This window comes from Notolepis coatsorum (assembly GCF_963971535.1).
Source record: "Notolepis coatsorum genome assembly, chromosome: 20".
NCBI lineage: Eukaryota > Metazoa > Chordata > Actinopteri > Aulopiformes > Paralepididae > Notolepis > Notolepis coatsorum.
The window spans coordinates 60,416,680-60,560,858 of record NC_140184.1 but is presented as its reverse complement, the minus strand read 5'-3'; the positions used below and the strand labels follow the sequence as shown (position 1 = coordinate 60,560,858).

The 144,179-nt window shown below is 43.6% G+C and overlaps 2 protein-coding genes across 2 annotated transcripts; both read right to left on the bottom strand.

Annotated features, from left to right (window-relative positions):
* Window positions 1-38,269: 38,269 nt before the first annotated feature.
* LOC311246973 (uncharacterized protein) lies at window positions 38,270-74,170 on the bottom strand. The gene is made up of 7 exons (XM_084337247.1): window positions 74,034-74,170; window positions 66,631-66,778; window positions 56,662-56,725; window positions 55,945-56,014; window positions 55,383-55,490; window positions 54,736-54,813; window positions 38,270-41,422 (listed from the first exon to the last, which is right to left on the bottom strand). The coding sequence occupies exons 2-7, from the start codon at window positions 66,765-66,767 to the stop codon at window positions 39,081-39,083; spliced, it is 2,799 nt and encodes a 932-aa protein (XP_084193373.1). The 5' UTR covers window positions 66,768-66,778; window positions 74,034-74,170; the 3' UTR covers window positions 38,270-39,080.
* Window positions 74,171-76,812: 2,642 nt separating this feature from the next.
* paqr8 (progestin and adipoQ receptor family member VIII) lies at window positions 76,813-98,284 on the bottom strand (the record flags this gene model as incomplete). Its single annotated transcript, XM_084337126.1, has 5 exons — window positions 76,813-77,124; window positions 81,245-81,460; window positions 85,811-85,967; window positions 91,311-91,423; window positions 97,979-98,284. The coding sequence occupies 5 exons, from the start codon at window positions 98,282-98,284 to the stop codon at window positions 76,813-76,815; spliced, it is 1,104 nt and encodes a 367-aa protein (XP_084193252.1).
* Window positions 98,285-144,179: the final 45,895 nt, after the last annotated feature.

Sequence of the window (144,179 nt, the reverse complement as noted above, 5' to 3'; positions counted from 1 at the left end):
GGCAGGCAACATGAATGACCACAAGGTGGCGCGATACAACGTAAGGAGGACAGTGTCAGAGGCCAAACGACGCTACAGGGATAAAATTGAACTCCAGTTTGAACAAGCTGACTCTAGAGCTATGTGGCAGGGGCTCAAAACGATGACAGACTACAAAGGCGCCTCCCTCAAACTGAACAGTGACATCTCCTTAGCAAATGACCTCAATACCTTCTATGCGAGGTTTGATGCTGGTAATAACAACACCAGCTCACAAGCCTCGGCAATGGGGGGGGGGGGGTCGGCTGCTGATGGAGGCGCAGTGTTCAGGGTAACAGAGCATGAGGTGAGGCGGACCTTTAAAAAAGTGAATATCAGGGAGGCAGCAGGTCCAGACGGCATCCCCGGCCGCGTCCTAAAAGTCTGTGCCGACCAACTGGCCCCAGTATTCACTGACATATTTAACCTGTCCTTAGAACAGGCTGTCATCCCCACCTGCCTGAAGAAGTCCACTATTATCCCTGTACCCAAAAAATCCAAGCCTGCTTGCCTCAACGACTACCGCCCTGTAGCTCTCACCTCCATAGCCATGAAGTGCTTCGAGAAGCTAGTAAAGGGCTACATCTGCTCCTCACTCCCCATCAACATGGACCCCCTGCAATTTGCATACCGCCCCAACAGGTCCACGGAGGACGCCATATCCCATGTGCTGCACACAGCAGCATCACACCTGGACAAGAGGCAGGGGAACTATGTGAGAATGCTATTCATCGACTACAGCTCGGCATTCAATACCATAGTCCCCTCCATACTCATAGCCAAGCTCAGGGACCTGGGCTTGGGCTATGACCTCTGCCAGTGGGTCTTGGACTTCCTGACTGGCAGACCCCAGGTGGTGAGAGCAGGCAACTGCACCTCCTCATCCATCACCCTCAACATAGGGGCCCCCCAGGGCTGTGTTCTGAGTCCCCTCCTCTACTCCCTGTACACACACGACTGTGTGGCTCAGCGGAGTAGCAATACAATCGTCAAATTTGCTGACGACACAGTGGTGGTGGGCCTGATCTCTGCCAACGACGAGAGGGCCTACCTGGAAGAGGTCAAGGTCCTGGCGGGATGGTGCCAGGAAAACAGCCTCTCCCTGAACGTCAGCAAAACAAAGGAGATGATTGTGGACTTCAGGAGGTCGGGGGTCAAGGACTACAGCCCCCTCAGCATCGACGGGGCACCGGTTGAGAGAGTCAACAGCTTTAAGTACCTCGGAGCCTACATATCCGAGGACTTGACATGGACCACACACATTAACAGTGTTGTGAAGAAGGCACGACAACGCCTCTACTTCCTCAGGCGCCTAAGGAAGTTCCAAGTCAGCCAGAAGATCCTTAAGAACTTCTACTCATGTACAATAGAGAGCATCTTGACCGGCAACATCACCTCCTGGTTTGGGAATAGCACTGCACAAGACCAAAGCACACTACAAAGAGTGACACGTTCAGCCGAACGCACAATTGGAGGGGGGCTCCCCACCCTCCAGAACATTTACTACAAGCGTTGCAAGGGCAAGGCTAAGAGAATCATTAAAGACTCCAGTCACCCGAACAACTGCCTCTTTGAACTGCTGCGGTCAGGCAAGCGATACAGGAGTCTCAAGGCGAGCACAGAAAGACTCAGAAGAAGCTTCTATCCCCAGGCCATCAGGCTGCTAAACGAACAATGAATGAACACTACACAACAACAACCACCAAACGCACATAGCACACACATCCACACGCACACACTCACTTTAAACAAACACACTGTAGCACCCACTCCACACACTTATAGCACACACCCACTTTAAACAAACACACTGTAGCACCCACTCCCCACACTTTATATTTATGGATGAAGGATTGCACTACAACTCGTACACCTTACTGTAAATTGTACCTAAAATTGTACCTCATCCCATTTCTGCTTTGCACTAGATAGTACTGTACATTAGTACACTGCATAGTATTGTGTATTGTATATTATATGGTAACTCAGAACATTGTACATATGTCTATACCGAACACTGTGACCTCATTTTCTTCTTCTAAATTCATGCTATATTATGTTATTATGTTATTTGATACTATCTTGTCTAGCACAGTCTCTGGAGCGTAACAGTAAGAAGCATTTTGTATGAAAGTATTCTGTACTTCTGTATGACAACTATTAAAGAACTTGAACTTGAACTTGAACTTGAAGTCAAAGTATTCTTAATAATAATAGCCAGAGGCTGGGCTTAACAAGTCAAAAGTATTCTTAATAAATTATAGCCCGAGGCTGGGCTTAACAAGTCAAAGTATTCTTAATAATAATTATAGCCCGAGGCTGGGCTTAACAAGTCAAAGTATTCTTAATAATAATAGCCAGAGGCTGGGCTTAACAAGTCAAAGTATTCTTAACTCTTTATTGGCCAAGTAACCATTTTTGGCCACTTCCCCATACAATATATTTAGCCAGGTGGGAGAGGGGGGATCTTTAATCTATGAAAAAAACTTCTTCCAGCCAATCAGCACAGGTCAGGCTATGACACAAATATTGTCACCATCCCATCTGACCAATCAGGGTACTGGGGATCTGCAACTTCCTTCTTTTCACCACAGAAAAAAAATGCAAATTTTTGCACCTGCTTCTACTATTCAAAATCCATTATTTCCTCAACAAGTCATGGTGAATTGATAACATTTACTAATTTTTGCAGTTGAACAATCATTGTAAAGGATGGGATAGGTGTTTTTTGCATAGGATTAGTGAAAACAGGATTTGTTGTTAGCTAAAAAGTGGTGAAGCCATAAACGGTCATATGCCCCTTCAGGTGAATTGACATAGTGTCCATTTTTAGACATATGCCCGATGCATCTAGTCAGTCACACTTAGGGTATTACTACTACCATGTAGTGCCATGTAGTGCCCTGTAGTACCCTGTATTGCCATGTACCCTGTAGTACCATGTATTGCCATGTACTACCCTGTATTGCCATGTAATACCCTGTAGTGCCATGTAGTACCACCATGTAGTACCCTGTAGTACCCTTTAGTACCATGTAGTACCCTGTATTTCCCTGTGTAGTACCCTGTAGTACCATGTAGTATCATGTAGTACCCTGTAGTACCCTGTAGTACCATGTAGTACCATGTAGTATCATGTACATCACTTCGGTTAACCTTAATTTACAGGGGAAAATCTATTTTTTTTCTTTTTCAAAATTGTAGATACATTTTGAAATAGCACCAAAATAACATTCTAGGGTTGAAATTGTGAATTTCCAGGTATTTCAATAAGTGACCGGTAAAGGGTTAATAATAATAAGGGCCAAGGCTGGCTTAAATTAAACATTATGACTTACCATTCTTGTCCGCGTCCTCCTGATGTGTGTATGTCCCTCTGCCTCGGTCTCACCTTGACGTTGAATCAACCACGCCACGCGGGCACTTCTCTATGGTTCCATATGGAAACGTCCGTCCTGGCGGTGCCCGTCCGGTATAACGTTGATTCCAAAAAGGATGTAATGTCCCAGTTATTGATCGCCATCTGGTAGATCGATATGTCCATTGGCTGATGCTATATTCCTTTACTGCATACTGAATTCAGCGTCACAATAACTAAGTATTCCATGGGTGGCTGTGGCTGCTTCGGTCGGGTTGCTGTTTTAAATTGATACATTTATCCAACAAACCTCTCATCGAGTTATTGAACACTTCTTTTTTCTTTGCCTTCTTTCGTAAATTCCCAGAGCCAAATTTCCACCCTTTATCGCGTTCTCTTGTCGACATTGTGTTAAATTTTTTTTAGCACCACTCTGACTCAGTCATCCACCTTACTCTACACACCTGTGAGTGACCACCACTGCCACCAGTCCACGTGCCAGCGCTTAATGGCAACTTTTTATATGCGCGCCGCTTCAGATAGATGATGCACGCATCACGCTGCCTGTCGCAGGCATAGTGAGGAGTCTAATGTGAAATATATAAGCATGGATGTAAGTCACATTAGACACCTGTAAGCAAAACTAGATTTTCGGTCTGTAATGGAAAGTGATTGTTATTATTATATTTATTTTTATTTTTATATAAAAATCAAAAATAAATATATATATAATAATAAAAAAATATATATATATTCTGGGGTGGCACCTCAGGGGCACCTGGGATTTCAGGGGGGGCACGTGCCCCTGGTGCCCCAGTGGTAAAATTGCCACTGTGTACGCAGACACATACTGTACACAGACACGTACTGTACACACACAGACAATACACACTCTGCACACATACTGCACGCACACATCACACACTGCTTACATGGTCAGAAGTTCAGAACAGAGTAAAAAGGCAAACATTTCCCCATATGTCATGATGCCATTGATTTGTGAGCATGTCCTGTCATTTTACCAATACACAGGATGTGATGTAACAACACTGTCTATTAAACTAGGATACTTACAGTAGGCCATGTAGAAACCTGGGAGGGAGGCGGGGGTCATTGTTTTTTGCTAACAATCTTTTTGATAATTCCTTTATACAAAGAGGGTTCAGATGTTGTTACAGACAATTACCCTCTTTTCCCTCCCCCTCCCACTATGCCATTACCCACAGTTATTACAAATACAGGAAAATAAAACTGGGATGTAATCTGATGGCTACCACTCTATATCCATGCACTTGCCTACTGCCCCCATATTGTCACCTCTCACCCACCCATTCTGCTATATGATTGCTTGATTTTAATTAAAAAAATTTTGTCATGCATCCAAAGTGCCAAAACCTCATGGGTTTATAAGACACCAAAATACTGTTCCAGTGTTCCATTATATTTAATTAAATTTCCTAAATACAGATTACATAAATACAGATTACAGCTTGGTCTTCTCTCCCAAACTTGGCAAAATCTGCTACAAAAAAATTGCCTTCCTGAAGCATAACTCACGTTTTCATATTCATCCCGCTCAAGAAAACCAACATAAATGGAGGACATTTTACTGAAAAGTACTTCCCTTACATCCTTGTGCACAGGACAGTAAAACAAAATTTTTTACCTCCTTCTCAATTTCGCCTCTAGCTCACACACCAAACAAAGTCTGTCCTCCTCTGGGGTGGCATTAGACCTGGTTGTCTCTAGGGCTAGTGGTGATGTTCCTGACCGTATCTGTGCACCTAGGGATCTTTGTCTTTTGTTTAAATTATACTTAACATATGTTTCTGCACTGTAACTATTCTTTATGAGACAGTAAGTTCATCATTTTTGTTTATAACATATATCAACAGACCATTTTTTCATTTGACATGAGAACCATTTTACATAATTTCCTGAATATCACATAACTGGTTCTGGAAAATTAATGCCAAATCATTCACATAAAATAAAGATTAAACTCATTAGTCCAGGGATGACGATGACAAATGTCCCAATTAAATATATTTTTTAGTGAGTCTCTGATCAGATATCTTCACAAGTCTATTCCAAAGCCCAAACATTTGACATTTATGTCCGATATTTGGAGGTTCCCATCCCATATCTCTACTAATGGCCAAAACAGAAGTCCATTTATGGACTCCCAAAAAGGATCAAATAGCTCTGTGATGCATAGTGTTGCAAATTAAAATATTCTGACTGCGCCACAACACTGACAGATCCCAGGGCTCTACCCGCTGACTGAGCTACAACACTGACAGATCCCAGGGCTCTACCCACTGACTGAGCTACAACACTGACAGATCCCAGTGCTCTACCCACTGACTGAGCTACAACACTGACAGATCCCAGTGCTCTACCCACTGACTGAGCCACAACACTGACAGATCCCAGGGCTCTACCCGCTGACTGCGCCACAACACTGACAGATCCCAGGGCTCTACCCGCTGACTGAGCTACAACACTGACTGATCCCAGTGCTCTACCCACTGACTGAGCTACAACACTGACAGATCCCAGTGCTCGTCCAGCGTAAAGCCAAGACATTTCTACTGATCAGTATATAAGTATATAACAGCAGCACTATTAAACCAAAATGAAAAACAACTGAACTTCTTTCCACCGATTTGTCTAAAATGCATTATTTGTGTTTTGTCTTGATTTACCACTAGTCTCCATTTCCAGCACCATTCTGCAACAATGTTCACCATACTCTGCAGATATATACTTATATAGGGAGGTGTAGTCTGACATCACTTTAGTTTCCTGCGCGGTCCACCCGTATAGGGATTTATCATTGGGAAAATGTATTATCGGCTATTGTAATAATTCTGCCTCATGAACATTGGCAAGCTTTGCATTTTTGCACAAAATGAGTTCCCTTCTATCACTAACATTATTGTTTAAGCATTTTTGGTTGAAATAAAGGTAGTTATAGGCCGTAAGGTGAAGGCTGTATCGTTTCATCCCGTTCCAACCTCGGCGGACTACGCAATTTTCACTCTGGGTGAAATATATATTGGTGTAGATTTAGGAATAAAAAGTTCTCCATTTACAATCCTGCCCATTTTGCGCAATCATAATTTTAAAGTCGGGACTAGATCTTTCCCTGCGAACGGATACTTGGACATGTAGCATAGTTTTATTTGACGTAATTGGTGCGAGTTCAGTCACGTATCTTGCGCTCGACCAATAGCAGCTCTCTTTGTTGCGAGGATACGGCCGTCGGGCGACAACAAATGACATCCACAGAGTAACGTTATGTTTCGAGACTGGCTATGTGTTCTGCTTCGCCTTACTGGACTAGCTCGTTATACATATTGTATACATTGAAAGTATTTCTCATGCACTTACATCTACCCAGCCACGCCCACTCCCGGTCACGTATATAACCTGGTGGCGTGACTGCTCCTTCTCCCTCGTTCTTTCATTCAAAAGTGTTGCTCATACATGCTCTGCAGTCTGAGAGTTAGAGATAGTTATTTGTGTGAATTTGGCTTCCACCGCTTATCGCAGGGGCTCCCTGGACCGGCTGTCATGGCAGTCGGGTGAGCCCTCGCAGGGAGTTTGAGCCGCCCGGAGGCCGTGGTGGGCCCCTCTCGTGTGAGGAGGACCCCCTGTAGCATTTCCCAAGCTGGACTTTACTTCAGACAAAATGAACTCCGTGAGACTGATGGCTATGGTGCGGTATGCCAACCCATTTATTGACAGTTTCACCATTTGACACCGTAAGAGCTGAAAGTGGAAACAGACATACAGTCATTCGTTTGTCCAAACCACGTTTCCAGTGAAAGGTGTAGCACGGGTTAGCATCTTAGCTAGTTCAGCTCAATACACAAAATATGAAGATTGCCAATATAACACAAATAACACAATCCATAAATGAACACATACCTCTTCGCCTTCCAGCTAGGTGCTAAACCAGGTAAAAAAAGGGGGGTTTCCTTCCCCAACAGTTATATTAATGAGAGTGAGATCTCCGTTATTTACATTAGTACTCTCCCGTGAACCATTTCCCTGAACCTGTAACGTTACCGGAAGTTGTTGTTACGCAAGGTAGCCACAGCGCGAGCGGGACCACCAGTATCTTAAAAAATAAAAGACAGCATTTCAAAATAAAAGACAGCAAAAAACAATTCCACGTAAAATCAAGTCTAACGTTATAAACAGAGGAATTTGGTTCTTTACACTCCCATCAAATCATTGTTGTTTCAAATATTGTAGGAAACCATGCATAAGCAAACAATGATTTCTCAATAAACCATAAGCAATAACCAAAAGTTATGGTATTAAAGTTTTGTCAAACACTTCAAACAAATCAAATCAAATACATCTTTAAGAGATGCAAGGGTGCGTTACTTAGTAAACATCTAGTCACTTAGACATATTGTCACTCTCCTAACCAGACCATCTCTATCCACTATAGATTTAGGAACTCTACCTAATCTCCATTTATTTCTCGGCAGATCATCATCTTTCATCATCACTATGTCACCTATCTGGAGGTTTCTCTTTGGCGTGTGCCAGGCCAGCGTTGCCTGATGGCGATAGTAGGTAACTTGGGGAGATAGATCCACACGCTCTGGAGGGAGATCGGCCATTCTTTGTTCTTCTGTATCTCTCCTGAGCCTTCTGCAGGTCACACATCGACGGAGATGAGATGCCACGACCCAACCAAATCCTAAGATCCAGTAGCCCTTTGATCTGATCTTGTTTATGGTTATTCCTTTACTGTGATGTTTAGCCTTTCCATGGCAGTGTGTGATGATCATCTTCGTGATGTGATGTTCCTTCGGAATGATCGCAGGGTGTTTGACTGCATGGGGAAGATTGGAGTCACAGAGCCTTCCTCCCACCTTGATTACACCATCCTTGATTGCAGGGTGTTTGACTGCATGGGGGAGATTGGAGTCACAGAGCCTTCCTCCCACCTTGATTACACCATCTTTGATTGCAGGGTGTTTGACTGCATCGGGGAGATTGGAGTCACAGAGACTTTCTCCCACCTTGATCACACCATCCTTGTCTGGAAAGGGTTTGAGGCGATGCAACTTGTTCTTGAGTGGCAGCCGAGAGCCTGTCTTCAGTAACTTCAGTTCCTCTGGATATGTTTGTCTCTGTAGGTCTTTGATTATGAGGCACTCCACGTCCTCTCGTTCCATTACTGTGGAGAGACCATTTGACTTCTCTTTGTTGATGTCGTTCTTTAGTTTGTCTAGGAACAGGATGTCATCCTGGGAGACTGTTTTTCCATCCTCCTTGACATCCTTGAAGTCGGACTCCAGAACGCGAATGGCATCTGCAGGGGTGACTGGTGGGAGCTCCTTGACCGCGATCCGGAAGCATTCGCTCGCCTGGCTTGGAGTGTCAAGGCGCGGTGAAGAGCACCCCACAATGCTCCATCCTAAATCGGTTCGAACTGCATAAGGTTCATCATTTCCTCCTGATATTACTTGTCTTGGTGCCATGGCCCTTGAACAGTCATATCCTATCAAGAGACCAACCTCACAATCCTGTAGCTGTGGAATCTCGTCTACGACTGTGGAGAGATGATTCCATTTCTTGGCCGTTTCCTTTGTTGGAATGTGGGTGCGGTTCACCGGTATGCAATCCTTGGCATAGGCAGGAGGAAGATCGATGTGCAGGGAGGAGCTATAACCTCGTACATGAAGCCCTGAGACTCTTTGGGTTTTGACTATTGTCTCTCGTCCTATCATGGTAGTTAACTTCAGTTTAACTGGACAGGAGTCTGCCTTTAGAGTGTTACTGACTTCCTGGTCGACGAAAGTGGTGTCACTTTGTGTGTCCAACAGGGCGTAGACCAGTTTTTCCGTTCCTGACGTGTTCCTTGAGGACACTGTGGGATATTTGTAGATATCCTGATGAAGAATGTTCTCAGTCAACCGAGGCTTGGATAATAACAAGGGTTTATTAACCAAACAGATAGAATTACATAGAGAGAATGGCTGAGGGCTTCCCCCAGGTGATCAGCTGAAATGACCCAGGTAAGAAGACCTTGATTGTGGTCGGGAGGAGCCCTTTATAGTTCAACAAGGGGGGTGTGTGGTCCCATTTGATAGGTCAAATGGGGGGGGGGGGGTACAGGTTTGGGGCGAAAGGGGAGGGGAATGTCTTATTCCACAGAGAGGGGGGGGGGCATAGGTAAGGGGATACAGGGGAGGGGAATATATTTACATGAGAACATTAGATATTATACCACAATACTCACTTTTCTTTCTTATAATGTGGGTGAGATTAATGTATAATATACCAGGGTTGTTTGGAACAGGTAAAAGTGGGGACCGATGTAATCCATCGGTTATCAGATAATGAATAAAATAGAAAATAATTAAAATAATGAAAATTTTGGCCAATGTGATCTGGTTGTTGGCATAACAGTTTAAAATAGAATTATTTACATACATGATTCATGACATGATCGACTGGACTGCGGTCTGTGTTATTTTGATATCAGAGATGTGGGAATAGATATCACCCTTTTCTTTTATTAATCGCTCAAAATACCTATATCAATGAGTGGTCCTCAACTCTGATATCAAACAACAATTAACATCAAATATCTTGGCATACCTTCAGTCGTTCATGTCGTGACTCAGGGGAGCTAATGTGATGGTTGTACATACAGGCATAATAAACCAATTAAATACATGCACTGTCTCTGTGTGGTCAGAGTGCACAGGGTGAAAAAACAAAATTGTGTACATAATTATTAGGAATAGGATTTACACATAAGGCTAATGTGTACAAAAACATTTTAACAACCGTTAACCTGGTGGTTAATAAAACTAACATGATTGATTATGGGAAACTGTTCAAAAATATATATATATGCACATTTTATAATGATTCTTGATGAAATTACTTAGGATTCAGTTGTATTTAACCTGAGTTTGAGTGTCACTTTCATCTGTGATTGCCTCAGTTTTGTTGGTCTTTACTTAGAATCAGGCAATTTTCTCCATTTCTTCTCTATAAATGAGGAGATAAAACGTCTTATGCATCGCTTCTGTATGTAATTCTAGTGCATCAACTGTTCACCATACAGGTGCAAAACAACAACGTTACATGTCCTCTTCTATGAGAGAATAAAACAACTGATTCTTTCTTGTCTGACAATACAATTTTGTAACTTAAGTAATTTAAATGTGATGTAATGTGATCATGTGACCACTTCTTCCTTCAGCAATACATTTTAGCTCATTATTACTAACCATTGTTAATGCTTTCTCATTGATTTCTTTTCATCACATCCCTAGTTCATCGTTTTGCAGATACATACAATTGTGTGAAAAGTTTCCTGCTTGTGAAGGTATTAATCTGAATGATGTTGCGTCGTTGTTGACAAGGTGTTCTCTGTCGGTCGTGTGGCAGGGCCAAACAGTAACACATAAAAATTAAATAAATACATAACAATGTGGACACTGTGTGTTCAGAAGTCTCTTGGTTCACAGGTCTCTGATGATGTGTCTCTCTTCTTGACGGTGCAGTCGGGAACATTCACTCCTCCATCATTCAGAGGGGGCCTACAGGAGGTCGCCGTCCACTCCCTGTGTACCTTGTCAAGGGTCACCGGTAGCAGTATACTAGTAGTGGCCTTGCAGACTCTTTTCCTGGAGCCTATGTTGTTCTCCACCACCATCACATGTCTGCCACTGTGCTCACGCTTGACCTTTATCAGGCCTAGAGACATGGCGGTAGGGTGGTCTTGAACGTGCTGTGTGGTGGTTGGTCCCCCGCTCCCCGTCATCGCGGTACCAGAGGGGCGAGGGTTTGCTGGTGTAGTGGCCTGTCTGTAGGACGCTCTCTCTCACACGGATGACAAGCTTATCATCGGAATCCATTTTGATGGTCGGGGCTTTGGTTCCCATCTGCAGGTGATGGGTTTGGTCTGCCGTGGTCTGCAGTGCCGGGGTGGAGGCCGTCAAAGGTTGATCTCCTCTTCGTCAGTGTCTCCTTGGTCAGTCTCCTTCGTGGTCCCCTGCTCCACTTTCTTGGGGAGGTCTGTGGGCTGGGTTGGATGGCGGCTCTCCCACGGTTGCTGTCGTCGTCCTGGTTGTGTCCGCAGCTCTTTGGCGGCGTCCCTGGTGGTAGTATGCTGTCATGGGTCGCTCAGGTCGCTGGGTTGTGTTCCTCCTTGCCTGGTCGCACCGTCGTTCGTGGTTCATGTCACGCGTCGTCTCACTCGTCCTGTCCTCTCACCAATTTATGATCTGAGGATGATAAAATTTGCCTTAGAAAACCTCTTCAAAAATTATTCAACGCCTTTCTGCTAAAGTGGAAAATCATTTTGGGATTAATTCAATTCATTGCAAATAAAATCATTTAATTGAAAATAGGAAATGCAAGCCAATTGCATTATCAGTGATTCCTTATGTTAAGAAGGTCATATTCACTACAATCTTATCAGATCTTGTATCTAACTAGATCTTACAGCATTAAGCTTTAAATAAAATTGTAAATGAATGGCCAAAGTCTTGAATCAGATAAAATAGCTCTTTTTCTTCATAGTCTGTGATGTTAATTGAAGTTGATCTTACCTGTGTGATGGGTGTGCCTCAGGATACTTACCTCGTCACGCCTTCTCTGGCGTTCTTCACGTCTCAGTGTGGCTCGTCATAATTTAGCATGGGGAAAAAACATAAAATCTAGGCAGCCAGTTAATTTTGCATGAAAAACAATCATTCATTTTCTCGTCTACTCTTAAGTATTATTAATTTAATTACCTCTAATATACCTTGTGCATTTTGATAATCATTGTGTAAATGATTATCCTGCTTTCAACTGATACAAATAATTCTAACCCTAGCTAACCTTACTGTGATGCATTTGTCCTAATAAACTAACCTACACTGTAGCACTCAACACTTTGATGACCATTGTTACTCAGCTGAGAGAGTTGTGCCCTTTTTGATGTCCTGTCATACAGACCCTGTGAGTCGCTTTTGGATAAAAGTGTCAGCTAAATGATCAATGTTGTTGATAATCATTGTGTATCTCTTGGCGGTTTGATATTTGCAGTCATGGAAATGTATTAGTTGTTAAAAGAATAGTTATGAATGTTATTGGTTATAAAGCAGAAAATAGAAGGAGGGGATAGCATGCAAGTTATGTTATTTTGTTAGTATGGGAAATATGGTGCCTTTCATGACTGCAAATTCATCACTATTGTCTGATTCATGTTAACTAAGTGGTTCCATCCATTGTCATGTGAGTCTACCAAGCCTGTGGTCAGAGTGTAGGCATACCCTGTGGGTTTCAAGTGCCCATCCTAAACTGCTTTGTTCTAATGTAGATTAACTCAGTCCCTTTCTGTCTCTTGATTGTCTGTTTGCTTCTTGTAAACACAATTTACATGTGGGTGTTTGGATGCAGATTTGTTTTAAATGGTCAATCGATTGTCTCTCAGCTCCACACCATCTTCGGTTGACATGCAAATTGTTGGAGTTTCAGTCTTTTGTGATACAATTTTGGGTGTAGGTCTCTGCATCTCGCCTCAGAGCCTGACTGAAAATAAAAACACATGTTAATTTTCCACTCCTAAGACCATTTGAGTGGGTTCTTTGTTGATTGTCTGTGAGCTTAACAAAACATCAGCTATTTCTCATCCATCCCATCCTAGGATGTAATGATAGTGTTATAATTTATCAATCATATCGCATATGTACACAAGCATCATATGAATGTGGAACCACACATTTTGAATCATGTTTAAAAATGTCTTACAATGGAAAGGGCTAGTTATCTTTCATTGGTTCTTTAAATAAACACATTAACTCAAGTGAATATAACCTAAACATCTTACTTTTAAACATAATCTATGTTGTTTGTGCCCAAGTTTTCAACATTAAAAGTGTATAAAGTCTAATCTAACGCTGTTTATGTGGACTACAATTCCTGTACTGCCATATACCGGAAACCGGGAGTGTTTGTTTAGCTCCCCGTATTGGTCAGTATGATCGGTACGCCCACAGATGTATTATAATTCTGAAACAGACATTGTAATTAGCTTTATGTGACTTATAATGTGTAAATTAAAGCAACATAAACACTCAAGTGATCTGAGATAGTTGTAATTTACTGTAACTGAGATGATAGTTGTGTATGTACAGTTACTCCCTTTTCTTGACTCCTTTTGTATCACAAACAGTACTGAATTTGCAATTCTGGTATGTCATAAATGTATAGATGTAGCAGTACTGACTATCTGTATGTCATGTATGTCATAATATGTCCTGATGAATTGAAAATGGGGGACCCTGATGTAAACAAATCTGGTATGTCATAAATGTATAGATGTAGCAGTACTGACTATCTGTATGTCATGTATGTCATAATATGTCCTGATGAATTGAAAATGGGGGACCCTGATGTAAACAAATCTGGTATGTCATAAATGTATAGATGTAGCAGTACTGACTATCTGTATGTCATGTATGTCATAATATGTCCTGATGAATTGAAAATGGGGGACCCTGATGTAAACAAGACGAAAGTCTCTCTCTGGTCTGCATCCCCTTAACAATTGTGTGTATTGAGCTGTACTGTATTGTACCCATTCTGCAATCTGTTAATAAAGTTTTCAATCAATCAATCAAAGCATCTATATTTATGATTTTCATACTCACCGGGGAAAGCTGTTGTGTTGACGTCGTATATTATAATCGAATAGTGGTTCCAGAGGCTGTAGCACGTTACGTGTCGTCAATGCAATGTTCGGCTCGTTTCTCCGGTGGTCTGGGATAATGCAACCCTGGAAACACTCTTCTGCATCTCGCCACCGCAACTCAACATTTTCCAATAGCAGCGCGCACATACATATACAAATAAAACATATACTACACGTGGATTTCACGCACTCTCGGCCTTGGGCACATTAAATTTTACGTTCGCCTATGTATGGATAGTTTCATATAAAATCATAACTTCACGGCGCGCATAGCGTGACGTCATCGCTCCAAGCGACGTTCGTGCGTTCTCATTCGCCTCGGAAATAACGCTTTGCAATTCATACAGTATTTTTCCCACGAGCTCTCAATAGCCTGGAATTCCTAAACCAGCGTTTTGTTACCGAATGAACGCGCCTGTGCATATGTGAAACGTAAACAAACTGAAACGATAAAACTATACTTCCCAAATGGTCGTTCCCGTGGGCCGGTTTTGTTGATTCCGGAAATTACTATCCTAGTTTGTCGCGTGAATTGCACCTCAATGTTATTCTCTATATAACGGTACTCGTCTCTCAATGCTCGTCGCGCTATCCGTCGGTTTCTTTACTCAATACAGCACCGCGGCGGGTTCTATACTGTGCACATACAAACGAGACTTTAAACAGACAAAACAACAATAATACATATAAATTAACGTGTGTGTATATCTGACTGTATTGGATCGCTGTTCGTTTAGTCGGCCAGCATCTGCTGCGACAAGGCATTTATCCCTTGATATAGCTATACATCGTTATTAAAATCATAATGACCGAACCTGACTTCGAAATTTACCAGCGATATATTAGATTATATATACCTTTTAATCATACTCACGGTCCCTTCAACCCGCGACTAATGTCTCGTTAAATGTACATTCACGTACTGCCGAGGCATCGCCGGTCTCCTTCCCGCTCTCTGTATGATTAATTGATTAATTCAATCCAAATATATCGTTTTCAGGAATGGAAGAGGTTGTGAGCTTAGTTTAAGGTTGCATCTATGAATATATATCGTTACTCTGTTAAATCTAATTAGATTATAACAGCTTCTCGGTCCTAACTTCCCGCCTCTTTGCCAACAGAATCATAGAATAGTTTCTAAGAGAGTAGCGTTTTCCAATGATATCACTCTAATAAGCTCACGTATCTCCTTTTGTTGCCTATATTTCAGCTTGAATTAGACTTGGGGTAGCAATCCAACAACCTTTATTGTGCCTTAGCTTTTGGTCGGCTCCGACTCGACCTGGAATAGCACTTCAACCTTTGTGCCTAAACTTTCGGGAATAGCACATATAACCCATCCTCTCAGAACCGCCTGAATAAGGACCCAGGTGCACGCGCGCCCTGGTAACGATTCTCAATACAGATCAGATATATTAATGCACATTATTCTTACTCAGCCATGATCTCAATATTTGACAACATTCTGTAATGTTCACCTGGCACAGAGAAAAGCGGGAAGGTTTTAATTCCTTGCCATACATTTTTGGTCGACCATCCTATTATACTCACTTTTTTCTGTATAGCTGAAACAATACAGCACGCCGGTAGGACGCAAGAGTCCGTCACAAGTTCGTAGACGCCAATTGTGGGATATTTGTAGATATCCTGATGAAGAATGTTCTCAGTCAACCGAGGCTTGGATAATAACAAGGGTTTATTAACCAAACAGATAGAATTACATAGAGAGAATGGCTGAGGGCTTCCCCCAGGTGATCAGCTGAAATGACCCAGGTAAGAAGACCTTGATTGTGGTCGGGAGGAGCCCTTTATAGTTCAACAAGGGGGGTGTGTGGTCCCATTTGATAGGTCAAATGGGGGGGGGGGTACAGGTTTGGGGCGAAAGGGGAGGGGAATGTCTTATTCCACAGAGAGGGGGGGGGCATAGGTAAGGGGATACAGGGGAGGGGAATATATTTACATGAGAACATTAGATATTATACCACAACACCCACACAGGCACAATCATCGACGTGTTGGTGGCTTGTCCTGCTCCAGCAGTAGTGACTGCCAGTGACGTTGCGGCAGCCTCTGTTTAAACAGCTTTGCTTTGGGAAATGTTTTCCCATAGTGCAGGCCTTTCCTTTCTCACATAGCTGTCATCATGAAGACAAGTGGGATGGTTACCTTCGCAGGTGTCGCAGGAATGTCGATGACGGCAGTCCTTGGCACTATGACCGAATTTCGTGCAGCCATAGCAGAGCTTATTTTCCTTCACAAATTCCCGTCGCTCCGCCAAGGTCTTTGCGATGAACTTGGGACATCCATGTAGACTGTGTTGATTGTCCTGACAGAACACACAAGGGGGCTTTACGTTTCCCTTGGCTGGTCTTTGCCTGTCACTGTCGGCCTCAGTTTGAGTGCTGAGAACACACGCTTTGTTCCTGTTGGGGTCCCTGTTGTTTCGTTTTTCTGTGCTGGACTCAAGGTTGCGGAAAGCATGGAATGAGGTGATCGGATTGCAAGCGATTTCTGCCTCCGTCTCCACGAATGTGGCGAAGTCCTTGAAGCTGGGGAACTCTTGAGTCCTGTTCAAGGCTTCGGTAGTCTTTCTGTTCCAGCTTGACATTGCCCAGTCTGGCATCTTTTGGATTAGCCTTCTATTCTCTTCACAGTCATTCAATATTTCGAGACTCTTCACATGCCTCATTGCGTCTTGACAGGCGTTTAAGAAGTCTGAAAAGTCTCTTAGTCCCTCTGCATCCTTTGGTTGTATTCTTGGCCAATCTGCGAGCCTGTCTCTAAAGGCTCTCTGTACAATGAAGGCCTGGCCATATCTGTGGTTTAGTTTGTCCCACGCGTCCTTGTAGGCTTCGTTTTCATTTCTATAGAAGGTTCCTTCCAGGGTTTTACGAGCAGGGCCCCCTACATACTTCCTCAAATAATAAAGTTTATCAGCAGATGAGACGGCTCTTGTGTCAATGAGTGACATAAATGAGGCTTTCCACTCAAGGAACTGGATAGGATCGCCATTAAATACAGATGGCTCTGGAACTGGAAGTCTATTTAGAGCTATGCTATCTTGGAAGGCCTTGGCTAGGGATGATACATTTACATCAGTCGACAAGGTTGTGACGTTGGGGGGTTGTCTGCTTGCCGCCGAGGAGGCATCGTGAATTCCTTCGGGACTATTTGAGTGGACGCTGCCTTCCTGTGTGTAAACTTGCAGCCTGGCACGGGCTGTCTTCACGTCCTTCTCTGCCTGGAGGCGTACAAGCTCGCGCTTTTCAACTGCAAGCTGCTTTCTTTGTTGCCCCTCTAAATCTTCTATTTTCTCTGTTTGCTTCCTTTCTTCCAGCAACCCTTCATACTCCACCTCCTTAGCGGCAAGATCTGCCGCAGCGTCCGCCAGTTTGACTGTCAAAGTGGCGCTGTCATGAGTGATGGATGATTTGTGACTCACTCTCGATACAGTGGATCCATAGATGGGCCGAGCATAGCTGCCTTTAAGCAGTTCTTTGAGACGACGTCGTACTTGTTCTCCGTCTAATTCTTCTTCAATGTCAAAAATCCTCTCATAGACGACTTTCTTAATCTCTGTTGTAACAGCCTCACATGTATCGATGCAGCTTCTCAGTTCAACTGAGGGTGTGTTGTGACCTCGTATTTCAAGGTAGGCGCTCAACACAGCCTCTTTCTCTTCCTCCAGAGCTTCGGACATTAATGCCAATTCCTTTTCATTAGGTTCCGATTTGAGCTGGTTTCTTGACTCACGGACTCCAGTTTTCCACCTTTTATACGCTGAGGCGAATTTTCTTTCCTTTCTCTGTGCCTCTTCTTGTTGCTTTTCAAGCAATTTAGGGGTTGGATATCTTATTCGGTCTGAGCGTCGGAGGTGCTCCTCGCCATCCTCCTGACTTTGACCTTTGAGGCTATTTAGGATTTCTTTTTTGTTTAGAATTTCCTTCTCTATACGTTCCCTCTCAGTAGTATCTAGCGTTTGTTCGAGAGCCACTTCGAGCTTACTAATTTTAAACTGTAAGCTATCTATTTGATTTTCCAGCTCTAATTGTGGAGAATGGTGCTCAGTCTCTGCTTGCTTCATTTTTAAATATGCAAAATTAAATATGATCTGAATAATAAACCGTAGTTTTTACTATTATTATAAAATATCAGATAATCCTTACTATTTTTACTGCACCAAGATCCTAATTAATTATACTACTCAGAGAGGACCAAAACCTAACACTGAATAATGTGCTGAATAATGAATATTATAAATGTTTCTTTTCATTCCAGTGAATACCCAGTTATGTTACCATTTAGACTGTACATAGTTATCCATAGAGGCATTTTACAGTAGAGTTGATCAGGTAACCTACAGTAGTTATGATCACAGTGCAAAAAACGAGGTTTCTATATAAATACCTTTAGTGTAGAGGGTAACTTAGAATTCTGCATTAAATTAATAAATTATAATCAGTGCAAAAAAAACAAGGTTTCTTAATTGTTGACTTCGATTTCTTCTTCAAACTGTCAATGTGAGCATCAATTGTTCTTATTGAAGATGAATTGTTCCTTTTTAATGAGGTAATTGTTCCATACCTCTGTCTGACCGTCGCCTCAAACCTCCAGCCAGCTATGAATGTTCTTGTTGAAGATGAGTTCAAGTTTCTTAAGTTCAAGTTTCTTTAATAGTTGTCATACAGAAGTACAGAATACTTTTATACAAAATGCTTCTTACTGTTACGCTCCAGAGACTGTGCAAGACAAGATAAGTATGAAATAAAATAACATAGTATAGCATGTAAATTAGAAGTAAAAAAATTAGGTCACAGTGTTCAGTATAGACATATGTACAATGTTCGATGCAGAATAGACGTAACTGAGTTACCATATAATATACAATATACTATGCAGTGTACTAATATACAATACTATATAGTGCAAGGCAGAAATGGGATGAGGTGCAATTTAGGTACAATTTAGAGTAGGTGTACAAGTTGTAGTGCAAATCCTTTATCAATAAATATAAAGTGTGTTTGTGTGATCTAAAGTGTGGAGAGTGGGTGCTGCAGTGTGTTGTTTGTTTAAGTGAGTGTGTGCGTGTGGGTGTGTGTGCTGTGTGCATTTGATGGTTGTTGCATAGTGTTTATTGTTCGTTTAGCAGCCTAATGGCCTGGGGATAGAAGCTTCTTCTGAGTCTTTCTGTGCTCGCCTTAAGACTCCGGTATCGCTTGCCTGACCGCAGCAGTTCAAAGAGGCAGTTGTTCGGGTGGCTGGAGTCCTTGATGATTCTCTTAGCCTTCCCCCTGCACCGCTTGTTGTAAATGTTCTGGAGGGTAGGAAGCCCCCCTCCAATTCTGCGTTCGGCTGAACGTGTCACTCTTTGTAGTCTGCTACGGTCTTGTGCAGTGCTATTCCCAAACCAGGAGGTGATGTTGCCAGTCAGGATGCTCTCTATTGTACATGAGTAGAATTTCCTAAGGATCTTCTGACTGACTTGGAACTTCCTTAGGCGCCTGAGGAAGTAGAGGCGTTGTCGTGCCTTCTTCACAACACTGTCAATGTGTGTGGTCCATGTCAAGTCCTCGGATATGTGGGCTCCGAGGTACTTGAAACTGTTCACTCTCTCAACCGGTGCCCCGTCGATGCTGAGGGGGCTGTAGTCCTTGACCCCCGACCTCCTGAAGTCCACAATCATCTCTTTTGTTTTGCTGACGTTCAGGGAGAGGCAGTTCTCCTGACACCACTGTAACAGATTCTCTACCTCTTCCAGGTAGGCCCTCTTGTCGTTGGCAGAGATCAGGCCCACCACTACTGTGTCATCAGTCAATTTGATGATTGTGTTGTTGTTCCGCTGTGCCACGCAGTCATGTGTGTACAGGGAGTAGAGGAGGGGGCTCAGAACACAGCCCTGGGGGGCCCCTATGTTGAGTGTGATGGATGAGGAGGTGCAGTTGCCTGCTCTTACCACCTGGGGTCTGCCCGTCAGGAAGTCCAAGACCCACTGGCAGAGGTCATAGTTCAAGCCCAGGTCCCTGAGCTTGGCTATGAGTTTGGAGGGGACTATGGTATTGAATGCTGAGCTGTAGTCGATGAACAGCATTCTCACATAGTTCCCCTGCCTCTTGTCCAGGTGTGATGCTGCTGTGTGCAGCACATGGGCTATGGCGTCCTCCGTGGACCTGTTGGGGCGATATGCAAATTGCAGGGGGTCCAGGTTGATGGGGAGGGAGGAACAGATGTAGCCCTTCACTAGCTTCTCAAAGCACTTTATGGCTATGGAGGTGAGGGTTACAGGGCCGTAGTCGTTGAGGCAGACGGGCGTAGATTTTTTGGGTACAGGGATGATGGTGGACATCTTCAGACAGGTGGGGATGACAGCCTGTTCCAAGGACAGGTTAAAGATGTCAGTGAATACCGGGGCCAGTTGGTCGGCACAGACTTTTAGGACACGGCCGGGGATGCCGTCCGGTCCTGCTGCCTTCCTGATATTCACTTTTTTAAAGGTCCGCCTCACCTCATGCTCTGTTACCCTGAACACTGAGTCTCCATCAGCAGACCCCCCCCCCCCCCCCCATTGCTGTGGTTTGTAGGCTGGTGTTGTTATTCACAGCCTCAAACCTCGCATAGAAGGAATTGAGATCATTTGCTAAGGAGATGTCACTGTTCAGTTTGAGGGAGGTGCCTTTGTAGTCTGTCATTGTTCTCAGGCCCTGCCACATACCTCTAGAGTCAGCCTGTTCAAACTGAAGTTCAACTTTATCCCTGTAACGCCGTTTTGCCTCTATTACTGCTCTCCTGACGTTGTATCTTGCCGTCTTGTGTTCTTCCATGTTGCCTGTCACCAGCCCGGTGTTGTAGGCTGAGGTGCGCACTTTCAGAGCCTCACGGACGGATTTATCTACCCAGGGCTTTTGATTTGGGTATATTCTAATTGTGGTAGAGGGGATTGTTTCTTCTACCAGAGTACAGACAAAGTCAAGCACCGTTTTAGTGTATTCGTTAATATTGGCTGTGTTATCACGGAATACACTCCAGTCTGTGCATTCAAGCGCAGCTTGGAGTGTCTCCTCTGACGTCACGGTCCAACGCTTAACCTCTCGCGATACTACCGGCGTTCGCTTGAGACTTTGTTTATACTTTGGCAAAAGAAAGATGGCGGCGTGATCGGACTTACCGAATGGACTAAGAGCCTGTGACTTGTACCCATTCTTAAATTGCGAGTATACATGGTCTAATATGTTCTCGCCTCTGGTGGGACAGGTCACATGCTGATAGAAATTCGGTAACACCTTTTTAAGACGCGCGCTGTTGAAATCGCCCAGAACCAAAATGGCAGCGGCAACGCTAGCTATCTGTAGTTTGTTTACCTCGTCGTGTAACTTTGAAAGTGCGGCCCCAGTGTTCGCGTGTGGTGGGATGTATACTCCGATCATGATGATGGACGTTAACTCCCTCGGGAGAAAGAAGGGTCGACATTTGATCGTGATAAACTCCAGGTCTGGGGAGCAGTGGTTAGACAATTCCTTTGCGTTGCCTAAATCGCACCACTCCTTGTTTATCATGAAGGCAATGCCGCCTCCTTTCGTCTTTTGTGACTCTTCTGCCGTCCGGTCCTTGCGGAGAACGAAGAAGTGGTCTGCCGGTTCTATTGCATGATTCGGGACGTCTGGAGACAGCCAAGTTTCTGTGAAACAGAGGACGTTGCAGTCCCGAATGTCCCTCTGGAATTGGATCCGTGCTCTGATGTCGTCCAGTTTATTTCCTATCGATTGCACATTGGCCAACAATATGCTGGGCAATGTGGTTCTGTGTCGTTTGGACCTCAATCTATTTTGGACCCCGGCTCTTCTTCCACGCCGTCGCGCCTTCTCCTTGCCTCGGCCACAACAAATGATTTCGGCGGGCCACTGCTGCTGTTCAGCAATCCTATCCAGAGAGCAATCCAATCGGTACGTTTTCCTTAATCCAATGTCAATGATTGACTGACGGTCATACACATATAATGCACCAACAGTTGGTGCAAATAAAACTCTTAGAACTATAAAAATGAACAAAAGTAAGCACAGTCTCGACGGAGCGATCAGAAAGGCAGCCGGTCGGAGCAGCGCCATCCTTTTGCTATCCTTTTATTTTTTAATGAAATAATTGTACCTTTTCCTTTGTCTGACCGTCGCATCAAACCTTTAGCCAGCTGTCACTGACGTGAAGTCTTTTTTGTCTACAAGACCCATGGAATGGCGCCGAGTTGCTTGATGAATTGTCCGTTGTCCGTTGTCAGCAACTCAGCCTCGTGGTTTCGTCGTCGTAGACCAGGCTTCCTCGGTGCAGCGTCGGGCGGCAGGGATGATGAGGGGCCAAAGCTCTTACTGTAGCATTTCCCAAGCTGGACTTTACTTCAGACAAAATGAACTCCGTGAGACTGATGGCTATGGTGCGGAATGCCAACCCATTTATTGACAGTTTCACCATTTGACACCGTAAGAGCTGAAAGTGGAAACAGACATACAGTCATTCGTTTGTCCAAACCACGTTTCCAGTGAAAGGTGTAGCATGGGTTAGCATCTTAGCTAGTTCAGCTCAATACACAAACTATGAAGATTGCCAATATAACACAAATAACACAATCCATAAATGAACACATACCTCTTCGCCTTCCAGCTAGGTGCTAAACCAGGTAAAAAAAGGGGGGTTTCCTTCTCCAACAGTTATATTAATGAGAGTGAGATCTCCGTTATTTACATTAGTACTCTCCCGTGAACCATTTCCCTGAACCTGTAACATTACCGGAAGTCGTTGTTACGCAAGGTAGCCACAGCGCGAGCGGGACCACCAGTATCTTCAAAAATAAAAGACAGCATTTCAAAATAAAAGACAGCAAAAAACAATTCCACGTAAAATCAAGTCTAACGTTATAAACAGAGGAATTTGGTTCTTTACACCCCCGGCCCTGGTGTCCCTGCAGAGTTCAGCCTGGAGGCTTCGTCTTCATGAGGGCCACGATCCGGTTCCTCGCTGGCATGTCGGGCCTAGCAACTCCGACGACCGCAAGATGCAACTGGAGGAAGAGAGACGGCAGTCCAGAAGGAAGCTTTGTTCTCTCTTCCCCAGACGGACTAAAGGAAAGCAAGGAAGCGCTTGGTGCTTGCCGCATGAGTTTCTTCAGACCCGACGAGCTCCGGAAGATGGCTGAAGAGTGACAACGCGCGGTGGGCCTGGCACGGTGGCACCGGCATTTGAGGCTGTCACTGTCGCCCATCGCACCGTTTACTCAGAGGCATGAGCACCGGACAACCTGTATTATGTTCCGCTTGGCGTGCTCGGGTTAAACCAAAACCCCGGCCCCGCGGAACATGTACGAGGCAGTCAATGTGAAAATAATACTGCTTGCCTCTCCCAGTTTTGTTTGATTGATTGAAAATTGTATTAACAATGCAGTGCGGCTCAGTACACACAATTGTTGCAGGGCGGACCGGAGAAAGACTTTCGTCTTGTTTACATCAGGGTCCCCCATGTTTTCAATTCATCATAAACATTGTTTGGCTCAGCGCGGTCCGCGAGGCGTTGCGTTCAGAATACCATCCAACAACAGCCACCGGCTAAAGAGGATGACGTCAGCCTGCTCAGTGGCCCTGTCCTCTGTGTCTATGGAGTTTTTTTCCCCAACAGGAAAATATACCCTGCCGAGGGCGAGAACCCATATCAGTGATATGAGGCCTCGGCCACTGGACCCGACGGCCTTTGCTGACAACCCCCCCCCCCCCCCCCCCCCTCTTAACGGGACTGGGGTGTCGGGCCAATACAGTAGGGAGTAGTTGGCCTGCCCTGCCTCCCTACAATTAACATATTGGGAATGGGGAGCCAGCGCCTGGTCCCGGGCGTTACAACGCTGTCTTGGGGACCGGCACTCCCTGGTCTCTCCGAACAGCATAGTGGCATTTATGTGGTCAGACAGGAGGGAGTATGTCTCCGCCAGGCGGCAGTCGAGCTCTGCTCTTGCTAAGGAATTTGCCAGCTTGAGGGCCTCCTACATTTCCGGGTAGAAATGATGGAGCAGATCGAACGTCACAGGGGGGTTTCCCGCCCAACGGGTGGGCCACCGTGGAGCTGCTTTTGGGCAGTCAGTCCCGGTAGCGCCCCCTGTGGTTTTCGATCAAAACGTGTACCCCCCCGCCTGGTATACTGGTTTTAAAAGCGGTGCGGCAGAGTTGGGGACCCAGCACTCATTCTGGTCTCGCAGGACCGGATCAGTCTAGCCCGGTGTCCGCCGGGTGACGGTCGAGCTCTGCTCTTACTAAGGAACCTGTCAGCCCGAAGGCCCTGTGCATTTCCAGGAGGAAATAATGGGGTGGACCTGACGTCACAGGGCCCCCCCCCCCCCCCCCCTCAGCGGGTGGGCCATCGAGGTACTGTTTTTTAGCAGTCAGCCCCTCTAAGCGCCCCTGTGTAGTTCATGGTCCTCCAGGCACGCTAAGGAACCTGTCAGCCTGGGTTAAAGGAGCAACCCTCTTCGAGGAGTGGTTGTCTCCCCGGTATGCCAGTGGCCACACAGCGTACCGGTCCCCCCCCCCCCCCACCTGGTACACCAGTTATGGAGGAGCGGCTGCGTCAGAGACTCAGGACTCATCCTGAACCCCCACCTACCAGTCAATGATTCGTTAGAACATGGAACTTGATGGTCCTGACGAAGGGGAGGTGGTGTAGCAAACAACGCCTGGGGAGGACACGTATGCCAGGTCCCTTTGGTCGGGCTCTAGCTCCTGGACCCGACAGAGAGCCCTGTTGCCAACAGCTGCTCCCCCCCCCCTCAGCTGCCTCTAGCTTCCTTTAATGCCAGGGACACACAGGACGGCAAAGTGCCGGGAAGAGAAGCCAGTTTTCTTTTGACACCCATATTAACCGCAGCCAGCTTGTGATCCAACTTGCGATAGTTTCAGCATCTGGTCTGCTTTTCTCTGCAAGGCACGAGCACCTCTACATGTGAATGGAGCAGAGAAGCACAATCTCTTGTTGACCGGCACAGAGAAATGGCTCCTGGTGTGAACAGCCAGGCTCCTGCTCACCGAATTCACCATTCGTGGCACTTCGGCACTTCTGGCGTAAGACTTGACATAAGCCCTGACCACAAATCCCTGGCTCCCCAAGCAAACTGGAGAGCACACAACTTCCACAGGGTGCACACTTACCTTGCAGTTCAGCTGTGGCTGCTAGCTTGTTGTATTCCAGCCTCTTCCTATCATACGCCTCATCTACACCACCATCCCATGGCACGTCTACAAGAAGAACAGCACACAGGCTGTTGCTTGGACCTCACTCCTACTCTTACTAGCCTAAGCCTAATACTTCTTCCCTGATCTGTTATCCTTTACATCAGCCACCATGCATACTGTAGTATTTTCTCCCCCTGGCAGTTACAGAATTGATTGAGCTGTTCGTTTACTCTCAGTTGCTGCTACTCACATCAAGACTTGGTTATGCTGCCTAGTGATTCAACTTCGGGAAACTCTAACCCCAAGGTATACTGGCTCCATCATGGAAGCTGATCTACTAGTGCTGATCTAGTACCACGTTAATCAATAGAACATGCTACACCTGCCGCATGCTGCAAGGTGAAGCGTCCCAGAAGCGGCGCTGCACTCTCAAATACGCTTTGGCCTTATTTCTTTGGTTGCGCACGTGTTGCCTTGACTTACATATTGCCTTGACCAATAGAGGGTACAGATGACAGCAGGGAGCAGGATGACCAGGGCCTCTATTCACAATGCAAGCTCCCAATGGAACCAGTGCAGCATCCCCTGTGAAACTATGATTGAACCAAAACCTGCTGCTTACATTACATTTCCAGGTTTTGCAGGGAATCCTGGATACGTCCATATTCAACCAGTCTCTTAAAGTTCCCAGTTGACTGTTGTCTATTTTTCCTGGCGAATGGCAATATATATTTGTAATACTAGACCATGCTACAGGCCACATAGGCCTACAGTGGCTTTATTGAAGAAATTTGGCAAGATGCTACAAGCCAGGGCAGATGGAACATGTTGTCTAGACAAAGGCTCTCTTCTTGTGTCTGCTGGGATGGCAGATTTAACCTGTGCACATTGATTACCTCAATGTGCAACAGGTGCACAGCCACCCCTGCTACTAGGTCTAATTAGCCTGACCCAGGGCAGGTGTGGCTGCTTAGGCTATAGGTTAGGTTTACTTTATTTGTTCAAGGGGGACAGTGTACATTAATAAAACATTTTACAGATGTAAATGCACCCAATTTTAGCCAAAAGGCTCATTTCCATTGGCAGTCTCCCTGCCAGAAGGTACAGGCTAAAATCCTGTGTAAAAAAAGGGTTAGCAATAAAAACAGAATAAAATCAAGATAAATAACATTAGAATAAAAACACAACAAAAGCACATAGACATACGATAGGGATACAGGTCACAATACAGTCATGGACACAAGGACAGAGCACATCATGACAGGCACGTTGGAAGGGGGGGTGCGGGGGGTGCTGCAGCACCCCCCCCCTCAGTTATTGCAAAAAATAAAATAAAAAATAAATATCATATATATTTTTTTTTATGTTTTTTTTTATGACAGTATTTATATATTTGTATATTATATACTGTAACTGTATAACTGTAACACTGTATATTATAAGTTTATCCTGCTCAAAGCACTTCACCATTTTAATATTGTGTGTATTGAGCCGTACTGTATTGTAGCCATTCTCCAATCTGTTAAATAAAGTTTTCATTCATTCATTACACTACTGTACGTACACAATCATGTGTAAAACCGACAAGATTACAGCAGAGTAGATTTTCGAGTGATGACAGACTGTCACAGACTGATTGAATGACAGGTGAAACAACTAATTGTATTCACCTCCCGTCTCCCGCCCTTCCCACGTACCACGAACCACTGAGCTACTGTGATACAGTGCTTGCGCAGTCAGTCGATTTGAGCTAGTAGTCAGACTTTGCTAGCACAGAATGTCTCACTCGCAGAAAAGAAAAATATCAGATTTATTTTCGAAACGTCCCGCCGGTCCCAGTGACAGTCCCACTAAATCTGATAAACGTCAGAGAGAGACAGAGACGACAGGTTCAGCCTCAGCATCAGGTATTGAAGAGTTAACTGAGTCTGTTCCCCTATACCCCCCCTCGGGCGCCAGGGGCTTCCACCGAGGGGTGATGCAAATAGGGATGGGGTGTTATGGCAGCTCATGATGGAAAGAGTGCGCACCGAGTCTGATCTCGAGTTGAAGAATTGGCTCCAAAAGAGAGACAACTGGATGTCCAACAACATCCAAAACGAAATCTTACAGCTGTTTGCCCATGATATTCAGCGACAAATTAGAGGCAAAGCATCCAAAAGCCCATTCTTTGGCTTGAGCGCTGACGGAACCACTGATGTCACTCACTGGAAAAGAACAATTCTCGTGTAATATACAGTTCGCCGATGACAACTTGGAAGCTCAGAACTTCTTTTGGGGTTTTTACAATGCCCGGCCCAGACACAACAGCCGAGATGCTGTTTTTGTGTATAAAAGTATTTTACGCCTCGACCTGCCCATGGAGAGGCTGATAGGATACTGTTTTGACGGGGCCAGCAACATGTCTGGGAGGTACAGGCTAGACCAGAGGTTCCCAAACTTTTCAGGCCGCGACCCAAAAAAAACTGTGTCAGAGAGCTGCAACCCCCACTATTATAGGAGGTAAAAAAATATATATATAATAATAATAATAATATTCATAATTTTCTTTTTTTTTATAAATGGAAATGTATGGTTGAAACATGCAAACGTTCAAACGCACACACACTAATACGCATTGGAGGCTTTTGACCAGGGCCGGACTGGGGAAATCATTCAGGCCAGGAAATATTGTGAGGATTGGCCCATTGCCGCCACACGCTTCTAGGTCAATTACCAATTGCCGTCACGCACCTGTCGTTTGGTTGTAATCAGCGCTCCAGAGCCCTTCATATACTCTGGGCTTTCTGTCAATCGTTGTCGGGTCGTTTTGGATTACCACTGCTGCTGCCTGTTCCCCCCGTTGTTGTGCCTCGTCTGTTTTTCTTCAGGACGTCTATGGAAGTCGCCGCTGTTGTGTTTCTCTATCATCCGTTGGAGCTGTGCCTCGTTGCCCGCTTTGCGCATTTGCGCTTTGGTGAGTTTTTGGAACGAACCTTTTGGATTCTCTGTTTTCTGTGTGTTTGGATAACACTGAAGATTTGCCGTTTTTGTTTTGTACTGGACTCAGCTAAACTTGTGTGTTGGTAACACTGAAGATTAAGTCACGTGTGATTGTACTGGGCTCAGCTAAACTTGTGTGTTGGTAACACTGAAGATTAAGTCACGTGTGATTATACTGGACTCAGCTAAGGAGGACTGGACTGCCTCTGTATTCCGTTGGCTTGTTTATTGACCACTCTCTCTCTCTCCGTTCCTCCCCGAGTTGGATCCTGGAGTAGCTGCAGAGCCGCAGAGGTGTAACGGGGAAGCCCGTGGGTATGTCCACAGTCACGGAAACAGGTGTGTTGACGAGTGACTGTGGCAGTGCGGGCTGGTAAATTAAACTCACTTCCCCATAACAGGGTTAACAGACGCATAGGTACGGTAGTTAGGAGTGAATTCACTTCTTAGTGCAGCGGCCTGTGTCGTCGCCCGCGGACGCGGGAGCCCCCTGTTCGACTCCCCCTCGGGACATTCTCATTTAACATCAAAACACAACGCAGACCCAGTATGATCCGTCACAGTGGTGCCCAGTGACCCGGATGTCCTGAGGGGCGTGAGTTTAGGGAGGTGAGTGTAACGGGGAAGCCCGTGGGTATGTCCACAGTCACGGAAACAGGTGTGTTGACGAGTGACTGTGGCAGTGCGGGCTGGTAAATTAAACTCACTTCCCCATAACAGGGTTAACAGACGCATAGGTACGGTAGTTAGGAGTGAATTCACTTCTTAGTGCAGCGGCCTGTGTCGTCGCCCGCGGACGCGGGAGCCCCCTGTTCGACTCCCCCTCGGGACATTCTCATTTAACATCAAAACACAACGCAGACCCAGTATGATCCGTCACAGAGGCAGTGGCGCTACGCCGCTTCACCATCTCAATACCGGGACGATCTGCAGAGCCGCAGACAACTCTGCCAAGAACATTCTCCCCTTTGTTGTTCTTATTGTTATTTTGCTCATTCCTGTTTCAGAAATAAATACGCCCTAGTCTTTGGCTAACTCTGAACTACCTGTCTGTGCCGTGCTGTTGGGGTCGGTTTCAAACCATAACAAATATAGTGCAAAATATAGTCCCAGTCAGGCCACTTTTTAAGCAGGGGGTCTGTGGGTCCCCCACCAGGATTTTTTTTGTTACAAAGACTTCATTTCCTGCATTCTGGTGCAGGAATTCTTTTATTTGTACCCTTTAAATGCCAGTGTTTGTGATGGCATCACAAATTATTGTTAAAAAAACAGGCTAGCATATGTATGATTAGCAACAACACAGTTTTTTTATGGATTTTCAGTTTTTTTGTAATTGATAAATACAATATTTTATTCAACTTCAGCCCTGATCATAACACCACATAATAATTTTATAATTCTAACCCTTTAAATGCCAGTGTGTGTGATGGCATATTGCAATATATCAAATGCAAAGTAGATTTTTCTGGGGGGGATTATTACAGGCTAGCATGTGTGTATGATTAGCAGTTTTTTGTAAGGGTCCCGCCTCCACCAATCACATGCGGCTCCCTTTGTGTGTGTGTGAGAGCAAGAGAGAGAGATAGTTCTCCAACTTGTGTGAGTTGCAGTGATCTCCTGGTTGTTCCCCACCTAGGTTATCTAACTATTGCGCTGGTGCAACTAGAAACACTGGCCTGGCCTGCTTCTAAGTTCAGTGGCCTGACTGCAAAAAAGAAAAGAAAAAAAATTGAATTTTTTTTAATTCTTTTTTTATCATCTGGCGACCCCCCCGCGGCGGCTCAAAGGCTGCACCCCCTACCGATTTAAAGTTCCAACGTGCCTGCATCATGACATATTAAGAGACCCAGACATAGACAGACGCACCATATCCACACACACACACACATACACACAGACACAGACACCTCAGTGTTGACAGTGCTGGTTTTCAATGAGCCATTCCCTAACCCTGCACTTGAATGAATGGTATGATGTGGACACTCTAATTGTTTGAGGAATTGAGTTCCATTGGTGGGATGCTCTGTATGAAAAGACGGCCTGGCCAAATACACTTTTTTTTAAAGGGATTGTACAGTCCCCCCTTGCCGCACCTCTAGTGTTCCCCTATTCCCCGTACCTGGTTCAACTAAGTCGATCAAGAGTCCCATTATCCAGCTTCAGTTAACCCGATGTTTGAAGCCGGGATTTTCATGTTCCTCGAAGGTGGATTCAGTCTCGTTAACTCAAACCAGACTTGAGACCCAGGATAAGTGCGCGCGGCCGCTTCAGTTGAAAAGCCATCACGTATCGATAGCAGAGATCCTGATTTTCTAACGGCATTGATTGATTAATTGATTTAAAACTTTATTAACAGATTGCATTACGGCTCAATCGCCTCGCCGACAAGTTAAATGCGTTCCCTCATTACCCCAATCAATCAGATTATATTTCTTTAAACTTGCCTGCTGGCAGTAGGTTTATGGAATGGATAATCAAATGAGATCTTGCTAGCGAAAATAATTAGTTAAACTGTTATACGGAATAAGGACACGGCTCTCTTACCCATTGATTGATGTATGGTGGATCTTTTACTTATCTACACTGTGGTGTAACGGTGTCTGCTTTTGACTTTCACACAGGCGGCCCGGGTTCGAATCCCACTTCTCCTAGTCTTTTCCTTCTTTTTGCAATGTAGGAATAATTCAATTTGGTGCACGTTGAGAGCTATATAAAGAATGACATCCTCAATGCATGTAGATTTATAATATTTTAACTTAAAACTAGGCTACTTTTGCGTATAATCATTAATATTATATTCCAAAAGAATTATATTGGAAAAGCGGGGTTTCGAACACCGGTCGCCCGGTTGCCAAGATTCAGCACTAGCCGCTGCGCCACTGTGCCACATGGGATATACTCATTGTTTATGCATTAATGGACGAGAGACCCGTGTTTAGAATATTTTTCTTACCAAAAAATGAAGTTTTATCTCTTTATTCTCAAATGCATTAATGTGACGTCAACGGCTCATTCAATTTCTCAAATCCGTCAAACAGCGCATCTCATCAGACATTTTAATCCCAGTTACAATATCACACAAAAACCACAATCCCCGCATAGACACTTCAATTTTATGCTTGAATGAAACACAATCCGGCGCTCCGTTAAGCAAATCTACAGCGGAGATTAATATATGAAACTAATCAGAGCCAAACGGCCGATAGGTTTCATTCATTAAAAATATCCCCGCGGGATTCACATTTGCAATGAGCCGTTATTAAAATAACCACATGCAGCGTGTATCGCGACTCCGAGCGCCGTATATGACGTGCATTATTTTATTTAGGACAAAGTAAATCTATAGGCTCAATATGATTTATTATCAGAGTTTAGTTCTATTATTATACATTTCAAAAGCCCCCTCTAGGAAAACGAAGCACAGAAACGTAACTAGATTGTGAGAATCATTTCAGGAAGGGAGCTGGGATTTTTTTGCGGGGGCGTGGCCATGGTTCATCCGGCTAACTTGAACTTAACCCTGCTCTCGACCAGGCTCAAACTTTTTGATCTGTTGTCATGGTGATTTAGACAATCGCGCGTCGGGGAACAGAAAGGTCCGGCTTAAGTCAGGCTTGACCGAAAGTTATCCGGCTAACTCAGTTATCCAGGTACGGGGAACGGGGCCCATGGTTGAGGCAGACTTGAGGTTGATGAAACCGGACAAAGGAGGAGGAGCCAATCCACACTTTATTTTAAAAACTAGACAGACGTTTTGATATAGAGTCAGGTTTTCCCAACTGAGTAGATTATATATTTTTAGAATGTGACAATGATGGTACCTGAATGGTTTCTTGTCTAGAATTTGTATTGCTTGTTTGTATAGTGATTGAAGTGGTTTCAGAATGGTGGAATGTGAATTGGACCAGGTTATCAAACAGTATGTGATGTGGGAAAGAACCATTGAATGAAAATATAGCTTTGCTGCCTCGGGTGAAAGGAAGTTTCTTATGTACCTGAAGTTTGATAAGCTGAACTTTGGGTCTAAGGTTTGGGTCTATGTGTAATCCTAAGTATTTATATTCTGATACTACCTGTAATTTCTGACCAGAGATGAAGATATCCTGCTCTGCAACTTCTCTGTGCCCTTGGAGAAGAACATACAGACAGTCTTAGAGACATTCAATTGTAAACAGCTGTTCTTAAGCCAGGATGTGACATTCACCATCACATTAGACAATTTTGTTGCAACCTCTTCTGTAGTTTTACCGTGTGTAAAGATCACTGTATCATCAGCATACATCAGTACATCACATTGGCCACACACAGAAGGCAAATCGTTAATGTACATGCTGAACAGGATTGGACCCAAGACAGAGCCCTGCGGGACACCAGTTGACAGACAGATGGCAGTAGATTTATGATTTTCAATTTTGACAAGTTGGGAACGGAATGAAAGGTATGATTTGAAGAGGTTGAGGAACTCTATGGAGAAGTTGAAATTGACCAGCTTTTGGAGTAGAATAGTATGGTTAACAGTGTCGAAAGCTTTCCTTAGATCAAGGAACACAGCCCCCACAACCCCACCCCTGTCCATTGAAGCCTTGACTCTCTCTAAAAAGAAGCATGTTGCTGTTTCTGTTGAATGGTTAGCCCTGAATCCAAATTGCATTGGGTGCAGTGAGAAGGAGCTGTTATTGAGATGATCAGTGACCTGGGCCCTATTCCCCGTACCTGGTTCAACTAAGTCGATCAAGAGTCACATTATCCAGATTCAGTTAACCCGATGTTTGAAGCCGGGATTTTCCTGTTCCTCGAAGGTGGATTCAGTCTCGTTAACTCAAACCAGACTTGAGACCCAGGATAAGTGCGTGCGGCCGCTTCAGTCGAAAAGCCAGCACGTATCGATAGCAGAGATCCTGATTATCTAGCGGCATTGATTGATTAATTGATTTAAAACTTTATTAACATATTGCAGTATGGCTCAATCGCCTCGCCGACAAGTTAAATGCGTTATCTATAGGCTAATTTTAAGTCCCTCATTACCTCAATCAATCAGATTATATTCCTTTAAACTTGCCTGCTGGATTGAATAATCAAATGAGATCTTGCTAGCGAAAATAATTAGTTAAACTGTTATACAGAATAACGATACGGCTCTCTTACCCATTGATTGATGTATGGTCGATCTATTACTTATCTCCACTGTGGTGTAACGGGTTCTTCTTTTGACTTTCACGCAGACGACCGGGGTTCGAAACCTAGTCTTTTCCTTCTCTTTGCAATGTAGGAATAATTCAATTTGGTGCACGTTGAGAGCTATATAAAGAATGACATCCTCAATGCATGTAGATTTATAATATTTTAACTTAAAACTAGGCTACTTCTGCGTATAATCATTAATATTATATTCCAAAAAATTATATTGGAAACACAGGGTTTCGAACACCGGTCGCCGGGTTGCCAGGATTGAGCACTACCGCTGCGCCACTGTGCCAGATGGGATAAATGGGATTCACATTTGCAATGCTGCGCGTTGTTAAAATAACCACATAATGTGTACATCGCACCGAGCGAGCGCCACGGTATATAACATGCATTATTTAGGACAAAGTGAATTTAGTATCAGCATTTTGGGTCTATTTTACATTTCAAAAGCCCCCTCTGGAAGAATGGAGCACAAAAACGTAATTCAGAATGGTATAATGCAGATCGTAGACTGTGGGAATAATTTCAGGAAACGGGCTGTCATTTCTTTGCGGGGGCGTGGCGATGGTTCATCCGGCTAACTTGAACTTAAACCCTGCTCTCGACCAGGCTCAAACTTTTTGATCTGTTGTCATGGTGATTTAGACAATCCAGCTTCGGGGAACAGGAAGGTCCGGCTTAAGTCAGACTTGACAGAAAGTTATCCGGCTAACTCAGTTATCCAGGTACGGGGAATGGGGCCCTGTTTGGCAATCAGTTTTTCAAACACCTTGGACACTATGGGTAGAATACTGATGGGTCTGTAATTGGATGTCATGAGAGGGTCACCACTTTTAAATAAAGGGACCACAACTGCAGGCTTCCATGGGTTAGGAAAACTCCCTTGATTGAAACCCATATTGATTATATGGGTCAGTGACTTCACTATAGAGGAGTTTATCTCTTTCAGCATGAGTGTGTCCATGCCATATATATCCTTAGCTCTTGAGGATTTGAGGGATGTAATTATATTTGCAACCTCTATCTCAGTGACTGATTTTGGTATGACTGCTGGTTCATTAATATTGACAGTAGATGGCAGATTAGGACTACTGTCCTGAACTGTGAAGCTTTGGGCTATTGCGGCCATAGACTCTACAAAATACTGATTGCTTAAACCAGCCATCCCCACACCACAACATTGCATATCAGTTTGATTGCGGCTATGACCCTTTTGTACTTGCCTGAATAGCCATATTGTTGAATTGTTTCTTTTGGGTGTCCATTTCCACCTCGTTGCTAGAGGTGGCATTACTTCTTACTGCTGTTTCTTGAGATTATTAGCATCAACTCCAGCCTTACTTTTGCACATTTTAATTTCCTGTTAAGCTAGATAAGGAATGACTCAATGACCCCCTGCTGCCCATGCAGTGGAACATGGGTACCGAATCAGGTACTTTTAAGGGTACCGACCCAATCACGTGAGATCCGCCGGTGCCACATTTCTGTACTGTGAGTCCGATTTAAGTCGGATCACGTCAATGTTTAGTTTACCGCAAAACGAAACCTATGAAGTGTGCCGCACGTTCACGTCAACATTCACGTGCACAACACACGCTTACCTAGGATTTGACTTGATTCAACACAAAGCAGTCGGGGCAATGGCAAATGCAAAAAGCCGAAAACGGTCGTAAGTGTGGTTACACTTTACAAAGCTAGATGCAGACAACGCTCGCTGCAATATTATATATTATATATATATTAACAAATTGTTCTAAATAAATAATAATGATAATAAATTATTTGAAGTTTGGATTTTCTTTTTTACAACTGAGGTAGATTACATTTCTAGAGACTAAAGAACTGAAAAAAGGTACCGTTGGGTACTGGTATCGATTCACAGGTACCGGTACCGGTACTGGTATCGGTTCAAATGTGAATGGTACCCAACCCTAAACCCAAGCCATGTCCTAACATGTAAATTAATCACTCTCAGCTATGCCCCGATCACGTTTTGTGCCACCAATACCGATGACCGATCGTCGTGAGCCATATCGGTCGAATACGCGTCGAATCAGTGTTATAACTTAAGACATTGATATCAGGAGCTATCTGTAGCTACTGCTAGCCGGATATATAACGTTAATACAACGCCTCAGTGAATTATTTAGTTCAATGGGACATTTCGTTTTGAACAGTGAACTAACTTGCGCTAACGTGAGCTAACAGTGGTATCATACATGTCTCTACTAGACTATTGCTGGAGCATTTGTTGATATCAGGAGCTATCAGTAGCTAGCCGGCTAGATACCGTTCGGTTAGACAATGCCTCATCATGTATTAAACTAAAGGTGAATAGTTGACTGGGTCATTTTGTAACGGTAGCTAACGTTAGCTCAGGGAGACGCCGTCCTCCCGGGCCGTCCCACTAGACTAGACCCTTGTTTACATGCGAGCGGGAGGGAGGAGCAGACGCCGCACCACCCGGTGTCTGAGACAGAACTCAGCGAGTGAGATCGGTTTTGACGATCGGCGAAAATAAAGCATTATCACTGATCACCGATCGCATATTTAGGTAGCACTTTATAATAACACCCTGTTATAATACATTTATAAGGTATTTGTAGATAATGAACTAATCATGAACAAACCATTTATATACATTCATAAATGATTATTAAATCATTTATAACTATATTTGTATACCATTTACAAGGTATTTATAACGCATTAGTGGATAATGAACTAATCATGAACAAACCATTTATATACATTCATAAATTATTATTAAATCATTTATAACTATATTCGTATAACATTTACAGATTAGTTCTACATTATTTATAACTCATTATCAACATTGTTTGTACTTGATTTGTTCATCATTAAATAATGTTGTTTAATGTGTAGTAACACATTTGTAGATGCTTTGAAAAATGGATATGAAAAAACGACTATAGTGTATCTCCATTTATTTTTCATGTTCAACAAATGATTTGTTAAGACATTCATAAAACATTTATAAATCATTTGCAAATGCTATCGTGGGGGCCAATCTAAAGTGAAGCCTATTCATCATTAACAAGTGTCTAATACAGTTAATTATTTGTTTACTTTTTCATCACATGTTACAAATGTTGTAGGCAGCTTTCGGATACACCCTTCTTTGTGACATCAAACAGTGACAGAATTAGGACTAAAGATAAATGCAATTTTATTAACATATAAAATACATGTGCATGACATATAGTGTAACATTGGGGGGCACTAGGACCCAGGAGTAACCTGGCCAGGTATTGAAGAGTATCTAGAGAGGAAGTCTCACGCGAGCGAGACTTGAGGTCACGTGTGTTGCCGTCTGTTTGAATGGAAGCACAAGTTATCCGTGCTGCGTCTATACTTTCGCTTTTAATAAGGTATGAGCAGGTTAAACACCTTTTTTTGTTGGTAAATCTATTCCATCATTTCCGACCTACAAACAACTCTTATATGTTGTGTGCTCAGTGCTCAGTATGTATGTGATGACGACACGACACACAAGAGTAATAATTATTTGTGTCGTGTCATCATCACTGAGCACACTGAGCACACAAATGTAACGTTAGCGGCCACCACATCTACACGAACGTCTACACAACATATAAGAGTTGTTTGTAGGTCGGAAATGATGGAATAGATTTACCAACAAAAAAAGGTGTTTAACCTGCTCATACCTTATTAAAAGCGAAAGTATAGACGCAGCACGGATAACTTGTGCTTCCATTCAAACAGACGGCAACACACGTGACGTCAAGTCTCGCTCGCGTGAGACTTCCTCTCTAGATACTCTTCAATACCTGGTCAGGGTACTCCTGGGTCCTAGTGCCCCCCGATGTTACACTATATGTCATGCACATGTATTTTATATGTTAATAAAATTGCATTTATCTTTAGTCCTAATTCTGTCACTGTTTGATGTCACAAAGAAGGGTGTATCCGAAAGCTGCCTACAACATTTGTAACATGTGATGAAAAAGTAAACAAATAATTAACTGTATTAGACACTTGTTAATGATGAATAGGCTTCACTTTAGATTGGCCCCCACGATAGCATCTGCAAATGATTTATAGATGTTTTATGAATGTCTTAACAAATCATTTGTTGAACATGAAAAATAAATGGAGATACACTATAGTCGTTTTTTCATATCCATTTTTCAAAGCATCTACAAATGTGTTACTACACATTAAACAACATTATTTAATGATGAACAAATCAAGTACAAACAATGTTGATAATGAGTTATAAATAATGTAGAACTAATCTGTAAATGTTATACAAATATAGTTATAAATGATTTAATAATAACTTATGAATGTATATAAATGGTTTGTTCATGATTAGTTCATTATCCACTAATGCGTTATAAATACTTTGTAAATGGTATACAAATATAGTTATAAATGATTTAATAATCATTTATGAATGTATATAAATGGTTTGTTCATGATTAGTTCATTATCTACAAATACATTATAAATGTATTATAACAGGGTGTTATTATAAAGTGCTACCCATATTTATACTGATTATCGGCCGATAACGATCGGTGGCCGATCGATCGGGGCATCCCTACTCTCAGCACCTTTTCTTTTAGGTTCTATGTCTGTGGACAAATCAGCTGTGGTAATAGCCTGAATAATTTGAACTTGGCTGCTAATATTGAGCTCTCTACACACCATGTGCCTCTGATAACACAATTCTCCCTTAACGTTAAATTTACAAAGAAAATCTGAATTCTCCCCACTCTTTGCCACGATTCAGAGATTATTTATATAATGTACATCAAATGTGTCTTTATTGGTTTGAAAAAAAGACAAAAAACAACAACATAATACTGCAAATCCATTTGTAAATAATGTGTTGCAATGACGATCTATATACTCTCAACATGTTTTCCCCCATGAAGATAATTGTTATGTATACATCTAGATACTTTTAATATATACTTTTCTCAAGCACCACACCCATTTCTCCGAGGATCACACTTCACACAAAATAATAGAAAAGTTACACGAACACTTAAACTTAAGACCAATTGCACCAAAGACTGACATCCACAAATAGATAACATACTTAAACGTATTTAAACGTTTGTTCATAACCTTGACAGGCAGGATCTGGTTGGTTTACACAGGGTTCCAGTTCAGAAAAATATAACACGAAAATTCCATAAAACCTTGCATGAGAGTAAATAAGAATAAAATGCTCTTCATTGTTTCACAGAGTGGCAGAGAGACGCCTCTTCTTCAACATGTCGGAATATGATGACATCACACCTCGTGGATGGAATGTGTGGTTTGAAGTCGGGGGGACCTGTTCTACCGCTGTTATAAAATGAAGAATGTTAAGAATGGGTATAGGTGTCCTGAAGGTTTATGGATGGCTGCCTTTGCCTTTAAGGCAAGGTGGTAAGCCTGCCTCAGAAAAGTGTCCAGGTACTTTGGCTGAATGGGTTTGAGTTGAATCCAGCTGAATCCTACCATATGCTGTTGACTTCTCATTCCTATCATGACTGCCCATGGTAATTTTGTTTGAATAACATTTTCTTAGCATACCAGTTATGGCTATACATGTATGTACTTCTTTTGTTTATAATTGGATAATAGAAGATTCCTCCTCTTCTTCCTCGAGAGGGGGGGCAGGCCAGGGTGGTGTCGGACACTTCTCCTTGCTTACCTGGGAGTACACTGGATTCCACCCTCTGTCACTCAAACCCTCCACCACCTCCTCCATCAACGAGCAATCACTAATCACATCAATGCCCTCCTCTTGCGAGGAAGCCGGCTCAAGGTCGGCCATTGAGCTGTGTTCCAATTCTGGTAGTGAAACATCAGCCTCTGCTGGTAGATTTCCAGCAATGCTCCCTGGTTCTCCGATGGTGTCGTAAATGTGCTCGGGAGAGACTTCCAGAGCTGGCCCGGGGTCCTGGCTCTGTCTTTGCCCAAGGTCCTCTACTTCAGGAAGGATTGCAGGGCCGAACTCCTCTGGGGGCAGGAGTGTCTCCAGACCAGTCACTCCTGGGTCCAAATCAGTAACCCCTGGGTCCAGATCCATCACCACTGGGTCTAGATCCATCACCACTGGATCCAGATCCATCACCACTGGATCCAGATCCATCACCACTGGGTCTAGATCCATCACCACTGGATCCAGATCCATCACCACTGGATCCAGATCCATCACCACTGGGTCTAGATCCATCACCACTGGATCCAGATCTGTAAGCACTGGGTCTAGATCCATCACCACTGGATCCAGATCTGTAAGCACTGGGTCTAGATCCATCACCACTGGATCCAGATCTGTAAGCACTGGGTCTAGATCCATCACCACTGGATCCAGATCTGTAAGCACTGGGTCTAGATCCATCACCACTGGATCCAGATCTGTAAGCACTGGGTCTAGATCCATCACCACTGGATCCAGATCTGTCACCACTGGGTCCAGATCCGTCACCACTGGGTCCAGAGCAGTCACCACTGGATCCACATATGTCACCACTGGATCCACATCTGTAACCACTGGATCCACATCTGTCACCACTGGGTCCAGATCCGTCACCACTGGGTCCACATCTGTCACCACTGGATCCACATCTGTAACCACTGGATCCACATCTGTAACCACTAGATCCACATCTGTCACCACTGGGTCCACATCTGTCACCACTGGTTCCACATCTGTAACCACTGGATCCACATCTGTCACCACTGGGTCCAGATCTGTCACCACTGGATCCACATCTGTCACCACTGGGTCCAGATCCATCACCACTGGGTCCACATCTGTCACCACTGGATCCACATCTGTAACCACTGGATCCACATCTGTCTCCACTAGATCCACATCTGTCACCACTGGGTCCACATCTGTAACCACTAGATCCACATCTGTCACCACTGGGTCCACATCTGTCACCACTGGGTCCACATCTGTCACCACTGGATCCACATCTGTAACCACTGGATCCACATCTGTCACCACTGGGTCCACATCTGTCACCAATGGGTCCACATCTGTCACCACCGGGTCCACATCTGTCACCACCGGGTCCACATCTGTCACCACTGGGTCCACATCTGTCACCACTGGGTCCAGATCTGTCACCACTCGGTCCACATCTGTCACCACCGGGTCCACATCTGTCACCACTGGGTCGACATCTGTCACCACTGGGTCCACATCTGTCACCACTGGGTCCACATCTGTCACCACTGGGTCCACATCTGTCACCACTGGGTCCACATCTGTAACCTCCACATCTGTCTCCACCAAGTCCACATCTGTCACCACCGAGTCCACATCTGTCACCACCGAGTCCACATCTGTCACCACCGAGTCCACATCTGTCTCCACCGAGTCCACATCTGTCACCACCGAGTCCACATCTGTCACCACCGGGTCCACATCTGTCACCACTGGGTCCAGACCTGCCAGATCCATCACCACTGGATTCACATCTGTCACCACTGGGTCTAGATCCGTCACCACTGGATTCACATCTGTCACCACTGGGTCTAGATCAGTAACCACTGGGTCCAGAGCAGTCATCACCACTGGATCCACATCAGTAACCACTGGGTCCAGAGTGGTCATCACTGGGTCCAGAGCAGTCATCACCACTGGATCCACATCAGTAACCACTGGGTCCAGAGTGGTCATCACTGGGTCCAGATTCACCAGATCCGTCATCACTGGATCCACATGTGTCACCACTGGGTCCAGATCCGTCATCACTGGATCCACATGTGTCACCACTGGGTCCAGATCCATCACCACTGGGTCCAGATCCATCAACACTGGGTACAGAGCGGTTGCCACTGGGTCATCCAGTATGGCAGTGGTGGTAATAGGAGAGGGAGAGGCCTCCATCTCCATTAAGGCTGCGAGGACTGAGGACGAGAAGGGCTCACTCTCAGGGACAATGTAATCTGAAAAGAGGTTAAAAGAAATAGATTTTGTGACATACATAAACATACACACACGCACTCGCGCGCACGCACGCACACACACACACACACAAACACACATGTAAACATACACGTATACTTTAATGATGACTAGAAATAATTTTGTTAATTGTTTCCAAGGTAGGAAATGTGTACAAAATAAGGTTTGGTCAATGTTTTGACAAAATAGCCTATTGTTCTATATTTCCTATATTGGTTCAGTTTACACTGAAAGATTGTTTTAGCCTACATGCCAACATTATGGAAAATGCGCTTACCGTCTTCTCCAGAGTCAGCCAAGAATGTCCTCTCTGTGCGTTCAGTAGAAAGCTATCCGGCTGCAAGCTAGCCCAGTTTCTCACAAAGTAATGGAAGCGAATACGGACTACTAGCTTAGCTGTTGTCCAGAAACACCTCTCCCAAGTTTTAAGCTAGGCTAGTAGTCCGTATCCACTTCCATTAATTTGTGCTAAGCTACAGTAGGCTAGCTTGCAGTGAGATAGCTTTCTACTGAAGACACAGAGAGGAAATTTGTATCTAAGCATATTATGGTGTGCCCCTTTAGTTATTCTAACTAAAATGCTGTGGGTCCCCAAATCCAGTTTCCCATTCATTGTCTATGGAGCAGCTCCAGACTTTATACCTGATGACATTTCAAGTCTGACTTCTCTGGTTTCTGGCTTAGTCCTATGAAATAACAATAATATTGTAATTCTTAATTTGGGTGGTGTTGCCCTTTAAAGCGACACTATTTTAAGATTGGTTTCACTTTACCACAGGGCAGTTTTTTCTATCTCACATAAACTCACAAAATAAATTTGCAACATCATTCTGAAAAAAGCCTCAGTCTCAGAAGAAAAGGGAAACCAGTTTAGAAACTGGGTCAAAGAAAATGTTAAACTGAAGGCAGAAATTGTTGTATTACTCAATTTAATATTGCTGTATTACTCCATTTATCATTGCTGTATTGCTCTCTTTAACATTGCTGTATTACTCCCTTTATCATTGTTGTATAATATTACTCCCTCATTGCTGTATTACTCCCTTAACATTGCTGTGTTACTTTCTTTAACATTGATGTATTACTCCCTTTGACATTGATTTATTACTCCATTTAACATTGACGTATTACTCCATTTAACATTGATGTATTACTCCCTTTAACATTGACGTATTACTCCATTTAACATTGGTGTACTCCCTTTAACATTGATGTATTACTCCATTTAACATTGGTGTATTACTCCCTTTAACATTGGTGTATTACTCCCTTTAACATTGATGTATTACTCCCTTTAACATTGACGTATTACTCCCTTTAACATTGATGTATTACTCTCTTTAACATTGGTGTATTACTCCCTTTAACATTGCTGTATTACTCCCTTTAACATTGGTGTATTACTCTCTTTAACATTGACGTATTACTCCATTTAACATTGACGTATTACTCCCTTTAATATTGGTGTATTACTCCCTTTAAGTTATATTAGTATTGGCTGAGCGTATCCTTATCTCCTATGATACCTATTGTATCTCCCACGAACAAAAACTACATGCACCCCACCTGTATGGGGCTCCGCCCCCATGGTGGCACCGCCCATATAGCAGTGACTCTGGTCACCAAACATCCTTCCTCGCCAAAAAACCCGTCCCAGGAAAAGATTCCTCAAGAGGGAACTCAGGGCCGCGCAGAGCGGGACGCTCAGCCAATACTAATATAACTAGGTTATCTACATAACCTATCGTTATATGCCGTATTTGCTATCGCGTCCCGCTCTGAGCCTTATGAGATATGGGGAAGAGCGGACGCGAATCCCGACAAATGTACCCCCTGAGGACCCGTAAGCCACATCAAGGGGTGCGGGGAGCCCTGTCACCCCATCCTCCCTAACGAAGGGGGGGGGCGCAGTCAACTCCACCTGAAATGCGAACAAGAGGGAAACTAGAACCCCTTGAACACACCGTACAGGCGGAACCACGTGTGACTCAACACACTGTGGCCCATACCCATACACTCCTGCTACCCGACCAAAGGACGGGAAGCAGGAAAGGCCACAGACCCCAGAACCGCCTGGGAGACAGAACCCCCGGTCATTCGGCTCAAATAAGGGACTAAACACGTTTCGCAATTATGCCACATCAATGTGGAACGCCCTACCCAAAGCTGTAAAGGAATGTGGATCACTACCCACTTTCAAAACCTCTCTCAAGGGACACCTACGGGAGACTGCAATTCAACACTGGCCCCTGTAAATATCCTAACCCAATCATACCAACCCCCTCCAATGTACAGTCATTTACCTAGTATGGTTTTGTCAATAGTTCAATGTACAATTGTGTTTGTTTGTACAGTGTCTCCTCCCCCCCCCCCTCAATGTACAGTGTTACTTGTTTATACAGTATGCCCCCCCCCCCCCCCCCCCCCCCCCAACCACCTCCAATGTAAATTACCCAGTATGGTTGTCAATATCCCAATGTACCCAACCCCCCCCACCCAACCTCCAATGTACAGTTTCTACGTCAAATGTATATACTCCCTTTTCTTGACTCCTTCTGTATCACAAACAGTACTGTATTTGCAAATCTGGTATGTCATAAATGTATAGATGTAGCAGTACTGACTATCTGTATGTCATGTATGTCATATATGTCTATATGAATTGAAAATGGGGGACCCTGATGGAAACAAGACAAACGTCTTTCTCAGGTCTGCATCCCCTTAACAATTGTATGTATTGAGCCGTACTGTATTGTACCCATTCTGCAATCTGTTAAATAAAGTTTTCATTCATTCATTCATTCATTCATTTCATTCATTCATGTCCATGAGGTAAAACCTTACAAAGGAGCCCGGGGAGGACCATGAAGCTGCAGCACAGATGTCCTCCACCGAGGCCCCACCCAGGAGAGCGGCAGAGGCAGCCACCCCACGAGTGGAGTGCGCCCTGATGCCCCCAGGGGGATCCTGCCCAGCCAACGTGTAGCAGAGGGTAATACCCTCGCACAACCAATGGGACAGGCGCTGCTCCGACAGTGCCTTACCAGCACGAGCCCCACCGTAACAGACAAAAAGCTGGTCGGTAACCCTGAAGTCCTGAGTACGGCTGAGGTAAATCCCCAAGCACGGACTGGACATGACAGGTGAAGGCCCGCATCTAACTCACTAGTGTGAGGAGGAGGACGAAACGCCTGAACCACAATATCCCGGGAGCGGAAGGAACTCCGGATATTCTTAGGCACGAAAGCAGGATTAGGTCGCAGAGTGACACCGCAATCGGTCCAAAAAGTCAGGCACTCTGGACGTACCGAGAGAGCACAGAGCTCACCTACGCGTTTAGCGGAAGTGACAGCCAGTAGGAACGCGGTCTTGAAGGACAGCTGTCCCAACGGCGCCTGCTCGAGCGGCTCAAACGGGGCCAAGGACAACCGACCGAGGACCAATTGAAGATCCCAAGTCGGAGCCAAGGAGCGTTGCACCGGCTTAACGCGTCGAGCGCCAAGCAGGAACGCTTCACAAGAGGGTGGCTGAACAAGACATCCCCTCAAACCCCTCATGATAGGAGGATATAGCTGCTGCATATACCCTCACCGTCGAAGCCGACAGTCTATCAAGGAGAGGCTGGAGGTAACTAAGGACAGCATCCAGGGGGCAGGAGACTGAGTCCCAGCCCCCCGCCTTACACCACACTTGGAACATACGTCATCTGCCCGCGTAAGCGTGACAGTGGAGGGAGCATGCGCATTCCAGATGGTAAACCCATCAGGATCAAGAACCTGCGCCCCTCAGCGTACCCGTCCCAACAACTGACCTAACAGATGTATGGGGAAGAATCCCTGGCGGCACGGCATCGGTCCCAGACCTGCCTGGCCATGTCCAGACGTAATCCTCACCCGTCAGGATGAGGACCGCCCCGCGACAGTACACCTGCACCCACATTCTCCCTGCCGGGGATGTGGGGAGCCCTCAGGCCGCGCAGATGGAGGACGCCCATAGCCAGCCGCCCGCCGCCTGGCGCAGACAGGGGGAGCGTACTCCTCCCTGTCTGTCGATACACGACACTGACGTCGTATCGTCCGTCCTGATCAACACCATTTGTGGACCAGAAGGACCGCTTTCAACACCAACACATTGAACGTAGCGCAGACCGGGCAGCATGGTTTGCCAGCTGCCCCCTACTGCGTTGGCCCGACGCGTCACCAGCGAGGGAGGCGTCGGTGAAAACGCGACGTGAGACAGCGCCGTAACCGTCCTAGGACGGAACCTCCCGAGCGTGTTGACAACACGCTCTGAGATGGATGCCCATAGCCCTCCAACCGTTGACTGGGAAGAGGAATACTCTACATCCAGTAGAGACCTGCCTGGTACGAGACCTGACGATCCACCTTGACCGCGAAGGACCAGAACGTCATCAGGGCAGAACACTCCGTAACCCCGGACGACGCAGAGGCCCCAGTGCGGCCTCCACGCACTTGGTGAGGATGCGGGGAGCCAGAGAAAACCGAACGGCAGCCTCTGGTACTCATACGCTAACCCTGCAAAGGAAGCGTAGGTAAGCCCTAGGATGGAAGATCGGGGATGCGCATACGCATCCTACAGGTCTATGGAGGAGAACCAGACCCCCACCTGACAGTGTTCAACAGGTAGGAGACGATCCAAAAAATGCTGAACCTTCCCATGGGACAGGTCCAGCCTGGGTCTTACACCCCTCCCTCCCGACTTCTCGGGCAGAGAACACCGGGAGGAGAACGCCACGACGATGGATTGCTTCGTCCACAGAGATTGGATCTCGTCGACCAGAGCTGTCACAGCTGGAGACCCCGACAATAGGGTCTGTACCAAACCTGAAAACGGGTGGGGTTGTGTAAACTCAAGTCCCCGCCTCAGCGTTCTCTCCATCCACCTCGACATATGGTACTGCCGTAGTCATATGTGACGACACTCCCAACGCACCCGCCGTCACGTGGCGCAGGTCCGCCAGGAACTGTAGATAGTTGGCCCGGTCCCCCCGCTGTGCGTAGCCAAACCTGGAACCGTGCAAGGAGCGCGTTCCGTGTCGGAACACCTAACCCTGACACCACCCACGAGGCAATCGCACCCAAGGGGGAACCCCGACAGAAAGGGCCGGTCTGATACGGGGGGCTTCCGATGAAAAAAGCCCCCCCACTGAACACCCCTCCAGAACATGCTGAAGGAGTTGTTCTGCAGCCGGACATGCAAGGTGTAAGGCCCCCATGGGTTCCTACACACCGTAGCCCTGCAGTGATATTACTACCACCCCAAATCATGTGAGCTGCGACCACTTGCCAATATTTCAGGAGTGGGAGGTGGGAGGCACCAACATGATACCTGGCCTGGCGAAGGCGAGGCCGGGGAAGCCCGCACTGTGTGCCTCAAAAGGTTTCGAGCCCCCCTGCTGACAACACTTAAGTTGACAGACGTAACACCAGGCTCAACCAACACAGTTCAAGGTGTGGGAGCCGCTTGACAGCACAACATTCTCACGGACAGACCCAGGCTCAGCCATAAACTGGGTGTCAGCCCCTGTCCCCATGAGAAGCGAAAAGGGGGGCCGCCCACGCATCAACGAAGGCACGCGGCCCGCAGCCAAAGGAAACAATCAGAGCCCACTTCTTCCGCTGGTGTTGGGGAAGGGAGTGATCGGAGAGCGGGCTGCTCGCGGCAGGACGGTGACGGCTTGTTTGTTCAAGCCGAACCCATCCTACATGGCCGATCCCTCGGCCGCCAAGGCTGTCGGCCTTGTGGACACCTGTCGAATCAACGCCCAGGATACCTCTGGCGGGGGAAAAACATGGCCGCCTGTCGAGGGCCCCGTCATCGCCGCTGACGAGGCCGTGCTCTCTCTTCTTCTGGCTGCGCGGTGTGAGGCGGTGTAGGGCCTAGGACAATACCGCCCGCGCTCCAGCAGAAGACCAAAAATCCCCTGCGGAGAGGGGAACCCTGAGCGGTTATAGCTTGCGGCTGGGTCAAAGCTAATAACGTCAACAACCTTGCGCGATGTGTCGACGTCGGCTGGCCCTCAAGGCCCCTCCACCAGACACCATTAAAAAAAAAACAAAAAAAACAGCAATTCGAACACAGTTCTAATCGTTGCCAATTCCATACCGTGGCGGTACAAGCCTTAACAGCCCACCAGCCACTCGCCAGGCCGACCCACCCATGGCGTCGGCCGGGCGGGGCATTGTTTCAATATGTCAAAAACAAAGGACTGATGTTAACACGGAGCAACTGATGTTGCAAACAGCAACCTCCACTGTGGTGTGCACCATGAAAAGGTTAAATGAATAAAAGAACTAAACCACAAAATACTGTAGAATGAGCAAACCCATACACACAAAGTTAAGGGGAGACGGACCAGAGCGAACTAGTCCCGCCTTCATTCAAAATATTCACAACAGGACACCAGCCCTAGTTTAGCCCATTTACCAAAAAAGGTAAACAAAGCCCCCCCCTGCACTACTCCCCCAGTATACCGATTGACCGTCAGTATGAATGGTTGAGAGGAGAGAAAACTGTAGCAAGACAGACCTTCTCATAGCAGAGTGACAAAACGAAACAATAGCCCACTACACAGGGCCGCCTCAGGGGGTGGGGGGCCTCGCGTCTAAAAACGCACAGGGCCTCACATTTCTCCCAGGCGGCCCTGCCCTTATACTACTGCAGCTTAGCGCGAGGCGATGTGGGACCCAAAACAACAATTGCCTGCGCACAGACACGCAACATGTTTACCATGTCGGCTGGACCCATAGCCCCACTACCCGACGCCAACCCAGATGGGAACACCGTTCAACAAACCCCGCCGGAACACAAGGTAACATACCTGGCTAGGAACCTAGCCACGGCCTACCCTGTTGTCAACCCATTTACCCGAAAAAAGGTAAATAGGACTCAGCAAAAAAAACCACAACAGCTACCGACTGACCTTCATTGATGAACCGGGCAAGAGGAGGGAGAGTGACAACATCTAACAGCGTAGCAATTAGCAGTAGTAATAGCATGCGGCATTAGCGATAGCATGTAGCATAGCATTAGATGTTTTAGCAGCACGCCCAAGACAGCTTGGAAACCGTTCCCTGCAGTGAACGTTCACCAAACCATCCTGCCCCCGGCGCCAACACACAACATGGTTGTGTAACAAAACAAACCAGCATTACTAACACTAATAACCATGCCTGAAAGACACAGGGCCTACCTGAGTACAAGCTGGCCCGACAGCCAGTCTTGTACAGCTGAACCTCGATGTGCTGTCATCAACGAGGAACATCAACATAGGCCTGTCGTGTCGCCGAAAACATGCGTCGAAGATGCCAGGGGCCAGCAACCTCCGGTAAGCCCTCAACATTATGAACCTTCCTTAATCTTTTCATCCTACTAGTTATCGTATGGTGCACGCATCCAAGTACGCTGGGACGAAAATAGAGGAAGGATGTTTGGTGACCAGAGTCACTGCTATATGGGCGGTGCCACCATGGGGGCGGAGCCCCATACAGGTGGGGTGCATGTAGTTTTTGTTCGTGGGAGATACAATAGGTATCATAGGAGATAAGGATATCTCATAAGGCTCAGAGCGGGACGCGATAGCAAATACGGCATATAACATTGGTGTATTACTCCCTTTAACATTGATGTATTACTCCCTTTAACATTGACGTATTACTCCCTTTAATATTGGTGTATTACTCCCTTTAACATTGGTGTATTACTCCCTTTAACATTGATGTATTACTCCCTTTAACATTAACGTATTACTCCCTTTAACATTGATGTATTACTCCCTTTAACATTGACGTATTACTCCCTTTAACATTGATGTATTACTCCATTTATCATTGCTGTATTGCTCTCTTTATCATAGTTGTATAATATTACTCCCTCATTGCTGTATTACTCCCTTAACATTGCCGTGTTACTTTCTTTAACATTGTTGTATTACTCCCTTTGACATTGACGTATTACTCCATTTAACATTGATGTATTACTCCCTTTAACATTGCCGTGTTACTTTCTTTAACATTGATGTATTACTCCCTTTAACATTGATGTATTGCTCAGTTTAACATTCAATCCAATCTAATCCAACTTTATTTAAATAGCACGTTTAAAACAACAAAGTTGACCAACGTGCTTCACAATCAGTCAATAATATAGCAAAAAACACAGACTAAAAACAATACAATGCACACAGAACTACAAACAAATTACGGCAGCAGACTGTACATTATTTTTAAATGCTACAGTAGGAAGAACAGATGTGTTTTAAGATGGGATTTAAACATTGGGAGCGTTGGGGCCAGCCTAATGTGGGGGGGGGCAACTCGTTCCAGAGTTTGGGGGCTGTAACCGCAAACGCACGGTCTCCCCTGTTCTTTAGCCTGGAATTGGGGACAACAAGGAGGGACTGGTCAGCAGACCTCAGAGACCATAATGGGGTGTAGGGGTGCAGGATCTCGGTGAGGTAGGGTGAGGCCAGACCATGTATTGCTTTATATGCAAACAACAGGATATTTCTTTTTTTGTATCTACTTTTTCTCCAATTTTCTATTTTTTGCCCATCCCAATTTCGTATCGTCCAATTCTACCGTCCCCTGTCTCGAACGCTGTTAGGCCATGCCTCCCACAAGCCGGCTGCAATGTGGACGAAGCCTTACATCACGTGTCCCCTCCGGTACTCGAGGAAGCAGCCGTCGCATCTTTTCACCTGCACAGCGCAATCTCTCAGCGTCGGGGGGTCTGCATCTGCGTGGGAGGGACACGCCGCCCCCGTCGCTTCCTGATTCTGCTGCGCAGGCGCACCAACCGACCTGTAGGAGTCGCTGTCCACAACGTCCGATCCCCACCCATCAGCTTCCCACCCCCTAACACTGCCAATTGTATTAGTATGAACGACCAGCCAAGCTGATAGCAATGCGGAGAGCTGGGCTCGAACCCAGCGTCTCCGGCATTGGTGGTGAGCGCCTTGCCCACTGCACCACCTAGCCGCCCCAAACAACAGGATCTTAAAATGGATCCTAAACTGCACAGGCAGCCAATGAAGGGATGCGAGGACAGGAGTGATGTGCTCCCGTTTGCGTGTCCCTGTCAACAGCCGAGCAGCAGCGTGTTGGACCAGCTGAAGACGTGACAGCGAGGCCTGGCCAACGCCAACGTAGAGCACGTTACAGTAATCCAGCCGTGTTGTCACAAAGGCATGCATAACTCTCTCAAAGTCCTTAAAGGAGAGAAGAGGCTTGACTTTGGAGAGTTGATGTATTCCTTTAACATTGATGTATTACTTCCTGCCATGGTAACACCTACAGAGTCACATGTCTCACACAAGATCTATCAGACATAATTTTTACCTTCCACTACCAAGAACCAATCTTCTAAAGAAAATCTATCATATACAGAGCCACCTCATATTGGAACAACTTGCCTATCTATCTTGTTTTGTCTGGTTAGAATTCTTGCTTGCTTTTTATTCATCTGGTTAGACTAATGGGGATCCAACTAAACTAAACGTTTTTGTCTTTTCACTGAGACAGTGGGGCAGCTGGAGAAGGAGACACAACAGGGGAGACAGAGAAGGGCATGGGGACTTTTTACAGGGGACATTACAGGGGACATTACAGGGAACATTACAGGGGACATTACAGGGAACATTACAGGGGACATTACAGGGGACATTACAGGGAACATTACAGGACATTACAGGGAACATTACAGGACATTACGGGGAACATTACAGGACATTACAGGGAACATTACAGGACATTACAGGGGACATTACAGGGAACATTACAGGGGACATTACAGGGGACATTACAGGGAACATCACAGGGAACATTACAGGGGACATTACAGGACATTACAGGGAACATTACAGGGAACATTACAGGACATTACAGGGAACATTACAGGACATTACAGGGAACATTACAGGACATTACAGGGGACATTACAGGGAACATCACAGGGAACATCACAGGGAACATTACAGGGAACATCACAGGGAACATTACAGGACATTACAGGGAACATTACAGGACATTACAGGGAACATTACAGGACATTACAAGGAACATTACAGGGAACATCACAGGGAACATTACAGGGAACATCACAGGGAACATTACAGGACATTACAGGGAACATTACAGGGAACATTACAGGGAACATCACAGGGAACATTACAGGGAACATTAACATCACAGGGAACATCACAGAGAACATCACAGGGAACATTACAGGACATTACAGGGAACATTACAGGGAACATTACAGGACATTACAGGGAACATTACAGGGAACATTACAGGGAACATCACAGGGAACATTACATGGAACATTAACATCACAGAGAACATCACAGGGAACATCACAGGGAACATTACAGGGAACATTACAGGGAACATCACAGGGAACATTACAGGGAACATCACAGGGAACATCACATGGAACATTACAGGACATTACAGGGAACATCACAGGGAACATCACAGGGAACATCACAGGGAACATTACAGGACATTACAGGGAACATCACAGGGAACATTACAGGGAACATCACAGGGAACATTACAGGGAACATTACAGGGAACATTACAGGGAACATTACAGGACATTACAGGGAACATTACAGGGAACATCACAGGGAACATTACAGGGAACATCACAGGGAACATTACAGGGAACATCACAGGGAACATTACAGGGAACATTACAGGGAACATTACAGGACATTACAGGGAACATCACAGGGAACATTACAGGAGACATTACAGGGAACATTACAGGGAACATCACAGGGAACATTACAGGGAACATTACAGGGAACATTACAGGGAACATTACAGGGAACATTACAGGGAACATTACAGGGGACATTACAGGGAACATTACAGGGAACATTACAGGGAACATTACAGGACATTACAAGGAACATTACAGGGAACATTACAGGGAACATTACAGGGAACATTACAGGACATTAAAGGGAACATTACAGGACATTACAGGGAACATCACAGGGAACATTACAGGGAACATTACAGGACATTACAGGACATTACAGGGAACATCACAGGGAACATCACAGGGAACATTACAGGGAACATTACAGGGAATATTACAGGGAACATTACAGGGAACATTACAGGGAACATTACAGGGGACATTACAGGGAACATCACAGGGAACATTACAGGGAACATTACAGGGAACATTACAGGACATTACAGGGAACATTACAGGGAACATTACAGGACATTACAGGGAACATTACAGGGAACATTACAGGGAACATCACAGGGAACATTACAGGGAACATTACAGGGAACATCACAGGGAACATTACAGGGAACATCACAGGGAACATTACAGGGAACATTACAGGACATTACAGGGAACATTACAGGGAACATTACAGGGAACATTACAGGACATTACAGGACATTACAAGGAACATTACAGGGAACATTACAGGGAACATTACAGGACATTACAGGACATTACAGGGAACATTACAGGGAACATTACAGGACATTACAGGACATTACAGGGAACATTACAGGGAACATCACAGGGAACATCACAGGGAACATTACAGGACATTACAGGGAACATTACAGCGAACATTACAGGGAACATTACAGGACATTACAGGGAACATCACAGGGAACATTACAGGGAACATTACAGGGAACATTACAGGGAACATTACAGGGAACATTACAGGACATTACAGGGAACATTACAGGGAACATCACAGGGAACATTACAGGGAACATCACAGGGAACATTACAGGGAACATCACAGGGAACATTACAGGGAACATTACAGGGAACATTACAGGACATTACAGGGAACATCACAGGGAACATTACAGGAGACATTACAGGGAACATTACAGGGAACATCACAGGGAACATTACAGGGAACATTACAGGGAACATTACAGGGAACATTACAGGGAACATTACAGGGAACATTACAGGGGACATTACAGGGAACATTACAGGGAACATTACAGGGAACATTACAGGACATTACAAGGAACATTACAGGGAACATTACAGGGAACATTACAGGGAACATTACAGGACATTAAAGGGAACATTACAGGACATTACAGGGAACATCACAGGGAACATTACAGGGAACATTACAGGACATTACAGGACATTACAGGGAACATCACAGGGAACATCACAGGGAACATTACAGGGAACATTACAGGGAATATTACAGGGAACATTACAGGGAACATTACAGGGAACATTACAGGGGACATTACAGGGAACATCACAGGGAACATTACAGGGAACATTACAGGGAACATTACAGGACATTACAGGGAACATTACAGGGAACATTACAGGACATTACAGGGAACATTACAGGGAACATTACAGGGAACATCACAGGGAACATTACAGGGAACATTACAGGGAACATCACAGGGAACATTACAGGGAACATCACAGGGAACATTACAGGGAACATTACAGGACATTACAGGGAACATTACAGGGAACATTACAGGGAACATTACAGGACATTACAGGACATTACAAGGAACATTACAGGGAACATTACAGGGAACATTACAGGACATTACAGGACATTACAGGACATTACAGGGAACATTACAGGGAACATTACAGGACATTACAGGACATTACAGGGAACATTACAGGGAACATCACAGGGAACATCACAGGGAACATTACAGGACATTACAGGGAACATTACAGCGAACATTACAGGGAACATTACAGGGAACATTACAGGGAACATCACAGGGAACATTACAGGGAACATTACAGGGAACATTACAGGGAACATCACAGGGAACATTACAGGACATTACAGGACATTACAGGACATTACAGGACATTACAGGACATTACAGGGAACATTACAGGACATTACAGGGGATGCTACATTACAGGGAACATTACAGGGAACATTACAGGGAACATTACAGGGAACATTACAGGACATTACAGGGGACATTACAGGGGACATTACAGGGGACGCTACATTACAGGGGACATTACAGGACATTACAGGGGACATTACAGGGGACCACTCCATTAATTTGTGAGCTAGGCTAGGTTGCAGTCAGATATCTTTCTACTGAACGCACAGAGAGGAAATTGGTATCTATCTTCTTGTCTGACTCTTGAGTCGTTTAACAGCTCAGGTGTACAGCAGTTGAGTTTGATTAGTGCAAGGGTTAGTCTCAGCCCATGTAGGTCTGTATGAGTAGGAGAAGACATGATGAAGACGTACCAGTCACAGGTTCAACTTGGGGTGAAAAGCTTCCAATCTGCAACACCCCAGGGGTCTCATTGCTGATCTGGGCCACATCTGTAGAGTTACACACACACACACACACACACACACACACACACACACACACACACACACACACACACACACACACACACACACACACACACACACACGCACACACACACACACACACAGTAATGAAACCATACCCTGCTCCAACCTAAAGGCAGATCACTTCATATAATATGGTTGATATCCTTCACATACTCCTTGGGAGTAGGTCATTCATCCAACCAACCAAACGTTGAACAGGTTAGCTAATTATTTAACAGCTGAATTATATTCAAGTACTTAATCATAATATAAAACAGAGATGCACATGAAGAGTGAAGATGACCTAGCTGGTAGGGTGTTTAGTGCACCGGGGCATTGCTTGATTACTGACAACAACAACAACAACAAACAACAAAATAAAGATAGACAGACAGACAGACAGACAGACAGACAGACAGACAGACAGACAGACAGACAGACAGACAGACAGACAGACAGACAGACAGACAGACAGACAGACAGACAGACAGACAGACAGACAGACAGACAGACAGACAGACAGACAGACAGACAGACAGAAACAAACCAACCTTGCTGCTGTGGCGCCCCCAAGTGGCTCTCCCAGGGAGTGGACCAGGCAGCATCATCCTCTCCAGGGCTCAGATCAATCACTACAGAGCTGCTCTCTGGGATGAGCTCTGGACACACAACACACAGCTGTCTGTATCACATCTCAAACTCTAAAGGTGTGGTACTGCTTACAGCTGCAAGTTATAAAACTTGTGTCTGCATGTTGTGGTGTGGGTTGAAACCCTTTGGTTTGTTTGGTTGCTTTCCAACCAAACAACTCAGAACCCAACAATAACTTCGACCATGGAATTCTGTAAGTAAGATAATGCGTATGCATCGATTACACTAGTGGCAAGTATTTCATACCACTTAATGACAAAAACTACAAACTATCCCTTTAAAATAAGCATTTTGTGATTATTCAATCTTGAGATAGGGGGCCCTAAATAAGATTAAAATAAAGAAACAGCCCTGGTAATGAGCACTCTGGCTTCCTTTCAACAGCCATCCAACATTATGAATGACTGTTCGTTGTCTCTCACTGACATTCATCTGAACATTTGGACACAGTGTGCTACTCACCATTCTCATCATTTATAATCTCATCGATCAGTGGGTTCTCTCTGGCGGCGCAAGCATCCTCCAGCTTTACCTGCAAAAAAAACAACCACTACAACCAAGGTACCAACAAACACATGTTTGTTGTCTTTAAAGGGATAGTTGTGATTTTAGGAACCCCAGCTCTATTTGCTACGTTACCCATGATGTTGTTGATCAGTAGAATCTGTTCTCAGCACGATCCATGCTGTTCCTCATACTACCCCCAGCTAATTAGCCACAAACTATGTCAATGGGGTCAAGCTCCTGTGAGTAAAAGCTGACTGAGGACAACTGAAATAAACTTTGTGTGCTCTATGGAGTAGCCTACTCTAGATTTCAGCTGGCCTCAGTTAGCTTGTACAGACAGGAGCTTGACACCATTGATGTTGCATTGGTTTACTAGCCGGAGCTATTATAAGGAACAGCATGCACTGTGCTGAGAAAGGACAGACATTAATCGACAGAGATAGGAAATAGGGCTAGGGTTGGGTTTGTCCATTGCTATTCTTTTTCAATGAAGCAACTTTTAAGCTAGCCATTCGCCACTTTGGGAAGACTTTTCTTCTGACACCTACATTTTGACTACTTGATTGACCTGATTATCTTTCAACCCAATCATATTACAGTTATTTTTTAACTTTTCTAAGATTTTCTATTCTATTTTCTTTTCTATTTTTTTTAACCCCACCCTTCTCTCACCACTCTGATAAGGGAAGATGGGGTTTCCTCCACTTCAGAATCCCGCCGCAGCTCAAATGAATGTCTGGAACAAACAGAAGACAGGGTGAACAAAGAAGGGATAACTTTAACTTCTCTTACTGGAATGAAGAAGTACATTAATCTTCTACCAGTCAGAACAAAACAAACAAATAAAATAAACAAAATCGGCAGAGCTTGTAACAAACAAAACAAAATAGGCTAGTGTTGGCATTTCGGAGGGCTACTGTATGTTGAATTCTCCCAGAGCTATTAATAATAATAATAAACTTTATTTGTATAGCAGTTTTCATAAAAAAATTGCAGCTAAAAGTGCTTCACAGCAGCAAAAAAAGACAGGCATAAAATGAGCACAAAATTGGCAGATCAAGAGCAATGCATAAAGTGTAGACATAAAGTTATTGAATAACTTGAATGGTTATCCAAAATTGTTTTTACTTCATGACAGCAATCAGTTTGTAGGTGTAGCTAAATGATGGATATCTCATTTTTAAATGAATCCCTTTAATTACAAATAATAAATGAACAGGATCTCTCCTATCCCTTATGAGAAAGTGTCATGGTATTTAACATTTAAAAAGTGTCATGGTTTGGTTATTTTGGTTGTGACCAAAACAGATGTAAATACCAGTGATATGGTGGTTTTAACTGGATTATTAAGAAAAAGTAACCAGGCGGCTGGGTGGCGTAGCGGAGATTGCGCTCGTCACCAATGCAAGAGACTCCGGTCTCGACTCCCCGAGTCGGCATTGCCTGCGGCTTGGGTCAGTCGTCATACTATCTCAATTGGCAGAGGTAGCGGGTGGAAGTCGATGGGTGGGGATTGGACGTTGTGGACAGCGACTCCTACAGGTTGGTTGGGTGACGCCTGTACAGCAGAGACAGGAAGTATCGGGGGCAGCGTGAGCCTCCCACGCGTTACTCCTCGCCACTGAGAGTCCGCGCTGTCTGGTGAAAAGATGCGACAGGCTGCCTCCTCGTGTACCGGAGGGGACACGTGATGCAAGGCTTCTATCCTCACTACAGCCGACTAGAGGCATAGTCTAGCAACGTTCAAGACAGGGGAGGGGAGAATTGAAGGGGAGAATTGGCAATACGAAATTGGGATGGGAGAAAAATAGAAAAATAATAAGAAAAAGTGGATCAAAAAAAGAAAAAGTTACCAAAAATACATAAAAAGTATAATTTCAATATATTTAATCACGTCTTTTACCACACAAAGTACAATTTAAAGGGGCACTTCACCAAAAATCAATGCTGATGGGTAGTAGGGTTAGTAGCTTCTTTCTGATTGTGTAGATGCCAATTCAAGGGTACTATGACTATGCGTGCACCTCATGGTACCAAAGCACCTCAAAGGCGCTTAAAACAAAATTACAAACATCACAAAACAAACTGGTCAGACTACTACTTGACCTGAACCCCAGAACACACCTCACCCCTGCCCACTTTGACAACCTAGGATGGCTTAGAGTAGACGACAGAGTACAGCAACTTGCAATGGGCCTGGTCTACAAGATACACTATACGACCGGGGTGCCCATGTACATGTCAAAATACTTCCCAAAGGTCAGTGAATACCACAACCACTACACCAGAGGAAGCTCAACAAATCATGTTAAACCCAGATTCGGCTCAAACAAGGGACTAAACACGTTTCGCAATTATGCCACAACAATGTGGAACGCCCTACCCAAAGCTGTAAAGGAATGTGAATCCCTGCCCACATTCAAAACCGCTCTTAAAGAGCACCTACGGGAGGCTGCAATTCGAAACTGGCCACCGTAAATGCCCAAAACCCCCACCACCTCCTAATAGACAGTCTCCTCCCCACCACATGTATTATTCCCTCCCCGCCGTATGTATATTTCTCTCCCACCCACCCACCCCCTCCTAATGTACAGTCCCCTCCCCATCATATGTATATACTCTGTCAGGATCTAGGGGTAACAGTACTGTATATTTGAATACCGTTTATGTCACAAATGTATCAGTACTAAATACCTATATGTCCCTATGCCATAAATGTCATGTATGTTGTGTATGTCATAAATGTCTATATGAATTGAAAATGGGGGACCCTGATGGAAACAAGACAAACGTCTTTCTCAGGTCTGCATCCCCTTAACAATTGTATGTATTGAGCCGTACTGTATTGTACCCATTCTGCAATCTGTTAAATAAAGTTTTCATTCATTCATTCATTCATAGATGCTGAGGGTAGTAGGGTTAGTAGCTTCTCTCTGATTGTGTAGATACTGAGGGTCAGGGCCGCCTCAGGGGGTGTGCGAGCAGTGCGGTCGCACAGGGCCTCGCGGGAAGGGGGGCCTCACAAAAAAAAAAAAAAAAAAAAAATTATTATTTTTTTTATTTTTTTTTATTTTTTTTTTATTTTTTTTTATTTTTTTTGCGAGGCCCCCCTTCCCGCGAGGCCCTTTTTCATCACAGACCTAAAATCTAGTTTTGCTTATATGCTTATATATTTCACATTAGACACGTTTGTAGAATGTGTCTGACTTGTTCCTGGCTCTGAGGCTCTGCAGGCAGCTCTGATGCTCTGCAGGCAGCAGAATTGGTTTCAATGAGGGGAGGGGTTACAGGTAAGGTAGCGTCTGTTGAGTTCATTGTGTGTGTCTGTGTGCATGCCGGGGGGGGGGGGGGGCCGACTCATTGCCAGACGTGAGCGATTCGACTCACGCTCACGGCAATGAATCGGCTCTTATGAACGAGTCGCTTATGACCGACCCATCACTAGCATCTGACTATTTCGCGCGTGCAGCATTGGAGGTTATGCCAGCCAAGATGAAGAGGACAGACCTTTGTTTGATTGATTGATTGAAAACTTTATTAACAGATTGCAGAATGGGTACAGTACAGTACAGCTCAATTACATAAGGGGATGCAGACCAGAGAAATAATTTCGTCTTGTTTACATCAGGGTCCCCCATTTTCAATTCATCATAACATATATGACACACACGACACAGATAGACAGTACTGCTACATCTATACATTTATGACATACCAGATTTGCAAATACAGTACTGTTTGTGATACAAAAAGAGTCCAGAAAAGAGAGTACATTTGTCGTAGAAACTGTTGGAGGAGGTTGGGTAGGATTGGGTGGGTGGGGGATAGACTTACACTGTACAAACAAAACTGTACATTGGAATATTGACAAAACCATACTTGGTCATTTACTGTACATTGGAGGGGGTTGATATAGCTATAAACCTGCATTCCTTCGAATATATCATTAATCAATTAAACTTATATTGAAATACACTAGCCTATACACCAACACTGAAATGACAGTGGATAAATAAATAAGAACTAAAGCTAATCGGTGGAAATAGACTGCATTAATATTCCATAACAAGTCTTGTGTGCGCCTACGAATGAACAGTAGCCTATAGGCTTAATTATGGAATAATAAGCCATACTGCGTTCATTCATTGAGTCATTCCACCAATCCGGTCCGATTTGAGTCCCTCTGATGTTTTTAAGTGTCTTTTATCTATAGGGCGGCTACGTGGCGTAGTGGGCAAGGCGCTCGCCACGAATGACGGAGACGCTGGGCTTGCCTGTTCGAGCCCAGCGCTCCTCATTGCTTTCAGTTTAGCTGGTCGTCCGTACTAATACACATTGGCCGTATTAGGGGGTGGGAAACTGATGGGTGGGGATCGGGCGTTGTGGACAGCGACTCCTACAGGTCGGTTGGTGCGCCTGCGCAGTGGAATCAGGAAGTATCGGGGGCAGCGTGAGCCTCCCACGCGTTACTCCTCGCCACTGAGAGATCGAGCTGCGCAGGTGAAAAGATGCGACTGCTGTTACCTCAAGTACCGGAGGGGACTTGTGCTATGTATGACTTAGTCCACATTGCAGCCGGCTTGTGGGAGGCAAGAAACAGCGTCCGTGACAGGGGAGGGTTGAATTGGATGATACGAAATTGGGATGGGAGAAAATATAGAAAATGGGAGAAAAAGTGGATCAAAAAAAAAGTGTCTTTTATCTAATCAGTTACCAAAATGTGCTTTGAAATGCTATTTATTTCAGTTGCAATGTCCTCTTTAATAAAGTGTAAAAACACTGCATGAATGTAATTTTTTTTATTATGCATTATGTTGTTATTTCAGTTGACACCATGTATTTTGACATGTCCCTTGTGGCATTTCATGAAAATGTATTTGGGATATGACCAAGAAAATTTGTAAAAAGTCCATACTTTTTTCCATGAACATACACATCCATCTGTGCTGTTAATGCTGGTAATGATTTATTTCAAAATAAATGAATAATTATTCATTAAAATAACATTATTCAGTCTGTCCCTCAGTAACCCTCAACCCTGTTACACTGAGCATTCCCCCCCCCCACAAAAATAATGGTGACAACTTTGAAGTATTTTGGAAAACACAACACCAGGAACAGGCAAGTAGCTACCTCATTGTACTATGTTTTCAGTCATTTATCATGTAATATTATGGTAGTCAAGCATAATTACTCAACACCGTTACTTGAAAAAAAATATAGCAAACTATTACTTGTGAATATGATCTTTTAAATTTAGATGCTTTCTTAATATCATGCATGCCATGTGCTCTCCTGGTATTCACCACATGTGGAGTAGCAACCATTTGTGCAAAAAATCACAACCCTGTTACACTCAACCCTGTTACGTTAGAATGTAACGGGGTTGTGAGATTGTAACGGGTTGTGATTTTAACACTGATTTTGAAGTTATACAATAATAGTTAAATAAATTATTGAGCTTTTTCAACATGCTTATGCCACATACATATTTATTGTAATGTGCATGTTGCTGTGTGTGTGTGCTCACACGTTACCCTAGACTCAACCCTGTTACAGCTACATGTTTTTTTATTATTTCTTTAAGTTTATGAAAAACAAATTCAACTTTTGAATAATTTTGTCTGAAACGTTTAGAGCAAACATAATATCGATTTTAGTTCAAAATCTGAGGTCAAATCACATTTCTGATGAAAAAGCTTGCGGCCGTTATCAAAAAAAGGCAAATTTCAGGGTTCAGAATAGCAAAAGTGTAGGATTTTACGTAATTTTTAGACGAGCAATTATAGAAATGGTGTGAAGGACATCTAATTATTATAGAAATGTTGACTTTAGCGCGTAATGAATGAACGCAGTATGGCTTATTATTCCATAATTAAGCCTATAGGCTACTGTTCATTCGTAGGCGCACACAAGACTTGTTATGGAATATTAATGCAGTCTATTTCCACCGATTAGCTTTAGTTCTTATTTATTTATCCACTGTCATTTCAGTGTTGGTGTATAGGCTATATAGTGTATTTCAATATAAGTTTAATTGATTAATGATATATTCGAAGGAATGCAGGTTTATAGCTATATCAACCCCCTCCAATGTACAGTAAATGACCAAGTATGGTTTTGTCAATATTCCAATGTACAGTTTTGCTTGTACAGTGTAAGTCTATCCCCCACCCACCCAATCCTACCCAACCTCCTCCAACAGTTTCTACGTCAAATGTACTCTCTTTTCTGGACTCCTTTTGTATCACAAACAGTACTGTATTTGCAAATCTGGTATGTCATAAATGTATAGATGTAGCAGTACTGTCTATCTGTGTCATGTGTGTCATATATGTTATGATGAATTGAAAATGGGGGACCCTGATGTAAACAAGACGAAATTCTTTCTCTGGTCTGCATCCCCTTATGTAATTGAGCTGTACTGTGTACTGTACTGTACCCATTCTGCAATCTGTTAATAAAGTTTTCAATCAATCAATCAATCAATCAATCAAACAAAGGTCTGTCCCATTGTATACCAATCAATGGGATACATTGCATGTTGACCTGCATTCTTTCAAATGTATATAATTAATCATTAAAACAGATGTGTAACAAATAAGAAATACAAATTCCACAGAAGGCATTAAATTATTATTATTTTCAATAATTTCACAATAATTGCATAATTGTGTTTGAATATCTGAGTAATTATTTGTCCAAAATAGCTGGTTCAGATATGGTTAATCCAGCTGCCCTGTGATCAGATGAATCCATATTATTTATTTTTCCGACATCAAATTCGTAATTTCTTATCGTACAAATATTGTCATATTTATTTTAATTATGATTAAGTAATTAATTCCAAGGAGGCCTGTAGCGTTGACGTGAAGGAATCACTATGAGAACACAGTCTGTCAAGTTATAATAACATTTTAAATTAGTCAATCAATCATGAGATTTGATCGTGGGCTGAGAGCATATTTAAGTGTGCTCCTCAGCACTCTTAGATCTGCTCTCAAATAAGATCTCAGGAAAATTTGAGGACTCCCACTCCCAGCCCTAATATGTCTTAAATAGGCCGAAATCTGGCTAAGACGAAATATTTTGTCGTAACTTCGTTCGAGAATGAGACCCATTGATTATGTCTCAGTGGTTCCAAGATAAGTCTTCCAGAATATATCTTTGAAACATTTTCGGGAATGAGACCCATTGTGAGATACAACATACAAACTTACTTAATAATTCATAATAACAGTCATGAGTTAATGTCACTCGAACAAGCTGCTCTATCTGTTCAATACTGTAGGCCGTATAATTTCCAGTTCAACAGTATGGTCTTATTATTATACTTTTCTCTGGGGTTGGGTGATTGGGGACATCTTCTGGTGGTTGAGTGAAATTGCACCTAATGAAACATTTTACTCTCAAATATCAAGTTCAAGTTCAAGTTCAAGTTTCTTTAATAGTTGTCATACAGAAGTACAGAATACTTTTATACAAAATGCTTCTTACTGTTACGCTCCAGAGACTGTGCAAGACAAGATAAGTATGAAATAAAATAACATAGTATAGCATGTAAATTAGAAGTAAAAAATGAGGTCACAGTGTTCAGTATAGACATATCATGTACAATGTTCGATGCATAATAGACGTAACTGAGTTACCATATAACAATATACTATGCAGTGTACTAATATACAATACTATATAGTGCAAAGCAGAAATGGGATGAGGTCCAATTTAGGTACAATTTACAGTAGGTGTACGAGTTGTAGTGCAAATCCTTTATCAATAAATATAAAGTGTGTTTGTGTGATCTAAAGTGTGGAGAGTGGGTGCTGCAGTGTGTTGTTTGTTTAAGTGAGTGTGTGCGTGTGGGTGTGTGTGCTATGTGCAATTGATGGTTGTTGCATAGTGTTTATTGTTCGTTGAGCAGCCTGATGGCCTGGGGATAGAAGCTTCTTCTGAGTCTTTCTGTGCTCGCCTTAAGACTCCGGTATCGCTTGCCTGACCGCAGCAGTTCAAAGAGGCAGTTGTTCGGGTGGCTGGAGTCCTTGATGATTCTCTTCGCCTTCCCCCTGCACCGCTTGTTGTAAATGTTCTGGAGGGTGGGAAGCCCCCATCCAATTGTGCGTTCGGCTGAACGTGTCACTCTTTGTAGTCTGCTACGGTCTTGTGCAGTGCTATTCCCAAACCAGGAGGTGATGTTGCCAGTCAGGATGCTCTCTATTGTACATGAGTAGAAGTTCCTAAGGATCTTCTGACTGACTTGGAACTTCCTTAGGCGCCTGAGGAAGTAGAGGCGTTGTCGTGCCTTCTTCACAACACTGTCAATGTGTGTGGTCCATGTCAAGTCCTCGGATATGTGGGCTCCGAGGTACTTGAAACTGTTCACTCTCTCAACCGGTGCCCCGTCGATGCTGAGGGGGCTGTAGTCCTTGACCCCCGACCTCCTGAAGTCCACAATCATCTCTTTTGTTTTGCTGACGTTCAGGGAGAGGCAGTTCTCCTGACACCACTGTGACAGATTCTCTACCTCTTCCAGGTAGGCCCTCTCATCGTTGGCAGAGATCAGGCCCACCACTACTGTGTCATCAGCAAATTTGATGATTGTGTTGTTGTTCCGCTGTGCCACGCAGTCATGTGTGTACAGGGAGTAGAGGAGGGGGCTCAGAACACAGCCCTGAGGGGCCCCTATGTTGAGCGTGATGGATGAGGAGGTGCAGTTGCCTGCTCTTACCACCTGGGGTCTGCCCGTCAGGAAGTCCAAGACCCACTGGCAGAGGTCATAGTTCAAGCCCAGGTCCCTGAGCTTGGCTATGAGTTTGGAGGGGACTATGGTATTGAATGCTGAGCTGTAGTCGATGAACAGCATTCTCACATAGTTCCCCTGCCTCTTGTCCAGGTGTGATGCTTCTGTGTGCAGCACATGGGCTATGGCGTCCTCCGTGGACCTGTTGGGGTGATATGCAAATTGCAGGGGGTCCAGGTTGATGGGGAGGGAGGAACAGATGTAGCCCTTCACTAGCTTCTCAAAGCACTTCATGGCTATGGAGGTGAGGGCTACAGGGCGGTAGGATGATGGTGGACTTCTTCAGACAGGTGGGGATGACAGCCTGTTCCAAGGACAGGTTAAAGATGTCAGTGAATACCGGGGCCAGTTGGTCGGCACAGACTTTTAGGACGCGGCCAGGGATGCCGTCCGGTCCTGCTGCCTTCCTGATATTCACTTTTTTAAAGATCCGTCTCACCTCATGCTCTGTTACCCTGAACACTGAGTCTCCATCAGCAGACCCCCCCCCCCCCCCCCCCCCCCCCCCCCCCCATTGCCGTGGTTTGTAGGCTGGTGTTGTAATTCACAGCCTCAAACCTCGCATAGAAGGAATTGAGATCATTTGCTAAGGAGATGTCACTGTTCAGTTTGAGGGAGGTGCCTTTGTAATCTGTCATTGTCCCGTATTTGCTTGTGGTGGAATGTACACTCCGATGAGGATGATGGACGTTAACTCTCTCGGGAGAAAGAAGGGTCGACATTTGATTGTGATAAACTCCAGGTCTGGGGAGCAGTGGTTAGACAATTCCTTTGCGTTGCCTATATCGCACCACTCCTTGTTTATCATGAAGGCAATACACTTGCAATCTATTGAAAAGGTAGTGGGTTGTATGGATTCCTACCACCGTCACTGCAAGACCTGGCATTATCCCACAATCATCCATTAAAACCACATATTGGAATACAATGTGTACTCATGAAGTGCTGAAGTAGAAGTACGATACAGTATGTTTAGTCCTCTTTATTTATTTAATGACATTGGTTCGATCCATAGTGGATTTTTCTACAGATCAGATAGGGTCCAGAGAGAGCCTTAGTCAATGCCCTGTCATACACAATGTGCCCTCTTAGAAAGTCGTATTTTTGTTGTATATAGATTGACCTGTACATATAAAAGTGTATATGAAAACAAATTATTGAAATAATCATTTTAGATTCAAATCTTGTAGACAAGCAAAACGAAATCAATGTGTGACACGAATACACATGAGACATTTATCCACCCACACATACTGTACACATAGAGAAGCACAAACCGTTGAACACACACACACACATGCATGCAAGCACACACACGCACACACATACACATGTTTCCCTTTCTCCCTGACAATGGATTTCTACTTGTTGAAGGTGTCAACCAATGCGTTTAATGTATTTTCAGAAAGTGAAGCACAAAGTGAGTCACACTTCAGTTCAATGGAATTCATATTACTGCCAACCCTGAACATTCTGTACCTATAGCCTGCCTACAAATGTGTACAATGTGTGTGTGTGTGTGTGTGTGTGTGTGTGTGTGTGTGTGTGTGTGTGTGTGTGTGTGTGTGTGTGTGTGTGTGTGTGTGTGTGTGTGTGTGTGTGTGTGTGTGTGTGTGTGTGTGTGTGTGTGTGTGTGTGTGTGTGTGTGTGTGTGTGTGTGTGTGTGTGTGTGTGTGTGTGTGTGTGTGTGTGTGTGTGTGTGTGTGTGTGTGTGTGCATCAGCATGAATGATCAACGTATACTGTATGGCTGCTCACGAGTGCCATATCTCTTCCGTTCACTCGATAACCTTCATCGGTATGGTTTTGATCAGATAGATAGAATAGTAATAGAGCATAAAGGACCTGCGACAGATGGTGCAGAGGGCGGTGAGGAGGGCGGAGAGCACAAGGATGACGAAGAGAGAGAAGACGGCCACCTCTGGAGAGAACCAATCCCATATGACCCCTGCTCCCGCCATGACCACTCCCACAGGAGCCATGACCTCTGCTTCTGAGAGTGGGGAGAGAGAGAGAGGGAGAGACATAGAATATGTCTTGTTTGAATGATTGATCCTTCAGTCACTTTTCCACATAATAATAATAATAATAATAATAATAATAATAATAATAATAATAATAATAATAATAATAATAATAATAATAATAATAATAATAATAATAATAATAATAATAATAATAATAATAATAATAATAATAATAATAATAATAATAATAATAATAATAATAATAATAATAATAATAATAATAATAATAATAATAATAATAATAATAATAATAATAATAAACTTTATTTGTATAGCCCCTTTCATACAGAAACTGCAGCTCAAAGTGCTTCACAACATAAAAAAGACAGGCATACAATGAGAACATAAAGTGCAGGCATATACAATCACAGTTTTTGAACTTGATGCGATTAGATCAAGTCCCTCCTTTTAGTAATATTTTTACAGGTGAATTTATGATTGACTTTGTAACTATTAAAACAGACAGACAGACAGACAGACAGACAGACAGACAGACAGACAGACAGACAGACAGACAGACATGAGTTATAAGTATAATATATATAATAATAGTTATTCATTATGTTAAGGGGAAATAATACAATATAGTATAGGTAGCACTGGTTAGTTTGCTTTCTTTTTGGGCAGAGATGTTTGACAGTGGAATGCAAGTGGAACATCCAACTCTCTGCATATGAGAATGCAGCAAGGCAACATGTAACCATAGATAACCACTCCCCAAACATTCCATGCAAGGCAAAGATACACAGCACCATAGACATACAATGTTAGATGTTTATATCTATGCACAGCACATTCAAACCTACAGAAAATTACCGGATCTGCTTTTATTGTTCAAAGATAATACATCTGTGAAGACTGCCCAGTGGTAGTTTGTTTATACTCCAGAAATATAATATTTACTAGACTAGGTCCCCAAAATGAATGGAAGTGAATGAGGAGCCTGACACTTGGGATGAATGGTGGTGTTGACAGCAGACGACAGGGACAGCAGTGGTCACTAGCTTACTTGTGGATGTACTTACATAGAGGTAAGACTGCTGAAACTTGACAGGTTCTACTAAAGTAAATGTTCCCTCTAAGTATTGACTCAGAGTGGGTGCACCTATATCAACCATGAGAGAGTGGGGGGGGGGTTGAGAGATATATACTGTATATATACACTGTATAGCGAGAGAGAGCGAGGACCTGACCACACCCACCAGATAATGTGCCTGTACAGTAAAGATACAGAATGAAAATATCACTAGTACTGACAATGGCAATTTGAATAGTCTTCTCAGTATCGCTATAGTACAAAGGAGAGTGTGAATGGTGGAGTATTGGAATGTGCAGACGTTAATAATTTACTGTAGCCACTGAATTCCAGGCACAAAAAACTCCAAAGTAAAACATGTTGTAAGATGCTCTGATTAAGAGTATCTACCAGATGGCTATAATGGAATAGTTACAGTATATGGTTAATGTCTCCAATCAACAGTGTTTGATGTATTCAAGTAAAACCTTTTACTGATAAATGATGGTATATCTTTACATTGTACATGTGTAAGACCAAGTGTGCTGCACATGCATGCCTACACACATGCACGCACGCATGCACACACAAAGGTACTAGTTATGAATATTTTAACTAGAGGTAATACAATAACAATAGCTATTGATACTGTAGCTCAGCAATTACCTAAGCTGTAATTATTGTGACATTTGACAGGAATGTCAGCTATGTAGCACACTTGAAGTCTGATATACAGTGTAAATAAGTGAGTTTATTCTCTCTCACTCTCACCCACTACACATGTTTAGCTGAGGCTCCTAGTCTATGTCTCTTTTCTATGCAAGCCAACTCCTCATTCTCTGATTGATTTATTGATTGAACACTTTATTAACAGATTGCAGAATATGTACAATACAGTACAGCTCAATACACACAATTGTTAAGGGTATGCAGACCAGAGAAAGACTTTTGTCTTGTTTAGATCAGCGTCCCCCATTTTCAATTCATAATGACATTTATGACATACAGATATACAGATATATCATGCCATTTATGACATACATGACATACTGTAGAGATATACAGTACTGTTACATTTGTGACATACAAGATATGCAAAATATACAGTACTGTTAAACAGAGATCCTATCAGAAAATATATACATACGAGGGGGAGGAAACTGTACATTAGGAGGGGGTGGGAGGGGGGGTTCGGACATTTAAGTTTAGAATAGCAGAGCGGTTTTGAAGGTGGGATTCAAATTTTGTTACTGCTGTGGGTAGGGCGTTCCACATTGATGTGGCATAATTGTGAAACGTGTTTAGTCCCTTGTTTGAGCCAAATCTGGGTTGCACATGATTTGTGGAACTCCCTCTGGTGTTGTGGTCATGGTATTCACTGACCTTTGGGAAGTACCTCAACATGTACATGGGTACCTTAGTGGTGTAGTGTATCTTGTAGACCAGGCCCATTGCAAGTTGCTGTACTCTGTCGTCTACTCTAAGCCATCCTAGGTGTCAAAATGGGTGAGGTGCAGGGTTTTAGGAGTAAGGTCAAGCAGTAGTCTGACCAGTTTGTTTTGAGATGTTTGTAATCTTGTTTTTAGTGCCTTTGAGGTGCTTTGGTACCATGAGGTGCAAGCATAGTCGTAGTACCCTTGAATGAGTGCTCCTGCTAGAGTCTTCAGGGTATTCTTGTTTACCAGGGAGGAGATCCGGTACAAGAATCTTGTTTGTTGGTTGACTTTTTTTATTACATTGGTTGCCATTTTGTCACAGGAAAGATTTGCCTCTAGGATGGACCCCAGGTATGTAATTTCATCTTTCCTTGTGACAATATTGTCATTTGTCACCCACTGTAACAGAGAAGCCGTTTGTCTTGCTGAGTTGAATGCATGAATGAATTATTTTTCGGTCTTGTTTACAGACAAATCAAACACACCCGTGTGGAATTACAAAAGGAAAAGAAAAAAGAAAAAAAATCACAAATGTACATATTCAAGGCAAGCTCACACAAAATCCATCCACGTTTGTTATTTGATCCAAAGAGAATGGACTCTGTTTTACCCAGGTGTAATGATAGTTTGTTATCTGCGAGCCAGGTGCAGATTCTGCCGAGTTCCAAGGGCTTTTTCAACCTGCAACTTGTTCTTGTCAGAGACCAGCAGGGCTGAGTCGTCCGTGAACAGGAACAAGTTGCAGTCACAAGCTGATGACATGTAATTTGCATAAATTAGGAACAGTAACGGTCCTAGTATGCTTCCTTGTGGAACACCACAGCTCACTGGGAGGGGGGGGGGGGGGGGGGGTAGTGTACCGTTTACCTCCACCATCTGTTTTCTCCCCTCCAGGTAGGATTGCATCCAGCTCACGGATATACTATCAAAACCTATTGCTTTTAGCTTGTCAATCAAAATGGAGTGATTGACAGTGTCGAAGGCCTTTTGTAGGTCCAGCATGATGCAGTATTTGCCCGCATCCACCTCTTGTTTGATGTGGTCCTTCAAATAGAGAAGGCATGTGTCAGTGGAGTGGGATGTTCTGAAGCCAGATTGAAATTCGTAGATTCGATTTTTTTCCACAAGGTACTTTTCGACCTGTTTGTAGAATTTTTTTTCCATAACTTTTGAGATGGAGGTAAGAATAGAAACAGGGCGGTAGTTGCCTGGGTCTAATTTGCTGCCTTTTTTGTGCAGGGGGGTCACTCTTGCAATTTTGAAGTCTTTGGGGACGTGTCCCTGTTTTATGGAGAGGTTTATTATGTGTGTGATGACTGGGGTGATGGCGGCTGCTGAGTCTCTGAGGAATTTGGATGGGATATTGTCATGGCCAGTGGCCTTGTTAGGTTGTCCAATGACAAGTACATACCGGTAGTTCACATTGAAAAGTGAATTACCTCTCTCGACGACCCTTCCAAAATTCAACTTCCAATATTCTCTGAAATGAACATACTATGCCAAATCAATTACTGTCTTATTAATGAGGACAGTAAAACTGGTTGATGCTGTGCTATATATCATTGTGATCAAATCGATCAAATCAGCATGAGCTGGCATATCAGTTGTGGGTATGGGTGGTCAACCTGGCTTGTCTACCGCCAAGTGCAGCTAAGGGCTGGAAGAATGACAGCAAGACCGTTGTATCAAGGTTGACTTGCTGCAATGTTAAAGATCCCCTTCAGATGTATATTAAACCCTGAAAGGAAATCTCCAACATTTTCAATAAGATTGATATCATTTTTATCTCTGTGTTCAGTAGCCCGAGAGATATATCCAGGTGCATGCTAGCTTAGCTTATCACAAAAACTGGAAGCAGGTGCATGCTAGCTTGCTTATACAAGAGATACAAGAGTTTTATTTGTCACGGCATACAGGTATACAGTGAAATGCGGGGGGTCTCGCCCGCAACGATGTGCATAATACAGTAATAATATAATATAAGAGTCCAACCAATAGAGCGACATAGTGCAATAAACAAGTAAACAAAGTAGGCATATCGGTATCTGTACATGAGCTATTTACAGAGCATGCCACAGGTCCTGTGGCAGTGCAGTACACTGTTAGCTTCGGATGAGGCATTGGGACTTTATGTACACTGCTATACAATGCTATATTATACGATCTCAAGCTATACTATTCTTAAAGTGATCTTTCCTTCTGTAAAGTGTCCATAGTGTGAGCGTGTGCAGCATGAGTGTGTGTGTGCTCATGTTAAAGTGGCTGCTAGTGTGTGAGCGTGTAGCCTACAGTGTGTGTGTTGTGTGTGTGCTCATGTGTGCTTGTGCATGGAGATTTCAGTGTTCAAGGCTCTGATGGCCTGTGGGAAGAAGCTGAGCCTAAGTCTCTCTGTCCTCGTTACTGGTGCTCGCAGGCGTTTGCCTGACCGCAGCAGCATGAACAGGCTGTTGTTGGGGTGGTGAGGGTCTTTCATTATCCTGCAGGCTCTGGATTTGCACCTCTTGTTGTATAGGACCTGCAGGGTTGGTAGTGCAATACCCGTGGTACGCTTGGTGGTACGTATCATAAAGACTGGAAGCATTAGGGAGCAGCTAGCTTAGCTTATCACAAATACTGGAAGCAGGTGCATGCTAGCTTAGCTTATCACAAAAACTGGAAGCAGGTGCATGTAGCATGCTAGCTTAGCTTATCACAAAGACTGGAAGCAGGTGCATGCTAGTTTAGCTTATCACAAGGACTGGAAGCAGGTCCATGCTAGTTTAGCTTATCACAAGGACTGGAAGCAGGTGCATGCTAGTTTAGCTTATCACAAGGACTGGAAGCAGGTCCATGCTAGTTTAGCTTATCACAAGGACTGGAAGCAGGTGCATGCTAGCTTAGCTTATCACAAAGACTGGAAGCAGTAGGGAGCAGCTCGTCTGTTAAGAAATACAACTTCCAACAACTCTAACTGACACACAGAGACGACATTGATATCAATCTTCTCATCTGACTCTGGGGAAGCTAGACAATAAGTGTATTCCAAATAATTTGGAATGTCCCTTTAAAACAAGTTCTATAGGTTTTTTTTGTTCATTGAACTACTGAAAATTGCTTAGCAGCATCTCTACACCTTTACCCTAATTGAGAATTCAAGGATCCATTATGCATATTTGTGTGTGTGTGTGTGTGTGTGTGTGTGTGTGTGTGTGTGTGTGTGTGTGTGTGTGTGTGTGTGTGTGTGTGTGTGTGTGTGTGTGTGTGTGTGTGTGTGTGTGTTCCTGTGTGTCGCCCATCTCGCATGTGTGTGTTAATTTGCATGATAAATAAATACTTCTTCTATTGGCAACAAGCACCCATTGATATTTTTACCAGGGACTCCAAGTCAACAGATTATATTATTTCAAGACATGGCAATATATACTCGCTGAAGCTCAAGGTGGCAAGTTACCACATATTGGACCATGAGAGGTTCGACCTATTAGTGACATCAAACATGTAACTCTTTCAAGGAAAGACAGAGAAGCTCTCCCTCTCCAGGAGAAGAATGTGAAAAAGGCACTCTGGTGACAAGTTCTGCACAAATAACAATCAAAGTCAAAGTCATGCCCCCAAGAGGAGTTAATAAAAAAAAAGCGTTAATAATTTATGAAAAAACTATTTACATTCAAGATTGCTATGAGATATGAGAATATCAAATACATTTCCATTTTTCTCTCTGTCTCTCTCTGATTGGATAGCACGACGGTTGTTTTCTCACTTCAGACTACAGCAGGTACCTTCTATAAACAGGTTTCCCTATAGCTGGCGCCCCAGGCATGGATTGTAGCAACAAATCTTACTGCCAGAGTTCTGTTCTTGGTGCAGGCTACACTTGCACGAAGGCGTACTGTATAACAGATACATCTTATTCTGGAAACGTCATCATGCTATCATTTTGTAAGAGTATGTGTCATCTCAAAATGTTCTCATTTTGAAAAAAAAACTCATTATTCTTTCAGTGTAAAATAAGTGCTTAATACAAATAGTACTGTAACTCTTAGTCTAAGATGAAAACAGTTCCCCTCTGCTCTGGTAGAGAGCAGGTTTACTACACATTCAGGTTCACAACCTTGAACCAGGGAGAGAGAGACAGAGAGAGAGAGAGAGAGAGAGAGAGAGAGAGAGAGAGAGAGAGAGAGAGAGAGAGAGAGAGAGAGAGAGAGAGAGAGAGAGAGAGAGAGCAAATATTAAACACTGCTATTTGTGCTGTTTAAAGGGACAGCTTTCACTTCACAAAACAACAAGAAAGAAAGAAACATCAAATGCCTCCTGTAACAAACACGTGGGCCGTTTTTCATTTTTTTGTAAACATTTTAAAGGTGGTGCAGATACAAATCATAATCCCTCAGCTAAGGGCAGCTGGGACAGATAAGGCTATTGTGAAGAGCAATATGAAAGTGGCACACATTTGATCAGAGAACACCACACAGTCACACACGCCTAACTGTCATTTCATCCTTGGTCAGTGGAGAGTGCTCAGTCATGACCCCAGATGTGGCACTGAGCAGATAGAGACAGAAACTCAACGGGTGGAAGATACAGTACACTGTATTGTATATTACATGTGTCCAAAAAAGAAGAACTAGAAAATAAAGGTATTTCACATATAGTATAGCCTGGTATTCAAATCCATACACATCATATAATACAATAGCATGATATTGACAGGAAAGCAGATTGACAAATAGCATGAACAAACACACACACACACACACATGCAAACAAACACCAAATCAGACATATACTCACTGTTTGCTCCTGAGGGATTGACTTCTCAGTGACCCTTGACCCCTGCTCACTGACAGTGGACCCACAGAGGCGTTTACTCTCTCTGAAGCCTCATAGTCATATGGTTCAAAACAGACAGCAACTCTCAGTCTGACTGTCCCTCCCCTCTCTCTCTCTCTCTCTCTCTCTCTCTCTCTCTCTCTCTCTCTCTCTCTCTCTCTCTCTCTCTCTCTCTCTCCCACTGCCCCAATCCAATCACGATTTCACCAACAACCTCTGAGCTTCAGTACTTCCTCATTCCTCTTCTTTCATCTCTCTCTCTTCACTCCCTTTTGCGAAGAACATTTGTTGCACTCTCCCATTACCTTAGATCTCTCTCTGCCTCTTTTCAAGTAGCTGATAAATTCTGCTGTTAGAGACTACACTCCAGCTGATTGAAACACATTAGCTTACATTAGCCTATATATATAAAATGGACTCCATTTAACAGTTAGGGAATAAGTGTCTTGCACTTCGACATGCTGCTGGGAGGAGCCGTAATCTAACCATGAATCTTCCGATTACCAGATAACCGCTCTGAGCCCCTATCGCCCCATATATATATATGGACCATGTAACTCTTCGGTCATCAAATACTCAAAAACAGAAGATTCAAGCATTTCACACAATTGACCATATCACACGTTGGCCATTTTGCTCTTATGTCATGCTCAGGTTGGGATTCCTTTCCACCCTCAGGGTGGAAATATGGAAATATGGTAAATAACCATATTGTGATTTCCTTTTACCTGTACAGTATACTGTATTTACTGTAAGGTTGGGAGAGAGATATAACACAGTGACAGACATGCATATTGCGTCCATGTTGGACAAAAGCAACATATTTTTATGTTTCTATGTTCTCAGAAGTCTGGCAGGTTTTCTCATTCTTTTCTAATCAGACAATCTACAATACAAGAAGACAATAATTTATTTTTTTACATCATACATGTAAGTTTTTTGTGAAGTAACACTGACTGAATACTGAAAAGATGTGACAGGAACTGGCAGGAATTAATGAATGATTGAATGAACGAATCATGGATGAATAAGTGAATGGATGGATGAATAATTAATGATTGATTAATTGAATGAATCATGGATGAATAAATGAATGAATGAATGAATGAATGAATGAATGAATGAATGAATGAATGAATGAATGAATGAATGAATGAATGAATGAATGAATGAATGAATGAATGAACAAACAACTAAGCAGAGGAGTATCCACAGGAATCCAGTAGAGTAGGAAAAGTATGACATCACTGAAGGTTTTCCGGGTTTTGTGTTGGCAGAGAAACAGAAAATGATTTCCTTGTTCAAACATATGAACACATGGCCAAGTCATGCACACATCAGCCACAAAATATTAAATACATACATGAACCTACATGTGTGTGTGTGTGTGTGTGTGTGTGTGTGTGTGTGTGTGTGTGTGTGTGTGTGTGTGTGTGTGTGTGTGTGTGTGTGTGTGTGTGTGTGTGTGTGTGTGTGTGTGTGTGTGTGTGTGTGTGTGTGTGTGTGTGTGTGTGTGTGAGACATACAAATATCAGTGAAAACAAACAACTGAATGAATGAATGAATGAATGAATGAATGAATGAATGAATGAATGAATGAATGAATGAATGAATGAATGAATGAATGAATGAATGAATGAATGAATGATGAATGAATGACTGAATGAAAACTTTATTAACAGATTGCAGAATGGGTACAATACAGTAGGCTACAGCTCAATACAACTGCTAAGAGGATGAAGACCAGAAAAATACTTTCATCTTGTTTACATAGGGGTCCTCCATTTTCAATTCATCAAAACATTTAGAGACATACAAATATACAGTACTATGTCAACTCAAAGCCCAAATCCCCAAAACTAGAGTAGTACAACTCAATCTTGTGATGTCCTCAAGTATAATGTCTGGAGCTGCTCCAAAGAGAATTAATTAGAAACGATGGTAAAGGTGACAATGAGAGCACCCAGGGGAATGTTCTGCGTATACAGATACATCATTCTGTGGGTCCATAAAAAAAGTCTATGGAGCAGCTTCAGCAGCTTTATACCTATCACAAACCTTTCTGGTTTCTTGCTTTATGTAAGTATGTTGAAAGATATTGATTGAACTTTCCTGGCCCATGAAATAGCATATTGGAATTCTTAATTTGGGTAGTGCTCCCCTTTAAATATAACACATACTACTACTACATACTAAAATAAATAAATACATACAAATCTAAAAATAATTTAGTCGGTATTGATTGTTGCTTATTTTATGTAAAATAAAAATGTTCTTTACTCTGTTTTGTGGTGCGTTTACTGATATAACTAACGTACTCACGCATACACACATGCACACACGCACACACCAAATGTGGGTCCTCAAAATTACAACAAAGATCCACTTAAAAAGCATCTAGTTCATTTTAGGGAGTCACACTCCCTAAAGGCTTCCTTTAGGCTTTGGTTCATATCCTCTATCTCTCTCTCTCTGTCTCTTTCTCTTTCAAATCCTTCTGTGCCCATCATTACTCCTCCTCCTCCTCCTCCTCCTCCTCCTCCTCCTCCTCCTCCTCCTCCTCTAAGTGAGTGTCTAGCTCCCAGGACCTTGGCTATGACTGGTAAGTTGACTACGTTTATAAACAACAATTTAAGTGAATATTATGTTGGGTTACAGCTTTGTAACTTGGGCAACAAGCAACAAGCCATCCGGGTCACAGGGCCTTCCGGGCAATGGGATCTAACTACACCTTCCCTTTCTACCATTGCTCCTTCCTAAGCCGCATGTGCATGCATCTCCTCGTGGTGAGAGCCGTTAGGGAGCTGCAGAGCACCAGACAGAAGAAGGAGGCACAGGCCAGGAGGAGGCGCCACTCTCCATACTCCCTCACCAGAGACGGCCTGCGGGACAGGAAGTCCTGGAATAGAGCTTCCTGTTGGGCCAGGGTGCAGAGGGCCAACAGCAGGTGGAAGAGCTGGTGACCATGGCCAATAATGTCGTAGCGGCCAGGAAAGAAGCACTCGGGTATTGAGCAAGAGAAGAAGAAGGCTGCCAACGTGAACAGCGCAACCTGGTGGAGTAAGATAGGACAAGAGGAAGTGAGGTGAGGCAATACATATTTAAATTTAAGTTCATCAAAATCAAATTGAAAAGAGTTTAAGAGTTTAAGAGTGATATTGTATCGCCTGTTTTGAAGATTTTACGTTTGTTCAAGTGGACTCATTCCTTTTTGGTTGTGTGCAGCCAGTGAGGTATGTTTATTTACATGTTTGGCACCAAACCGCCAGCGGGACCTCTTAAGGACGATTTGCCCACCGGCGCGACATGCCACTTTGGCGACCTCTAGCGGCTCGGGTGTGCATTAATACAATATATATATCGAAAGCCCTATTTGTTGCCTGCCGATTGCCATTTCAGGCAACGAAATCCATTCAGCGGTTCTCGAGTTACATGCCGATATGTGAGGCGTGAGCCAAAGTACATGGCACAGTTTTATTATTTTCAAATACCACCCGTGACTCCCGAGGCTCTAACTCTGTCAATCATTTGGCGATCTCGAAAATGATTGGACAGGGTTGTAAACAATGAGTGTGGCTTTCCAATGATACCCCACGTGGGGATGAGAGGGATCTATAGTGAAAAGTCACGAGCGAAAACAGGAAGTAAATTCGCAGAATGCATTGGAATCTATGAAAAAATGGAAACCTGCAGACCTTTTTTTTCACATTTTACCATCGCTCCTAATCACTCATTTCTGCCATACAATTTCTTTTGGATATTGCAACTACTACAGAATACAATGTGAGTACACAAGTTAAAGTTCAACTCAAGTTCAGACCTATGTTACTCTATTTCATTAGCACTAAAAGTGAATTTTCTTTATTGTATCAGAAACTTCAGAATGTTATCTTTCAAGAGACCGGCCCTGTTCCTCGTACCTGGATAACTGAGTTAGCTGGATAATTTTCAGGATAACTTGACATAAGTCAGACCTTACGGTTCCCCGAAGCACGTTTGTCTAAATCACTATGGCAACAGATCAAAAAGTTTGAACCTGCTCCAGCGCAGGGTTTAGTTCAGTTAGCTGGATAAATTGGCCACGCCCTCGCAAAAAAAAAGGCCAGCTCCCTTCCTCACAGATCCCATTATACCATTCTGAATTATGTTTTTGTGCTTCGTTTTTCTAGAGGGGGCTTTTGAAATGTAAAATAATAGACCTAAAATGCTGATAATAAATCATATTCAGCCTATGGATTTACTTTGTCCTAAATAATGCACGTCATAGCTATACGGCGCTCGTGAGTCGCGACACACACTATGTGGTTATTTTAATAATGGAGCATTGCAAATGTGAATCCCGCTGGGATATTTTTAATGAATGAAACCTATCAGGGTTTGGCTCTGATTCATTTCATATTCTCCGCTGTGGATGTATTTGCTTAACGGAGCACCCGGATTGTGTTTCATTCAAGCATAAGTTGAAGCGTCTTTATGCGTGGATTGTGGATGTGAATTACGATGAATCTGAATCTGTGGATTGTTGAATTGTATCACTGTCACTCACACGTTATTGTGATATTGTAACTGGGATTAAAATGTCTGAGGAGATGCGCTGTTTGACGGATTTGATGACGTGGACGTGACTTGAGAAAAGTGAATGAGCAATTGCAAGCCTTTGACGTTTTGATGAATGGATTTGAGAAAATGCATTTATCTGTTCAAGCACTGTTATCTGATGATGAACAAGAAGGTGATGAACATGACTGGTGTCACTGGTATAAACCAAAGGTTAATCAATTCAATGCATGTATGGATGATGTCCGAAACAGATTAAAACCTGATTAATAGTGAAACTGTATAGCCTCCAAGCCTCTCTGACACGTTATTTCGAGGGTCGTGCATTGGGGGTCGTGCATTGAAAACTTTGGGAACCATGTATTTATATAGTACATGATACCTAAGCGCATACAGTACAGATATCCTCATAAGTATCTATTAATTCGTATCAATTAGATACTCTGGCTTGTTTTTATCTACTTATTCTGAAAGAGTTGAACAAATTATTTTCTCTAGCAAGATCTCATTCGATTATTCATTCCATTAAGCCTACTGCCAGCAGGCACATTTAAAGAAATATAATCTGATTGATTGGGGTAATGAGGGACTTAAAATGTGCCTATAGATATGCATTTAACTTGTCGGCGAGGCTATTGAGCCGTACTGTATTGTACCCATTCTGCAATCTGTTAATAAAGTTTTCAATCAATCAATCAATCAATGCCGTTAGAAAATCAGGATTTCTGCGATTGACACCTGCTGTCTTTTCAGGTGACGCGGCCGCGCACAATTATCCTGAGTATCAAGTCTGGTTCGAATTAACGAGAGTGAATCAGCCTTCGAGGAACAGGGAAAGCCTGGTTTCAATCATCGGGTTAATTGAATCTGGCTAATGGGACTTTTGATCGACTTAGTTGAACCAGGTACGGGGAATAGCGGCCTGATTTATTGGTACTTGGTTTATATTGATCATTAATTATTTAATTGAAGAAAGGTAATTGACTTACTTTGGAAAATTATTAAATCATGTGGGCCCTTTTTAGGATGATTTGCCCAACGGCACTTTGGCGACCACTAGTGGCTCGGGTGTGCATATTTTGTAATACAATATATCCAATTGAAGGCTTATTTGTTGCCTGTCGATAGCCCTTTCAGGTGACAAAATCCATTCAGCGGTTCTCGAGTTACATGCCGGTATTTGATGCTTGTGCAAAGTACACGGTATTGCGCAAAATACCACTCCCGACTCTTGGGGCTCTAGTTCCGTCAATCATTTGGCGATCTCGAAAATGATTGTGGAGGGTTGTAGCCAATGAGTGTGGCTTTCTATACCCAACCTGGGGATGTATGAATCAGGGATCTAGGTGAAAAACTAACGAGCGAAAACAGAAAGAGAAAAACAGCCGAATGAATTGAAGTCTATGAGAAAACTGAGTTTTTCTTTTGTACACAGTTTACCAAAATCACTCCTAATCACTCATTTCTGAATGGATCTTCATGAAATTTGGACATGTACTACATTAGGCTTCAGGCTATTTTTAAGCCATACCACCTTCTGGGGAAATACTACCTCTGGACTACTAACTACTACAGAAAAACTTGAGTAATACGTTTTTCTACAACTCAAGTTCAGACCTATGTTACTCTATTTCATTAGCACTAAAAGTGATCTTTATTGTATCATAAACTTCAGAATGTTATCTTTCAAAAGACACCAGGCTCATGCATGTGCTATAAGTATAAAGTATAGTATTTTGGTTTGCAAAGAAAGTATGCAGTCCTCAAAAACGAAAACTAAAATGGCCACTTTTGGGGGCGCAGGTTAAGAGGTACATTTAAGTAAGCCGACATTGAAAGGGATAGGTATTAGGTGCAAGGTAGGCTCCCAGTGTGTGTTCCCTTGTACCCCCCCCCCCCCCCCAACTGTAGTGTTTTCCCTTTTACTTTCAGTGCAATTACTGTGAGTTTTGCCAAAATAGGTGACCTTTGTGTTGTGTATTCTCAGAACAATTAACAATGTTACAGTATCAACTATACAGTATACTGTAGTGTAAGTTCACAGTATGACTCTGGGAAGCTGGGTTGTGAGTTTAGCCCAATTGGAGCTCATTGGATAGACACACCCTTTGGAGTAAAAAAAAGCCCCTAAAACGTTGCAGTAAAAAGGAAACAATGTCTCAAGGAAACAGTGTAACATGGCCTCATGAAGCCAAAACATATAAACAGTATTTTGATGGTATTTTCTTTTTTAAATATAAGAGCGATTTTTTTAATTTAAGAGTGATATTGTATTGCCTGTTTTGAATATCTTATGTTTGTTCAAGTGGACTCATCCCCTATTGGTTGTGTGTAGTTAGGTTTCTACAGTTTGTGTGTGATACTAATGCATGTTTATTCTGTATGTTGCCATGTATTTCAATAGTTTAATGGTGGATTTGATGGTGATGAAGCAGAATAAATCCATTAATAGCAGAAGAACCGTGGTGCCGTGTATTAACTGGAGGGAGTGATGACTTTACTTTCAACCATCTCAGGCAATGCAATTTGATGATGTCACAGAAGACTCAAAACTCAACAACAGTGAAAAGGTGGAATGGTGGGACTCCATGTGAAACAAAATAAAACAGTGCCACCTGCAGGGCATGCAGGAGCAGTGCAGTGTTGTCTGCCCAACTCCTGGTGGCCAGGCGGTGGGCGACAGGACTGATGTCCAATAGGTATGCCAGGCCAGTGGGCACCACCTGGCACAGCTTATGGCGGAGTGGGTATGGGCGGCGGTAATACAGCTTGGCAAAACAGCAACTGGCACAGGAGAGCCATGCTAGGAGACCTGCTGCTGGGAGGAACACCTGGGGGAAAAGGGGGAGAAAAGAGAAGAGACAAGGGGAGAGGAGAGGAGAGGAGAGAGAAGAGAGGAGAGGAGAAAAGAGGAGAAGAGAAGAGAGGAGAAAATAGGAGAAGAGATGAGAAGAAAAGAGAAGAAGAGAGGAGAAGAGAATACAAAAGAGGAGAAGATGAGAGAAGAGAATAGAAGAAGAGAAAGGAGAATAGAAGAGAATAAGTGAGAGGAGAGGAGGAGGAGGAAGAAGAGAATTGCGGAGAATTGCTCACTTATACTTCCTTACATTTCTTACTGTGTGGAAGTATGGGGGTCGACATTTAAAAATACAGTAAATCCAATAGTCGTACTGCAAAAGCGGGCCATTCGGAACCTTTTCAAGGCTGGTTACTATGAACACACAAATCCATTGTTTATAAAGTGTGAGGATTCGCCTGTTCCCTGAACTTTTCCCTGTCTACTCTCCCTCACCAGCCCCCACCCTTGCGATGATTTACTCTCCTCTACTCTTCACCAGCCCCCACCCTTGGACTACCTTCACGCAGCTGTCATAGTTTATGATTAGCGCTCCAGAGGGCTTTATATACCTGGACCTCCCTTCCAGTCCTGGTCGGGTCGTTCTGTATCTGTGTTCACTCTGTCTTCATGGAGTTCTGTACGTTACCATCCTGTACGTTACCATCACCTGCCGCGTCTCCGGCGTGAGACGACGTGCCAGCCATCACCACCTGTCGCCGTTTGCCTGGAGTGGGACACCGTCTTCGCTCTCTAATTCTCTACGGGAGGTTTTCCAGTGTTCCCACTCCAGACGTCAAGCCGGCGCGTCATCGCTCCCTATTTTCCACGGGAGGATGGCATCTCTTCGCCCCGGTCCCCTGGGACCCCTTTGTTCTGCGTTGCCCGGCCCCCCCGAGGAGGAGGAAGAGGATCTCCGTGCCTGGAGTGGGATACCGCCTTCGCTCTCTAATTCTCTACGGGAGGTTGCCAGTGTTCCCACTCCAGACGTCAAGCCGGCGCGTCATCGCTCCCTATTTCCACGGGAGGATGGCGCCTCTTCCCCCCGGCCTCCGCTGTCGGGCCCCTGTCTCAAGTCAAGTCTCCGTGCCCGGCCCCCCCGAGGAGGAGGAAGAGGATCTCCGTGCCTGGAGTGGGACACCGCCTTCGCTCTCTAATTCTCTACGGGAGGTTGCCAGTGTTCCCACTCCAGACGTCAAGCCGGCGCGTCATCGCTCCCTATTTCCACGGGAGGATGGCGCCTCTTCCCCCCAGCCTCCGCTGTCGGGCCCCTGTCTCAAGTCAAGTCAAGTCTCCGTGCCCGGCCCCCCCGAGGAGGAGGAAGAGGATCTCCGTGCCTGGAGTGGGACACCGCCTTCGCTCTCTAATTCTCTACGGGAGGTTGCCAGTGTTCCCACTCCAGACGTCAAGCCGGCGCGTCATCGCTCTCTATTTCCACGGGAGGATGGCGCCTCTTCCCCCCGGCCTCCGCTGTCGGGCCCCTGTCTCCGTACCAGGCCTCCGCCGTCGGGCCCCTGTCACCGTGCCCGGCCCCCGCTGTCGGGCCCCTGTCTCCGTACCAGGCCTCCGCCGTCGGGCCCCTGTCCCCGTGACAGGCCTCCGCTGTCGGGCCCCTGCCTCCGTGCCCGGCCTCCGCTGTCGGGCCCCTGTCTCCGTGCCCGGCCCCCGCCGTCGGGCCCCTGTCCCCTTGCCAGGCCTCTGCCGTCGGAACCCTGTCCTCATCCCTGTAAGCAGCCCTGGCCCGTAGCCCTGGCCCTTAGCCTTTGTCCCTGACACTTAGCCCTGTCCCTTAGCCTGTTCGCCTCTTAAAGGCACAGTGCCGCATTTTCCTTATTTCCTTGACTCTAGTGTTTTGTGTTCTCCCCTGTTCCCCTCCCCAGTGCCCCTGGTCCTAGTCCTTGACATTTAGCCCTGGCCCTGTCCTTTAGCCCTAGTCCCTTAGCCTGTTCGCCTCTTAAAGGCACAGTGCCGCATTTTCCAGTTTTCCTTGACTCTAGTGTTTTGTGTTCTCCCCTGTTCCCCTCCCCTGTTCCCCTCCCCAGTGCCCCTGGTCCTAGTCCTTGACATTTAGCCCTGGCCCTGTCCTTTAGCCCTAGTCCCTTAGCCTGTTCGCCTCTTAAAGGCACAGTGCCGCATTTTCCAGTTTTCCTTGACTTTAGTGTTTTGTGTTCTCCCCTGTTCCCCTCTCCAGTGCCCCTGGTCCTGGTCCTTGACATTTAGCCCTGGCCCTGTCCTTTAGCCCTAGTCCCTTAGCCTGTTCGCCTCTTAAAGGCACAGTGCCGCATTTTCCAGTTTTCCTTGACTCTAGTGTTTTTGTGTTTTCCCATAAAGGGACTGTGCCGCCTTTGTTCTATAATAAAGATTTGCCCTGTTTTGGCTTACTCTCATACCTGTCTTGTGTTGTGCGATTGGGGTCGGTTACAAACCATAACATAAAGTCTCATATTATGAAATTTAATGATTTGGTTTACTATAAAAATATGCAAATAATGTACAGAGCTAAAGCAAAGTTACTCCCAGGTGGGGTGCAAAGGTTTTTTTCAACACATGAAAGAAAATATGATTTGAGAGATATTTGTAAATGTACTGTTCAGAAAGCTAAGAAAGGGATTAAAAGGAGGTGTATTTCTATTATTGGGGTTAACTTATTGTGGAACAATGCGGATATACAGTTAAGAATGAGTAATTCGATTTTGGTTTTTAAGAAAAAGGTTTGTAAAGCAATTTTTGAAAAATACAAGGGTGAAAAACACTGTTTTGTTTTCTTTTTTTCTTTTAGAATACTGTTTTGGAATCTACATTTTTGTATTTTATATTTTATTTTTTTTAATGCTAAATTTTGAAAAAATACAAGGGTGAATAACACTGTTTTGTTTTGTTTTTTTCTTTTAGAATACTGTTTTGGAATCTACATTTTTGTATTTTATATATATATATTTTTTAATGCTAAATTTTGAAAAACTACAAGGGTGAAAAACACTGTTTTGCTTGCTTTTTTCTTTTCTTTATAATACTGTTTTGGAGTAAAAAAAAAAAAAAAAAAAAAAAACTTGGTAAAAATATAGGACAGGCACATATAAGCACTATGCTTCAGTCTGTACCTTTTTCAGTCACTGTAAATAATCAAATATTGATAAATGATGATGTATATTGTACTTTTTTTTTGATGACTGAAAAAAATAAACTACTACTACTACTACTACTACTACTAGCTCAACAGACTGATATGGTTAATTTAGGCTGACTTACACATTAATGCTGCTGCTACTGCTTTACCTCCATCTGATAGCTTCTGTTCTGTATGAATCTATGAGGGGTTAAAATATTTGCACACTCCCTGCTAATCTCCATCACTTATGCCAAATATACACAGAACATTTCGCAGAGTAAATTTTACTCAAACTGAGTAAAATTGTACTCAGTTTGAGTCAAATTTACTCTGCGAAATTTACTGTGAGTTGTAGGCTATCACAATTGTATTGCAATGGTTGTATTTATATTTATATATATATTTGTATCATTCCATTTAGGCTGTGGGGGTGCTTAATGTCTGAAGGAGTCGACGGAAGGCTTCTTGTCCTCTGCGAAAGCATGCAATTGGTCCACTGATGGATACATCTTGATATTTGTCTAGTCTAGTGTGTTCATTAGATGGGTGAAATCCTTTTTCAGTGAATCTGTGCCTGTTTTCTTAGGCAGTTGGCCTCTGGTATGCGTGCCATTAGCGTTAGCCACGCTTCTAGGCCTCTTTTCTTTTGGAAAGAATGATCCAAATGTGCAACCGCATACACAAAAACAAACAAACACACACATATGCACTAGCACATGTGTGCACAGGCTCCAAACACAAAGCTTAATGGCTTGTAAATGTAAAATGTAAATGCATACACACTAGGGATGTAACAATCTCAATACATCAACAAAATACAATGTATGTTCAATACAGTGTAACAAAATGTAAAACTGTACTGACAATTCTCCTCTCGTTCTCTTCCCTAGGTCCCTCTTTTTAACTGTTTTAACTGCTGGTATAGTATGGCTACTGCTATTAAAACGTTTAAGGCAAATGTTTATTGTTGCCAAACCAAACGGTGTAATATCATATATGCAATATATAATTAGAGCTCTGTATTATGAACACATTTTAACGCATAAAATATTGAATCATGACCTTGAAATCTAAATTAGTATTGAATCTGAAAATCATTACACTGCTAATACACACGTGCTTGCGTACACACACGTGCTTGCGCGCACGCACGCACGCACACACACACACACACACACACACACACACACACACACACACACACACACACACACACGCACACACATTACCCCTCACCTCTCCTACTCCACTGCATCTCCATGTAGGTTCTGAGCTGTAGAAGTAGAAAACCAGAGCACAGCCATACTGGTAGACCGCCACACCCACATAGTCCAAGAAGTGCAGGGAGTAGTGGGCCATCTCAGAGTGGGACTGCAGCAGGTGGGCCGCAGCACTGAAACAATCAGCTTTGTTTCACTTTGAAGGTAGCTCATAACTGGGCTATTGACAAAGTGGATGGACGCTTACACAGTTGCCTCCAAAACCTGTCCTGTCTTCCCCTGCTCCTTCCTTGCAGGCAGCAGCAGCACTCAAAAGGCACCTTGAAATTATACAATCCAAATGATAGAAAAATTTCAAAGTTTTAGATTTTTTGTACTTTACCCAGTTGTCAGCTAACTGCTAGCATCTGCAGCAATGTTATTTTAGTTTCTGCCAATCAACTGCGAGGAACGAGATGCTAGCAGAGCCATGGCTCTGTATGCTAGCAGTTGGATTGTACAACTTCAAGGTGCCTTATCGACTGCTGCTGCAGCAAGAAAGAAGCACAGAAAAGACAGCCGATGAGATTCGGTTTAGCATGTCCTTCACAAAGCAATGATAAGTGTGTAAGTGTCCATCCAAATGGTCAATTATTGTCAATTGTCACAGTTATATCGATTATAGGGGCTACTTTGAAGGCAGAGTAGCCTACATGTTTGCAGTATGGCCGTACATCTCAAAACTTGTTTATGTAGTTTTCCAGATTGAAGTGCATCATTTGAGCCATTGATACAAGGATGTGAAACGGGTAACAATTCTTAATGCATTTTGAGGAAAGGTTTGTTTACATTTGTAATATTTTTTATTAAGACAGGGAAACAGGCCTGTTCTAAAAAGCGTATTGTAGCAACCCTAGTTAGGACTATATCAGGTTATATCTGGATATGTGGGTACTGAGTGTGTTTTTTTTTTTTACTGTCAATCATTCATGGCCCACTAAGCTTGCGGCTCCTTGTGTGTTTGATGAAGGTGCCCTGGGGTTGGTGGGTTCATGGGTGAGGGGCAGGAGCTAAGGGGTTGAGTGAGCAGCACACCTGAGAGCTTGGTGTCGGACAACAAACTGAGCAGCATGTACCTGTGAGACTCATAGATAGCTTAGCATAGCTAACCCATGTGTATAGACTGAATGGCATGGGCTATGGCAAAACAATAGCCTGTACAATAAATAACTATTTCCATGGAATACTGTGTGGCCATTTTGTAGCAGGACGCATGCACAGGTTATGTAGACATTTTTAGTGCTGCCTTTTTCTGCATCTCCCTAAATCATAACCCTGAACAGCATGAGAACATGATCTCGCTCTCACTTGAAAACACAAAACCCGCCTGCAGCGAATTCAGCAGGCAGCCGGGAATCAAACGCAGGTCGTCCAGACCACAGGCGACATCGCTAACGAGTCAACTAAAGGGTCTGACGCTTTAGCTAAAGGTTAGAGAGTTTAGGCATCCGTGGGTTGTTACACTACCCCACTCCTTTGGGAAGAACATCCCCACGCTTCAGCCTATCAGCTTCCACGCACTTCCAATGGCCTTACTGTCCACCATTCCACTTCTGACACCAATGTAAGGATTGGCCACATGGTGGAATCAGGAGCACAGAGGCAGCCCCGTTCCCCGTACCTGGATAACTGAGTTAGCCGGATAACTTTCGGTGAAGTCTGACTTAAGCCGGACTTTCCGGCTCCCCGTACCTGGATTGTCCAGATCACAATGACAACAGATCCAAAAGTTTGAGCCTGGTCGAAAGCAGGGTTTAAGTTCAAGTTAGCCGGATCAACCATCGCCACGCCCCCGCAAAGAAGTGACAGCCCGTTTCCTGAAATTATTCCCACAGTCTACGATCTGCATTATACCATTCTGAATTACGTTTTTGTGCTCCATTCTTCCAGAGGGGGCTTTTGAAATGTAAAATAGACCCAAAATGCTGATACTAAATTCACTTTGTCCTAAATAATGCACGTTATATATACCGTGGCGCTCGCTCGGTGCGATGTACACATTTATGTGGTTATTTTAATTGTAACTGGGATTAAGATGTCTGATGAGATGCGCTGTTTGACGGATTTGAGAAATTGAATGAGCCGTTGACGTCACATTAATGAATGAGGATAAAGAAATAAAACTTCATTCAAAATAAAGAATATTCTAAACACGGGTCTCTCGTTCATTAATGTATAAACAATGAATTTATCCCATCTGGCACAGTGGCTCAGCGGTAGTGCTCAAGCCTGCCAACCCAGCAACCGGTGTTCGAAACCCTGTGTTTCCAATATAATTTTTTTGAATATAATATTAATGATTATACGCCAAAGTAGCCTGGTTTTAAGTTAAAATATTATAAATCTACATGCATTGAGGATGTCATTCTTTATATAGCTCTCAACGTGCACCAAATTGAATTATTCCTATATTGCAAAAAGAAGGAAAAGACTAGGGTTTCGAACCCCGGTCGTCTGCGTGAAAGTCAAAAGAACAACCCGTTAGACCACAGTGGAGATAAGTAAAAGATCGACCACACATCAATCAATGGGTAAGAGAGCCGTATCGTAATTCTGTATAACAGTTTAACTAATTATTTTCGCTAGCAAGATCTCATTTGATTATTCAATCCAGCAGGCAAGTTTAAAGAAATATAATCTGATTGATTGAGGTAATGAGGGACTTAAAATTAGCCTATAGATAACGCATTTAACTTGTCGGCGAGGCGATTGAGCCGTATTGCAATCTGTCAATAAAGTTTTAAATCAATTAATCAATCAATGCCGTTAGAGAATCAGGATCTCTGCCATCGATACGTGCTGGCTTTTCAACTGAAGCGGCCGCGCGCATTTAGCCTGGGTCTCAAGTCTGAATCGAGTTAACGAGACTGAATCCACCTTCGAGGAACAGGAAAATCCCGGCTTCAAACATCGGGTTAACTGAATCTGGATAATGACATCTTGATCGACTTAGTTGAACCAGGTACGGGGAACGGGGCCTGCATTCTGGTTTGGAGCGGGGGAGTAGGGTGGGAAAAGGTGGAGAAAAAGAGCAGGGAAAATGAGGGGAAGGGGCTTAAGAGGAAGAAAGGGAGGGGAGGTAGCTCAAGTGGGTCAGATGGTGAGGGTAGAGGAAAGGATTTAACAGAATAGTTGAATATAGTGGTTAGATTTGAGGGAGAGGGGGGAGTTAGGGAAATAGGGCTGTTAGAGTTTACCAGACTCATAGGAGCACAGTTAGGAGAGGTAAAATATAGTGTTGGGAGATGGTAACTTGATTGTGGGTGTGTACGTTTAGAGCAGGTGGAGAAGGCAAGGAAAATGAGAAGCATGGTATAGTTAATATCTCTGAAGTTGTAAGAGTTGGGGAGAAGAGGGATGGTGGGTGCAAGGGGGTAATAGCTGGAATACCGATCAAGGTTAGCATGGAGCAGTTGGTGGGCAATTTAAAGAGAGACAAACGTAATGGGAAGGTAAAAAATGCTGAAAGGATGAAAAGAGGAGCAGAGAAGAAAGAAACAGAGACTATTGTGATTCAATTTTAAGGTGTGGATATTCCAAAGGAGATGTTTTTAGGATATATGGTGTATAGGGTTAGGGAGTTCGTTCCAAAACCACTGAGGTGCTATAGCTGCCAAGAATTTGGGAATATAGCCAAGTAGTGTCGAAAGAAGCAGAGATGTGCTAGATGTAGCGGGGAGCATGAATATGGGAAATGTGGAGAGGGAGTGGAGCCGAAGTGCTGTAATTGTGGTAAGGAGCATAATGTTGCGTTTTGGGGTTGTGAGGTGATGAAACGAGAGGTGGTGGTTCAACAGGTGAGAATAAAAGACAAAATATCATATGCAGAGGCAGCTAGGATGGTAGGACAGGGAAAGCAAGATAAGGAACAGGGGTTTAAAAAAGGGCATTTGGCAGAAAGGGTAGTACAGGAGGATAAAGAGAGGGTGTGGGAGGAGAAGTTGAATATTGTGGCCTTTGTGGCAGGAGTGGTTAATGCAACAGCTTTGGTTAAGGGTAGAACGGAAAGGATCAAGTTAATTGTTAATTGTTAAAGATTGGTCTGACATGGGAGGAAGTAGTAAGTGAGTTAAATAAGGGAATTGTGAGTAACCAAGCAGTCCAGAGTCAGCCCACAGGAGGCAAGGAGTGTCTCACAGAGGGGGGCTCAGTCAGGAAGTAGCAGCATTAGCTGCACTTCATGATGGTGAAGGCAAAATGGACATTGTAGGAGGTAAAGGATACCAGAAGATGGCGGTAATGCCCCAAACAGATGGTGGCCGACCGCCGTAAAATCCCAGAAGAAGAAGAAGAAGAAGAAGAAGAAGAAGAAGAAGAAGAAGAAGAAGAAGAAGAAGAAGAAGAAGAAGAAGAAGAAGAAGAAGAAGAAGTAGTAGTTCTGGTTTGGCAATCAGTGAACCTACAGTATCTGGGAGAATCACAAGTGCTGAAGAGCACATGGACAAACACTTGTAAAAACAATAACTTATAAATACAAGTAAAAACTATAATTCTACATGCCGGCAAGATGTATTATATTATATTATTATACTCTTATAATTGTGTTACTGCAGGTGAGTAGGTCTAAATCTACAGGGTTGTTTTGTTTGGGGTGTTTTGGTGATCAAATATTGAATATTGAACTATAATAATCAGTGCAGGAGCTCACTTATCCTTGAAAGACACTTTTATCACTGACTTAAAAGGCACATACATCTCCATAAATGTTCAGGGGGAAGGGAATAAGTCTCTTCTTCCCAAAGGTTCTCCTCCGCTTGCAGCTTATCTGGTCATAAGAGTCTCAAAGCCGCGCTGCTCCAAGATATGCAACCCACAATTTTATCTACTACTTTAGCTAATCCAGACTAATTTGCATGAGTTTTGCAGGGTGATGTTTCCTACATTGTTTCTGATCTTCAGAGCTCACTGTGGCCAGGGCATGGAGCTAGTGCATAACTAATTGGCAACACAGCATTAGCTGCCTCTAAACACAGTGAAACTGCTGTTTTGCCTAGCTGCTTGCAGGACGGATTGGCTTGAACAGAACACAAAATAATTAATGTATGCTTCAAATAATAACATACGCAATGTAAGGATGATATCCTGTTCGCATGAGTAGCAACTATCAGTGTTTGTAGGTCTGCTAGCATTAGCATCTATCAATGTTAGCTGTTTTGCCGTTTGTAGGCCTGCTAACATTAGCTAGCAACTGTAACCACCTACTTTCACGCTGATGCATGAAACCATCCAGACCCACAGTGCAACTATGTGTAGGAGCAGCCAGTTATTTACAAGTGAAACTCACTATTGACATAGTGTGTGTAAATAAATACCTGAAATGTTATTTCAAACTAATTATGGATTTCATCTTCCATATATACTGTAAGGTCTAAACATACAACAACACATTCTACACACTATACCTTAGCTAAGTTGCGCTTCCTAGCCAACTGGTTGACAGCACCCTGACCATGAAAACACACTAATCTCTCACTCACCTGCAGATCAGGTAGGTTAAAGACGAGAAGACATAGAGGACCAGAGGAAGAGAGGCTAGGTCCAGGGAGAGACCCTGTCCCTCTGGATCCTGTAGTCTTAGACCCAGTATCCCCTGGAGAGGAGAGGGCAGAGAAGAAGAGAGGATGGTAGAGGGGAGCAGAGGAGGGCAGAGACGCAGAGGGGAGAGGAGGAGAGCAGAAGAGGGGGGGGGGATGAGAGGAGAGAACCAGTTGATTAGGGGATCTGACTATTAGTAGTGTACTGTACTAATTCAGAATACAATAAACAATATAAAAAGGTAGACAAGTATGATTAAACAGAAAACATTGTGTAGGCAATGTTCATACACAATAAAACGTTAGAGCTGAATTGTCTAAACTTTTAAAAGTCCTACTGTCAAGGGTTTATGTGCATGCTGAATGACAATAGTTTGTATAAAAGTGTGGTCATTCACTCACTGTGTACACATACAGACACACCACAGAGTTATTATAGGAGCCAGCCGTGCTTCAGGTTTTCAATTGGAGGAAAGTGGAGGATTATGGCCAAAAGATCCATAAGGATGTACATTGACCCTCTGCCCATACCGACTAAATTAAGGAATTGAGGTTATAGAGACAGGTTTGTCACTGGAAGGACGCCGGTTTGAACTCCAGACCAGCAGGAAAATCTGGGTGGAGGTACTGCGGTTGTTCTGGGCAGCTCCTAGTGGACAAGATGGCAGCTCCTAGTGATGGAGGCACGCACTGGTGCAGCGGCCCGCTCAGGGCTCTCCAACTCGGTGCTTTGTGTTTTTATTATTCGTTGAGTTGTGTGTTATGCAACATATGTCCAACGTCTTCCAACGGACACACAACCTACCTAAGGACATAGCGAGACCACTGGGCTCTCGTGGATCAGGAAAACGCCAACATTTTGGGAAATTAGCTTATTTAACATCTTCCCTGGAGTTAGACAAGAAGATACATACCTTTTTTGTCTCTGTGCGTGCATTTAGCTTTGGGAACAGTCGCTCCGTTAGCGTAGCTTAGCTTCATCACTGAAAGTGGGGGAGATCCGGAGCTTCATCACTGGAAGTGGGGGAGATCCGGAGCCTGACGTTCCCTTACACTGTATACAGTCACGAAATACACTCCAAATACAACTCCAAAACGTTCATGTAAACATGTTGTGACCTGTGTATTCACCACGTGGAGAGATAAAAAATAATTGAATTAGACAATTACGTTTTATAAGCAAATATACTCGGAACTATTTTTTGCCTAACCACTCCTCTCTGAGCGCAGCCAGTGATTTCAACGTGTCGTCGTGATTGTTGACATTCTCATTCATTCAAAGGATCCGAACCGATTGAAGTTTATGGATACCATGACTTAAAATCCTCTTACCTTGACGATTAAAAGCCACAGATCAGGATGGTAAAGCATATATAATGACTTCCTTTCTGGGGTTTTCAAAATAAAAGTGCGACGTTTATAGCAGCGGAAAACGTTTATTTTGTACATTATCTAACGTTAACACGAACCTAAACTAACTTTAGGTTAGTTGTAACGTTAGTTTAGGTTTGTGTTAACGTTAGATAATGTACAAAATAAACGTTTTCCGCTGCTATAAACGTCGCACTTTTATTTTGAAAACCCCAGAAAGGAAGTCATTATATATGCTTTACCATCCTGTTCTGTGTTAGCTCCGGTTAGCTCAGAGCGTCCGGTATAACAATACCAGCCATTGGATTACTGTTTTCTAAATTGGGGAGGCTTTTAATCGTCAAGGTAAGAGGATTTTAAGTCATGCTATCCATAAACTTCAATCGGTTCGGATCCTTTGAATGAATGACAATGTCAACAATCACGACGACACGTTGAAATCACTGGCTGCGCTCAGAGAGGAGTGGTTAGGCAAAAAATAGTTCAGAGTATATTTGCTTATAAAACGTAATTGTCTAATTCAATTATTTTTTATTTCTCCACATGGTGAATACACAGGTCACAACATGTTTACATGAACGTTTTGGAGTTGTATTTGGAGTGTATTTCGTGACTGTATACAGTGTAAGGGAATGTCAGGCTCCGAATCTCCCCCACTTCCAGTGATGAAGCTCCGGATCTCCCCCACTTCCAGTGATGAAGCTAAGCTACGCTAACGGAGCGACTGTTCCCAAAGCTAAAAACAAAAAAGGTATGTATCTTCTTGTCTAACTCCAGGGAAGATGTTAAATAAGCTAATTTCCCAAAATGTTGGAGTTTTCCTTTAACTGGGCCCGACAGATAGCTGTCTACATCCCACCAGATGCCAATGTTAGCAGTGCTCTTGCTCACCTACACAGCGTGCCCATCCCGACAGTGTTTTTAGCATTGCCAGTTATTTCAATCAAGCAAGCTTAAAGACAGTACTTCCAGTTCCCACCTTCACTCAGTATGTGAAGTGCTCTACCAGAGGGTAAAACACACTGGACCATGTCTATTCCAACATGAAGCATACAGCCACACCTCTCCCACACTGGCCGGTCAGACAACCCCTCTCTGCTCCTCATCCCAGCATACTGTACATCCCCCTCAGAAGGAGAACAAAGCCAACAACAAAGACTATAATAACTTAGCCTGAGGGTGCACTCTCCCAGATACTCTCCCAGCTACAAGACCACTCAGACAGAGTGGAGTATTTGAACAGCAGAACTTAGAGGAGTACACAGAAACTGTACTCTTCTACATCAGAAAGTGCACTGACAATGTCACTATGAACATCAGGGTCTTTTCCAACCAGAAACCCTGAATGACGAGTGAAGTCCAGACACTCATCAGAGGCTGCAACATCGCCTTCAGGTTAGGTGACAGGGCACAGTACAGCACAGCCACAGTCACTCTTCCCTCACCAGCCTCCAGCACCCACCCACTCCCACTGCAAGAACACCAAGTGAGGCGTGTACTCGGGTCAGTGAACCCGGGGAAAGCATGCACCCACCAGCTTTCAGAGGTCATCACCAATATCTTTAACCAAGCCAAGCTATCGTCCTGCCCTGCCTAAATTCTGCCACCATCATCCCTGTCCCCAAGAAAACAGTCATAAACTGTCTCAATGACTACAGGCCAATTGCACTCAAGTGTTTTGAGAGGCTAGTTTCATAGCACATCAAGGCCAGCCTCCCTCCCTCCATCGACCCACATCAGTTTGCTTACAGATCCATAGCCCTCCACACTGCGCTGAGCCACCTCAAACACACAGGCAGCTATGTAAGAATGCTCTTCATAGACTACAGCTCAGCATTCAACACTATCATCCCAGACATACTGGTCAGCAAACTCTCCTGCGTCTGGATTAAGGACTTCCTCACCAACCGACCACAGACCGTGGTGAAACTTGGCCCACACATATCCTCCTTCACTCAGCACCGGCTCTCTACAAGGCTGTGTGCTGAGCCCACTCCTGTATTCACTCTACACCCATGACTCCATTCCACCCCTCTAATACTGTCATACAATTTGTGGACGACACTACCGTGGTCGCCCTCATCTCAGGAAGGGGATGAGACGACTTACGAGATATGACGGCTGACAGTATGGTGTGCAGACAATAACCTGGTTCTTAACACTTTGAGTACCAGCGACGAAATTTCTCGTTAGTTCATGCCAACCGTTGAGTGCCAGCCGACGAGAAGTCTTGTTTTTAATCGTTATTTTTTTTCTTATCGATTTCCATTCATTTTTCATCAATATAGCCTCACGTTACCAGTGGGGATCTGTCTGAGCTCGAACAGGGAAAATACCGCCCCCTATCGTCTCTCCGGATGGTATTGCACCCCATTGGATTGGACTGAATGAAACGCATGGGGAAAAAAGTGTCCGGATTCCACATTTTACTTGTCAGGCATGTAATCCGAGCCTATTGCAGTCATCGCCCACCATCAGAACAGCGTGGAATATGTCTTTCGACCACCCAGCGTTGGATCAATAAACGCGATCGATATTTGGAATGGTGATCAGGAATTGGAATAATCTTTTTGGAGAACATCTGATCTGAGGTAAGGAATCTATTTTACCAGTCTTGGGATAATCAGAGCTGTTTTCACCTATATATCAACGTGTACCATATGTGTGTGTGTGGCTTTGAGTGTGTGTAGCTGATCAGGAAACAAGATAATAGATTTTTCAGCCCGCTTCTATAGCATGCATAAGTACACATAATACTATCGATAATCTAGCATTTATTTGAAAATGATTCATAAATAGGCAGAAAAATGACAACGTGTTTTGTGTATTACAGTAAAGCGCGATTCCTGCAGAATCTTTTTTTTTTCTAAACGTTTAAATTTATTTTTTTTAAACGGAAATTAACCGATTAAAAAACAATCCATTTCGACAATGTTGACTAAGTCATTGATAAGCGACGGTCGTATTAGACACATAGCCATAATTTAAGATATAGTTTATGCGTTCACAAATGTGAGCGCTCTGTCATTGAATAGAGCGCCGGCACTCAACGGGGTATATAGGACTGGCACGGCCGGCACGGAAAGTGTTAATGCGTCAAAAACCAAGGAAATCATCATTGACTTCAGGAGGCACAGCATTGACCCTGCTCCACTCCACATGCGGGCTGTGTGGAAACGGTCCTGACATTCAAGTTCCTGTGAATCCTTATCTCGGAGGAGCTCTCCTGGTCCACCCAACAGCTCAGCGACAGGACAGTGAAGAAGGCACAGCAGCGTCTACACTTCCTGAGGCTACTCAGGAAAAACAACTTGGAACAAATGCTGCTGGTGGCCTTCTACTACCATTGAAAGCATTCTGGCATACGGCATCACGGTGTGGCACGCCGGGCGCTCAGCCGTGGACAGGAGAGCTCTCCAGAGGGTCATTAACTCTGCCCAAAAGATCACCGGCTGCCCTCTGCCCTCCCTGTTTAACCTGTGACTCCTCCCACCATGCACATCACCTGTTTGACCTGTGACTCCTCCCACCCTGCACATCACCTGTTTGACCTTTTTCCCTCTGGCAGGCACTACAGCAGGGACGCCTATTGCTTATTAACAGCGGAGGAGTGCGCCGAATGCTTCCGCGTTTTCCCTGATTGGCTGCGACACGGCCCGCGGCAGGCGCGGCAACCGCGGAGCGGCAGAGTTTGCGGCATTATTTAGCCGTAAACCGCCATGATTCTCATTCGAAGCTTAGCTCACCTGGCAGCGCGGTGGTCCTGCAGTCCTGCAGTCCGTTGGTTTCAAGTTCGAATCCCATGATTTTTTTTTGATTTTTTTTTTAACGTGTATTCTTTCGCCGGTTAAGGTTAGGCATGGTTAAGGTTAAGGTTAAGGTTAGGCATTGTTTCGCAGTTGGTTAAGGTTAGAAAGGTTAAGTTTAGGCGCTGTTAAGGAGCTGGTTAAGGTTAGCGTTTGTCTTAGAGAATGGCAATAGACAGCCTATTTCCGCACTGCCGCTCTCTCGCGCTGCCGCGGTCACATGGTCACATTGTCACATTCTTGCACTCCTCCGCTGTTAAAAAGCAACACGCAGCAGGGACGTGCACAGGACTTTAGAGGGGCAGGTGCAAAGGCACATACATCTCCATAAATGTTCAGGGGGGAGGTAAGTGCTTACCCTACAGACCCCAAGAAGTGCTATATATTCTGTATCGTTTAATATAAATGCATTTTTTATTCCAATCCCGATTTGTATTTGGACTTGACTTCTTCGTGTCCCCAAGTGAGTGGAAATACCAGCATTCAACTGTATGCGCCACAGCGGTTTCTATCATCATCATCATCATCATCATCATCACCACCCACGCTATGCATAAATATATATAGGTCCGCGGAGAGGCACGCTGAGGAGGCTGTGCAAGCTGCAATGGAATATGGGGCATCTCTCTCTTTCTTTACCTAATATTTTGATTCTATCCTGGCATTTTTCAGTTGGAAGGGCAGTCTATATGCGCAGGCACTTTTTTATGAGGCTCAAAGGGGCAGGTGCTCGAGCACCCCTTGGGCTCTGTGTGCACGTGCCTGCACTACAGGTCCATCAGAGTTTGCACTTCCAGACTTTCCATGGTCCATAAGAACTCTAAACACCAGCAAACAGAACCTGTACATCATCTCACTACCCATACACATATCCGTGCAATAATCATCACTCTATATTCACATTGATATGCTATATTTATGATGGTGGAATATTTTATTTTATATCTTTTGTACTTTTTATATCTGTCTATGTACTATTTTATACTGACCTGCACTTTTAATTATTTTTAGCAATGACGTGTATTCTGAGGAACTATGTGTGAGTGATATGTGTAGTATGGAGTGAATGATATGTTTAGTATGGAGGGAATGATATGTGTAGCATGGACGGATTAATATGTATTGTAGTTGTCCTGTTTACCTTGTTTTTAACTGCATTGATCAGGAGTAGCACTCCTAATTTCATTATATTGGTACAATGACAATAAAGCATTCTATTCTATTCTACAATAGTGTCAGACAGTGGTTGTTCTGGGCAGCTCCCACGTGTGAATGTGAAACAGGGCATTGCTGTAAACGAATACACATGCTCAGAAAAGCTCTGGGTATAAAGATAAAAAGGCCAGATTGTAAGGGGAGCAACCTCTTGGACAGATGGATGAATGGATAGACAGACAGACACACGGAAATCCAATGAAATTACTGTCACGGTACCCCTCCGCTCCACACAGCAAACGCGGCGAACCTCAGTGACACGCACACGCCCGCCAGCAGGTGGCTCCACACGCTCAGCGTCTCATTGTGCATCTGGAAAAGGCTGAGGAAGTAGCAGCGCCAGGAGAGGCCCACAGGGCGGTAGCCAGACAGGATGTAGGGCTCTCGGAACAGGGGTGGGACGTGCGTGTCGCTGACAGGGCGGGGGAGAGAGGGGAGGAGGAGGGGGGCGAGGGGCCCCAGGTGGAGGGAGGGGAGGGAGGGCAGGGAGAAGGTTGAGGGACATGACAGCGAAACCTGAGGCATGGTGGTGAGGGTACCTGTGTGTTTGTTTTCCTCATTTAGCTATACAACTGGGGACACATTTCAGATGATTGGGGATGACTTTTCCTATTGGGGACCAAAACACTGTTTCCAATTGGGAACAAAGCAGATTTTTGGGTCAGTGGTTAAGGTTTAGGTTTAAGTTGACAACTATCTCTGAGTCCACTGACAGCGTCCTTTTACAGGGTAAGGTTAGGGTTAAAGTCAGGGGTAACTAAGGGTAGGGAGTCAATGTAATGTCCCCAAGGTGTGTGCGTGAGTGTCTAAGTGTGTGTGTGTGTGAGGGGGTTGGGGAGCCGTGAAAAGACAGATAATGGAAATTAGAGGGGGATATAGATGAGGAAGAATGATGGGCTGGGGATGGAGGGAGGGACCCTGTAAAGAGAAGGAAGATGGTTGAATATAAGAAAGAATGTGGGGTTGTCCTGATTCTCAGCAGCCTTCAACAGTCAACCATCAGAAAGCGTCAGCTAAATGACTAAATGTAAATGTAAATAATAATAATAATAATCAACTTTATTTGTATAGCACCTTTCATACAATAATTGCAGCTCAAAGTGCTTCACAGCAATATACATACAATGAGCATAAAATATACAGAATAAAAGCAATGCAGAGAATAAGAAAAAGGGTAAAAGCCATACAGGTAACAACAATACAAATATTTACCTTAAATAAATTTGAAAGCTTTTTATCGAACCTAAATCCACTATCGAATTGCTTATCGAATACAAATATTAAATCCCTATAAATATATTTTAGGCTATTAGTAACTCGGGAAAATACAAAAAATATTGTAAACATTTATCAAAAATATTGTATTTATTTATTTACAAATGTATTTGAAAGTGACAAACATGAGAAAACATTGATACAGTATCCAACGCAGTGTTTTTAGCCAAGGCTGATTCCTAACACCAGTCCCAATTTAAGATAAATACACAGTACAAATACACATACAAAATTGAATTACTAAATATAAATAGATGGAAGAAACACTTTGTCAATGGGGCCTATCAGCAGGCCTATCTTTCATCACTGCAGATTTGGTTTTATATATATTTTTTTTACCATCAACATCAACCACTCCATCCTCATCATTCACCTTCAGTCATCCCTTGGCATAACCGGTACCGCCCTCTCCTGGTTCAAATCATATCTTTCACACAGACACCAATTCATCTCTGTCAACAATTGCAAATAACCCACTGCCCCAGTCACTCACAGTGTCCCCCAGGGCTCAGTACTCCCCTCTTCTTCATTCTCTACATCCTTCCACTTGGTCTGATCCTCCACCAACATGGCCTCCACTTCCACTGCTACGTCGACGACACTCAGCTTTACCTCTCCACCAAGACCATCTCTGCCCCTGCTCATTCCACCCTCAACAACTGCATCACTGACATTAAAATATGGATGCAAAACAACTTTCTAAAACTCAACTGTGACTAATCGGAAATCATCATCATCATCATCGGCCCAAACTCCCTCACCCGCTCCTCCCATGATTTCTCCCTCAACATTGATGGTTCCATTGTCACCCTCTCCACTCACGTCTGCAACATCTGTATCATCCTCGACCCCACCCTCTCATTCCTCCCCCATGTAAACCAGATCACCAAAACAGCCTTTTTCCACCTCAAGAATATTGCCCATCTCCGCCCATCATGATCACTCTCCACTGCTGAAACACTGGTTCATGCATACATTTTATCCTGACTCGACTACTGCAATAGCATCCCCACCATGCCTCACCAAACCACATCCTCATCAATAAACTCCAATATGTCCAAAACTCTGCCGACTGCATCACCCCTGTCCTCCACAACCTTCACTGGCTCCCAATAAAATAACAGATACCCTTCAAAATACTGCTCATCACATTCAAAGCCTTCAAAAACTTGCCCCGCCCCGCCCTCTCCGACCTCCTTCATCGCCACACTCCTACCCATCGCCTCAGGTCTGCTGATACCAACCTAGTGACTCCCATCAGGACCAGGACCTGCAGGGAAACAGGTATTTTGCTGCAGCTGCACCCTCCCTCTGGAATGCCCTCCCCAGCCACATCCAGACTGCCAACATCCTACTGTCCTTTAAAACAGCCCTCAAAACACACACAAAACGTCACTCTTGTTTTTGACCATTAACTGTTTTTGTTTTGTTTTGTTTTTTGTTGTTTATACTGTAGGCCTAAAGCGTCTTTGAGCACTGTAAAAGCGCTATATAAATGTAATGTATTATTATTATTATTATTATTATTATTATTATTATTATTATTATTATTATTATTATTATTATTATTATTATTATTATTATTATTATTATTATTATTATTATTATTATTATTATTATTATTGTTCTGAAGGGCCAGATTAACACTGAGAATATATAACTATATATATATATAACTATATATTATTTATATATATAAGCTATATCCCTTTAAGCCTCCGTTTGAATCATAGCATTATTCGCTTTCCTCATTGGATAATGCCCTTGACGTTGGCGGCGCCAAGAATCGCGCCCCTCAGACAAGTTCAAAGACGAGTCTGGACAAGTTGAGACATGCCTGGGGCCAGCGCATTGATTCCAGACAAGAGCTTCGGCTGCGCACTAGAAAGCCCTCTAAGTATATATATTGTGGAAGGCGCAAACAGAGTCAAGTTCGACCTAATGCAGTAACGTGAAGTTCGTCCGAAGTAATGCAACAGCAGTAGTTGAACCTAGCGTATAGTAGCAGAGTCAAGTTCGACCTAATGCAGTAACGTGAAGTTCGTCCGAAGTAATGCAACAGCAGTAGTTGAACCTAGCGTATAGTAGCAGAGTCAAGTTCGACCTAATGCAGTAACGTGAAGTTCGTCCGAAGTAATGCAACAGCAGTAGTTGAACCTAGCGTATAGTAGCAGAGTCAAGTTCGACCTAACTTAATGTGAAGTAAAGAGTCGTCATTTAGTGTGAATCGTATTACAGCAGTTTGTTCGGTGTGCAGCATTAACAAGCAGTTCGTTCGTTTAGTAACTAGCGTGAACCTTAGCAAGTGTGTGTGGACTTAAAGTAATTAGTATCCGAACACGAGGTGGGCCTAGTAGCAGAACTATTGGACATGTGCGCATTGGAACCTACCGCGGCGATATTGTAGAACCATTATTGGTGGATTATAGTGACTTGTGGAAACGTAGTACCGTGGAGAAGAGCATCGTTAATACCCTCGTCGTTTGGATTTAACTACCCTGAAGATTCTACATCGGGCTAGCTTCGGGGACGAAGCTGGCTGGCTATCATCATTGCTATCGGGCATTGGATTACAGCTATTACCTTGCTACCGAGCACTTGGATTATAAAGACCGGATCCGTATGAGAACCCCTTTTCTTCAAGTGACCAGCCTGAGTATCCGTACATTCTTCATTCCTCTGGAGCTTACAACTCTGTGGGAGGATATCACCAGTCTCCAGCTGTACCCTCGTTTTGCCCCCCTATATTGCCATCTCACGCCAGGCGGCGTCTGGTCTAGTATACCTAGCCTAGGAATTATTCATTCCCACTGACTTTGCTACTCTCTGACTTTCTCATATCATTCGCCATAAAAGAGCGACCCAGTAATTATCAGTTGTATCTTCTGCATAATAATAAAATACTGTAAATGATATCTCTTTGTCACCGTGCTGTCTATTTGAGTGTCTGCCATAATTAACTGTACTGTCTGGCAAGTAATAATAATAATAATAATAATATGTAGTAGTGGTTTAATCTATCACAATCTTTAATACAGTCAGGGTTCTGTAACCCCTCAGTTACAATTGGTCCTTCGAGCCGGAGGGTATCAGTAATACTAATCATATTAATAGTAATATGGCCAGCGGCGGACACTCTCCAAACGGCTCTCCCAAACTAGAGCGCCCTAGGTGCCAACGTCAGCCCCCTCCACACTTGGAGGACTACGCTGCCGTTCTACCTCCTAGCTTATATAAAAAGACGTTAAGCACGGATAAAACTAATAGTTTAAGTATGCCAAACCTTATCGACTTGTCGGCCCCACTAGTAGAGACCCAAGCTGGTTTAAACGAAACTGACTTAGATCACAGGGGGGGACAAGCGGGACATGACTTGACTATGCCCAACGACCACAGCGCCACCGAGATAGACCTCGGAGCGCCAGAAGATAAAGACAGCGCCACCGAGATGGACCTCAGAGCGCAAGAGGATAAAGAGCGCGGACCCGAGATGGACCTCGGCGCGCACCAAAGAAAAGAGTACCGCGTCTCCGAGATGGACCTCGGAGCGCAGGAGAAGATAAGGAACAGCGCCCTCGAGATGGACCTCGGAGCGCGTAAAGAGAACAGGTCAACGCCAAGCCCTGTCAACTCCAGATCACCATCATCAGCGTCATCCCCAAGCGAGACCGACCAGAGGCTAGCGCAAGTCCTGATCGCCACGCTGACAGCTTCAACTGAAAGAGACTGCATCCAGGGTGAGCGTGACCGCCTCCAAGCGCAACAACAGAGTGAGCGCGAACATTCTGCAGCGGAAAGAGAACGTCTCCAAGCGCAACGAGAGAGTGAGCGCGCACACATCAGACTGGAAAGAGAACGTCTCCAAGCGCAACAAGAGAGTGAGCGTAACCGCCTACAGAGTGAGCGCGAACATTCTTCAACGGAAAGAGAACGTCTCCAAGCGCAACGAGAGAGCGAGCGCGAACAGATCCGACTGGAAGAGAGGCGCCTCCAGGCTGAAGAAACGATGGAGCGAGACCGCGCCAATGCACAGCGCGAGGTGGAAAGAGACCGTCTGCAGGCGCAGATGATGGAGCAAGTGCTCCAGAGGGCGACTCCCCACTCCTCCACCCGGAGCTCCCGGAGATCATCACGACAAGGGTCGAGGGCACCTTCCCCTCCCCGACCAATCTACACGGGACCCAGCCAACGGGAAGAACCTGCTTACGTCGCCGAGTCCCCTCCCCGACCAATCTACACGGGACCCAGCCAACGGGAAGAACCTGCCTACGTCGCCGAGAAACTAACCAAGCGACTACAAAGACTAGCGGAGGACGAGGGAGGACATAAAGCCAACACGCACAAACCCATCTCGGAACAGGAGGAACAGTACAGCCCCGACTTCAGCCCCGAGACGCTGCGTTACGAACCCCCAACCCGTCCCAAGGGTGAGTTTAATCAACAGTCAGCACCGAGGAGCAGTACCTGGGGGCCCGGCCTCTGGTTCCCACCCAGCACGAACCCACGACCCCACGTACGGGGAGACTCGCCAAGGAGGCCTCTCCCCCTACGCGCATCAGTGTCACAGCCATCCATGGCATCTTACATTGGGACACCCACATTCCCAGACTTTACGCGTGAAGACAGAGCGCAGTATACCGAACTACGCATGTGTTTAGAGACCATTATGTCCGGAGTACAGGACGAGTCCTACAAATATGCCATCCTCCTCAAGCACCTTAAAGTACCCAGAGCGCACAACATAGCGCTGGCATATTCTAACTCAAGGACCCCCTACTCTGATGCCCTGGTGGCCCTCGACGCGCGTTATGGACGTACATGGGACTATGTAATTCAAGAGATACGGGAGATTGAACGCCTCCCCCCAGCTAAAGACAATAGAGCCCTGGATGACCTATCCATTAAAGGGATGCTCGGGTCACAAAGAGAGAAGGGGATGCACGAGTTATACGCCAACTCCAACGTGGAGCGGATATTAGAGAAGCTCCCCCCATCCCGCCAAGAACGTTTTTGGCGGCAAAGAGATCACCGTGACCCCCACGGCCCAGAACAATCCCTCCTAGACCTTGCTGACTTCCTAGCCAGAGAGGTCAGCAGCCTACGGATCGACACCTTTGCGTGGGGCGGCTCTAACCCTAAAGATGGACCGAGAAGGTTTAAAGACAACGGCAGGCCCGTCACCGTGATGCACCAGGCCGAGGCGGTGTCACGGCAGACGAGTCACAACCCCCACGCCAAGGAGAAATGGAAGGCTGCCTGTCAGTACTGTGACAGTGAACACTGGCTGTCACAGTGCGACGCCTTCAAAGGACTGACTACAGCAGAAATAGGTCAGTGGCTTAAGGATAACCGCCGCTGCTTCCGCTGCGCGAGCGGCCACATGGCTGCAGAGTGCCGCCTCAAGAAAAGGTGCGGCAAGTGTGACGGCGCCCACCTAGAAGTACTACACGAGAGCAATAAACGCCCACCAGGAGACCAAAGTAGGCCCATCACGGTGATGTACCACGCCGAGGCGGTGCCACCACAGACGAGTCACCACTCCCCCGCCAAAGAGGAATGGAAGATCACCTGCTTTTACTGCCACGGCGGACACTGGCTGTCACAGTGCGATGACCACAAGACACTGACCCCCGCCGAAATGGATCAGCGGCTTAAGGCTAACACGCATGACTCCGCCTACTGCGAATCACTGCGCAAGGTCCACAAGCAAAGACTAGCTCTACAAGGCAACTCACCAACAGAAGTGCTCCACATCGACCCCGCGTATAGTGGGAGCCCCAGAGTGCTCATCAAGGTGGTCCGAGTGCTCCTGAGCTACGGGGACAAGGTACTCGACACCTACGCCGTCCTCGACGACGGGTCAGAAAAGTCTCTCCTCCTCGCTTCCGCCGCAACCCAGTTGGGCCTGCGGGGTACCGAGGAAACAATGACCCTCCGTACCATTAGTCGAGACTTAAAAACAATAAAGGGTGAAAATGTCTCATTCACTATAGCAGCGGTCGAGCAGCCCGAGAAGCGGTACAGCATCACCAAGGCGTTCACAAGCGACGACATAGGTCTGTCAAGCTATGACTACCCCATCCCACAGCTGATGGAGAAGTACGCGCACCTACGCAGACTGCCTATACCGCTCATCGACGGCGCCACACCGACCCTGCTCATAGGCTCCGACCACGCGGACCTCATTGTCCCAACCAAGGCGGCCCACATCGGACCCAAAGGATGCCCAGCCGCGGTTAAGACCCGACTGGGGTGGACGCTCCAGGGCCCCCTCTACGGACCTGCCAGCCAACCAACGTCCACACGCTGCCTTTACACAAAGGTGAGCGACACAGACAACACTCTCGTACAGCCCGTTGAGAGACTATGGACATTAGACGCGATGCCATTCAAGACCGAACGCAGGATGGTTCGGCCCAAAGAGGACAACTACGCCATCGCTCTGCTGGACCGGAAGACTACGAGAGTCAAGGTCGACGGAGTGTTCGGACGCGCAGCCCCACTCTTGAGGCGGACGAAGATGCCTGTGAGAGAACCGTGGGCTCAAGAAGAGGGAGTTCCGAACTCCACCCCCCTCAGCTACGCTCCAAGCGACGTAGCTGACCTCGAACCCATCACCCCAAACTACCTCTTGATGGGGCGGCCAGACCCGGCCCCTCCTCAGACGGTGTACAGACAGGACGACAGGAACGGACGGAGGATGTGGAGACACAACCAAGCACAGATCGACCAGTCTTGGGCCCGCTTCCTCCTACGCTACCTACCATCCCTTCCAGCCCGTCAGAAGTGGGTAAAGGACAGGGACAACCTGAAGGTGGACACAGTCATCATGATAATAGACAAGTCACTACCCCGAGCTACGTGGCCGGCCGGCCGTGTGGGCAGAGTGATTACTGGTGCCGATGGGAAGGTCAGAGCGGCAGAAGTCATCGTCCAAGGGCGGACTTACACCCGACCTGTGGCTAAGTTGATAGAGCTGCCAGAGATCCCTGACTCCCCTGATGACGACCATGACCCACTGACTTTGTAGATTGCTCCAACTCCTCATAACAAAGTATGGAGACGTTGACTGGACCCTAATATTAATCTGTCCCCCTTTACTAATTAGGTGCAGACTAATTAGGAGGCGGCTGTTCTGAAGGGCCAGATTAACACTCAAAATCTACGTTTTATTGTTTTATATAACTTGTATATTATTTATATAAGCTATATCCCTTTAAGCCTCCGTTTGAATCATAGCATTATTCGCTTTCCTCATTGGATAATGCCCTTGACGTTGGCGGCGCCAAGAATCGCGCCCCTCAGACAAGTTCAAAGACGAGTCTGGACAAGTTGAGACATGCCTGGGGCCAGCGCATTGATTGACTAGAAAGCCCTCTAAGTATATATATTGTGGAAGGCGCAAACAGAGTCAAGTTCGACCTAATGCAGTAACGTGAAGTTCGTCCGAAGTAATGCAACAGCAGTAGTTGAACCTAGCGTATAGTAGCAGAGTCAAGTTCGACCTAATGCAGTAACGTGAAGTTCGTCCAAAGTAATGCAACAGCAGTAGTTGAACCTAGCGTATAGTAGCAGAGTCAAGTTCGACCTAATGCAGTAACGTGAAGTTCGTCCGAAGTAATGCAACAGCAGTAGTTGAACCTAGCGTATAGTAGCAGAGTCAAGTTCGACCTAACTTAATGTGAAGTAAAGAGTCGTCATTTAGTGTGAATCGTATTACAGCAGTTTGTTCGGTGTGCAGCATTAACAAGCAGTTTGTTCGTTTAGTAACTAGCGTGAACCTTAGCAAGTGTGTGTGGACTTAAAGTAATTAGTATCCGAACACGAGGTGGGCCTAGTAGCAGAACTATTGGACATGTGCGCATTGGAACCTACCGCGGCGATATTGTAGAACCATTATTGGTGGATTATAGTGACTTGTGGAAACGTAGTACCGTGGAGAAGAGCATCGTTAATACCCTCGTCGTTTGGATTTAACTACCCTGAAGATTCTACATCGGGCTAGCTTCGGGGACGAAGCTGGCTGGCTATCATCATTGCTATCGGGCATTGGATTACAGCTATTACCTTGCTACCGAGCACTTGGATTATAAAGACCGGATCCGTATGAGAACCCCTTTTCTTCAAGTGACCAGCCTGAGTATCCGTACATTCTTCATTCCTCTGGAGCTTACAACTCTGTGGGAGGATATCACCAGTCTCCAGCTGTACCCTCGTTTTGCCCCCCTATATTGCCATCTCACGCCAGGCGGCGTCTGGTCTAGTATACCTAGCCTAGGAATTATTCATTCCCACTGACTTTGCTACTCTCTGACTTTCTCATATCATTCGCCATAAAAGAGCGACCCAGTAATTATCAGTTGTATCTTCTGCATAATAATAAAATACTGTAAATGATATCTCTTTGTCACCGTGCCGTCTATTTGAGTGTCTGCCATAATTAACTGTACTGTCTGGCAAGTAATAATAATAATAATAATAATAATAATAATATGTAGTAGTGGTTTAATCTATCACAATCTTTAATACAGTCAGGGTTTTGTAACCCCTCAGTTACAATTATTATTATTATTATTATTATTATTATTATTATTATTATTATTATTATTATTATTATTATTATTATTATTATTATTATTATTATTATTATTATTATTATTATTATTATTATTATTATTATTATTATTATTATTATTTGTTTAATACTGCCAGGTAGAGAGTTCCAGACATTTTACCATTGTGTGGATTACTCACCCAGTGTTCACAGGTCTGGTGAACCCACAGCATAATTGTGATTTTAAAGCAATAAAACAACAACAATTCATGTAACAATACTTAATTACAAGCAATTTAGACAGCATACTGTATGTGGTTAATTTTTGCCATTTACCTATGCTAGATCACATGAATCATCGTTCTTTGTGATATAATCTGATTTCTTAAAAGAAATATATATATATATATATATATATATATATATATATATATAATATAAATGAAACAAGGTGGAGGCAGACAGTGAATGTACACAGTGAACCTTTTTGTAAAATGTTTACTATATTTACTTGTTTTCACCTACAATTGCAGGGGACCAGAACATGGTGCGTAGGCACAGATATGTGCGTAACCTGTGTGTACGATAATTTCTAAGCAAAGTGTGTGACTTATCATGAACGTGTGCTTGACTTTGGGGGGGGGGGGGGGGGGGGGGAACCCTGCATATATCGGTATTGGTTGATATCGGTATCGGAAATTAAGAGTTGGACAATATCGGTATCGGTAAAAAAGCCAATATCGAGCATCCCTAGTTTCAACACTGGCGTGTTCTGTATGACCCGTAATTCATTATAGTTTGTTGTAAAATAGTGACTAGTGTAATTATTGTCAAACCCTATAAATATAGCATTTGGAATAAGTCTTTCTTTCCAAATGAATGCAGCATGGTTTATATATAAGGTTATCGGAATACTATGGGGTGCACTGACTGTTTTCAGAGATAGCAGATAGGAATGAATGAATGAATGAGGGGCAGTCTAATTGCAGAGAGAATATAATATTAACTAGAGTCCGCTATACCCGAGACACCTCCTTCATTTGTACCGCAATTTGAGACCGAAATTGGAGCGTGGAACAAAACGCACAAATGCCATCCCCATGCACATTCAAGTCCTCTCCACCCTCGGGTCTTTGGCCACCGGCACGGTCCATCGTGACATTGGAGATGGATCGAGCAATAGACTGTTACTGTACCACCCATGTAGCTGTTATCGACTTGTCGGCCCCACTAGTAGAGACCCAAGCTGGTTTAAACGAAACTGACTTAGATCACAGGGGGGGACAAGCGGGACATGACTTGACTATGCCCATACCGACATCAAAATTGATTGTATGCCTCTACAAATCATATGCAGGTAGAAAATCTACGGAAAATCCGTCGCGATTTGGAATCAAATTGACGGGGAACTTTAATCCCTGGTATTAATCGAACGAAACAAAGAAAATGCAGTCATATTCCAGCATGGTTATTAATGACACCAATGGCAAACAGTTGTTAACGTAAGGTTATGTATATAACCAAGTTCTGTGAGTTATGGTGCGCTCAGCACCAGTTGCACTGTACCTCACTTCGTGCACAAGCACTGAATAAAAAATTCCACCATGTACCTTTACATCCCCATATTCGTCTGACCACACCCCCTTCCGCTTACCTTCATAAGCAGGTGTGTGGTCACCTACTCGCCTCCTTCCCAAACTTTCACCACAAGGAGAGATCAAGGGCAGCAGCGGCGTCCTGGTGCTGAGCGCACCATAACTCACAGAACTTGGTTATATACATAACCTTACGTTCAGTTTCGTTAAGGCTTCGCTCAGCACCAGTTGCACAACAGGGGCTGAGCGGGAGCCTTAGCCCGACAAATACACCCCGCTGAGGCCCCCCACAACCATTAGACCGGGGAGGACCGAGCCCCCCCGACCCTACCTAATGGAGGATACCCTCCCTATTGGAGGCTTACGGGAGGGAGACGGATCCGACAAGGCGAAGAGGAACTCAAGCAACTCAACGCACAGGGTGAGCAGACCGTGGCTTGACCCCACGACTACACACACGCACAACCCGCATGCCACCAGGGAACGAATGGAAGGAACAACCTCGTTACTGCCCCCAAAAATCACAGGGTCAAGAGCAACCCTAACCCTGTGGCAAGGCCGTAGCAGCAGAGCGTGAAGGAAGACCCAGTCCCACTGAAGGGACTGGATCCCCTGGAAAAAGGGGGCCTGGAGAGGTCAATGACGCCAGGCATCAAGACCCCACCAGGTGGTCACTTAGTGACACCGCCCCCCACATCGCCAGCATATTCGGATAGGGCCCCTCCAAGAGCGGGCCCTTTCCCCCCAATAGCACACCGCCTGGCACACTGACTCAACACAGGCAGTCAGCATGGCCGTAAGCACTCAAAAGGTTAACCAATGGAAGCAGGCAGCGCACCGGGGAAACCAGGCAGCAGGCTGTAACCTGAGCCTGGAGCACTGCGGACGAGACAGGCGCCAAAGGAGTCAGCTGAAAACAGCCCCCCCGGCGGAAGGGGCGTATGCTGGCGTTGTTGATCACCATGACAAAGCCTCCATTAAAAAAAACCCACCCAGAGGGGTTGAGGCAGAGAAGGCTGACATGATTGGCAGACGTCATGAACGTGCAGGGGCACACTCAACCGGGTAACCCGGGAGTTGACTCTGCTCCAACACACCAGGGAATCAACCACCCTCGTGGGACAGACGGTGGTTGTTCCTATAACCCCTCAAGAAAAAGGGTTATCCTAGGCCTACGGTATCAACGAAACTTTACTTCGGACCGGGCCCGGCGGCACGGGAAGCACAGGGTTACCAGAGGAGGTCCAAGACCACCCCAACAGCCCCCTCTTCGCCACGCGTGAGAGAGGAGCGAAAAGAATGGAGAACCAGCCCTAAGCACACCGCACTTGGTATTCCCAGGCGGTCTCCCAACCAAGTACTAACCAGGACCGAACCTGCTTAGCTACCGAGATCGGACGAGATCGGGCGTGTACAGGTTGGTATGGCCGTAAGCCATTACGATAGTGCAGAGTACAACATGTACCCAACAAGGGTCTCCATAACGCCTAACCCTGTGACACCCGGACCGACCCGGCATTTTCCCCCCGAAAAAAGCACAAGTCCCTCAGGGTACCAGAACAGCAGATCTGCATCCCCGGCGGACAACGGGTTAACTGACCAGGACCAGCGCGACCAGACCAGTCCCGTGTCCTAACCACGCCGATATGCCCACTCCAGAAGAGGGGGTAGGTATGCGTGTCGATCTAAAACATGAAAAGAGGGCGCCACCCAGACGGTCCCCATTTGGACCGTGCTCAGTGGCCCACCCCAAGGGCGTGAGACCCCTCTACCTATGTTCTGATCTATTCCATTAACATCCCCCAGATATGAACGAGAATTCATCGAGACAACCTAGTAAACTGGCGCTCGGAAGAGACAAAACTCCACCCCAGTTGCCCTATAAAAACGCTGTTTTAACAAGCAACCAAGGCGCACTTAGCCCCTGCGTGATTCTTTAACAGAAACACACCGAGCCAGCACTATGTATGCGTGGAGACCCAAACACATCAATGGATAGTCTAGCAAGACACCAAACATTGTTCCTCCAAGTCGCCTGGGAGAACGACACAGAGCCGTCGTGCTTCATGTACCTTCCTCTTTTTATCCAAAAAAGAAAGAAACACAGACTGACATGAATCCCACGTGACGCAGCTGAGGGTAAAAATCGTTTACATTTTTACATCCCACCACCCTCGCCATAGGGAGGAGACGGAAATCCCCAGAGAGACTTCCCACGCGAGCTGTATAGATTGAAAAGAATATATTGCAACATTGAGCTATGTAATATTTGGGTTAGGGCTCTCCGAGGAGGAGGCACTGAACCAATACACACGCAATAATCTAATTGAATCGAATACACACACAATAGAGCAGAACTCCTTTTTGAAGTTCTACTCACCTTGACAATCTGAGGAGGAGGCTCTGAACTCTGAGGAGGCTCCCTCACAGGGAAGGAGAGTCCGAACTCACAGAAGGCTCGAGGAAGAGCTTCGTGAGGAGGAGCTCTGACAACTCCCTGAAACAGATCCATAACATGGACCTGAACAACTCACGGAAGTCTTACCAACAGAGACGCGCACAGTGACGTACTCTATGGCGGGGGAATTTCTGCGGTGCACACGCCCAATCTTCCAGGGCGTGGGACCAGGAAACTCCCTCCCCCCCCCCCCTCTTACCCTGTAACGTGCCGAACAGCAACGTGACAGGAACCTTGAAGGACAGGAGGTTTTAACCCCTGACCAATCAGAAAAGGGGAGGGAAGGATTACCAGTTCACCCCTTTACGACCCCACACCCATGATACGATGTAATGACAAAAAAGAGCATGACACAGTCATAGTCAGCTACATGAAGTGTCTAACAGCTTTACATAGCTCATGTGCTAACCTGCTATCTGATTTTTACTAAGGAAAAAACACAGAATAGAGAGGGCCCCCTTTAAGAGCCCCGGTACCAGACTTACACATGTGCTTCTGTGGCCAAACCTAACCCAGTTGTAGATCACAAGACACACACAACCCTTTATCACAACAAAAAATGGCAAAAGTACACTCTCTACAGAGGAACGCCGTTTTTCATAACGAGATAATACAGAATCCTCGATTATGTATTGGCCACAGGCCTTGCTAAGCACACACGATAAGTGACCAAACAATCTTTTCTTTAGGAAAATATAGTTTCTCAAGCGGTTAGCACAACCCCAGCAATTAACCTGAGGGTTACATCGTATCCCCACAAACACAGTGACGCAATATATTGTAAACAACATGTCTGAGAGGAGGGTGGGGAAGCCCCAGGGAACCGGGGGGATCACCCCTCCTTCCTTACCCTTGATACGACCAAGTTGAACAGGTAACCCTGTTAATATGCGAACACACTGTTCATTGTCATTACAGGCTGAGAAAAGAATTCATTCCTTAATCACATGTCACTAAGCATAGCTTTATAGGTTAATAACCCCCTTAGTTGTGAGTTCACATTTACATGAACACACATGTTCTCATCACAACTAACCAGATCATTTTTACACATGTAAAACAACAACCCGATTTCTATTGAGAGAGAAGCTATACCTGTGACAAGACAATTCACACACAACACGTGTCGTATCCTCAATGTATTGCAGCAACACACGTTTTGGAAAACATCGTTATTACAAAACATCTAGAAGGGAAGGAAAGAAGAAGTGTTTAAGGTCCGGTCTGGACCTTCCTACCGTGAACGCAGGCCAAGCGAACTGCAATCTGGCTAACGGGGCACCGAAGTTGAACACAGCATCCCTGTGTTGACTACGAGGGTAACTTTGTTGCGCCACCCAGCCGCTACGTTTCTCCATGTTTGACGCAGTCCTCGCTGGCAGGGCTCCGGTGTAGGTTCGACTAACATCTTCTGTCAAAGATGACGTCGTAGTCAGAGTGTTTAAGGCATGTTATAGTCATAGAAAACATTCAACAGTGTAGCATCAAGCTAACAGCCGATCGACTGATAGCAACAAGCTAACGTTTACTAGCCTGGTAAACACAGCGAGCTAACGCCGCAGCTAACAGCTGACTGGCTAACACAGTAGGCCACAACTAGCACGCAAGCTAAGCAGCTATCACCTGAACTGTACACACATAACAAGCCACACTTCAGACAGGCCGCTGTCCAAGTCCCTCCCCTAAGAGGGAAAAGAAAAAGAATGTCAGAACACAGTTGTCAACGGTGATCCAGACATACAGCGGGGCCAGCACAGTTCCCATTTCGGGCTGCAGCCGACTTTGAGCATGGAACTCCCGATAAAGAAGATCCTATGCCCACATTTCCTCGTTAGGGTATACTTTCATTTGTATATGAAAGATGGGGCCTGCACGGGACAGAGAAGCATCCGCTCGAGAATCCTGGGATCACCAGGTCCTGGTCGGGGCCCACTAGATTGACCATCATGGGCATCAGACCAAGATCCTCCGACCGCCGTTTAAGCCGAGCAGAGGACCCCAGCCTGAAGTCAGTGTTTCGTAAATTGTCAGCTAACCCCCACAGCATCAACAACAACCAGAGCTCGCAAGCAAAACAGTACATACCCAACCTGGAAACAACCGCTTCTCACAACAGTCGGTGCTTCCCACAGTCCAGCTGTGTGGCCGGAGGGCAACCCCATCCAGCCGCAGCAAGGAGGACTGTAGCTGGGGAGCATGTCAGCGGCGTGAGCTCCTAATATGAAAAAGCTGTTGAAGGTCGGAATGACCATCATCTTCCAGACACTCCAGTAACGAAGACAATATCGCAGAATTTCCTCGAAAATAGTGAGAGAGAAAATAAAGATATGATGTCAACGTATCTTCCCGTTCTTTTGTTTTCCAACTTTCTTCTACTAACAACCTCGTCAAGTGGGGATCTACCGAAGGCACTTCCTTGTGGTGAAAGTGAAGAAGGAGGCGAGTAGGTGACCACACACCTGCTTATGAAGGTAAGCGGAAGGGGGTGTGGTCAGACGAATATGGGGATGTAAAGGTACATGGTGGAATTTTTTATTCAGTGCTTGTGCACGAAGTGAGGTACAGTGCAACTGGTGCTGAACGAAGCCTTAACGAAACAGAACAGTCTTTATTAGTGTTTTCGCTGCCCAGGCAGCAATGGTCTTTAGGAAGTTAATAGATATCATATCCGACATCACCGTACGTGTACATGTCTGTCAGCCTGTCGCGTATTTCTCCCATAATACGCTTCGCTCGGCTTAGTCCACTTTTCCACATTTCATGGGGGTGTTTCATTACCGTATATGGTTAATTACGGACGGTTCTATATGCAAATACTTAAAATCGTGCACAAGCACGGAGCGTAGAACAAATGCTATTTATCAACACGGAGTGTGCATAGAACCTGTGTACGCACGTGTGATAAATCCCGATTTTTCTGTACGTACACACATTCTAAATTCTCTGTTTAAGAACGAAAATAGAACACTTTCTAAGCATTGTTGATAAATGTGGGGGGGGGGGCACAGTGTGCATTCAATGAACATGTGTTCTTTTATATGTTCTTCACATAAAATGAGCCAAGACCAATCTCAGGTAAAAGTGTGGTATAATTCCCTGCTCAAACAGTAAAACTATTATGAAATATGGGTAGGGAAATATGGTTGAAGTCTGCATTCCCCAAAACAGGTCGACCGCTACTGGGAAAATCTGATAACTGTAAGATGCAGTGCACACACCCTAGATAGATTCATTCTGTTATTTCTGAGAAGAGTGATTTAATCCCTCTCACGTCCTTTGCCCCCTGCCACGGTAAACATAGTTTAGGACTTGAGACAAAGTGATTTAGCATACAGTCTTAACAGTAAACACAGTATTCTCCTCTCCCCCCACGTTGGAACTTAGTAAAACAATAGAAACAGGGTTTCTAGCTGGCTAAATTTAGCATTTGAATAAGTTCCCAGACTCCTACTAAAAGCTAGAAATAGCCTCTGAATAGACAGGCTTGTTTACTAAAGCCAGACCCCCACAATAGATTGTGAGTTGGGCTACTCAACAGCCGGTTGTAAAAGATAAGAACTGTTGAGTAAGCCCTTCAGGGGTTTTAGAACAAAAGAGCCACCTGGTTTCTTCATGGTGTGGGACAGGAAGGGTTTTAAATAAGCCCTAGATACAATTAAACACAGAGGAACACCATTTGGTCTATAAGTGTGTAAATCACCACCAAAACTAATAGGAATTCAGTAGGAAAACTAGACTCAAAAGTTATAAAATAGTGTATTATTTAAGAAAAGACCAAACTAGACTCTTTGCAAAGTATATTAGGAGATTAAGGTGGCAAAATAGGGGTAAATACATTTAGAAAGGTAATTTAAAAAGACAATGTTAAATGCAACAGGATTGTCTTAAAATAGACAATCATCTGGAGACAACTTAATATAGGTGCCAATATTCTTGGTTAAAACCACCCCAAAATGACTAAACATGGTTATACACCTCCAAATTCTGATCAGAAAAAACGATAACGTTTATGATTAAAATATAGCCATTACTAAATTATTAAACTGTTAGTTAGTCAAATCAGACACTGGATATAAACGGTTAACTAAATGAAATAACATATTCTCTTAGAGATATTAAACCAGCCTCTCTAAAAAAGTCATGTGAGACCGGGCATAACCAAAAACGGCCGTAAGATGTTTCAACCAATCAGGATGTAGAGCTACTCCCCTCTGACGCGTATTCTAAGAGGAGGAGTCCAGGCTTTAAAAAAGCATGCACGATAGATAGAGAGACACACATGCTTTTTGAAACCACCCATGCAGAGGACGGCGAATAGAGGAACTGCTTGAGCTGAGAACGAGAACAGAATCTCTTTGTTTCTTAGGAGACGCCACCGCCATCGAGGAACCAATGAAGTCCATTCTTTTTTAATTGTGTTCGATTAGTCTGGTATTTGATGACAAACGGCATAGGGTTTGCTTCCATCAAATATTATTGCACATACTCCTATTTTCATTGAACCAGATTAATTTGTTGTTCACTTTTTGGACTCTGAAAATAAAAGCGGATCTAAACAGTAGATCACTTCTCTTCTCCTCATTTATGCTTCCACTCTCGGGTCGTTCTACAAGACCGTGTTGGTCTTTATAAGTAATAAGGGTTTATCAAACGGACAAAACACAACGCAGGGTACTATATATATCTGGTTTTTAGAGGCAGAACCAAGAACCCTTATTACTATAAAAGAAAAATAACAATTGTATAATTGATCTTTTAGTAATATTGAAAACGTGTCCCACTGACCCAGAAAAGGCAGTTCTGCACTTTTGATTAGATGATTTGTTAGACTTAAAACTCAAAAGGGCATTTCACCATAAACAATCCTCATTGTTTTTCACATAATCTCACACACATCCAAACACTCTAAACAGTTTTGCACACATTCATTTAGTTTGACAGTTATTGAGAATAAAGGAGTTTGAATATGGCCAGATCCTTGTGTTCTGTTAATTACAGCTCAATGAAATGATAAGGTGGCAGTCTCTAAGGCAAGGTATTGCTATTTTTTGTATCTACATAATTTCATAGATCTGTAATTAACACAACATAAGCATTCAATGTATATGATGACATCACCGGTGGCCAGTGATGGATGTGTGTGAGATTATGTGCAAAATAAGTAAGTAAGTAAAAACTTTATTTTTATAGCGCCCTTCTCAGCACGAGTGCACAGAGTGCTTCACAGCATTTTTTAAACATCAGTGAAAATACAATAAAACATGTGAAGAGAAGAAAAAACATTAAAATTAGCTAAAACACCAGAATAAACAACAAAAAACAAAAACAAAAAAGACATGAACAGAGAGAAAACGGCTATGAGTGTTTAAAAAGCTTTTTTAAAAAGCGGTTTTCAGAGTTAAAGGGAGGGCGGGTGGACGTTCCAGAGCCTTGGAGCAGTCACCGCAAAAGCGCGGTCCCCTTTTGTTTTGAGTCTGATCCTGGGCACCACGAACTCCTGATGGGATGGCCGCAGTGACTGGCTGGAATCAGCATTGCTTTTATTGGTCAAGTGCCCCTTTAACAAATCCAGTTATTTTTACTGAACCCAACTCTAATGTAGACGTCACATTACAACTTAGCTGGATGGGAGCAAAGTCCAGTATAGTCAATGAAGAACAAGGTCAGAGGAAAAAAATACCTTTACTGTACCTTACTTTACTTCTACAATATTTTGCTGTTCGGTTGCAATGATGATTGACATGATGATTGATGTTTCGAGGGGCCCTATGATTGGCTGACTGACCTCCCTACGACCAATTAAATAACTAAGAGGTAATGTAAATGTAATCTATCTTTCAAATAAAATTGTGATTGGTTGGGGGCCCTATTAGGAAGCCATGGCCCTAAGCGTGGTGCCCGATGGGCAGGACGGCCATGGAGGTAGGGTTAGAGGGGGCTCTTCTTCTTCTTCTTTCGTGTAACGTCAGAGGTCCAACTCTGTATCTTGTAGCCATGCCCTTAACTCTGGTCCCACATCAAAGAGGCTGGCTTCCGAGGGTGGTTTGTATAGGGGGCAGATGGTCAGGATGTGGTCAACAGTCTGCTCAGGGTCTCCACACTCACATGCAGCGCTGTCTGCCAGGCCCCACTTCTTTAATGATGCTTTAAAGCGACGTTATAGCACCATCACGCAAAGCTTTCCATTGATACCCAGCGTTGTTGCTAAGCTAAATCAACAGCTTTTCATTGATCCAGCTATTTCTAATACATCACTAATCTCTCTCATGGGGGATTTCACTGCAAAAATAAGGGGGGAAATGCTGGGTTAAAGTGTTCTCATCTCTCTGAATAAAGTAAATTTAAATAGTGAACAGTTTTTTTTACATAGTTTTAGATTTGAAAGTACCAGCTGCGAAAATTAGTATGTAAAATAAAATAAAACATTTACATTTGTCTCTGATTTGGAATTGACCCATATCCCAATAGGTATACCAGTAGTCTTGATTCTGTGGCTTACAATATGACTGAGTTGTCACTCCTTCTACTCGTATTGAACTCCACTAAATCTAATGAAAGTGTGAATTGTACCCCAGAGTGCCGAGAATCAAGGCAGACACTTCCTGGTGACAGATCAAAACAAACATACAGTACCGTACCTATGTCCTCCCGTTGTTGGTATCGTCCCGGTCACCCTACTGTGTCTGTCCCCTACGCCGTCCACTTCCTGTCCCAGTCGGCCTGTCCCGCGGACACCATCCTCTCACCTCAGTCTGTCCACAAACGAGTTCACAACCACGACTTGCTGGCACACACACATGCAGACACACCAGATTTAATTCTCTCTCTCTCTCTCTCTCTCTCTCTCTCTCTCTCTCTCTCTCTCTCTCTCTCTCTCTCTCTCTCTCACACACACAAACACACGCAAAGGTACGCACACACTCTTTCTCACACACACACTGACCAACAGTGTGTTCTTTTAGTCAGCTTATTGAAATAGCTGATTCAGTTTCCCTCTGCTAATGAATGTACAAACTTGTTGACAATCACTCATTCACCTCAGCCTGCAGAACACGAGGATTTGGGATCATGAGACATTCCTCAGATTGCAGCCATGACAGGAGAACGCTCCACACAAGCGGCATTTGTTCTATTTTACACTATTCTAGCCCATTCTAGTGCATGAATGATGACAGAGTGTTGCTGTATTTCAATGTTTTGTTTTGTTCTTTAATTCATCAGTTACAAAATATATAAAACCACTTATTGCACCATATCAACATTCAGTATGGCATTGTTCACATATACAGTTGCATTGACATTTTAAACCATCACATTCATTTTTAAACATGTGTTCATAATATGTTTTGCATGCTAACGCGTAAACAAGTAAACATTCTGTAGATTTTTCCATACTGAAAATATATTGTTAGTATACTAAGTGTGTTCAAGTATATTTCTACCCATATATACTTTTCTGAGAGTATACAATATGTATTTTTGGTACTTCTTATGTGCTTTCATGTACTAATTCAAAGCACATGTTTAGTATGTTAGTTAGTGATAGATAGTGATCTAAGTCCTAAGTAAAAACAGATGTTTTAACAAACGGAGATGTTCAATTTAACACAACTTTAGTATACTTTCTGAATAAATAAAGTTTTTCTTTACTTGGCCGATAATAAATAGAAACAAACTCATACACAACACAGTCATCTGTTAAAGGCTTCTGCAGATAACTACTTCCCAGCCACACAACAAGAAGATAGGGCTGACCCCTATTAGTCGATTAGTCGACTAATCGGTCGAAAGTCACCTCTTAGTCGAAAAATAAAAAAAATAAAAAAAATGTATAATATATATATATTTTAATATCATTCTTTCCAAAAGAAAAGAGGCCTAGAAGCGTGGCTAACGCTAATGGCACGCATACCAGAGGCTAACTGCCTACGAAAACAGGCACAGAGGCACTGAAAGAGGATTTCACCCGTCTAATGAACACACATATCAAGATGTATCCATCAGTGGACCAATTGCATGCTTTTGCAGAGGACAAGAAGCCTTCAGTCGACTCCTTCAGACATTAAGCACCCCCCACAGCCCAAATGGAATGATACAAAAAAAAAAAAATTAATAAAAAAATATTATACTTTTTTTTTATTTATTATTATTATTTTTTTAAGTCGACCAATAGTCGACTAACGGCAAATTTTGGCCAATCATAGTCGACCATCCAAGTCCTTAGTCGGGGACAGCCCTATTAAGGTAGGACACAGCCTGCCTCTTTGAAAGCATAACAAAGAGCCACCATACGTATAACTTATATTAGGCAGTCTTGGCCAACACACAGGTGCACCCGACCGCCAGCGACACATAGGATGCAGTGTAGCACCTCTCCTTCCCTTTCCTGGTCAACACCAGGACCTGTTGGTGTATGGGCACCGCGTTGTGCCTGGGCCCCTCGTTGTGTTGATTGGGGTCGTTGGGGTAGGAACAGTAGCTGGTGGTGCACTCTGCCTCCCAGATGGTGGAGGGTATACGGTCCTCGACCGTGACAGGTCTGAACAGAGGGGAAACACACACACACACACACACACACACACACACACACACACACACACACACACACACACACACACACACACACACACACACACACACACACAAAGGAGAAAGAGATGATGATGTGTATAGGTGGTTTCAATGTGCACATGAAACATAACATACGTAGTTTGAAAGGGAATAACGTGGACATGTTTGAAATGGAATAACTTTAAGAGAAATTGCAGTCCTGTCGTATAGTTCAATGGGCTGAGCATAGCTCTAGTGCTGTCAGAGTTGAGGGTTTGAATCCCACACAGGACGCTGATGCTATAGAAATGTATGCTCATGGTGCTGTGTGGCACTTTGAATTAAAGTGTAAATTACATGTATTAAAAATGGTTGTTCTTCATGTGGAATGTAATTACATTTTGAACTGTGAGAAGCCTGAACAAACAAGCTACTGTAAAGATGTTGAAGGTTTCTATTAAGATCTCAAAGTGTTAAGAGTGATGCACTGCTCTGTTGTATGTTAGCGCGATGCTCTGTTGTATGTTAGAACTATGTAAAGAAACTCAAAGTATTAAGAGCGATACACTGCTGTTGTTATATATTTTTTATTTAACAGTTTTATCACACTTTTTACTGTCCGTTCTATTTGATTATTTTTAGCCTATTTTTAAACTGAATCAAAACGCACTTTTTTTACTCTATCTAATCTATTCTATTTTATTATTTGTATTACTGAAAAACTGTGATTTACCTTACCTTGCTACCTCTCTATCTTTTTTTATTAAATTTGTATGCTCGCTTATGCCTGTATTTTTTACTGTTGTGAAGCACTTTGAACTGCAATTTCTGTATGAAAAGTGCTATACAAATAAAGTTATTATTATTATTTATCTTATCAGGAAAATAGCCTTTTTATGTCTAATATCATTTTAAATGTTTATGATCAAATGTATATGAAATGTATTCATGACAAGTTGTCGGCTACTCACTTCCATGTCCAGGGGGAGAGTGATCGGGTGTGGAGGTTCCCGTTTCCCTCAGAGTTTGACTGGGTCTCAGAGGAGAAGGCTAGTACAGAGTTACATCCACCTTCTGTTGATCTGTCTTTACGACCAGCCATGGTCAGGACCACCAGCACTGACACACAGAATACAAACTGAGGAGAGGAGAGGAGAGGAGAGGAGAGGAGAGGAGAGGAGAGGAGAGGAGAGGAGAGGAGAGGAGAGGAGAGGAGAGGAGAGGAGAGGAGAGGAGAGGAGAGGAGGAGATTGGAGGTGAGGTGAGGTGAAGAGAGGAAAGGAGAGAAGAGAAGAGAGGAGGAGAGTCAGACCATGATTGTAAAAACCATTCATAAGAAAATCCCTACACAACAGGTATATAACATTACAATTAGAATGAAATAGTAAGGAAACAATATATTTAAATATGTATTTAGCTTAGAAATAGAACTACTGTACATATTATTTGAATTTCCCTAAAACATTTTTTTAAACAAATAAATTGTAAACAATCACACATATCCCAAAACTGTAAGCAGTCTGAATCCAATTCATTGTGTTTGTAAGACATTGAGAGTTAATGAGTAATAATTTGTCCTTGTGATGTCACCAGAAAACATTGAATCCTTGTGCTGTGTTAATTAAAGCCCAACCAATAAATAAATAAAAACATACCATTTGCTGGAGGGAGAACAAGGTAGTTTTCAACTCAATTGTTTCATATACTTAGTCCAGTGAATAGGGCTTTTTTTGGGGAAGCATTACAACCTAATATCGAATTAACAACAAAAAGACCATAACATTTCACAGAGAACCGAGAAAGCTGTTAATCGTTTCAACTCACCAGACACACGTTTTCTCGAAGCATCATCATCATCGTTTATCTTCGTGTACTTTCTGTCACGCATCTCCAACTCCTCTTCCATTTATATGCCTCATCTGACCATTGCAGTATTGATTTCACAGACGGATAAGATGATATGATAATCATTCTGCAGCCATGGTGAAACCATTTGAAGCCAAGGGAGATTCCTTGCATCTCTCTGGCACATCCACTACAACAAGCACAGTGTATAACACCATTGTTACAGATGGAACTGACACACTTTCTCTTCTGTGATAACATCATCATGCACTGAACTAGAACTCACGCACTAGGCTGTCAACCATGGGCACCGTGCGCACCTGTGGAGTCAGCTGCCAGGATCCTTCAAGGCCTCAGACTCCCTTGCTGCCTTCAAGGCCAGCCTTAAAACCCATACATTTTTACTCTGCCTTCCACTAGGGCCTGTTTTTTTAATCTGTTCCTATGTTTTAAGTTTTTAATTTTATAAAATTTTATTCATTTTTAATGTTTTTTATGTTTTAAACCTTTTTATTCATTATTTTTTTGTATCCACTTTTTCTCCTCCTTTTTCTATATATATATATATTTTTTCTCCCATCCCAATTTAGCCGTGCCAATTCTCCCCTCCCCTGTCTTGAACGTTGCTCGCATGTGCCCCCCACTGGCCGGTTGTAGGGAGGATAGAAGCCCATCACATGTCCCCTCCGCGTGTAGCTTTATGCCAAGCAAGCAGTGCAAAAATTTACCGTAGTGGCATGCAGTAATGCGCCTTTCATTTTCCGCCGCCCAGCGCCCAGGTCGCGCGGAAATAGGCTGTCTATTGCCATTCTCTTTGACAAACTCTAACCTTAACCAGCTCCTTAACAACGCCTAAACTTAACCGTTCTAACCTTAACCAACTCCGAAACCATGCCTAACCTTAACCATAGAAATTATATTGCCATTCTCTTTGACAAACTCTAACCTTAACCAGCTCCTTAACAGCGCCTAAACTTAACCGTTCTAACCTTAACCAACTCCGAAACAATGCCTAACCTTAACCTTAACCATAACCATGCCTAACCTTAACCGGCGAAATAACCTTAACCGGCGAAATAATACACGTTAAAAAAAAATCACGTTAAAAAATATTTTCGATGGGATTCGAACTCGCCAGCAAACAAGCCATAGGATCCACAGCCATGTGTCCTTGCCAATTGAGCTATTGGTAGATACTGAATAAGGGGCGGTGACTTATATATATTGAGCTCCGCTCAAGGCGGGATCTCATGCGCATGCGCGGGCACCTCGCGCGAGCACGCCGGCGCACGCACGCACCTGAGCGAGCACGCCGCCGCACGCACCTGAGCGAGCACGCCGCCGCCGGTGCACGCACGGTAGCATTTGTCTGAAAAGAAGGGCGCTTTACCGCACTAGCGTGCGGTGACGAATGCGGAAGCATTTTTGCACTGCTTGCTTGGCATTAACGTACAGGCGTCCCCTCCGATACATGTGGAGGCAGCCAGTCACATCTGTTGCACTACAAGTAGTGTCTGTCAAATGAGCCACGCCATTGGGTCTCATTCCCCAAAATGTTCCAAAGAGTTCTCTTGGAAGACTTATCTTGGAACCGACTGAGACAGAATCAATGACAAGTTCACTCTGAGTCCCGAACGTGCTGGTAATATGTCTTAAGTGGCTCAAACGGTTGCACCTGTGACATCTGCTTGGGGAATGACACCATGTCTTAAACTTGAAAGCGCGTTCCCGTCTAGGTCATTTGCATACAAAACAACGCCTCCGGAGCTCCTTATAAGGCAAAGTAATGATGCAGCCGGTTAGAAAATGGATGCGGAAGTGCCTTGTGAGTCTGCGGCAGTGCCGTCTGGGAGAAATGCAAGTTGCGACCCATCGAAATGAGATTAGATTAATGTATTGTCATCATATATAGTACAGCTCGTGGTACACCTGCCGCAGCGTGCGCACACACACACACACGCACGCATGCACGCGCAGTACTGTAGCCTACGGCGTAATGAATGAACGCAGTATAGGCTTATTATTCCATTAATGCCTACGGCGTAATGAATGAACGCAGTATAGGCTTATTATTCCATTAATGCCTACGGCGTAATGAATGAACCCAGTATAGGCTTATTATTCCGTTAATGATTTGTTGCATTAGGATTTAGTAGATACTATATGCTCTGCCCTACGTACAGTATAGGTACATTATGTATACATACTGTACGTAGGGCAGAGCATATATATAGTATCTACTAAATCCTAATGAAACAAGTAACTAGAATATATTAAGCCTATATTGTTCATTCATTAGACACGTCGTACTAATGGCATACTGGCGCACACAAGACTTGTTATGGAATATTAATGCAGTCTATTTCCACCGATTAGCTTTAGTTCTTATTTATCTATTTATCCACTGTCATTTCAGTGTTGGTGTATAGGCTATATAGTGTATTTCATTATAAGTTTAATTGATTAATGATATACTCGAAGGAATGCAGGTATAGCTATATCAAACAAAGGTCTGTCCCATTGTATACCATTAAAACAGATATGTAACAAATGAGAAATACAAATTCCACAGAAGGCATTAAATAATTATTATTTTCAATCATTTCACAATAATTGCATAATTGTGTTTGAATATCTGAGTAATTAAAGTAATTATACATTTGTCCAAAATAGCTGGTTCAGATATGATTAATCCAGCTGCCCTGTGATCAGATGAATCCATATTATTTATTTTTCCGACATCAAATGCGTAATTTCTTATCGTACTTATGGTTATTGACATATTTATTTTAATTATTATTAAGTAATTAATTCCAAGGAGGCCTGTAGCGTTGACATGAAGGAATCACTATGAGAACATAGTCTGCCAAGTTAATAACATTTTCAATTAGTCAATCAATCATAAGTGTGCTCCTCAGCACTCTTAAATCTGCTCTCAGCCACGCTCAAATCTGATCTCAGGAAAATTTGGGGATCGCACTACCAGCCCTAATATGTCTTAAATGGGCAGAAATCTGCCTAAGAGGACATTTTTGGTCGTAAATCCGTTCGGGAATGAGACCCATTGGGAATTTTTTTCAAAGATATATTCTGGAAGACTTATCTTGGAACCACTGAGACATAATCAATGACAAGTTCACTCTGAGTCCTGAACGTGCTGGTAATATGTCTTAAGTGGCTGAAAAGGTCGCACAAATTATATGATCTGATATCTGCTTGGAGAATGGCATTCTGTCTTAAACTCGAAAGCGCGTTCCCGTTCAGGTCATTTGCATACAAAACACCGCCTCCAGAGCTCCTTATAAGGCAACTAGTGACGCAGCTGTGTGAAAATGAGTTGGCGGAAGTGCTTTGCGAGTCTTGCGAGCCACGTGATTACGAAACCTAGCATCAGTCAGTGCCAATCAGAGAGCGTCTTTGAGAAATGCGGCTAGGTTTCGTAATCACGCTTGCGTGCCATCAAAACTAGATTAGATTAATGTATTGGCATCATATACAGCTCGCGGTACACCTGCCGCAGCGCGCGTGCACACACACACACACACACACGCCATAGCTGGTTCAGATATGGTTAAGCAGCTGCCCTGTGATCAGATGAATCCATATTATTTATTTTTCCGACATCAAATGCGTAATTTCTTATCGTACAAATATTGTCATATTTATTTTAATTATGATTAAGTAATTAATTCCAAGGAGGCCTGTAGCGTTGACGTGAAGGAATCACTATGAGAACACAGTCTGTCAAGTTATAATGACATTTTAAATTAGTCAATCAATCATGAGATTTGATCGTGGCTGAGAGCAGATTTAAGAGTGCTCCTCAGCACTCTTAAATCTGCTCTCAGCCACGATCAAATCTGATCTCAGGAAAATTTGGGGACTCCCACTCCCAGCCCTAATATGTCTTAAATTGGCTGAAATCTGGCTAAGACGAAATTTTTTGTCGTAACTTCGTTCGGGAATGAGACCCAATCTCCACAGCTATAATACAGAACACACACAGCCCTGCAAACATAGTGAAACACCGCGGAAACTACTATTTTAAGCTGGCCATCTAGCGGTAGAGATGGGGACTATGCGTGGCCGTGAAAGTGTTAAGAGTAAGCAAGGGTACATTAAAACACTTTTTAGTTTTTTCATAAAAAATGTATACTTTAGTTTTTACATTAACCTCAGCGGGCAGAAAAGTGGCAATTTTTTTTACTTGAACTTGAGGACTGCATACTTTCTTTGCAAAGCATAGCTTTATACTTTATACTTATAGCACCTCTTTTGAAAGATACCATTCTGAAGTTACTAATGCAAAATAGGAAAATAACTTTTAGTGCTAATGAAATAGAGTAGTGTAATAGAGGTCTGAACTTGAGTTGAACTTGAACTTGAACTGATTTTTCTGTAGTGGTTGCAATATCAAAAGAATATATATTAAAAAAAATAGGTATAAGCTGGAAAACACTGCGGATCCATAGCCTGAAGTCTTATGTAGTACAGGTCCAAATAATTTGTTTAAGTCAGTTCGGAAATGGGTCTTTGAGAGAGATCCGGGTAAACCGTGCGACAAATAAAAAGCTCTCCAAAATCCATTTCCTCATCCAAGGCCGGTCATTCTGAAATGTGATTGACTTCTGGTTTTCGCTCGTCAACTTTCACCTAGATCCCTTATTCGCACCCCCGCACGTGGGGTATCATTGGAAAGGTACAACGCTGACGAATCATTTTAGCCATTAGCGGATGATTGGCAGTTCTGGAGCGTCTGGAGTCCGGGGTGGTCATCTGACGTATACGTCCCGGTGCACGTTGTTAACATTCCACAATAAGCAGTTCATGACTGAATCAAAACATCATTGTACTGTATACTTACAGTACATGTCTTCTCATTTCTAATCTAGTCTAATTTAAATTAAGGGATTGTAATTTGTTTTTAAGGATACTATTTTTGACTTAGTCCATGCACAATTGTGCTTATTTTTAATTTTTTTTACCTTCATTCTTATTTATTATTATTATTATTATTATTATTTATTATTATTATTATTATTATTATTATTATTATTATTATTATTATTATTATTATTATTATTATTATTATTATTATTATTATTATTATTATTATTATTATTATTATTATTATTATTATTATTATTATTATTATTATTATTATTATTATTATTATTATTATTATTATTATTATTATTATTATTATTATTATTATTATTATTATTATTATTTTATTATTATTTTATTATTATTAGTATTATTATTATTATTATTATTATTATTATTATTATTATTATTATTATTATTATTATTATTATTATTATTATTATTATTATTATTATTATTATTATTATTATTATTATTATTATTATTATTATTATTATTATTATTATTATTATTATTATTATTATTATTATTATTATTATTAAACCATTATTTTAATGGTTTATTAAGATGTAAAATTAAGGGACTCTGTTCCTTAGTGCCATTAAACATGTATAGGCTACAGTGCACACGGATAGCATGGGAATCAACATACAATATAATACTATCATCATGTTTGTAATGTTATATTACAAACATAAGTACAGTACTTGACTTGAGTATTTCCATTTTAGGGAAATAGGTACTTCAACTCCACTACATTTATCTAAACTCTGCAGTTACTAGTTACTTTGAAGAAAAGGTTTTTGCGTACATCATATGGATTGTGTACATTAACTCTTTGAAAAACAAGAATGTCATATGGACTGTGTACATGTACATTAAAGGGGCTATGTACTATAAATGTCATTTTTCAGTCTCTAGCATTGTATTATAGTAATAGGAGTTCGTATCAATGTGTTTTAGTGTCTAAATACCATATTGGCGGATTGCTCTGATTGAGCTCAGCCCCTTTCCTCCTCCAGTAAATCAGGCCATTTTGATTTGAACGGCTGATATACGTCATACGGCCGCTGGGTGATGCGATTGGCTCTGTGGTTGGAGCTAACGCCCGCCCCCATTCTACCTAGACTAGACAGCGAGTGGAAGAAGCCACTTCCTCAATGCTGCGAGGCGGAGTGGGGCCGTGCGCTCTGGAGGGAGAGAGAGATGGAGAGAGAGGGGGCACTTGGGGGGGGGGGGGGGGGGCACTTGCTGCGCGGCACACGCGAGTGTGCAGTGTGCACTGCAGAGGTGTCGGGTTTCGCTCTCTCTCTCTCTCTCTCTCTCTCCCACCCCCCCCCTCTCTCTCTCTCTCTCCCTCCTACTCTCCAGTGTGTGCAGAGGTGTCGGGTTTCGCTCTCTCTCTCTCTCTCTCTCTCTCTCTTTCTCTCTCTCTCTCTCTCTCTCCCACCCCCCCCTATCTCTCTCTCTCTCTCTATCTCTCTCAGTCCAAGCATGGCTTTGTCAGTATTCCAATGTACCCCCCCCCCCCCCCCCCCCCCACCTCCAATGTACAGCCCCACCCAACCCCACCCCACCTACCCAACCTCCTCCAATGTACAGTTTCTATGTCAAATGTATGTCAGTATTCCAATGTACAGTGTGTCCCCCCCCTACCCCCCCCCCCCCACCTCCAATGTACAGCCCCACCCCACCTACCTAACCTCCTCCAATGCACAGTTTATATGTCAAATGTATATACACTCTTTTTCTGGATTTCTTTAGTATCACAAACAGTACTGTATTTGAAAGTCTGGTATGTCATAAATGTATAGATGTAGCAGTACTGTCTATCTGTACAGTATGTTGTGTGTGTCATATGATGAATTGAAAATGGGGGACCCTGATCTACCAGTAGCAGACTGTGTGGGCTGACTGTCACTCAAAGTGCTTATGGGCGGAGCCAGGCCATAACAGCCTGAAATCTTGAAGCTGGAAAATGATGGTTTTTAGTACTTGATTAGAAATATAAAACAATGCATTTTTTGGAAAAAAACCTTACAGATGTCTTCAATAGACTAACAGGAATTGTGTAAAGTTGCCCAAATAGTGCTAGGAATAGCAGTACATAGCCCCTTTAACTTAATATGTAAATGGCTGCTTTTTTATACAGCGCTTTTATCCAAAGCGCTTTACAATTTGTTACTCACATTTGACCCATTCACTCACACATTCACCCACAGATTCCGACAGCGGAGGCAACCATGCAAGGTGCCAACCTGCTCATTGGGAGCAATTAGGGGTTAAAAAAACCTGTTCCACCCCAGGTGAAAATTTGCATAAAATGTATACCTAGGTAAATGGAATATTGCTCCACTTCTACAAGGGCTATTTGCATATTCTTGGTATCTAGGTATATCTATGGACCTCAGTGAATGTATTCTCAGTGTCAGAAATATTGTGTCTATTACTAGGCTTGCTTAAATTGTGATGAAACAAAGGAAAATATAAATTATGATTTTTCTTTTCATCTTTGACAGTGAATAACACCATGATAATAATGACCAGACTTAAAAAACTACCACTGACCTCATTCAGTACCCTCTTGAGATCATGTGTACAAAAGATCTAAGGAAATTAATAAAGGGAAGATGATAAAACTGAAGGTTCTGTATATACAGTACTGAATTCTCCCATCCGGACCAATGCAATTTTAAATATTATTATAGAATATAGAATATATGCTTATACATTACCTTATTATAGCCAATTCGCACATTTATATATATATACATATAGTATCTTTCAAATGGCCGAGTTCAATTTGGATATAGTATCACCAGGCGTGCATAATAACAGATACTGATATTTACTGTAATCGACTGTACTTTTTTATTTCCCCCACAGTGTAACCATTTTGAAACTAATTTCAGATCTAATTCTTCCTACATGGTAACAATAGTGAGGAGAAACTGACTGCATTTCAATATTTGTCAAAAACGTTACCTTTTGTGGCTTATTATCGCGAATCATAACAATTATTGATATGATTCATTCAGAACGCTGAACTTTGAACCACCATAGTATGTGACAGGAAGTGTAGATCGGAGAAATTTCAACGCTGGCCGATAGCTATGAATCAATTGCTGCATGCATTGTCCTTACTGAGGAGACGTATACTGATGTCCTTGCTCCATGCATTGTCCTTACTGAGGAGACGTATACTGATGTCCTTGCTGCATGCATTGTCCTTACTGAGGAGACGTATACTGATGTCCTTGCTGCATGCATTGTCCTTACTGAGGAGACGTATACTGATGTCCTTGCTCCATGCATTGTCCTTACTGAGGAGACGTATACTGATGTCCTTGCTGCATGCATTGTCCTTACTGAGGAGAATTTCCAGATGTGTAAACTCCTCAACATAATTAAGAGAGTTACCATCCACAGTGATTTGTGCATGTGGTGCATGTGGTGCTGAATTTATGCACACCACCTGGGTTTTGGAGATCTTGATGTTCAAACCTGTTTGGCAAATATGTCAGACCTGACCGTCTTCTCTTTCAGGTGAGTATGATTTGTGGAGAGAACAGCAAGGTCATTAGCATAATCAATCTCTTCTAAAGAGAGACCACTGTCTGATGTCTCAGGTTTGTCTGAAGGACGATGATACATACCTGGTGTACATCAGGTTCCACAAGGAACCATTCAGTGAGATTACCATTTATAATGACACTAAAAATGATGGTTAAACCTCCTCATCAATGCAATGATCTTTGGAGGAACAATATATGGATTAGTTAGCATATATTATATCAATTGTATTTTATTTGTGGACAATAAGCGTGTTTTTGGGGGATTGCGTGCATAATTGACATAATGGAAATTTACCGTTGGGGGTTCGAGGCTGTTCTGTTTTACCTTACATCACATCTCAGCCGTTTAACATTTTACCACTGGGTTGAAATTATGTTTGACATGATGATTGACATTGTGAGTGACCCTCTGATTGGCCTCCCTACGGCCACCCTAATGCACACTTGATTTGGCTGAAGGACAGTAGTTTAAGACATCTCCAACTCCATTGCAGAAGGACTGGCAGTCTACTGTATGCCAAATACTTGATGAGACCCAATCTAAGTATATTTTGTCAAAGTCAAAGTCAAAACAGCTTTAAAGGTTTATGATAATAATGCTAACTGCTGGTGTTGTCATTGGAGAGAAGTGGAGGACTTTGATTCCCATACATCTTCTTTGCCCCTTGAGAGTTGCTGAGAAATTATTCCCACCCCCTCAATGGCAAATCAACCCTTTGGTTGCACTCACCGTTTTTACTTAGAGCAGGGGTTCTCAAACTTTTTCATACTGTGACCCCATTTTATTTAGGAATTCTTTTGGGGACCCCACACTTAGGGCGGGAGTGATACAAGCATAAATGGGATCCACAAAGAATGGATTGCATGGTGCTAATTGCACCCTTACTTGCAAGTAAGGGTGCAGGTGATTGATTGATTGATTGGTTGATTGATTGATTGATTGATTGATTGATTGATTGATTGATTGATTGATTGATTGAAAATGTTATTAACAGATTGCAGAATGGGTACAATACAGTACGGCTCAATACACACAATTGTTAAGGGGATGCAGACCAGAGAAAGACTTTCGTCTTGTTTACATCATGGTCCTCCATTTTCAATTCATAATGAATTGTAAGTAAGGGTGCAATTAGCACCGTGCAATCCATTCTTTGTGGATCCCGCCCTTAATCGCGTAATTTCAACGTGGAATTAAGGAATATCAAAATAAAAGCACACGTTGTTGAACTTGATCATGCATATTTATTAGAAAATGTAATTACAGCATTATGTTATAAATACACATGTATAAAACAAGGCATATTTGAGCCAAAATATGTTGCCAGAACATAACAAAAATGATATATATTTAAAAAAAATTATAATTTACTTTCCACCTACCCGCGACCCCAATTTGGGTCGCGACCCGTAGTTTAAAAACCACTGACTCAGAGCAAACGACAAACACAGTGGAAGCTGTCTGTCTGTATGACTGATCTAATCTAATGACTGAGTAGGACGACTTTCTGAGTCATTCCTGTATACGGTCTATGTGAGCCTCTGATGACTTGCCTCTTATCTTGATTCTGACAGATCTTTACTGGCAATAGAGCTCCCACATACGCCTGCTGTCTCCCACTTACAGCCACCAGAGCATCAAGAGGCTTCATCCAGGCCCCTCACCGTCTATCTTCCTTCACAACAGGATGCAGTGGCCTCCCACACAGCCTGGCTGAGAAGCTACGTTATACCATCCAAATGTACTGAGAACGTACATGACCCTCGAAAGACCAGGTGAAAATAATGTAAAATAATAATATTAATCGAAGAATTGGGTATAGTTGCGAGTTTGCGAATCAAGCTGGTATCATTCTGGGAAGCATTGGGTTGATATTTCAGGCCGTTTCAGGGTAGTGAAGGGTTGTTGGTTCAATCCCCGGTACAGATGATTAACCCATATGTGTATCAACCTGCTCCAAGGACGGCTATGGAGAACTAGCTAACCTTCACTAAAATACTGTGATACAACGTATTGGGTAGTTGCTTGCAATAAGTCATTTTGGTCGACACCCATGTGTTTTTTAAGTTATACATTGGGTGTTGAATAGGTTTCATGGTCCTTGCGGTCACAAAACGTCCTCACAAAATTCAGAGAACCATCAAAACAATTATGAAGTAAAATAGGATGCATGGATGCTCTCTTTCAGCAACATCCTGCTTCATACACAGTTACATACATTCACAGCTGGGAACTACCCAGTACAACAAACACTGTTGGCCACTGAGCAGCTCCACTGGAGCAGTTGGGAGTTAAGTGCCTTGCTCAAGGGCATTTTAGTGGTTGGTATTGAGGGATGGGAGATCATTATTCATTCACTTTCCCACCCAGAGTTTTCCTGCATGCTGGTCCAGGGAATTGAACCTGCAACCTTCCAGTCACAAGCCTGCTTCTCTAACGTTTATAGGCCACCACTGAATTATACATGTTGCTCCTCCATTTTGCGATTCAATTAAATTAGATTCGAATCTAATTTAATTTAATCGCAAAATGGAGGAGCAACATATATAATTCAGTGGTGGCCTATAAAAAGAAGTGCCCTCACACTAAACTATCCCAGTTAAAAAGGTAGGCGATACTGCCACCTGGCAGGATGCGATCGTCATTGCAATTTTAACGTAGTCAGCAGTGCAAGGGAGATACAGGGAGGTCCGCGCAAGTGGTTAGAATGGGGATCAGAGGAAAAATATCAAAGGATCAAAACCTGAGTATACTCTGGTTTTGGCGCTCAGCGGTTGGCGACGAAACCCGACTATACTCGGGTTTGGTGCAGAAAGAGTTAAGAACTAAACAATTTGCATTGCATGAATAAAATAAATATAGCTATCCGAGATCAAATACAATATGCTATGCTGCAACATTTTCTAAAAGCCAGATTTTTACCTTTTTCTTAAAAAGATAGCGACTGCTGATGTTCTTAATGGTCAAGAGAAGTTCAAAGCTACACTGTACTTAAAAGAGCATTTACCCATGTTAGTTGAAAACCGGGGCAGGTACAAGTCCCCAATACTGGCTCTCATGCTGTGGACATGTACAGTATCCCTATTCAGCCTAAAAAAACGTCCAGAGATACTCAGGGGCCCTGGCATTTGTAATGTTATGGATGATGTTGAGCTGGAGTTGCACAAATCTAGCTTCCAGGGGGAGCCAGCCCAGCTGCTGAACGTGTACTCTGCCCACATGTGCTCTAGAGGAAAGCCGTAATGTGAGTCTGATGAGTTTGTTCTGGGAGACCTATCCTTCAGAACTTTGGTCAGACCATGCATTGGCTAAGAGACGAAGACTAGCCAAATCTAAAAAGGGAGCTTTCCTAGCCAGACATTTTGTTCTGCTGTTCACCTTGCTCATTGTCTTGAGAGCCAATGTTTCGCATTTTTCATAGGCAATGGAGTTCAGAGTTTATGCAGTATGGAGAGAGAGAGAGAGAGAGAGAGAGAGAGAGAGAGAGAGAGAGAGAGAGAGAGAGAGAGAGAGAGAGAGAGAGAGAGAGAGAGAGAGAGAGAGAGAGAGAGAGAGAGAGAGAGAGAGAGAGAGAGAGAGAGAGAGAGAGAGACCCGGGGGGATGGGGGCATGTGTGCCAGCTCTGGTCTTCCTTTCTTTCCTTGGTGTTGAGGGCCAGATTGTTGTCTGCCACATTTAGAATGTATATTATCATGTTAGTTTAGGAATAGGGATTAGATCGATTTTCCTCTTTGAAATGTCTGTATAATCCGCGAGAGGAGACCATTTTGTAAAACCTTGAATCATGGGAATTGTAGTTTCTTTGCGGGCCATTTTGTAGCGGAGATCCAGAGCTATCGGATCTGCGTTGGAATCTTTCAAAACTACACTTCCTGTAAAGTTCTATGGGGTTCAAGGTTCAGAGTTCTGTATGAATTATTTTAATAACTGTTATTATTTGGGATAATTCTACCACAAAAGGTAACGTTTTTGACAAATATTGAAACACAGTTAGTTTATCTTCCCTATTGTTAGCATGCAGCAACAATTAGATCTGAAATTAGTTTCAAAACGGTTGCACTGTGGTGAAAATAAAAAAGTACAGTAGATTACAGTAGATTTCATTATCTGTTCTTATGCACGCCTGGTGATACTAAATCCAAATTGAACTCAGGCATTTGAAAGATAATATATGTATATATATATAAATGTGCAAATTGGCTATAATAAGGTAATTTATAAGCCTGCTATTCTATATTCTATAATAATATTTCAAATTGCATTGGTCCGGATGGGAGAATTCAGTACTGTATCTACAGAACCTTCTCTTTAATCATTTTCTCTTTATTAATTTCCTTAGATTTTCTGTACACATGATCTCAAGAAGGTACTGAACGAGATCAGTAGCCGTTTTTAATGTTTGGTCATTATTAGCATGAATGACCTTTATTTATATGAATGACCTTTATTTATATAGCACCCTTCACAGCACGAATGCACAGGGTGCTTTACACTACAGCTTAATATAAATTAAAAAAAACACAATAAAGCAAAATCAGAAATAAATGACAACAACAACAAACAGCAGTTAAAAACAGTGAAACCAGATAGAAAAAGTAGAATAAAAGAATTTGGATAAAATCATGAGTCACTAATTAAAACAAAACTATAAGAACAGTGAGGACAAGAAAAGGTGCCTATGTATGACCAAAGGCCTGTCTAAACAAATGTGTTTTTAGTTGTTTTTTAAAAGAGTTTTCAGAGGTGGCAGTTTGCAGGTCCAGGGGGAGAGCGTTCCAGAGCCTTGGTGCTGTCACCTCGAAGGCTCGATCACCCCTTGTTTTCAGCCTGGACCTGGGAACCACCAGGAGGTGCTGATCGGCAGATCTGAGTGAGCGGGTGTTGGTGTAGGGATGGATGAGTTCAGTGATGTAGATAGGGGCCTGACCGTGAAGAGCATGGTGCTATCCACTGTCAAAGATGCAAAGACAAATCATAATTCATATTCTCCTTTGTTTCATCACAATTTAAGCAAGCCTAGTAATATACACAATATTTCTGACACTGGGAATACATTCACTGATGTCCATAGATGTCCCTAGATACCAAGAATATGCAAATGGCCTTGTAGAAGTGGAGCAATATTCCATTTACTTAGGTATGTATTTTAGGCAGATTTTCAGAAAATAGGCTCCGGGTGGAAGAGGTTAAACAAACGTATTGTTACCAAAAAAGCATTACAATAACAGCGTTGTGATCGTATCGTATAGTATGCATTAGTTCCCATTACGGTTCCACCCATGCAATACAATGATAGCTCTTCACACAAAAACACAGGCAGCCCAATCAGTTACAACACCACAATCAAATACAAGGTAACGTTTTTGGATTAAAGTTACAAATCACAAGCCTTAATGAATCTGCAGAATATTCCCCCCAGTCAAGGCTAGATAAATATCCTTCCTATCCCATTTCCCTGTTGGTCTTAATCAATAAACAAACTATCAAAATGTACACGGACAAAATCTCACCTGCTTCCCTTGTTTTTATGTGCACTGGCGAGGTGGAGGCATTGGTGGAGGTGTTTCCTGTTTTATAATAAAAGTTATCTGCGCTACGAATTTCATAATAAAAGTGGCCGCTATTGTCATAGGAGAAACATACATAGTATTTAAATGTTTACAGCGTTTGATTAATATAATTTTGCCGGGCCCAATGAAAATGCCTCGCGGGCCTGATGTGCCCCGCGGGCCGCCTATAGAACACATAGAAACCGCCAATAAATAATATGTCTGTTAAAGAAAATAAAACACGAGAGGTTGGGCGGCCCTCGCAAGTGGAGATGGACCGGCCGGCCCACCGGGAATACTCCCAAATTTCCCGATGGCCAGTCCGCGCCTGTAGAATAGTAGCTGTAAATTCCCTGGGCTGATAGAAATCATGATGATAGAAACCATGACATTATGTCACAGTGTGGTGTCACTCTGTCTTTGATGTGGTCTGCTCTGGGGTGTTTCTGGAGGACATCTCTGATTGGCTGTGTGTGTGTGTGTGTGTGTGTGTGTGTGTGTGTGTGTGTGTGTGTGTGTGTGTGTGTGTGTGTGTGTGTGTGTGTGTGTGTGTGTGTGTGTGTGTGTGTGTGTGTGTGTGTGTGTGTGTGTGTGTGTGTGTGTGTGTGTGTGTGTGTGTGTGTGTGTGTGTGTGTGTGTGTGTGTGTGTGTGTGTGTGTGTGTGTGTGTGTGTGTGTGTGTGTGCGTGTGCGTGTGTAATGTGAACAGTGTTACAAGCTTGTCAGAAAAGTCAGCACTTCTTGCCTTTGACCCTGTTTCATCTGGAAAGGAGAGGAAGGATGTCAGACAGAGAGAACAGAGCTTACAAGACGATCAAGAGGCCATCTCTGTGTTTGTGAGAAACTAAGAGGCAGAGTGGCATCAGATGAGATAAGATAAATAACTGATGGCCACCACAAAGGAAGAATGTGTGTGTGTGTAGTATTTCCCTTGCCAGTAAGGACTGTCCTGGTTTAGATTGGAGTGAACAAAGGCTGGAAAAGTGTTGAAACCGCCCTCATCAAAGACACCCTACACCCTGAGCAGAGGAGGAGGAGGAGAGGTCTTGCGCTCAGGTTTATGATGTCTTGGTAGAATTATACAAAACCCAGATACAAACTAAACTGAACTAAACTAAACTAAACTAAGCAACAAGGACTTGCATGCATTTTGCCATCAACTTGTAGGAATGAAACTTGCAAATGTATGAGCACTGATGCCTAAACATGTAGGTTGGGAGGGTGGGGGGTTATTTTTCAGATTGTACGGGTCTGAATGGGATGACACTACAGGAAAGCATAATTTGACAAGTGACATGTAGATGACGAACATGATATACGGGATAACTTATAATCATTGTCCTGACAATTATACTGCCCTGTCAAGGCTAACCGCAGTAACTAAATTTGTTTTAGTTATGAGTGAAATTGACATTGTCAATAAATGTTTTATCTTGTGACCAAGTTTCAGATGTTAATGTCGCTCAGTTTAGGAGATATGAGGTTTTAAAAACTGCAGTAACTACAAAATCACACTCAAAACCCAGGCAGACCGCAGTAACTTCCAAACAGTGAAAAATGGCTTTAAAGTGTTTTGACTTGCCATCCAAAATGTGTTATAGGTAGATAGATGATAGTACCCAGATTTAACATGTATTAATGAAGTAATCTTTAGGCATACAAAAATATGACATAATTATTTTAATTAACCCCAAAAAAGCAGATACTGCACTCTGTTGCACAATTTCCTTAAATAATTATACAGGTAATGTACAGGCAAAGTGCAGTAACTTCAAATACAATGTTGTTTTCCCTCCAGCTTTCATAACTTAACCTAGTCATTTGAAAATTAAATGTAACACCTGAATATATTGGAATGATGATGATCCAAATAAAATGGCTAGGTTAAGTTATGAAAGCTGGAGGGAAAACAACATTGTATTTGAAGTTACTGCACTTTGCCTGTAGATTACATGTATAATTATTTAAGGAAATCGTGCAGCAGAGTGCAGTATCTGCTTTTTTGGGGTTAATTAAAATAATTACGTCATATTTTTGTATGCCTAAAGATTACTTCATTAATACATGTTAAATCTGGGTACTATCATCTATCTATACCTATAACACATTTTGGATGGCAAGTCAAAAAACTTTAAAGCCATTTTTCTCAGTTTCACTGTTTGGAAGTTACTGCGGTCTGCCTTGAAAGGGCAGTATAGTTACCGATGCTTATCGTAATTCTAAACATTACGATATAAATACTTACCTTTACTTACGCTCTGGATATAAACTATGCAGATGGATAAAGTGCATAATACGTGACAATGAATGATCGGTATATAAACAAAGACATTTGACACACATACCTTTTGTTTCCACAAACACAACAGACAATGAGGAAGGGAAACAGAGGGTATTTTAAAGGGAATTACAGCGGGAAATTTGGTGACTGTCGAGCCGCCCCATAACCGTGTTGATGGAGCCGAATCGTGTATTGAATGGATTGGTTTGATTGGGCTGGATATGCGGAACTGTGGGAATAGTGGGAAGGTCCAATATGAGGAAATTAAGGGGCGCACTTAATAGTACAGGATTCCTCCCGAAATACTACCAAGGCAATGCATATGGTGACTTTGAACTGCACCAGAAAGAAAGGATAGATTCCCCTGAAACATATGATATAAAGTTTATACACCACCTGATGCTGACTGCAAGAATGAGCTCAGAATTAGCAAATATACAGAAGTAGACGCTTATCGTTGTCTATGGTCTTTAGAGGGTTGAAAAACTAATTAAAATAGATTTAATCTAAGAGTATAATTATGGGCTGTGAGCCTGTGTCATTGTGTACATTGAGTACAATGTTATTCAAAAGGTTGCTGTTTACATTTTTACTTGTTTTATTTAAGTTTTTATTGTAAACTGTATTCACTGCTGTCAGGAGAAAACATTGCATCTCCAATTTTGGTAATTTCCATGTTCAAAACCCTACTGTACAGCCGAATAGAGCACAATGTAACCTGTTTAAAACCCTACTGTATACCTAACAGAGCAAGTTTAAAGTCTCAGGGGCCATATAACCTGTTCAAAACCTTACTGTATAGTATAGCCTACAGAGCACCATGCAACCCACGCTACTGTATAGCCTAAAAGAGCACCATGTAACCCAGTCAAAACCCTACTGTATAGCCTAAAAGAGCACCATGTAACCCAGTCAAAACCCTACTGTATAGCCTAAAAGAGCACCATGTAACCCAGTCAAAACCCTACTGTATAGCCTAAAAGAGCACCATGTAACCCAGTCAAAACCCTACTGTATAGCCTAAAAGAGCACAATTTAACCTGTTCAAAACCCTACTGCATAGCCTAACAGAGCAAGTTTAAAGTCTCAGGGTCCATGTTGTTCTTCACATCAGGCTATGATATTGTTACTAATATTTCTTATGGATAAATTAGATGAGGTGATACTATAATGAGGAATAAATATCACAAATCATAAAATATTGAGGAATAAATTAGATGACGTAATGCTATAATGAAGAATAAATTAGATGAGGTGGTAATATAATGATGAGTAAATGAGATGAGGTATTACTACTGTATAATGAGCAATAAATGAGATGAGGTACTATAATGCGGAATACATGAGATGAGGTAAATAATATAATGAGAAATAAATTAGATGAGGTAGTAACATAATAAAGCATAAATGAGATAAAGTAATATAATAAAGAATAAATTAGATAAGGTAATAATATAATGAAGAATAAATTAGATGAGGTAATACTATAATGAGAAATAAATGAGGAAACAAAATAAACAAGAAACAAACGGTGAAAGTAATTTACTGACATTTTCAGTCAATACAATGGCAATATTTCAATAGTTTGTAGTGATGCTCTCTCCACTCCTACGCTTTCATGTCTGCTGCTTGTATAATGGGCCTTTGACCTGGTTTTACTGAACCTGTTCTCTGTCTTCCGTTCTCAGCATCTTTTTCCATCTGCACCATTGTTTTCCTTTCCCATGACCCTCAGCCCATCCCCAATGCACACACACACACACACATACACACTCTATTATAGTGTATACATTCATACATTTAACTACTATAGTGGTTAAAGGCCACATTCCCGGAGCCCAGCTCGATTGGCCTTTTAGGGGATTTTCCCCAGGGATTCCCTATTGGCTTGAGATATCTGTGTTTTCGCTTCCCCATAAAATTACATATAACATCTACCCCTATCGTGCAAGTGATCAGCTCCCCCACAAAGGCCACCCCACCGAGTGGAGTCTATCATGGGCCAACGTGACATTTTCCCCCGTCGGGAGGCTCTTTAGGCTAACGGAGTCTAGTCCCCCTTTCAGGGTCTACTCTAGCGGTTAGAGACGGGGCTCTGGTAAAAGGTTGTCTTTCAGAGTCTACTCTAACGGTTAGGGACGGGGCTCTGGTAAAGGGTCCTCTTTCAGAGTCTACTCTAGCGGTTAGAGACGGGGCTCTGGTAAAAGGTTCTCTTTCCTTTCCCTTCCCTCATCCAATCCCGGCTTGCGCACCTGCCCAGGAGTATGTGGCTCCATGTGCATCCTCCCCAAGCTGCCTGCTGTTGGAACGTTGCTAATAAACTATAGATTTCGGTGGAATTTGTTAAACCTATCCTTTGTGTCTGTTGTCATTGTAAGGTTTGAACTTGTGAAAATAAAACCATTTCCTAAGTGTTGTGAAGGGCCAGATTAAAACTGAGAATCTACCTTTATTGTTTTATATACATTGTATATTATTTATATATACACGGAATATCCCTTTAAGCCTGCGTTCGAACCATGGTAATATTCACTTTCCTTATGAATAATGCCCCCTGACGACGGCGCCAGGCAGTCTCGCACTCAGACAGGTGCAAGGGGCGAGTTTGGGGCAAGTCAGGACATGCCCTTGGCAGTGTATTGATTCCGGGCAAGTGGTTAGGTTTGGAACTAGAAAGCCACTTAAGTATATATGCTGGCGCAGGTGCGCACAGCAGCAGTTCGTCTAAGCAAGCAGTGTGACAAGTTCAGTAACAGTGAAGTGAGCAGCAGTGCGTCTAACAGAGCGTTGAGAGCCATGTGCGAATAGAATAGTAAAGTGTCAGAGTTTAATGCAGTAACGTCAAGATTGCAGAACCATTACTGGTTGGATTATATTGATTTGGAACGTGTTACCCGGAGAAGAGCCTCGTTGATTTCCACTATCGTTTGGGATTCAACCTCGTGAGGATTACAACTCGGGCTGGCCTCATGGACAGAGGCTGGCTGGCTGTCATCATTGCTATCGAGCATTTGGATTACAGTTATTGCCTTTGCTGCTGATCGTTGGATTTACAAGGACCGACTCCTGTACGTGGAGTCCCTTTATTCTTCATTGAATCAGACTGAGTATCCGAACATTCCTCTACCCTCCAGGCCTTACACCCCGGAGGGAACCCATTGTCTCCAGGCGGTACCAGCGTTGCCTTATATAGTTGCTATTATACGACAGGTGGTGTCAACTTAGACCCATCGTAGGATTCCTGCTATTATTAGTGACTCATGCTATTGACTGACTTTACGCATATTCTTCGCCATACAAGTGCGACCCTAATTCTCATTCTGTAACCTAATGTTGCATAATAATAAAATACCCTCAAATACTATTTCTTTGTCAATGCCGTGTTCTTGTGGGTGTTCACCATCTATATTCGATGTACTGTCTGGCCAGTAATTAAAGTACATAACTAGCAGTGGTTTAATCTATCACAATCTTTAATACAGTCAGGGTTTTGTAACCCCTCAGTTACACTAAGTGAGTTACAACCAAGTAACTTCAACCTTGACCCCCTCCCCACTACTCTCACCAAGGCCTGCCTCCCTGCTCTCATCCCCCACCTCACCGCCCTTTTCAACCAGTCACTATCCTTAGGCCACGTCCCCATCCTCTATAAACTCGCCGCTGTCACCCCTGTCCTCAAAAAACCCACCCTCGACCCATCCAACCTCTCCAACTACCGCCCCATCTCCAATCTCCCTTTCTTTTCTAAAACACTCAAGCGCATTGCTGCCTCCCAACTCCACTCCCATCTCCAGTCCAACACCCTCTATGAACCCCTTCAGTCTGGCTTCCGTCCTGCTCACAGCACCGAAACTGCACTGGTTAAAGTCATCAACGACCTCCTCATCTCCGCTGATTCTGGTGCCCTCAACATCCTGATCCTACTCGATCTTAGTGCAGCCTTTGACACAGTGTGTCACTCCACCCTCCTCCAAAGGCTGCACCAACTGGGTGTTGAGGGCACAGAACTTGACTGGTTTTCCTCCTATCTCACTGACAGACATCAATTCATCTCCCTCTCCGGCCACACGTCTTCCCCCTCCCCAGTCACACAGGGGGTCCCCCAAGGCTCAGTCCTCAGCCCCCTGCTCTTCATCTGCTACATTCTCCCCCTTGGTCACATCATTCGTAAATACCACCTCAACTTCCACTGTTACGCTGATGACACCCAAATAAACATCAGTACACAATCCCCCCACAGCCCTCCCCTCAGTCACATTGAGTCCTGCATCTCCGAACTCCAAACCTGGATGACTCATAACCATCTCAAACTAAACAGTGACAAGACGGAACTCTTCATCATTGGCACAAAGACCACCCTCACCAGATCCGGACCCATCACACTTACCAGCGGCGGTTCTAGACCCTTTTTAGGGGTCTAGTCTAGATGTCCCGTCATCCAAACTTAAACGTTTTGGTGACCAGGCTTTTTCATGAGCTGCACCCAGACTTTGGAACACCCTCCCTCAGACTGTCCGAGACTCTCCCTCACTCTCCACCTTTAAATCCAGACTCAAAACCTACCTGTTCTCCCAAGCATACAACCTTCCCTACCCATAACCACCCTCCTCCAACCTACCACCTCCCTTTCCCCTTCCCTACTTTCTCTCCCTCTCCTGCATGATTTTTTTCCGTAGGCTATGTTTGCGAAGACGCTCTCTGATTGGCTAGCCGTGTACACCGAAGACCCTCTCTGATTGGTTTATCGCCGAAGGGTCTCTTATATTCAACAACAATTGATATGTTGTTCCCTAACCCTAACCTTAACCCTAACCCTAACCCTAACCCTAACCCTAACCCTAACTCTAAGCATAACCCACTTCGAAAGAGGGCCAAAGCATAACCACTTTGAAGCAGAGAATATGTACAAGGCGAAAGAGACCCTTCGGCACTAAACCTATATGAGAGGGTCTTCGCTGTACGCGGCTAGCCAATCAGAGAGCGTCTTCGCAAACATAGGCTACAGAAAAAAATCACTGGTCTGGTCGTGTGACATGTGCGGCCAATCGTGTGACGCCTGTTTCTTTCACCGGTTAAGCTTAGGCACTCTTTCGAAGTTGGTTATGGTTAGAGTTTGTCTTAGAGCAGGGCGATAGAACACCAGCCCTGATTCCAAACTCTAACCTTAACCAACTTCGAAAGAGTCGCCTAAGCTTAACCAGTGATAAACTAGGCGTTAGGTAGTTTGCATGCCGTTCAAGGCGGAAATGGGCAAAGACACAGGCGTCACGCGATTGGGCGCACATGTCACATGACCAGAAACATCAGTGGCCAATCAGATCACACCAGAAACGTCAGTGGCCAATTAGATCGCAGAACGCGAACGCGGAACTGGAAATCCGTTGGTAAAAAAATAGACGCCTCCCTGCACATCTGCCTACATTGGAATTTCAATGACGATCGAATCTCACCAGGTGGCAGTATCGCCTACCTTTTGAACTGGGGATATCACTTGTCTTCCAGTACTGATTTACCTCCGGCTGTTTCCGCCTAGGAGTGGATCACAACATAGCAATCGGTGGAAGATTTGGTGCCTCAGAGCTATTATTTCCCGTATGGTAGCCATGCCCAATATACACAAGCCCAATAATTGCGATCACCATGGGATCGACTGGGATTTATTAATTTTGGAGTACTTTCTGACTGAGGTAAGGTCGATTTTAGGTAACCTGTTGGTATTTTTTTACGTAAAACATGCTTCTATACCGATCACAGTGTCGTATTTTACCGGACGTAAAACATGCTTTTTGTAACGATCGCAGTTTCTAGTTAAAACAATATTATGGTCCGCCAAAGGGGGGCCTGACAGAAA

Coding starts and splice junctions, on each gene's coding strand:
- LOC311246973 (XM_084337247.1), bottom strand. CDS start 66,767: ATGGCTCCTGTGGGAGTGGTCATGGCGGGAGCAGGGGTCATATGGGAT. Junction 56,726..66,630: donor CTCTGCACCATCTGTCGCAG/GTCCTTTATGCT, acceptor TGTTTGTTCCAG/ACATTCATTTGAGCTGCGGC. Junction 55,491..55,944: donor GATTATAAATGATGAGAATG/GTGAGTAGCACA, acceptor TTGTGTGTCCAG/AGCTCATCCCAGAGAGCAGC.